The sequence below is a fragment of the Orcinus orca genome, chromosome X (genome assembly GCF_937001465.1).
Source record: "Orcinus orca chromosome X, mOrcOrc1.1, whole genome shotgun sequence".
Classification (NCBI taxonomy): domain Eukaryota; kingdom Metazoa; phylum Chordata; class Mammalia; order Artiodactyla; family Delphinidae; genus Orcinus; species Orcinus orca.
In genome coordinates this window covers 18,859,016-18,973,893 of record NC_064580.1, presented here as the reverse complement: position 1 = coordinate 18,973,893, position 114,878 = coordinate 18,859,016, and the positions used below count along the sequence as shown (strand labels likewise).

General features: G+C 42.6%; 1 protein-coding gene and 1 pseudogene across 3 annotated transcripts; both read right to left on the bottom strand.

The window, feature by feature from the left end:
- Positions 1 to 2,418: 2,418 nt before the first annotated feature.
- Positions 2,419 to 67,717, bottom strand: SMS (spermine synthase). Of its 3 annotated transcripts, none has more exons than XM_033411444.2 (12): positions 62,676 to 67,717; positions 62,015 to 62,133; positions 34,256 to 34,376; positions 33,268 to 33,358; positions 32,651 to 32,715; positions 27,402 to 27,577; positions 25,703 to 25,857; positions 24,947 to 25,036; positions 11,914 to 12,028; positions 10,985 to 11,064; positions 4,382 to 4,497; positions 2,419 to 2,932 (listed from the first exon to the last, which is right to left on the bottom strand). In XM_033411444.2, the coding sequence occupies exons 3-12, from the start codon at positions 34,321 to 34,323 to the stop codon at positions 2,893 to 2,895; spliced, it is 996 nt and encodes a 331-aa protein (XP_033267335.1). In that variant the 5' UTR covers positions 34,324 to 34,376; positions 62,015 to 62,133; positions 62,676 to 67,717; the 3' UTR covers positions 2,419 to 2,892. The 3 variants fall into 3 exon arrangements, with proteins under 3 accessions (XP_033267335.1, XP_033267334.1, XP_004283120.1); XM_033411443.2 differs by lacking the exons at positions 62,015 to 62,133; positions 62,676 to 67,717 and adding exons at positions 54,139 to 54,323; positions 54,428 to 55,236; XM_004283072.4 differs by lacking the exons at positions 62,015 to 62,133; positions 62,676 to 67,717 and adding an exon at positions 51,577 to 51,871.
- A 128-nt stretch (positions 67,718 to 67,845) lies between these two features.
- LOC101272646 (centrin-2-like) lies at positions 67,846 to 69,150 on the bottom strand (annotated as a pseudogene).
- Between the last annotated feature and the right edge of the window lie 45,728 nt (positions 69,151 to 114,878).

Genomic DNA, 114,878 nt, shown 5'->3' with positions numbered 1-114,878 from the left:
AGCTATCGAGTTCAGTTTGCACGCTTTTAACAGTTACAAAGATGTTCAAAAAAACCAGGCATCCTTTCTCTACTAGAAAGGAATGATTGTGCTCGGAGTTCACCATTATCACCCAGAATAAAAAATTTCTTTCCATTCCCTTCTTCCTCCCATACCACATCCCTTAGTCTCTCCTGAATGTGTCTTCTGTGGCCTGGCCCAACCTGATCCATCTCATTCCTAACTCTCAGCTCTTGGCAGGACCTACCTGTATGTCACGAAATTCATCAGCAGATTTAGCCTCAGCCTCAAGCTAGTCTTCAAGTACAAAGTGATGCCACATATTAACAACACCATAGCTAGACAGCAGATACACTTGCTTTCTTTTCTAAAATGGAAAAAAAAAGAAAACCCTGGGACTTCCCTCGTGGTGCAGTGGTAAAGAATCCGCCTTCCAATGCAGGTGACACATGTTCGATCCCTGGTCCGGGAAGATCCCACATGCCTCGGAGCAACAAAGCCCGTGTGCTACAACTACTAAGCCTGTCCTCTAGAGACCGCGTGCCACAACTACTGAAGCCTGTGCGCCTAGAGCCCGTGCTCTACAACAGAAGCCACCGCAATGAGAAGCCCGTGCACCGCAACGAAGAGTAGCCCCTGCTCGCCACAACTCGAGAAAGCCCATGCGCAGCAATAAAGACCCAACGTAGCCATAAATAAAAATTAATTTAAAAAAGAAAACCCTCTAATTCTATTTACCCCAAACTGTGTTCTAACAGTAGTAGTATCATCATTTTTAATCTTACACAGTACACAGAGACTTTGAAAGCATAGAGCCGGAGGGCGGGGCTTGAGTAGGATTCTTAGTGTCTATCTACAAATGCTGTTTTTAACCTCTACCACAAGAAAAATATTTGCTGAAAGCCAATCTAGTTCCCACGTGAGTCTAACTCCTTTATTATTTTTCCCCCATGCCAATCGAACAAAAAAGAAAAAGTGGACATATATTCATTTTTAAAGAATATCTGTTTCATACCATGAACCTATCTCAGGAGGAAGAATGTTCTCGGTTGACACTTATTCTGTCTCAAAACACACACTGGATATTTCATTTTTAATGCTTTGCCTACTGCAAATTCATTGTAAATGAACTCACTCCACTGATAAAGCATAAAACCTTTTAAAAAAACAACAGCGGGGGGCTTCCCTGGTGGCACAGTGGTTGAGATTCCACCTGCCGATGCAGGGGACATGGGTTCATGCCCCGGTCCGGGAAGATCCCACATGCCACGGAACGGCTGGGCCCGTGAGCCATGGCCACTGGGCCTGCATGTCTGGAGCCTGTGCTCCGCAATGGGAGAGGCCACAACAGTGAGAGGCTCGCGTACCGCAAAAAAAAAAAAACAAAAAAAAACAAACAGGGGGACTTCCCTGGTGGTGCAGTGGTTAAGAATCCGCCTGCCAATGCATGGGACACGGGTTCGATCCCTGGTCCAGGAAGATCCCACATGCCGCGGAGTAACTAAGGCCGTGCACAACTTCTGAGCCTGTGCTCTAGAGCCCGCAAGCCACAACTACTGAAGCCCATGTGCCCTAGAGCCCATGCACCTCAACTACTGAGCCCACACACTGCACTACTGAAGCCCACGTGCTCTAGGGCCCGCGTGCCACAACTACCGAGCCCATGTGCCACAACTACTGAAGCCCACACGCCTAGAGGCCGTGCTCTGCAACAACAGAAGCCACTGCAATGAGAAGCCCGTGTGCCGCAACGAAGAGTACCCCCGCTTGCCGCAACTAGAGAAAGCCCGCAGACAGCAACAGAGAGCCAACACAGCCAAAAATAAATTTTAAAAATTAAAAAATTAAAAAATAAAAGTTTGAAAAAAAAAAAGCAAAACAGGATAACCCAGTGATGTCCAACAGTCCAGGTCAATATAACCTCACCTTTGATGTGGATTGTGACCCACAAGTACACTACCAAGCTGTTACACGTACTTCCTTAGGTGAGTTTAAGCTGCTCTTGCGGCTGTGGGCCTCTCCACAACTGTCATCTATCTATGCATCAAAAAACTCAGAAAACTTCACAGCAGCATTCCAAAATGGTCTTTATTTTCACATCTAATACACCAATAAGAGTTGGAATAGAAAGAAGCTTCTGACTTTCAACTTTACAGTAAGGCCAAATCTTTTCCTATCCTTAGGTCAATTTTATAATGAATAACTGGTGAATGTAATAGGTTGTGTGTCATTTACCACGGTGGTAAATGAAGTCATTACTGCTGTTCAAAAAAGGCCCTAAGGCCATCCTATTAGAAAGAGATAAATGGCAACGAGTGATATAACAACTAAAAAAAGACCAAGGAGACATCTTTGTTCTGTGAGATCAGAAGCGAGAAAGAGACGACCTGGCTGAAATAAAACAACAGACACATGAAATTTCTCATTTGTAATTTTAATCGAAAGCATTGCTATTCATTTTTTAAAGTCTTTCCTTATAAGCACCAAATTTTAATACCTATATCAATTTGGGGGGAAAAGAAACTCCCGTCAAGAGCTTCCCTCCAGAAGAAAACAATGATGTTCATTCTTCCAAACAATCAAATTCGAAGTCTACCAAAACAGAAACAAAAGAAGCCCACACAGAAAAACAAAAACAAAAACAAAAATCACATTCTAGAGGTTCAGTGCATTTAGCAGCCTTCACTGTGCTGTCTAATCATCCTTCAAAAAAATAACACCCTAGTTCACCAAAATATACATTTTCCATTTGATTTTTAAATTAAAAAATAATTAAAAAAAGGAAACTTGAAGGAATTCACAACTAATTGCCTGACTCCTTTCGATGTCATGTACAGCATATGAAGGTCAGGAAGGCTATTTGCAGCACACATGATTAGGGGAAATTGATTTTCAAGGTTTAGCTTTCTTCCAAACAGTGTAAAATACCCACCTGCACAAGGAGTCAAGGAATAAGAACAGGTAATTCAAGGAAAAGCAGGCATCACTTCAAATTTGTTTACTGGCCTACAAACTGGAAGATGGATGAAAGCTTCAGAGCTTACAGCACTGTGGTAATGAGAATGAAGACCTCTTAAACAAGGGCACTTTGCAGCCAGGATGCCCACCACCTGTGATGTCGCGGGGTGGGGAGGGAGGGCAGCAGGTGAGCAAAGAAAAGATTAAAGGGACACAAATATCCTCTCAGGTAACACTTCTGCTTCCAAGGACTCTAAAATGTTTTGGGGAATTAACAAGAGAGGAGAGACAAAGACAAGAGGGAGGTGAGAAGTGGGGTGGGGGGGATGGGAGGAAGAGAGAAAGGAGGGAGGTGGGAGAAGAGGGAGCTAGGAAGAGAAGGGGGAGAAAGGTGGAAGGATGGAGAGGAAAGAGGAACCAGAGGGGAGCCAGAGGGCGAAAGCCTTTTCTCCCGGTGTCATCAACTGCTTTCTAAAGTCTTTCAATGTATAAAGAAGAGCTGGAAAAAAAAAAAAAAAGAAGAAGAGCTGGCTATAACAAATGCTCTGGCTATAACAAATGCTCTGGAGAGGAACCCTGATGAACATGCTCGCCTGTTCGCCAGGGAGAGGTGTCAAAGCTCTCCACAGGCCAGGAGGAACCTGGCGGCCCCTCCTCCCTGGGAGACTGTCATGGTCACAGAGCTCAGGCTAGCAGGCAGCCATGAAACCTGCTCTCACAGGAAGCTAGACCCTGCCACCTCCGGTATGGTAGCTTTGGTCTACAGACCACAGTCCGGTTTTTAGGAGGAAGAAATGCACTATAAATTTCCAATGACAATGCTTTCATTTGGCATTTCTCTGGGTTCTTTTCTTATTTCCCTGGACTAACTTTACTAAGTGGAACTAATGGAGAACATCAACATTAACTTTATGATGCCCACCATTATTTTTAGCTCTATCTCTACTGCAAATCAGAATCAAGTGAAGTGTAGAAACTAATATTAAAGTAGGGTAATTTTAACATAAAAGGACAATGAGCTTCTTCAGTCAGCCTGCTCCAGCTGGGACGGTGTCTAGCTTGGGGCTCCTGAAGCTTTAAAGTGCACATCAATCTCCTGGCAGGCTGGTCAAGACAGGTCACCAGGCCCCACCCTCCAGTGTTTCTGACTGGGCAGCAGGCTGGGGCAGGGCTCGAGAAACTAGTTCCCAGGGGATGCCACAGGTCTGGGGACTGCCTGTGAGAACCAGTGGTGCCAGACCATTAAAACCACCTGAGAAGCTGAGTCAGGCCACACCCCAGCATCTGAGGGGCGGGGGGTGGGGGGGTGGGGACCAGGGCCTTACATGTACTATACAACTAATTCTGTTTCTTTAAAATGTTAAACAGGCATGATATTTACATGGAGGTTCTGATTTGGCAACACAATGTGGTCAAAGGATACAATTCCAAGTATGAAGGGACACAGACGATCTCCTTCGAGAATTCCACAGGACAATACAGGTGCCCCAGCTGTTCTTCATAGAGTGACAGGGCTTCAGTCAAATTGACACAGTTTCCCTAAATCAAAGAGAGAAAAGCAAACAATAGGATTCTTAAGTCCTACTGAACGTCCCACTCATTTGAAGGTCTCTAATAAATGAGCAATTCTAGCTTTAGATAAAAGTTCAGCTCTGAAAATGAGATAAGGTTTCTGTACTTTCACAAATTGCACTGAGTTCTATTTATAGATCCATTAGCTCATTATCCTTCTACCTCATTTAACAAGCCATTTCAAATTATTCGAGTATGAAGCAACAGAAACCAGTGAGACCAATTTCTCATTAGTGACACAGTCATTGTATCAACACCATGCAATTAGCAAAGATTCATACACATAACCCATTCAAAATAGTCACCACTGTGTTGAGAATGAAGTATCAAAAAGATAATGTTCTTGGCTTCCAGAAACTACAACCCTCTTAAGAGTCTAAGATGTTGACACAGAACTATATTCACACCTCTGTGCTTTCCCCCAAAATCTGTGATTTATTTTATTTATTTCAATAAGAGAACAAAAGTCTATTCAGGATGTATACACTAAGGATATTCCCCAGTTCTACTCTTTATCAAACATTTTCTCTTGACTTCATTGTTCTAATTTTTCTCCCTTTTTTGCCACCCCTTTTCTGTCTCCCCAGCAGGTAGGAGTGCTCCATGAAATATAGTGGAAGTCTTCTGGGAAAGATTTATTTTTTGAAATGTGTTCTTTTTTTAAACTCTTGAAGTATAGCTGATTTACAATATTGTGTTAGTTTCAGCTGTACAGCAAAGTGATTCAGTTATATATACTATATATATTATTATATATTATATATAGATAGATAGATAGATCTATATCTATATCTATATATCTTTTCAGGTTATTTTCCATTACAGGTTATTACAAGATATTGCACATAGTTCCCTCTGCTATACAGTAGGTCCTTGTTTATCTATTTTATATATAGTAGTTTGTATCTATTAATCCCAAACTCCTAATTTATCCCTCCTCCTCCCTTTTCCCCTTTGGTAACTATAAGTTTGTTTTCTATGTCTGTGGGTCTGTTTCTGTTTTGTATATAGATTCATTTGTATGTTTTTTTTGTGGTACGCAGGCCTCTCACTGTTGCGGCCTCTCCCATTGCGGAGCACAGGCTCCAGACACGCAGGCTCAGTGGCCATGGTTCACGGGCCCAGCCGCTCTGTGGCATGTGGGATCCTCCCAGATGGGGGCACGAACCCGCGTCCCCTGCATTGGCAGGCGGACTCTCAACCACTGCGCCACCAGGGAAGCCCTGTATTAATTTTTAGATTCCACATATAACTGATACTTGATTCTGGACAATCAAGGATAAATACAGTGACCCAGCTCCTTCAACTTTCTTCCAGCCTCCAACTTAGATAGGATATGTGGAGCTGCAGCAGCCACTCTAGGACCATTAAAAAAAAAAGGTGAAGAGAATCAGAAATGCTGGCCAAGACACAGGAGAGCTGCTGAATGCATACAGTACCTGCATAATTCTACAGCAGTGATTCTCAATCTTTAATGTATGTATGAATCATAGGGGGCCTTATTAAAATGAAGATTTTCATTCAGTAGATCTGGGGTAGGGTTTATCATTTGAGCACAATTTTCCCCCAAGGGCTTTTCATAATGGATTTAGAAAACAAGATGGATATTTAATACCAACGATTTCCTCTTAACCTCTAAAATTCTTATATATTTATTTATTTAATTTGGTTGCGCAGGTCTTGGTTGCGGCAGGCGTGCTCCTTAGTTGTGGCACATGTACTCCTTAGTTGTGGCCAGCAGGCTCCTTAGTTGCAGCTCACCAGCACCTTAGTTGCAGCTCACCAGCACCTTAGTTGCAGCACATGTACTCCTCAGTTGTGGCTGGTGGGCTCCTTAGTTGCGGCTTGAGGGCTCCTTAGTTGCAGTTTGCTGGCTCCTTAGTTGCAGCTCACAGGCTCCTTAGTTGCAGCATGCGAACTCTTAGTTGCGGCATGCATGTGGGATCTAGTTCCCTGACCAAGGATCAAACCCGGGCCCCCTGCATTGGGAGCATGGAGTTTTAACCACTGTGCCACCAGGGAAGTCCCAACCTCTGAAGTTCTTAACATTTGGAAGACAACTGAATATATGTGCTGATCACATTCCCTCATAAGAACTTTGCTATCAATTTGCCTCAAAATAGCCAAGTATAATGTAAGATGAAAATTATTCACATATAATAAAGCAGCCTGTGATATAAGCGTTCCTGAGGATGGCTTTCAAAACCAAAGAACCAGTCAGTCATGGGCAAGTGGGTAGACAGAACTATTCCAAGGGCTGGCCTGGGCGGTTTTAACGTAGCACATTCGCTCAGCACATCGTCATCCTTCAGTGCCAGCCTGTTTAGTAACCCATCATCTAGGGTCCTGCAGTGGGAACTGGCCAAAGTGCCCTTGGCCAGCATATAATTTGGTTTCAACATCAAGTTCACCATGAGAGTACATAAACACCACATGTGTAATTTAAGATTCACAAATAGAAAACACTGCCCGGTTGTTTATAGAACACCTCACTACCGGGGAAGCTATAGAATGGAAATGCCACCAAGGTTCACAGTTCAAGGTTTTCCTTGCCATCTTAAAAATGACACCATGCTCTCTCTTTACAGAGGGTATATGGGAAGTCCTCCTTACAAAGAATGTGGTAAAGAAATAGGATAGTTTCAATTTATGCTTCCCCAAAATTGTCAAAAAGCAGTTTAAAAAAGAAAAAAAAAACCCACAGATACCTACCCAAAAAAAGTAATGTGATACATTTCACTTTTCTATGTATTTAAATGGAACTACACTGTTCTTTTCTTACGACACATGAAGGATGCATAATAACAATCTAATAGCAAAGAATTAAGAAGTTTCTCCTTGCCTCATGTTAGCTGTGGGTGATACTTGCTTTATTACTTTACAGATTTTAGTTCTGTTTGTATCTTTTACACAGCTTGTGTGATTTCTGTAATATAAAAAAGTCTGGACTTCTCTGGTGGTCCAGTGGCTAAGACTCTGCACTCCCAAAGCAGGGTGCCCGGGTTCGATCCCTGGTCAGGGAACTTGATCCCACATGCGTGCTGCAACTAAGAGTTCGCATGCCGCAACTGAAAAGATCCCACATGCCGCAACTAAAAAAAAATGTCTGGAAGAATACCTCCTTAAGGACACCATTTTTATCTAGTTCAAAAGCAAGCAAAAACAATATGATGATTTAGCAGATCACACGTGTGTAAAACATCTATAAAGAAAGCACAAGAGTAACTGAAACAAAAAAATCACACTAAAAATGGGTTACTTCCAGAAGGCGGGAGGGGATTAGGGAGGAATGCAGACGAGTCAAGCGTACTGGTAACATCCATGACTGCGGGGGGACGGGGAAGTTAATATCTTTGTATCATAACTAATATGAATACCACACACATATTTTTGTACTTTGAAATAACCTACAGTTTTTTTTTATAATGAGGGGTGGGGGGAACCTGCCTCCTAGTCCCACAAAAGCAATTCTTCCCTGGATTCAAATTCCCCTAGCCTGCCAGCGGTGGATCGATGAATCCCCACACATTCCAGGACGCCTTCCCCAGCTCTGTGGCCCACAGACAAGGCTGTCTTCAACCAGCCACAGTGACACTAGTGACATCATGAACTTGCCATTGTGATGCAAGCAGTTTTAGGCAGGAACATTTAGCTTTTGTCAGTCACCAAGTTAACAAGCCAAACAACATTTTTGTCCCATCTTTAACCTTACTCCATTTCTAAGCTACAGGCTCAGGGAAGGGGGGTGGGTGTGAATTAAAGGTATCTCCTGAGCATACCACGTGGTAGTTTTTGAAAGTATTACACTGTGGGAATGACATCAGTACATACTGAGTCAAACCACACTGCAGCTCTTGACTCCTGCTTCTTCAAAGGCCTACGCCCCCTTGGTTCATATGACACATTCAACCACCCAACATACTGTGGGATTCCTGGGTATCATAAAAAGAGATCGCCTTGAGTTTCCAACTATAATGAATGCGGGGGTGGGAAGGATGTCCTAATACATCTTTTGGACAATTCTTAGAAACCAGCACAGCCTTGAGTATTTAAGGTGATTTTTAGTAAAAGTTGGCTGGCAAAGGCCAGGTTATCAAAGCCTGAATCATTAGTATTTAGGAATGGGCGGGGATGATCTGTCAAGTAAGCCTTTCTATTAGTTGTTCATACTGAGAAAGCAGTTCCCCAAGGAAGCAGTGTACCAGGTAAATACAACAAAAGAAAACACTCGTGCTTTCTTCCTAACGGTACCTATTCTCTACTATAAACTGACTGGTTTGCAGTAGATCCAAATTGTTTTCAGTCACTTTTGATTAAAGATGTCAGAGCCTCACAGTCTCCCCAACTTAAGCTCCATGAGACTTCTATTTGCAGAAACATAAAAAGAACCAAATTCTATCAATATATGCTCTGCTTGAGAAATATCCACTTATGAAAAGCCCAACTCACTGAATTCGGGTTGTTTTTTTAAGAATAAGACCACTTGGTTTGAGCAGGTTTCATTGTAGAGTTCCTGTAAAGCAGGGGTCAGAACCCTTTACAGGGTTCCTGTAAAGGGCCAGACAGAAAATATTTTAGGCTTTGCAGATCATATAGTTTTCACCAAAAGTGCTCCAAAGCTGCCGCTGTAGCAAAAGCAGCCATGGACGCTCTGTAATGAATGGGCATGACTGTGTGCCAAGAAAACTGCAAAAACTAGCAGTAGATGAGATCTGGCCCGTGGTTTACAGACCCCTGGACCCATGGCTTTTAAAAAGTCAATTCTACAATGTGTTTTAAAAATCATTCTTAAGGATCAGGGTAAGAAAAAGTCCATTCGTCGACAGTTGGCTGTTCCCTTGAAGCTTGCCAACACTTTCACCAAGTGCAAGGTCCAGGATTAATTGCTCGTGCAGGGGGAGGAGGAAGAAAACAGGATGGGATGGAAACTAATTCAAGGTGTCTCTTAAGTTGCCCAGCTGTTTTCGGCACATGAATCTCAGATCCCGTAAACTGTCTGGGGTCTGCTTAAAAAAGTCTCCTTGGGAGAATAAAGTTAGGACCTTTCTAGTAGCTCTTGACATTTAACTATAACAATGCTTTAAAAAAGTTGGGGGGGAGGTGGAATTCTCCTGAAAATGCTGAAGAATTAATTACAGGGACCAGAGTACAATACTGTTTATCTTCTGCTTATGAATCAAGGGATTTTTGTACCAAGTAAAAAGACAGATCATCAATTAGCTGCTTTTGCTGTCATTTTCGAAAAGTTAAGGACTTTAGTAGGTTATATATATATGTATTTTTTACATATCAAGAAATACCAACTTCAAACCTTTTAAAATTAAGAATCCCCTAGAAAATGAGGAAAATACAATTTGCTTCCACCTGGTGGCAGCAGCTCATACTACAGCCAGAGCAGTTTATGAAATTATGTAGATGGCTTTTCCACTAAGAATCTCCTAGAGGATGAGGGGAAAAACCACGGTCTGTGTCTCCATCTAGTGGCAGTAACTCATACTACAGCCAAAGCAGTTTATGAAATTATGCTGATGGCTTTTCCACTAAGAATTTCCTAGAGCAGCGGTCCCCAACCTTTTTGGCACCAGGGACCAGTTTTGTGGAAGACAGTTTTTCCACGGAAGGTGGGGGGATGGTTCAGGCGGTAATGTGAGCCATGGGGAGCGGCAGATGAAGCTTCGCTGGTTCACTCGCCGCTCCCCTCCTGCTGTGCGGCCCGATTCCTCACAGGCCACAGGCCGGTACTGGCCCATGGCCCGGGAGTTGGGGACCCCTGCCCTAGAGTTTGGGGGTGGGGGGTGGAATCACAGTCTGTGTCTCCATCTGGTGACAACTGCTTATACTACATCCAAAGCCCAAGTTTAATAAATCAGAAGGTTGTGGTAACAGGACACAACAGAACTCATTAATTCCCTAAAAATGACAGGTCAGCTATTTACAAACTTACTGCTTGAGAACATAATCCAATTATACTGGTCTGTCCTTGAAATTTTTTTCAGTACAATACGGTTTTATTTATCCACTTCTCTATTACATCTTCAACTACTTCCTTCCATATTGACAATGTTGGGGATGATAGAATTAATATATTGCATAATTGCTCAATTGCTTTATGCCACATTACAAATATAACAACCTCAATAACAATACTAATACCATCACCACCAACATGATTACTGAAAATATACAAAGGATTTTTGCATATACTTGTCCCAGTCTCCCCCACTCACCACTATTTTTAATAGTTGTACTATCCCTACATTGTCAGAGCATACAGCCATTACATACTATACGCACTCCCTTTTAACCTTCATTTAGTCTTAATTTTACAAGTAACTAAATAGTTAGTGCTACCATTAGTCTTTATGTTAATGTCTCCTTAAGTATTTTGGCTGTGTGAAGCACAAAACATAAAATTTGAGAGTTTTGGGAAAAAAACACTTAAGTAAGTCTATACCTGTGTAAAATATTTCCCATCCTGTTTCAATACTTTCATTGAGAGGTCAAGAATCAGTCTGAGAAACTCCCATGTGGAATCTGGATGTAAAAAAAAAAAATTAAGTTTTATAAATATGAGTTTACGTGCATGAGAAACAACATCTAAAGTCAAACATTCACATTAATATTCAACAATACAAAAAATAAGAAATAGCCATGAGCTTCTTTAAGACCCAATATTCGAGGGCTTATTCGTGAATGACAGCATACTGTCACATATTTTGTGTCTTGGACACACGTGCACATACACGCATACACAAGCAAGATCAAAAGCAAATGTGCATGTACGTAGCAGTGTCCTCACCATACCCATAAAGATTTGACACAAAGGCAGTGGTTGAAATCTGAAAGACAACAGCTTTAAGTAACGGGGAAAGCAGCAACATCTCAAGAGAGAAACTGCAAGGGTGAGGGTCAGCGAGGGTCATCAGGTGGTGACCCGAGTCTGGAAACTCAGCAGGAAGACAAGGTAATAGAAAAAACATGAACACTGAAATCCTAAGCTAGCAGTAATTTCGAGTGGTGGTCTGAGAAGGGGAACTGTCTCTGGTGTGGCTTAGAAAGGTCACCATATTGTCCCAGTACAGGTTAAAAAAATCACAGTATGTAAAAATAAGTTATCCAACAAGCTAGTGTCTCAATGGTATGAGTCATTTTATTTCATGCTTACTTCAAACAACTGAATTAATTTTTCTCATTTAATGGCAAAACAGGATTTGACCAAAGCCAAATATAGCCATCTTTCCACCTCTGGCCTCAGTTTAACTACCTTTAATAAATGAAGGAACTTTTCTAGACAATCTCTTAAGATCCTTTCATTCTCACATGGTGCCAAGAAAAACGTTTCCATGAACATTATCTTGGTTAAAAAGAAAAAACAGAATCTACCTTCTTCCGGAGATGTGGAGATTGGAACAGCTGTCAAATCATTAATCACATAATCAAACTCTCTCCCTTCTTTGGCGTACCTCTTCAGTACTGGAATACAGTCTTCTATTAGAACCTTCCAGAGAGAACAGGAACAGATGCGGGTGAGCCAACACATATGGAAGTAGTTAAACACTTGTAAAAGGAAAGGGGAGACGGCATGTGGGGGTTGAGGGCCACAGCACCCTGCCGCACAAGCAAAAATGACTTCCACCCATACCTGCTAAGAGCTAAAATTCAGGACCTACTGCATGCTTTACAACTCCTCGCAGGTACTATTACCATCCCCATTTTACAAATAGAGACACAAACGAGAGAGGTCACAAAGCCTGCTCAAAGGCACCCAATAAGAAACGGAGCCAAGAAGCACACCTAGATCTGAAAACCAAGTTCACACTTTTAACTCTAATCTATACTGCCTATCCTACTGCATGTATTTTCTTCTACTTTTAGTTTTTCTTTTATACTAAGCACTGAATGACTTTGTTGTCTATTGATTTATTTTTTGCACCTTACCTCTAATACCTCAAGTACTGATGGTAATAAAGCCATGTGATAAATGCCAGCTCTCACAATCACAGAGTTATTAACAAGCAGAGTATAGCAGGTAGAAGCTGGAATTCTCATACAGACCCTTTACAGTAAATACAGGAAGTAAGTTTGGGGTTTGCCGTATCTTTGGAGTACTGAAGCTATGAGCTAGGGACCCACCTAGCTGTAGGCAAATTCCTGAACAAGAAAGGAGTTATTCTCCTAGTCTTTTCATTTTTCTACTTAACAAAAAACATGTTCGTGTATAAAAAAAAAAATCACATGTAACAAGTCAGAAATCGAGCTTGCCACAATTCCCTAAGATAAACTATTCCAGATCTTTTCCTATAAATGCTCTTACACATATCCTCAAAACCACAATTCTTGAAGAAACTGGATCTTCCTGTCCGGTTGTTACATAACTCGTTTCATTTAATGCATCAAGTGCAACCATGCAAAGATCTAGAAGGCACTAACACCTCAGCCGCCTCCAACTACGTATCAGTCTTGTTTGATATGTTCAGTTTTCCCTTGTGCTCAAAGTCTTGTGCACATTCACCCGCACATAAACACAAATGCTTGTTCTCGTTTGTATAACTAGGATCACACACATCGTTCTGAACTTGGCAACTTTCACCTAACACCATTCCAGGTAATGATGTTTTTTTAAAAATATTAACATACCACTAAAAGTGCTATATATTCTTACCATCGTCAAGTCTTGGTCTCTACAAACACAGCCATAACAAACCTCCTTGTATAGATGACGGTTGCCTGGATGCCCAAACATTGGGTTGCCAGAACAAAAGGCATGTGTACTTTACTTTTTAATTCTGAAGGCAATTCTTGCTCCATAAAGCACCTGTGTCCTTGCAGCCTTCCCAGTACTGGATGTTGTCCCCGTTGTTTTATTTTGTCGAGTCCCTTGCTAACTTTTCACAAGAACTTCACGCCACCAATAGGGGCAAGCAGCTTGTCATAAGTTTGCAGGCTATTTGACTTTCGTCTTCTGAAAAGTACCAATGAAAGCGAGTACCCCTAAAGCCGAATTCCTCTGCCAACTTTATGATTAACCTCTCTATCCAAAACTTTATTCCCTTTCTTGTCCCACACCTGTTCTCCTCAAGCCTGAGGAGTATCAAAGAAGTTGGGGGCGGGGGGTGTTGAAACTGAGCAGGGCTCTGCGGGCCCTCCCGGGTACAAAACCTTTCTGTATCCCTACACCTAACAATCTGATACATAACTCTGGGATCTTCGACAGGAACTAAGGCCCCCACCCACGTGGAGGCTGGTAACTTCAGGCTGAGCACAAGTACTTACAACCATTAGACTGATGACTGAGAATCCAGTTAACACCACCGGGGTACCTCACCACCAACCAATCAGAAGAAAACTACACACCCTGCAGCTCTCCCCTCAAATTTGCCTTAAAAAACTCTTCCCTGAAAACCCATTAGAGCTTGACCTGCCTGTTCCTGCTTGGCCCTTGCAATAAACCTTTCTTTGCTCCAAACGCTGAAGTTTGTTTGTTCGGCCTCACTGTGTATCAGGCACACGAATTAGGTTTCACCAGTTTTGATGAGCCAACCAAGAGACTGTGCCTGAGACAGGTCGACCCTAGCTGAGGGCAGCCTTCTTCCCTGAGTCCCCAACAGCCACCAGAGCTCATTTCACTCAGAGGAACTTGGAGGGACGCTCCCTGGCGATGCCGGATGCCAGCCCTTTCAGCACAGGACTGTTTAGAACCAAGAAACATTCTGACCTACGGCCCACCTTAGGTATCGGTTTGGGCTGAGTCTCTCCAGCATGCGTGAGCTAGGAATTCTACCGGCTCCATCTAGGTTCATTCCCTTTCAGGAAGTGAGCCACTCTGGGTTCACTGAGAGTCAATCTGATTCTCTTTTGGGAGTCAGACGAATCTGTTTGGAGGCCTCCATCTGGGAGTGGGAAAGCAATTTTGAAATATACCTTATCTGATCTCTTGTCTATGCGACCGTATTTGTTTTTTATATCTGTGTATCAGTCAGTACTTGCATTGGCTGGTTAAGATATCTCTGGTAATGGAGCTCATACTGACACCATGGTTATTCCTCCCTATTGCACTGGCTTCACCTACAGCAAAGAAATCTTCCCTTCTAGTTACAAAAAACATGTTCATGTAAAAAAAAAGAAATCACATGTAACAAATCAGAAATCGAGCTTGACACAATTCCCTAAGATAAAGGGACTAGGGGACTAGGCTTGGTCATTTGGCTTCACCTCTGATAGGGCATTGGTTGGCTCTCTCCCTTTCTGGGGCTAGGGAACTGTGACCCTGAGATTGTTCTGCATTGCATTGGTTTGCTCTTTGCTTGGTATTTGACACCACCAGCCATGAATAACTATGGATGAGCACAGCTCTGGTCCATCTTGTAGTCCCCTAGAGTACATTTTTCAGAACTGGGAGATCAGCTTTGCTCCCATGAATGAAAGAAAATATTCATCGTAACACTGCCTGGCCTCAGTACGCCTTGGGATCTGGACAACAATGGCCCTCTAAATTATAACAGCATCTTTCAACTAGAACTGTTTTATAAAAGGGAAGTGAAATGGGGTGCAATTCCTTATGTATAGGCTTTTATGCTATGTCGTATCTAACTGAGCCTTTTGGAACTGATTTGGCTTTTATTTTGGGTGTGAGCATGAGTGTCTTGGTACACGAGTCCCAATCCTGTTCTCTCTTCCTGGTTTTAACCCTCTTTAAGGGAGTCTTGGTAACCTGAACGCTGATTCAAGTTCATCTGGAAGGGAAGCATGTGAATGTGCGTGAGTGATATGTATTACTGTCTATTACTGTTATTGATTTAAACCAAATTGGCTACTTACAAACTGAAGGAAATCTCACCCTGAAAATGGCTAAGATGGGGCTCTTCTGACATTCCAAAACTAGTTTGTGTGTGCACAGTTAGTAGAGGTTAGCTAATACCTTGGAGATGAAAATGATCTACCTGGGCTCTCAGAAACTTTAATTGTCTGTGATCCCTGACACCGGGGTGGGAGTGGGGGGGACGGGGACAGGGAAGGGGCCTTTTTAAACACAAACAGGAAAACTTTTACATCTGTGTCTATATAGACATATGTATGTCTATGTGTACATTATAAATATGTGTCTATCTCCAAATGGCATTGACAAGATTGGTTTGTGGATGAGTTCCATTTAACTGACCTAAACAAAATTATGTGCTTATTTAAATTCTCAGAAATATAAAAAACTAGTTAAATTTCAGGTTCATGTGATCTGGGAAACATTATTAAATTGATATTTGGTATTAAATCTAACTTAAGCATGTTGGTTTAATATACACATGTCTTTAGAGTCATCAGTATTAAGTATAATACTTTTATTGCATCTAGGGTTACTGAAAGTTCATATTGTTATAAAATTTGTCAACAAAAAAAACAACTTGATGAGACATTTGAGTAAATTAAATGTAAATTAGGTAAGTTTTCTAGGAGAAACCTTCTTTTCAAATGTTTAAAAAATAAGGGAAGGGCTTCCCTGGTAGCGCAGTGGTTGGGAGCCCGCCTGCCGATGCAGGGAACACAGGTTCGTGCCCCAGTCCGGGAAGATCCCACATGCCACGGAGCAGCTGGGCCCGTGAGCCATGGCCGCTGAGCCTGCGCGTCCGGAGCCTGTGCTCCGCAACGGGAGAGGCCACAACAGTGAGAGGCCCGCGTACCTCAAAAAAAAAAAAAAAAAAAAAAAAGGCTGATGACGCATGCGCCCTTTTTGGCCAACTGCATCATTGTCGAAGTTCTGCCGCTTTTCATGTGCTTTAAAGGCGAGTCCAATCTACCTCTTGAAAACTGTTTCCTGCAATTCTGCATTGCTTTCAAATCCTCTTCGTTGCCTTACCTCAATATATTTTTGGACGATAGTTATCATTTATAACTCTGCAGGTTTGTGAATTGCAGTGCCCCTGAGCTCCATTTTTCAACTCGCTTATTCAGGAGCTGGCCGCAAAACCCCAGGATTGCTTCAGGCCCTATTCTGGTTCCGGGGGGCAGGCTGATCCTTTGGTTAATTCTTCTTCCTGATTGGAAATTAGAGTGACATGTGCCTGTCCAAACACCTAGAGCTAGTCTCTCATTGGTTCCCCTACTTCCCGTTCATCCTCCGGCCAAATTGCACACTGTATGAAACAGGAGGTTAAAGGTGCTGATTCTCCAAGTGGGGAGATTGTTAGTAAAGCGGCTGGAATGGCAAACCCGCGCACCAGGAGATGAAAAATGAGGTGCGTTTTAGAAACCTTTCCCGATCACACGGTGTACCATCGTCTGGGTTTCCCATGCAGGTTGTAGCTATAGGAACATTTCCTTGAACCTGGAGATTTGGGACCCTTGGAATGGGTACCACGCAGTATTACTTTAAAGGGTCTGCATTTGCTCACCCAACCTCACCAATCCTCTCAGCCCCAAGATTGCCCAGCCTTATGTCTCATCCAGCTGTGCGTCTAGATGTGGTCAATCCACGTTGCATCACAGCCCCTGAACGAATTTTGTAAAAATTTCTCTTTCACTGTCTTTTTTTTTGTAATTTATTTTTATAATGGGGTATCTGATTTTCACTGCTGTGTTTATGCCACTTTACACCCACTTGATTCACTTACAAAGAGATATCAATAAACGTTTTTTTAAGATTCTTAAAAAAAAAAAGAATAGGCTGATGCAAGACTGGAGTTTGGTTTTTTGGTTTTCTCTCTCTGCTGGCAAAACAAAGTTTTCTTACAATGCTAAGCTGCTTTCAATAACAGATTGTGAGTTTTTTTGCCTTTCTGAGGGATCTGACTGTAACTTTCTATATTTGCCTTTGAGATCTTTTATTGTCACTTTGGTTAGGTGAATGGGTATTGTTTCACAATGACCTATGATCTTATTTGACCAGGTGTTTTGAAACTTTTTAATATTTTTGACAAACGTCCCAAATATCAAATTCTAACTGACGTTCTTTTGACCTCCAGCTAACTTTAGGATGCTTCAGAAGCATCTCAGAGATTAAATGAACTAGGATACTTCAGTATGTTAAATTACATGGGAAGCATTGTCAAATGAATGTTAAGCCTTATCAGGTTATACGGTATGGGCAAATGTTTTTATATTCTTAAAATTATATGAAACACAACATTATAAATCAACTATACTCCAGTAAATTTTTTTTTAATTATATGGAATTTCTCAAAGTCTGGTGTGTCCTGATAAAATGTTACTCATAATTCTAGTTATTATAACCAAGTTTTTGGTCAATTGCATTGGGATCAGGTGTTTAACTGTACCTTTTAAGTCTTGTCACTCAGTTACTGTTTTACTGTTTTTCCAAAAGTGCTTCATCTTCAAGAAGATTCATAAAAAGGACTTTCTGACATGTCCAAGTCTCATAAATTTCAGATCATATCGATGAACTGGGTAAGCAATTACAGAATCCTAACAGAAAAACCTGGCGTCTTCATTAACACTGTTAACAAAAAGGATTACTGAGTGAACTGGTGAATATGGTTATAATTTTTATGGTTTTTGTCTAAAATACTACTGGTTTTGATCTGTGTTTTCCAGATATAAGGAAACACTTCCCCTCAAGCTAATTATGACTTACAGCAATGAAACAATGATTTTTTTTTTCTACCTGAGCCCTCCAAAAATTGGCAACTCAGATTTCCCAGCAACCTTATCAAGGTGAACAAGAAAGGTCACTACCTGACAAGCGCAGGAGTCTCAAGATGTTTTGGAGACCTCTAGAAGAGAGGAATTCACCCAGATCTACAGACATGGCAGGCAGAATCTGTGGCAAGCCCTTGGCATAGCTTTCCTGGCCCTGAGGGGCCTTTTAAAAATTCAGTCTGGGATTCCTTATGAAAAGTTCCAGCACAGCCAATTTAAAGGATCAATTACACGTATGTAAATAAATCAGACCAAGTTTGTGAAAGTCTGATTTCCATAATTTGGCTAAAATATTTGGTAAAAAATGAGGGTAATTTTGGAGAAAGATTGTTTCAATAGATATTAAATTCTAGTTCTGTTGGGGTCTGTATTTATTGCCTAAGACTTACTTCCCAGATAGCTCCTTGTTATATAGTTGTAAAGTTTAACCGAATTATTAAAGACACTGAGCTTGTTTCTGAAGCTTATAACAGCAACCTATCTTGAGATGAAGATCAGATGTCCCATGACCTGTGTGTGACAAGGCCCTATCAAAATTGAAAGCTACTGTGTTAACCATATTGTTGCCCCCAATGTTCAGGATAGAAAGAAAATTTTCTAGTGAAGTTGTCAGGGTATAACTACTCATACATGACATATATAATTGCTAGCTTTAAGTCTACTGCTAAAAGCACATACACACTGCTTGTGTTACAATTCGGTATAATTAACTAAATGTGTAGCCTATGAAATGTTTCCCCATTAGCATACCTCTGAGCCTGTTGACAGCATCTGATTAGTTTTCCCCCAAAGTAGATACCTAGGCAAATTTATATAAACAAAAAGGAGGCCTAGCACAGAGGAACATGAGGGATCCAGGGGGAGGCAGCAACCACCCTGACATCGAGGGACAAGTACTTTGGTCTACTGAAAGATTTGCAATCAAAAGGGGAAATGATAGAAAAATCTTCACATATGGAAGTATGGGGGAGTCATTCTGGCTTATACACGGTTTAACTTAAACTTTACTGACCAGAGCGGCCTGGTCATATGGTACATATGCTTTGGCCATTGAGGAGGGGAATGAATTTGTCAAGTCAAAATGGAAGACGTGGTTCAGACATCCAAGGTAGAACTAGGTGGCCTTTGAGGACGTGATTTTAGACACATCTGTCTTGTTGAGAACTTGAATTTTCTGAACTGTATCAGACTCTGGGATACCACCAGCCATTCTCAAAGTAGTGCCAGCTGGCAGCTGCAACCTTATCTCAAGGTCTCCTCTTGTAACTATTAAATTTTTTAGACAACAAAACTGCTTTAGATCATACATTAGCAGAAAAAGGAGACATGTAATGGCCAATAGCTCCTTTCATGTTAATATCACATCAAAAGTTATAACCTACTTAGGGGGAGACTTGTAACCAGTTAATGTAATTTTATCTAAGTGCCAGGTCCAGATTGGTTTTCAGGCTCATTCTCCTGAATTTCTCAGGGAATGATATCTACTTTCCAAGGTCTGTGTGGGTTGTCACTACTACTCCTACTCCTAGATCTGGCACACCACAACAGTGGACTAAAGAACTGAGATCTTTTTTTTTAAAAGAATTGTTTTGATGTGGACCATTTTTAAAGTCTTTATTGAATTTGTTACAATATTGCTTCTGTTTTATGTTTTGGTTTTTTGGCCATGAGGCATGTGGGATCCTAGCTCCCAGACCAGGGATCAAACCTGTACCCCCTGCATTGGAAGGCGAAGTCTTAACCACTGGACCACCAGGGAAGTCCCAGGAACTGAGATCTTAATCATACAAGACTCTGATTCAAGACTTGGAACTTGGGAGTATTTCCAACTCAGTGTCCACTCCCCAAGGTGAGGCAGGACTATGCCCCATTTTAGCAGGAAGCAGACAGACAGGTCATCACCCCATTCCCTCAAAGATTTGGAGAAGGTTGAAACAGGGGTGGGGTATTAAAACTGAGTCATCCATCTCCCCAGCCCCCAAAAGTGGACTCCCTCGGCGGAGTTTATGATTAACCTCTTTATCCAAAAGTTTATTCCCTTTCTTATCCCACACCTGTTCCCAGCAAGACTGAGGAGTATCAAAGAAAAGGGGAATTTAAAGTGAGTGGGGCGCCGCAGGCCCCTCCCAGGTACAAGTCTTTCTGTGTCCCTATAGATAACAATCTGATACATAATAACAGAGTTCTTAACCAGGAACTAAAGCCCCCACCCAGGCAGAGGACAGTAACTTCAGGCTGTGCACAAGCACATGGACCCAGCCTGGCTGAAACAAGATGGCTGATGATTGAGATTTCTTTAACACCACCGTTACCATCAACCAGAGGAAGGTCACACACCCTGCACCTTCCCCCAAATTTTGCCTGTAAAACCACTTCCCTAGACACCACCAGGGAGTTCGGGTCTTTATCACATGAGCTGCCTGTTCTTTGCTTGCCCTTTGCAATAAACTTTGCTCCAAATTCCATTTCAGTTTGTTTGGCCTCACTGTGCACTGGGCACACGAACTTGGGGTCTACAACACCAGTTTATATCCTTTACACCTTTAGTTAATATTTTAAAATATTAGTAGGGGCTCTTTGTATTATTAAAGGGATTAATTCCCTATCATGTTTGTTGCCATTATTTTCAGACTTTTGGCTTGGTTTATATAGTATGATGTTACTACTTACTGGTTTCTTGTCTTTCATTATGAGGTTTCCCAACTCCAAGGTTAGATACTCTAAATTTCTCTAAATGTATTAGTTTTAGTATCTAGAGCTTAAGTCATCTGAAATTATTTTTTCTATGGCTTCTAGGGTTAATTTTGTTCTCATGCAGATGGACAGCCCATTCTGTCGACATTTACTAAATCAACTAAACCTTTTCCCAAACTGAAAACACTTAGGTCCATATATTAGCTTTGTGTCTACACAAACACCAAGGTGTGGTCAAGTCTCTGTGCCATACTTCTATATTTGTCATCATCATACTTCCTCTATTTGCTTACTGTACTTCACAGTAAATTAATAAGAGGACAAATCTCCCTTCACTGTGATCTTTTTTTAATTTTTTCTTGGCGAGTCTTAGATAATTACGGTTTCAAGAGAACTTCAAAATCATTTGGTCTAATTCTAAAAACCCCCTTGGGGATTATGGTACTTCTTCATCTAAGAAATAACTTGTCTCTCCACATATTCACACTTCAGTTGCTTGTCTTTCAATAAGATCTTAACATAATTCTATCAGTCTCAAAATCATTCCTGTTAAATTTATTCCTAGTATCAACTGGTCATTATTTTGAAAACGATTTCTGGCCCACACTCAATTTCCATTCAAACTTTTGCATTTAGAATAAGGAAAAAAGTTTTAGTCTGCCTTTATCCTATAGCTACACCAAATTCTCATGAGTTCAGCTAGTTTTCTAGATGAGTTTTCTATATTTTGTGAGCATTCATACCCTCTGCAAGTAATGTGGTTCTGTCTATGTTTATACTGTTTTCATTTTCCTACCTTACTGCATTAAGGAGTCAAAAACAAGGTTAAACAGAGCATCCTCTTCTACTTCCTAGTTTTAGTGGAAACCGCTTATGTATTTTGCCATTTAATACAGTATCTTTACATTTCTGATCGTTTCTATTATGTTTAGGTAGTTTCCCTTCTCTTGTAATTTTCTTACCAAGTTTTTATTAAGACTGCTAAATATTCTCAAATGGTTTGTCACCTGTTAATACCAAATTGTTTTATTATTTTTATAATGGATTGTGTTGACAATAGATTTATGGATTGTGTTAAGAGATTTAAGATTCATATCTCTTCGGGCTTCCCTGGTGGCGCGGTAGTTCTGCCGATGCAGGGGACGCGGGTTCGTGCCCCAGTCCAGGAGGATCCCACATGCCGCAGAGCGGCTAGTCCCGTGAGCCATGGCCGCTGAGCCTGCGCTCCGCAACGGGAGAGGCCACAACAGTGAGAGGCCCGCGTACCGCAAAAAAAAAAAAAAAGATTCATATCTTTATACTTAACTAAATTTTTTTTGGACATAACTGAAAATTCTTTAAACTGCTAGATTTACTGCTTATAAATCTATTTTCTAAAAAAGGATAACATTAATTATGTTTTATAAATGATAAACAGTTGCAAGGACCTGGTATTTTTTTAATGGTAGTATTTTAATGGCTAAGGGGCTTGCCTACTGCTGTCCCACAGACCAGGAACCCCCACCCCTTTAGAGCTCCAGGAAAACTCTCAGCCTCAGAAGAATTTTTCAGACTCCCCCTGGTGGCTTTTCTGTTCCTGAAAGGGAACTCCACAGTACTGAAGGTTTAGGTTTGCGGTTCTTGTTACATTTTTTTCTTAATCCATAAGTCAACCTAAGGAGCCGCCAGGGAGACATGAATTTGAAACATTCCTCTAAAGTTACCCTATAAATTGCCCTTTAAACTCCCTAAACTTACTGTCTTCATCTACAAAATAGAAACAGTTGCCACTTGATACACATGTGAGGATTAACACTTTAGGCAGAGGGTCTGGCTAACAATGCAAACATTTGCAAACAATGGTAACTTTTAGCTCATTGTGAAAAGTCTGTCATGCTCTGAAGAACCTAAATTCCCCCTCTTCTTTTTCATGTGTATAGCATTATATTTTGACTTCCGTGTATACTATAGTATGCTCACTGCCAAAAGCATAGGTTCCATCCATTACCATACAGTTTGATCCCCTTTAGCCATTTCACCCTCCCCTACCCCTTCCCCTCTGAGAAGCACTACTCTGTTCTCTGTATCTATGTATTTTTATTTGGTTTGTTTTTTTCCTTTATTTAAATTTTGTTTTACATTCCACATGAGTGAAATCAGTATTTTTACAGTATTTTTCTTTCTCCATCTGACTTTATGCTAAGTGGAAATAATACCCTCAAGGTTCATCCACGTTGTCACAAATGTCAAGATTTCTTTCTTTTTTTATGGCTGAGTAGGATTCTATTGTGTATGTATACACCACATCTTCTTTATCTGTTCATCTGTTGATGGACAGTTAGGGTGCTTCCATATCTTGGCTATTGTAAATAATGCTGCAATAAACATGGAGGTGCACGTATCTTTTCGAATTAGTGTTACCCTTTTCTTCAAATAAACACCCAGGATTGGAACTGCTGCATCCTCCCTCCCTTTTTAAACTTTCCAACAGTGTAAGTGAAATACATACTTTCTTTTCCTTTTGCCCATAAAACTATCTCAACTGCATTTTAACATTGATATAATTTCTCTCTGTTTAAAAAATTAACACACGTGGGCTTCCCTGGTGGCACAGTGGTTGAGAGTCCACTTGCCGATGCAGGGGACACGGGTTTGTGCCCCGGTCCGGGAAGATCCCACATGCCGCGGAGCGGCTGGGCCCGTGAGCCATGGCCACTGAGCCTGCGCGTCTGGAGCCTGTGCTCCGCAATGGGAGAGGCCACAACAGTGAGAGGCCCGTGTACCGCAAAAAAAAAAAAAAAAAAAAAAAAAAAAAAAAAAAAAAAAGAAAAGAAAAGAAAAGAAAAAATTAACACATGTACCATGAAATCAAATTTGGATACACACGTATTAGAGAACATGGGTAGGTGTAGGTAATTTACATAACAAATGAAAGCATTCATCTATATGTTTATAAAACTAGAGGTACACATTTAAGATTCTGGTCAAATAAAAATATGCATTTGCTTAGTTATCTTGCTCTACCTAATAATGTAGGTATGGGCACCTAACATATGAATCCTCAAAATACAATACAAAATGTATCCTATAAACTATAATGATCAGTCAACTTACAAGCACAGTAGAATTTAGGAACTTATTTGCTTAGCAAGAAGCAATTATTCCTACATCAAACATCATCTACACCCTCTAATAAATACCTGAATTCCTTCTCAAAGACCCAGACACAGAAAGACTCAGGCTAAAGAGACAAAAGTCAAAAGTGGTGGTTGCCAGGTCATAAAAAAGGTACATGGCATCTTTTATACAAGAATGAATTAATGTTATTAAATTCAAAGAATCTGGAGTTAGCCATTTCTTTCTTTCTTTCTTTCTTTTAAACTATATGTACACACCTTCCCTGAATACAAATGTATATAGAACTCACATAAAGAGAATAAAGGATAGCAGAACAGGCTACCTCAAAATACGGTGCTTTGGCATATTGAACATTTTGAGCTGTAGGCACTTGAAAAACAGCAAATGTAGGGAGAGGCTTTCTCTGAACTCCCCTTTATCTGCCTAAAGACACATCCCCCAAAAGGAATTCAACTGCCATAGATCCCCTCCCCGAGGAATTCAACCAGGGAGCATGGCCTCTTATCACAGCAGATAAGGCTGACACCACACCCAGACAAACTCTGTCACAAACTATCATACTTCTTTTTCTACTCTTCTAAGGGCCCTGTTCATTTTTCCTAAGTCATTATTCTCCCTTAAGACTCCTACATCCCTCTGACCCTATTAGGATCATATTTAAGCCTAAATTCTAAAGCTACCTCTGAGTTGCTCATTTTTCTGTGCATCTCCCATAAATACATGAGTTTAAAACATTTAATAACTTGTTTTTCCTCTTGTTAGTCTTTTATTACGGGGGTCTCAGGCAAGTACTAGAAGGGTAGAGGGAAAATTTTTCCTCCCCTACAAGATGACCTATCATCTTGATTATTTATCTTCTTAACCAATTATACTTAAAGCTGTTTTCAGAAGGCACAGTTCTGATCAACATATTATCGGTTGACATAATAAAAAAACATTATCTGATAAATATAATTACCTGATAGCAGTCTCCTTTAAGATTGTCTAGGACATCACCACATGTTTTTCGCATGTATTTCTTACATCCGTCAATCACCATTTGGTCAATGTTCGAAATAGGTTAAGGAGAAATTTCCCCTGGATTTGGATGTATCAAAGAATTCTGAGATATACTTTTTAAAAAGGTTAAGATGAACATTTTTTAACACTAATTTGCGTATCGTAAGTTTAAAAAATGATAAATGAGACAATGACTTCATTTGTTGTGCACCAAGGACACTCAAAAGGAACTCAATTTTCTTCTAATGAAGAAGCCATTTCAGCAATTGCTGAACAGTAGACACAGTACAAAGGTTACTTGCTCTTTAATTCTCAACTCTGCTTCTTGTTGGTAGCCATATAAAAAGGTACTGGTGGGCTTCCCTGGTGGCGCAGTGGTCGAGAGTCCGCCTGCCGATGCAGGGGACACGGGTTCTTGCCCCGGTCTGGGAAGATCCCACATGCCGCGGAGCAGCTGGGCCCGTGAGCCACGGCCGCTGAGCCTGTGCGTCCAGAGCCTGTGCTCCGCAACAGGAGAGGCCACAACAGTGAGAGGCCCGCGTACAGAAAAAAAAAAAAAAAAAAAAAAAGGTACTGGTACTAAGTGGAAATGTTTGTTCAAGGTAGTCTTTATAACACATTTACCTCGTAACATTAACTTGAGTCTTAAGACAAAAAACGAGGAAGAAAACAAACAAAGCCCACTTAACTTGATCTCTTATACCACAAAGGATATCTCTACCATAGTGACCATCTTTGGTTTCAGTTTGACAATTTCACATAATATGCCCCCATCTCCGCCTCCTAGAATCAGTACATCTTTGCCAGTGTAATCTTCTTTGCCGCTGCCCATGATGGCCCGGGTATACGCCAGATCACTTTCCGCCAAATCTAGGGAGAAGAAACATCCAAAATGGTGACTATAACCAAAGCCATACACCACCTGACTTATACCAGAAAGTGCTAGAATCTAGAAAATTCAGAAATTTTCATTTTCAATCTTTAAAAACAGCAGTATACAGAGGTGTTGTTTTTTTGGTTTTTTGGATTGTGGACTTTCATCAACCCTACTCATCTTAACACCCAACATAAAATGTTACCTACATAGATTATATACATATATACTTTAGTCAGTAGGAAGAAAATTCAGTCTTTAGACTGTTCTGATATGATAATTAAAAAGCAATTGCATGTGTCCAGATGAAATATGAAGCAGAGTTGCTTCAAAAGAATATGAGAGAGGGCTTCCCTGGTGGCGCAGTGGTTGAGAGTCCGCCTGCCGATGCAGGGGACACGGGTTCGTGTCCCGGTCCGGGAAGATCCCACATGCCGCACAGCGGCTGGGCCCATGAGCCATGGCCGCTGAGCCTGCGCGTCCGGAGCCTGTGCTCCGCAACGGGAGAGGCCACAACTGTGAGAGGCCCGCGTACCGCAAAAAAAAAAATAATATGAGAGGTATGTATGTCCATGCCTCTCTCTCACTTTGTCACAGACATATATATACACTACCAAACGTAAGGTAGATAGCTAGTGGGAAGCAGCCGCATAGCACAGGGAGATCAGCTCAGGGAGATCAGCTCTCGGTGCTTTGTGACCGTCTGGAGGGGTGGGATAGGGAGGGTGGGAGGGAGGGAGGGAGACGCAAGAGGGAAGAGATATGGGAACATATGTATATTTATAACTGATTCCCTTTGTTATAAAGCAGAAACTAACACACCACTGTAAAGCAATTATACTCCAATAAAGATGTAAAAAAAAAAAAAAAAGAATATGAGAGGGAGAAAAGTAGACCGGAGTTCAGGGGAAACAAGATTGGCCAGGAGTTTATAATTGTTGGCACTCAAGGGTGAGTATATGTGGGTTCATCTTACTGTTTTGTCTACTTTGGTTTGGAATTTCCCATCTAAAAGACTTCTTAAAAAATAAGCAACATAAAATAGATAACCAACAAGGACCTACTGTATAGCCAAGGACCTACTGTATAGCACAGGGAACTCTACTCAATATCTTATAATAACCTATAATGGGAGAGAATATAAATAACAATAATATATATCCATATACATATGTATAACTGAATCACTCTACTGTACACCTGTAACTAACAACACTGTAAATCAACTATACTTCAATAAAAAATTTTTTTTAAAAAGGCAATTACATTTTCTTTTGAAATACAATCTAAATACTAATCACTAAGAAAACTAAGGAAAAAAGAGTAACAAGACAAAATTTTCATGGCTCTACTATAAAACATGAAAGCCCAGACAAGCCACAGGTTAATCCAATGCAAATACTCATCTCAAACAAAAAAAACAACCCAGCAGGGCCATGGACAAATCTGGACAAATCCACAACGGTGATATGTGTCAGGAAAACACAATCTAATACATTGTCACTTTGTCATGCGATTGGGGTAGGGATGGAATACTTACTAACATCCCCACTGAGGATGAGAATATTTCCAAATTGTTTTGAGTGTAAAATTTTAATGTTCTGGTAAGGTGAGTCTTCATCATACACCACTTCATCTATGTCGTACTCAACCAGGCGGCCATCTGCAGTGGGCCAGTATCTGTCAATGGCCCCTCCTCGAACTATGGGTGGTAATCTGGAAAAAAAGGAAAACAGGAATGAGCCTTAAAAGAAAGGCTGCTTAGGTGAGGCTGCCTTAAAAGAGGACCTGAGAACAAGCATGTGCAGGAGCCACATGACCCCAGGCAGACTCCTAAATAGTACACAACCAATCTAAAACTTGCGTTTTGAGGTTTATACAAACATGGCCACTACCAAATTTCAACACTGTTGTACATTAAGAATTTACTTTTTAAAAAACCTTTCTGGCATACTTTAAATTTTCCCTAAAAAATGTTGAAGGAGAAAATGGCCATTGCAGACATCATCCTTCACCCCCAAATACTCCAGCAGGAATCTGTTAAGACTGCCTACATAGCTACTTTGTCACTACCACATCCATTGAAGTCCACATGGATGGAATACCAGCACCTAGTAAGGAATCCATGTTCAAGTATCCCCAACTGCCAATTATCTCCTTCAGAGCTATTCTACTTTTGAATGAAGAATCATATACTGTATTTTGCTGTTTCCCTTTTTTACCCTCATTTAATCGAAAATAGTCCGTTGCAGGAATAGACACAGACAGAGAATGGACTTGAGGACACGGATGAAGTGAGAGATTGGCATGGACATATATACACTACCCAACGTAAAATAGATAGCTAGTGGGAAGCAGCCTCATAGCACAGGGAGATCAGCTCGGTGCTTTGTGACCACCGAGAGGGGTGGGATAGGGAGGGTGGGAGGGAGACGCAAGAGGGAAGAGATATGGGGATATATGTATATGTATAACTGATTCACTTTGTTATAAAGCAGAACTAACACAGCACTGTAAAGCAATTATACTCCAATAAAGATGTTAAAAAAGAAAATAGAAAAAAAAAAGAAAAGAAAATAGTCTGTTGGCGTCGTCACCTCCTCCCCGTGTTTCACGACATTGACATCACAGCAAAGTCTAGACCAGGTGTTCTGCAGGAAATCCCTCAAGTGGGTTTGCCTGAAGATCTCTTCAATAGAGTCAAGTTGGCATATTATGCAAGCATCACATCAGGGGCACGAGATGTGTTCCTGTCCTATTATTGGTGATGCAAAGAGTGACCACATGGTTAAAGCAGATGCCCACGAGATCCCTACACTTGCAAAGGTACCGTTTTTCCCTTTGAAATTACTAAGCAGGGTGTGGAGCGGTCCTGTGAAACTGGGTCAAGGTCCTGATCTCTCAACAAACCTTCACCAGTGGCTTTGGCATGTAGAACATTCTTGCCTGAACCAATTATTACGAGAAGAGCTGCAAACTGATGATTTTCTCATTCAGTTCTTTCTGTTAATACTGAGTATTTTAGATAGGGTGAATGTACTAGAAACTAACAGCAGAGGACACTACATGACAAGGAAAACCAGACCTGGAAAGGGGGCTTGGCAAATTAAGTGGAACACAAACAAGATGAGAACTCACTGCATACATAACACAACCATGGGCAAGTCCTGTGTTCTCAAGTACAGTGGGGTTTACAGTAAACAAGCCACAGGTACCTAAAATGCTGGGCTGGGCTACCTCTGACTCGCTTTGAAAAGTCTTTGCTCTTCCGCTCACCTGTTTCCAAGAATACAGTCTGAACCTGTTACAGGTTAATGAGGCTTTCTATGAGGAAATACTAACATCTGCAAAAAGCACTGAATTTACAAAGCAAATTCCCATAAACTGTCATTTAATCCTAACTCCTCCTAATTTAACCACTTCTTCATCTTCCAGGAGAACAAACTCAGCTGTTGGAATTAGGCAGATCAGAGGTTTTTCTTGTAAAATGTGGCACCCCAAACAGGACAAACCCCGAGAGTAGGCAAACAGGACTTGGGGGAAGCCTCTTCCACCTCTGGCTGATTGGTGGTGGGTGGCATGAGGTGGGAGCATGAGCTACCTGTGACACTGGATGAAAGTAACAAATAGCAACTCAAGGGCTTTCAGGGGAGGAAACCCACCCCTCGGGGTCGACAGCCGGCCACCTACCGGCAATTACTGAACTATGCACAAACCCAATGAAAACAATGTCCATTCTCAATTGGGTCAGTGGTGCCTTGGGGGCAGGTAAGAGCTCTTTCCTCCACAGCAACACAGTGGTTTTTAAAGAGATGCAAAGAAGCAAGGATCTTCTTCTTTTCCTTTTTAACATCTTTATTGGAGTATAATTGCTTTACAATGATGTGTTAGTTTCTGCTTTATAACAAAGTGAATCAGTTATGCATATACACATGTTCCCATAGCTCTTCCCTCTTGCATCTCCCTCCCTCCCACCCCTCTAGGTGGTCACAAAGCACCGAGGTGATGCAAGGATCTTTAAGGATGGGGAAGCCATCACCTTGATCATACCGAGCAGGACCCTGTGGGGCTCCTGGGCACAAAAGCCTTTCTGTGTCCCCCATTTCTTGATTACAAGAAACGGGGCTTCATTCAGCCTTCAAGACCTTCCCTGAGTGCCGAAGGGCAGTTCAAACAGATGCTAATTAGGGAAGGGAGGGGATGTGCAGAAGAGGGAGGAACAGTCAAAGGAAACAATAGTGCAGCCTTGGGGCAGGGTCCTGGTTCCCCTCAAGGGACACACATAACAATATCTTTGAGCTGTTTTGCAGATACTGAAGCCCCCACCAGGTGGCAGAAGTTAACTGCATGCTGCCCACCAGCACGTAGACCCCAGACCAGTTGCAACCAGAAGGCTGATGATGCTGATGCCCACTTACCTCCCCACCAGCCAATCAGAAGAATGTCCACGAGTGGATCACGCTCTCCTTGAACCATTACTATAAAACTCCTCACTACCCCCTCCAGGTCGGGACACGCAGTTCTGATGGCATTAGTCCACTGTGGCCCCCTTTGCCTGGCAAAGCAATAAACCTATTCTTTTCTACTTCACCCAAAACTCTGCCTCCAAGATTTAATTCAGTGTTGGGGTACAGAGGCCGGATTTGGCTTCACTAACATGAAGCACATCTCCCTGAAATGGGCTTTGGGAGATATTCTGGAGCCCTACATAACTCTCTTTTCAACCTTCACTACAGAAAGTTGAAAATAGATGGTAGAGAGAAAGACAGAATATGTCCCGGGCCTCAGGTACACCGTGTAAATTGCAAGAATTTTTCTTTTCAACAAAACATTACTGATGTAAGCTTGTTTTTCCTGTTTCTTTTCTTTTGAATAGCAGGATATGAAAATAAAGTTTCTAATGAATCCCATGGCTTCTTAATTCAGATTTAAATCACTGGCCACAGGGGAGTAATCATTTCAGATGTTACTGAGTCATTTGTTAATGATTCAGTCTCTAACAATGTCATTCCCCAGACAGAAAAGTGGCACCATTCTTGTCCTTTTGGGGCCAAAAACAAAGGGCCTACAACAAAGTATTCCCAACAACTTCCTGCCCCCTCCACCCTGATTTTATGAAAAGATGTAAAAACAGTGACAAGGAAAAACAAGGCCTGTGCTGTTTTGAACTGAAGATCGGAAGTATAACTGCATTCTCACTTCAAAAACTCCCATATCAAAACCACAAAGGAACCAGACTTCTCATGAGTGGGGAAGCCCATAAATGCATTCCATCTATGTGCTCACTCCTAGAAGTAATCCCAATAAAAACCAGACCAATTAAAAGAAAAAATCAGGCATTTTGATGTTGGCCAATTCATTATCACCGAGTTAAAGACACAGTGGGAACCCGTTCAATTCAGATGGACCAGGAAAGATTAGGAAAATTCTGCAAGCAGGAAAAGAGGGAAATTCCAGAAAAGACTGTAGGTGTGGACAAGTTCTTTAAGGATGGGGAAGGGCCCGAGGACACGTAAGCTGAACTTGGGTGGGGTAAACAAGTCTGGGTGCTCCAACAGATTTCAATCAAGTGGCCGAGTTCTACACTGTGTCCTGCTCTCTTCACATGCAGTTTCCTGCTTTGTGTCCATGTTGGAGGTTAAACAATTTTCCAGTTATCTTACATCTGCCCTGGGGCTTTCCTCTAGGCTGATCAAATTTAGCAGGATGAGCCATTATGTACTTAACTGTTCTTAAACAGCCAATAAGGACTCCCTCTTGTGGAAAGTGCCCTGAAATGGAGAAGTCTGTATTCTGGATGGTCACTTCCATCAGTGATGCCCCGACCTTACCGAAGTCTCTCTGTGTTTCTGCATCTACGGGTTTGCCTTTATGAGCAAGGGACAAGCCCACTTTTGAGGGCCTGATAAGGAGCCACCCAGGCAGGGCAAGGCAGAACCGCTCAGAATTACCTGCTGTGCAGCCATGATTAATTCCCAGGACCTACCAGACTCTATCCCTCGCAACAAATGTCAAAACTATTACTTCTATCAAAGCTCTTTTAACATCTGACACCACTGACAAATACTTCTGTTCTGTCCAACAGAACATTTCTGGCACCACAGAAATGTTCTTTATCTGCGTTGTCCAATATGGCAGTCACTAGCCATTAGCTAGAGACATGAGGCGAGACTGAGGAACTGAACTGTTTTTTTATTAACTTAGTTTTAAATAGTCACATGTGGCATATAGTGGCTGCACTCCTCAAGAAAGGTTAATGGTCTTAGTTTTCATCTGAAAAGAACCCACCAGGGGCTGCTTAAGGTGGGTGGCCTCTGAAACTCTTAGTACTTTGCAGTATCAATGTCATCTTACCTGAAAGCACTGAGGCAAATTTTCTATCATCCCATGCTGTCATAAATCTCTTAAAACTGCTTAATTCTACTCTGGGGCCCAGAACTCTGAGGAAAGACAAGAGAATCTTTTCTCTTTACTGGACAGGGTCGAGGCGTTTTCTAGCTCCCCTTCGAGGTGCCAGCCCCACCTGATTCTCTGCGTTACACAGTTCCAGCCCCTTGGAATCACTGTACACTCCCTTCTGCCTTTGTTCCACTTTGTCTAGCATCTCTTTCTCTCATATACAGTTAGTCTTCTGTTGTAAGGGCCCACTACCTCAGTCTACCAAGTGGCCAGAAGCAGAAGTCGACTTTGATCTCTTCTACATCTTAGACACTGCTCAGGGATAACACCACCATTCTGATTATTTTATCAATGAACCAAATATAAAAGAACATTCAGGAGTGGACTTACCGCTTCACCCGCTCAGTACTGTCCTGACTCAATTCTTTCATTCTTTCTTCTACTTTGTTCAAAAGCTGCAATCAAAAGAAAAGAAATGGGCTTATCGAATAAGCTGAGTGGAACAGGAGGTTGAGACTGTGTTGGCAGAGCTGTGATACTGGCAGATGCCCAGATACACCTGTCCTCCCTAACCCCTACAGCAGCCTGCAGGCCTGGCACAATTCCACACGCCACTAGCGCAACACAGTGTCAACCTCGCTTCAGCCTAAAGTACCAACAAAATAATGGCAAAGGGAAAGCCTCAAGAATATTGCAGCTGTAACATCCTGGATAAAGGTTTACATTCCCTCCAGTGCAAAAGTAAAATCATAACTCAGTACTCAAGCAGTCAAGGGAAAGATGACAGCCAGGTTCCTAAAAACTACTGAGGAACAACTATTTTTCTTCTAAAATCACTTACTTGAAGGGAGGCAAGTTTAAAATTAAGTGAATATTTAAGATAAAATAGAAATTTTATTGAAAAAAAATAAGTGAAACTCAGCAAATAGGTGAAAATAATTTTATCATTAAACTGAGCAGTTTTTGTGATCCTCAAATACTTGAGTAAATAAAAGTGGAAAACTGACACTGTCAACTTCTTTGCCTTGTGCATCACCGTCGTAACTCTGAAGGTCCAGCAACACCAATCCATGCGGGTAAATTCTCAAATTGGCAAAGCTACAGAGGAAAGCATAATTTTAAGGTTAGGAATTGTATCACGGCACTCAAAAGAAAAAAGACACCAACCCAGTTAAAAGGCAAAACCACCGCTCTTTTTTCCCTATATTACATAATTGTCCCTGTTGCTTTCTCATTAGAGCCTCTTCATGGGGGCAGGGAAGCCAATCATTTAGGGAAGATTTTAGAGAGAGCCATCAAGTGCTAAGGTTTTCAAAACAGGTTCTTGGGTCCAGAAAGTGATTCAGCAGCAAGTCCTATGCATCTGATTTTTAAGAAGGTTCCCCAGCAGTGATTGACTCCTCCTTAAAAGGAAGCGAGGGTGGTGAAGAGCAAACTGGGTTCTCCCAATTACCCTCAGAGTTCAAAACAGAGCCGTGGTATTTCTTTTGTTTGTTTGAATAAATTTATTTATTTATTTATTTTTGGCTGCGTTGGGTCTTCGTTGCTGTGCACGGGCTTTCTCTAGTTGTGGCGAGCAGGGGCTACTCTTCGTTGCGGTGCGCAGGCTTCTCATTACAGTGGCTTCTCTTGTTGTGGAGCACGGGCTCTAGGCGTGCGGGCTTCAGTAGCTGTGGCACACGGGCTCAGTAGTTGTGGCTTTTTTAGCCACAACTTTTTTAAAGTTGCAAGGGGGAGAAAATGGAGACCAAGAAAAAAGGTGACTGAGGACCAGGACCACACACAAAGGGGTCATTAACCAGAAGTGAGGCCACCCTTTACACACACATCCACCCACACATACAAACACACATCCCCACCCCTACACACACACACACACACACACACACACACACACACACACACACACACACACACACACACACACACACACACACACACACACACACTGCTGAAGTGCTCAGACCTGAATAGGAGCACTCAAGGCCGCCTCACCTGCCGTTTTTGTTTACGTAGGTCGCTAAATAGCCATGGTCCTGCCAGGTGTGCACCGACTCCATCATCCCCTGCTCCTGGAAAATGGACTGGAGGCCTTTCAGAATGGTCTCACCATCAGCTGGAGAACAGGGGGAGAAGGCAAGATAGTCAGAATGAAACATTCAGAAGCAAAGCCAGCGAGGCACAGTTTGATGAATGAACTTTTAAGAAAACCTGAACAGAGCTGCCAGCGTCGCTTATCCCCTTTGTCATGAGCTACAACGTTCTGAACCCTATAAGGAGAGGCTTCAGATTACCAGGGAACAAAATAAGAATGGCAACACCAACCACAAAACAGCTGTGCCAAAAATGCAGACAGATATTCAGGAAACTAGAAATAGTCTAACAAAATATTCAGGCTAGCCAGAAACCAGAAATACAAACACAATAAAAGACATTCCACTTTAGCTTAAGTAAGTTAATGAGAATACAGAGTACTAGAAAAAGAATTCCATCCACTGTTGATGGGTATCATAAAAAACTTCAAAACTTTTGGCTTTGTGTTCCAGGTTTTCTACAATAAGGATGGCTTGCTTTTATTATTGGAAAAAATAAATGGCGCCACTCAGTAACCTATCTCTAACTGGTAGAAACTGAACAACAATTCAATATGGTACAAGCTGCTAGGCACTGTGACCCCATCTCCCATCCCACTACCTGCTACCCAAGTGGAGCTCAGGTCAAGGACTGAGGTCAAGGTTATAGAAATTGCGTTAACCTCTGTAGGTTCACTTGAAGCCACAATCTTCAAGAACATCCATCATTATGATATTTAGATAAAAACAAAATGCAATTTATTCTTATCTAGTTGTACCTGCAAAAGTACTCACTCCTTGAGAAGGGTAAGATAAAGAAGCAAGATGAGACAAAAGGAATTACTCTGTATTCTCAGGAGCCCACCACAGGCTGGTGCTTTTTCCACACAAAGGAAAAGAGCAGGGGCTGCAAAGCGTCAAAACAAAGCATCCCTGTGACCTGAACCGAGGGCAAAAGAAAAAAAAAACAAGATCCACAGCTGACCACAGTGTGGTTTCACAAGAAAATTACACTAGAATTCCTTCCAGAAACTAAGGAGTGCCAAAACAGACTGGAAGGATTTCCACAATCTACGCAAGAGTCTATCTCCAATGACATTTGGAACTATGCTCCCAACACCTTCCAGTGCACAATAAGAACGAAGGCCACAAACTGGGTTCAGAGGCCAAACTGGGCAGCACATGTGTCTTATTCTGGCCTATGCAGACATTTTAAAAAATGTAAATTGCCACTTACATAGCAGATGATTTCATCCACTCCAACTGTCGTGGGTGGAATAGTGACCCCCAAAAGATATGTCCACACCCTAATCCCCAGAACTTGGGAGTGCGACCTGATTTGGAAAAGGGTTTTTGCAGATGTAGTTAATTTAAGGATCTAGCGATGGATCATCCTGGAGCCTCCAGGTGGGTCCTAATTCCAGTTAAGTCCTTATTAGAGACTGAAGCCTGGAAGACCCAGGGAGGAGGAGGAGGGGGAGGGGAGGGGAGAGGGGAGGGGAGGGGAGGGAAGGGGAGGGGAGGGAAGGGGAGGGGAGGGAAGGGGAGGGGAGGGAAGGGGAGGGGAGGGGGAGGGGAGGTGGAGGGGAGGTGGAGGGGAGGTGGAGGGGAGGGGGAGGGAAGGGGAGGGGGAGCGGAGGGGGAGGGGAGGGGAGGGGAGGGGGGAGGGGGAGGGGAGGGGAGGGGAGGGGGGGAGGGGAAGGGGAGGGGGAGGGGAAGGGGGAGGGGGAGGGGGAGGGGAGGAAGACAAAGACTGGTGTGATAATGGCTACAAGCCAAGAACACGTGGAGCCACCAGAAGCTGGAAGAGGCAAGCAAGGACTCTCCCCTAGAGCCCTTAGAGGGAGTGAGTGTGGCCCTGATGATACTCTGTTTTCAGACTCTAGCCTCCAAAACTGGAAGAGAACGCGTTTCTGTAGTTTTAAGTCACCCAGTTTGTAGTACTTTGTTACAACAGCCCTGGCCAACTAATATACCCACCAAAAGTCCTATTTTAACTCTGCTTAACAAACAAAAGCAAATGGAGTAGCAAAAATGGCAGTGAAGGAGTGATTTTTTTAATCTTCTCAATCTCCAAACACAGAGCAATTAGGCTAGCACAACCAAACCTCACAGACAACATTTAGAACAAAACTAAATGACAGACTGCATCCCCAAACAGCACACCAGGAGTAGGTAGAGACAAGCAGCCCTGGCCCACAGACCTGGTGGGGTACCAGCAAGTGTGAGAGAAGTGAGCAGAGCGAAGGGACTGCAAACCCCCATAAAAATACCAACAGCGGTTCACCCACAAAGGAGGGGGGCTCCTCCTTTCAGAAGGCAGTGAGCGCCCAGCAGGTCACGGGGACCTGGGCAGGGTGGAAGAGCCACGACCTGTGCCCGGCCAAAATGAACTGAGGCCCCTTCAGGAAAAAGCCCCGCATCGGGAAGGGACCACTGGAGCAGCGGCCACACCACGGCCCCACCCGAGCACAAGCACCGCCCAGCATGAGCAGTGGCCTCCAGTCTCATTCGAGTCTCCCTCGTTCCCAGCAAAACTGTGCCTTTGGGAAACTCATTTGGCAAAGACTAATCTAGCTGGCTTTGCTATTCTGGAACTGGTTTCAGGAAATTAAAACGGGGAGGCCTGAATTATATCCCCCAGAACTGTGGTTTTAAGACTGAATTCAGCCCCTGAAAAAAATTTCAATTTCAAACTTGATACAAAGAACTGACCTCGTTCCATTTGTGTTTGTCAACGAAGCCTGGTGGGGTCGGGCCACCGTGGAAGTGACTGAGCTGCGGGGCGGTGGAGACAAGTGCGCCCAGCAGTACTTGAATTGTGACTAGGAAAGCCACTATGCAATTATTCAATCCCTCCCTGGCCAGAACAGATGTTTTCTGTTTTGAAAGTGTATAAAACAAATCATCACTCCTGGTAAACGGCCTCAAGACCGTGTTCAGCTGGCACATCACAAAACAGGACACCAACTCCCCATGCTGGTGAAGAGGGCTGTGCAGGCAGGGTCATCCTGCGGATCACTGGCCAGGCTGTGCACCGACTGAGGGCCCTGGGGCTGAGCTGGAGCAAACTCTGTCCCCTGGGCAGGAAAAGGGGGTGTCTTTGTCTGATACACGCAAAGCCCTTGACTGCTGGCCAAGCCCAGCGTGGCAACCATCCCCTTTTCCTAACTGGCACAATTAGCATAAAGGCACTGAGTGGGCTAATGGAGGCCCTCCAGCCAGGTTTCAAACTGAAGGAAAACAGATTACAAAAGAGATCCAGTTTAGTGTTCCCTTATTTCTATACTGTGGGCTTACCCCCGCAGCTCAGTAGAAATAGCCCGGGTCTGAATGATCCTTCTGGCTGTTGCCACCGCCCAGTCCCTGTGGCCAGGGACATGGGGACCATGCCGTTTTGCCCACTGTTCACCTCACTTCATATTCACCTTCCTCCTGACCTGGGGGCTCCCCTGTCACCCAAGCTGCTCCCAGCCCTTGGAGAGGACTCCAGAAAGCAGAGCTGGAGCTGAAACAACTACCTAGCATCTCTTTTCCAGAACCAAGGTTTTAAGATGAAAACTGGAAACCAAAGAAATGAGATCCACTAGCCTTAACAAGGTAGCTTCCTTGGTCATCTTGATCTCAAGTGCTCAATAAATGTTTTGTGGCTAAATGAAAATTTCATCTAGCTAAATTAATCATCCTTATTCCTGTATCTCTGCAGAGCTTCTGGAACACCTAGACCAGTGGATTTCAATCCTAGCTGTGCATTATAACCACCTGCGGAGTTACAAAACTTCTGATGCCACATCCTAGACCAATTAAAGAAAAATCTGGGGGTGGAACCCAGGCAACACTTTTTTAAAGCTCCCTGGGAAATTCAATGTGCAGCCACGTGTGAGAACCACTGATCTAAACCACTAGATAAAAAAAGAAAAATAAACCCCCACTAACTCCAAGCTAACTACACTACAGTCACCAGAAGGTTACAGAAAATATTCAACACAACAGGAGGCCTGAAGAAAGTCCGAACTCCCTGCTAGCTATAGCCACAGGTAACCCGTGACGGGCCCCCAGAAAATGCTCTGCAATCAATTATCCAATTTCAACCTTTATGCCTGTCTAGTAAGGAGCACGTAACATGACCAAACAAAATGTGCTTGCTCTATCAGGGTTCCTCAACTTGGGCTGAAAATACAGTGTAAGTGACTTTCCTGTCCCTCACAGGACTTTTGATAATCCTAGCCATACCCACTAAATACAAGAAGAGCCCCCCTTTGTTAAAAAAAAAGACCCCACACCCCAATTTCCCAGGGGCAGAAGGGAGGTGGGTAATGCAATCCCTTGAGAACTACTAGATGCTCTACACGTAAGCGAGCAGGAGCCTGGGGTCAAAGCGCACCCAAATTTGGGAACACAAAACAGCAACGTCATAAGTGCCTATGAATCAGAAAATATGAAAATAGATTCAATGCTAAAAGAGATATAAGTACACTGCTTTCAAGTAGACATGGTAATCCAAACTAGGCTAATAAAATGTTGCTTGGCACAAGTTCTTAGAAAACTCTGCCCAGGCAAGAATGATGTGCAACTAGTAAAGCACTCAGAGCCTTCCAAAGTGCTCAGAAACACAGAGACCTGTCCCAGGGCAAATGTGTCCTTTGTCCAATGGGCAACTCAGTGTCCTCGTTTCCAGACCACTGCCCACTTTGTGTGTGTTTATTCAACAATAACTTAAGAAGAATCCACTTGGAGGTCTGCTGGAGGTCTAGTCCAAATATACCGCTATCAAAAGAAGACAAGGGGGCTTCCCTGGTGGCGCAGTGGTTGAGAGTCCGCCTGCCGATGCAGGGGACGCGGGTTCGTGCCCCGGTCCGGGAAGATCCCACATGCTGCGCAGCGGCTGGGCCCGTGAGCCATGGCCACTGAGCCACAACAGTGAGAGGCCCGCAAAAAAAAAAAACAAAAAACAAAAACAAAAAAAAAAGAAGACAAGGGAAGACAAGGTTTCATCTCCCTGCCTCATTTTGTCCCAGGGATCCATTCATAGGCCTCTCTTGGAGAATGAACCTCATTCCTCTGACCCTGGCCATCAGCTCCAGACGGCCGAATCCCAAATCTGTACATCCAGCTACAACCTGCCTCTCACCCAAATGCTCACCACACTGTCCCAATCTCAAGTCTGGAATAAAATCCAGACTTCCCCACTCCTTCCCACCAATGGTTAATACCCCTGCCACTTAAGATCCCCCTTAACGGTCCCCTGAAGCTTCTCCCACAAGTCCCCCACCACAGCCTCTCTGCACCACTCAAACTCACTGGCCTCACAGACCTCATTTCATCAAACATCAAATGGAGGCACCACTTCACAGGGTTCCTATAAGGAAGCCAGCACCAATGTTCGAGCCCTCCATCCCTCACAGTCAGGCACTGCCATTTAATCATTATCCATAAGGTGGGCAACCCTGTGGACATAAGTAGATTAGCTGCACCCCCCAACATTACTAGCCCAAGTAGAAAAGAGAGTCCTCCCCAATAAAAACCTATGACACCAGGTGCCCTGCTTCAGTTAGATTCCCTCTTCTCCAGCTTCAAGAGGCTAAAATACTGTAACCTCCTTAACTAAGTGAATTCCATTAGAGAGGCTGCCCTCAGGAAATAAGCAATTCTCACACTTCCAGAAAAACTCTTGGACTCTCCACCCCATGACCGTGACTTGTGCCTTTAAGTCTTTTCCAACTTCAAACACTTCAACTAAGAAAACTCTGGACATAAATTATGAGGGCTTTAAGCTACACAATGCCAAGTCTCTGCCGCTGCAGGGTCATCACCCTGCACCAGCTGTGGGCCAGAGCCACACTAGTCCCCCCCCCTCTGCAAAATTAGGTGGCTGCATTCCTCTCTGCTCTCACATTTAAGCAGCACCTGGCTTATAAAATTAGAAGATGAATTTCTATTCTTGCTAAACGTATCTTTATATGCGCTGGAAATGCCACACTTCACCATCAAGGACCACCCCCCCCCCGAATTTTACTGTCTCCTAGGTCTCTCTCTCCCAAGGTCTCTCTCTCCCACAAAGCTCGGGCAATTTAAGCTCCAACAGGTGGTTAATTATTCCCGTGGTTGCACCATGCCCAAGTAGTGAGGCCCAAAACCCAGCCTCCTTCCATCCCACCTCCCACTCCCCAGACCCTGGAATTTCCAGAGCCCCCTGATGTGCCTCCTCCATGCACACTTCCCATTTACCATCAAGGTCAGACGCCCCACCCCCCCTCCCACCTCCCCCTCTCAGAGATCTGCACTCTCTCAGTGGGAAGATGGCCCGAAGCTGTTGGCAGATCCGTTTGCAGCTCCCTGCAAGGCGAAACATAAATGCAGGTATCCTTTCCCCAAAACCCCAGACTCTCATGTCAGAGAACCTATGAGCCAGGCTTGGGTTTGTACAGTTTACCAGCTTTCTGGTCTTCTCGACAGACCCCTAAACCTAAAAGAGGAAGATAAGGAAAATGGACTCCAAATACAGTTTGAAATCATTCAAGTATCTGCTTTAAAAATCCTCTCAGATATTCTCATCTTCACAGTGGTGTATTCACAGGACAGTATGCATTGGTCAAAGCTCACAACTGTACACTAGGCACTTCCCTGGTGGCGCAGTGGTTAAGAATCCGCCTGCCAGTGCAGGGGACACAGGTTCGAGCCCTGGTCCGGGAAGATCCCACATGCCTCAGAGCAACCAAGCCCGTGCGCCACAACTACTGAGCCTGCGCTCTAGAGCCTGCGAGCCACAACTACTGAGCCCACGGCCACAACTACTGAGCCTGCGCTCTAGAGCCCGCAAGCCACAACTACTGAAGCACGTTCACCTAGAGCCTGTGCTCCGCAACAGGGAAAGCCACCGCAATGAGAATCCTGCGCACCGCAACAAAGAGTAGCCCCCGCTCTCTGCAACTAGAGAAAGCCTGCGCACAGCAACAAAGACCCAACACAGCCCAAAATAAATAAATAAATAAATATGTGAAAAAAAAATGTACAACCAGCATCCTACTTAATGGTAATAGACTGAATGCTATCAGTAAGGAGGCAAGGATGTCTCAATAAGGCCTAGAGGTCAAGATGTGCCCAAGGTTACACATTTAAGGCTTGTAAGTGGTAGAGCTAAGAGCTAGGATCCAAACTCAAGCAGCCGGGCTCCAAAGATCCAGTGCTTTTAATCATGACACTGTGTTGCCCCCTGCTTAGTTAAATACGGGACAATAAGCCATTTGTCCCAGACACCAAAACATCAACAGGTTATCTACTTGTGATAAGGTGAGAGATCTGGGTTTCCCCCTTTCTATTTCCCTACACCCTGCAGGTAGTCTAAAATGAGCACATAACTTAAACAAAAATATGTAAAAAGACAAATGCATAAACCATTATTTGAACAGCTTCTGGAGTTTCTTCAAGCAAAGCCATATCCTTCATTAAAAGAAAAAAATATGCATGGGAACTCTTAACAAACAAAAAACATTCACAAAATGTTTTTTTTAAGACCTATCATATTCCAAAGGGAATAAAGTGATAGTAAGCTCTTTTTCTCTCCAACCTAGACAAACCCCACTTAGGAACACTTGGACTGACAGGCCCATGATCCCCTTCCTCACAACCCCAGACCAACTGGGCCACTTAGCTGCAACATTAAACAGTTCAAAAATTCAGTGTTAAACCATTTATAAAACCTACACCACTACTGTTTCCCCAAGTGTGATCCATGGCACCGGTTCTAAGAAAAAGGGTCCCATAAGTAAGTCATAGGATGTAATGTACAGCATGGGTGACTATAGTTAATACCGTACTGCATATGTGAAAGTTACTAAGAGTAGGTGTTAAAAGTTCTCATCACAGGAAAAAATAATTTTCAACCTATGTATGGTGACAGATGTTAACTAGACTTATTGTGATCATTTCACAACATATACAAGTATCAAATTACGATGTTGTAATTAGTTGTAACCTGCAGCTAATACAATGTTATGTGTCAGTAACACCTCAATAAAAAAAAGAGAAAGGACCCCATGTTGAACCCAGTTTGAGAAATCTTCTAATATTTTCTAGAAATTCAGAATGCCCATTATCCTATCGGTCTTGCTTGACCACTGTGATCTGCAGTCCTTCAGAAGAGACAATTTGGTGCTAAATGTAACAGTATCCTAGAAATTGCTCAGGATTCTCACAGGAGAAATTTCCATTCCAGAGAAAACAGTCATGCCACACAAACCCATGGAAGTGTTATCTTAAAAATCAAAACGTCTTCATAAAATTCTGCTTTAGTAACTTAGAGAGGTCAAGTAAAGTAGACCAACCTTCAAATCACATGCCAACCCTTTATTTTCTGCCTCTTCTTTTGCCAGCAGAACTTTCCTTATCTTTCAGTAAGTGAAATTCACACCTCTTTATAACAGATCATCTTTACCCACTGGCACAATTTCAAAGTACTCAGCGCTAAGTACTGCAATTAGTGTTAAGTGTTTTATGTATCATTTGACACTCTTCCAAACATTTTATTGGACATCCCACCCAACAACACAGTGTGTGGGATATTGGTATCACTGGTGCCTTCACGCAAAGGGCGAAATTAAGGTACATGAGAAACTACCCAGAGGGTCAAGTCAGCTCAGGAACCCAGAACACGCTCCTGGCTCTTACCAGTTCCTTTTGACTTTGCCGCTTAGCCCATGAATGCCTTTGATCACAAGTGCGGCCACTAGCTCAGGAGCTCACTCCAGAACACAGGTGACATCATCAGTTTAACGAACTGCAGGCCCACCACAACTTTGGGCTCCAGAGTTGCCTTTTTCCTGGGGTCTGGAAAAATGCCCAGTCGTAAGGGTTTAAAAGAGCATTTGTGCAATGGTTTACATACTTGGCTGGCAGAATTCAACTGAGGAGGTTTCCTGACTTTTCAAAAGAACTGAGCCTGTATTTAAACTACCATGAAATGGTGGTTGGAGCCGCAGCACACACCAGCAGGCTAAGGTTACAACTGCAGTGAAATGGTGGATTAAAACGCGCAGAGCATGCGTGACTCCAAAAACTAAACTCAATAATAGCTTTCTTGAACACGTTTTTAAACAGAGGCCCAACCACAATCCAGTAACTTTCGAGCTAATCCTTACGTGCCAAGGGTTAGTATAACCACGGTGGTCTCAATTCAAATTATAAAGCCCGTAATTCCAAATCTTACCCAGGGTCCCAAATCCAACACCAAAAGCTCTAACTTTTCAAAGCTATGAGAGACCACAGCACTTCAGTCTACCTCCCAAGAAGGTAGGGAAGGTCTGTGAATGCTGATTCAAATACGGCCAATTTCATTATACAATTAAGAGGATTCAAAGAATCCAGGACTTCCCTGTTGGTCCAGTGGTTAAGACTCAGCGCTTCCACTGCAGGGGGCACAGGTTTGATTCCCTGGTGGGGGAACTAAGATCCCACATACCGGGCAGGGAGGCCTAAAAAAGAAAAAAAGAAGAGGGGCTTCCCTGGTGGCACAGTGGTTGAGAGTCTGCCTGCCGATGCAGGGGACACGGGTTCGTGCCCCGGTCCGGGAGGATCCCACGTACCGCAGGGCGGCTAGGCCCGTGAGCCATGGCCGCTGAGCCTGCGCATCCGGAGCCTGTGCTCCGCAACGGGAGAGGCCACAACAGTGAGAGGCCCGCGTACCGCAAAAAAAAAAAAAAAAAAAAAAAGGAGGATACAAAGATTCCAAATTGGTAACTCCTCCACTGCAAGACAAAACTAGCTTTGCCCCACAAAAACAAAACAGACAAAAAACCCACAAATCATCCACCAGTTGCTTATTAAATTGGAAAACACTCTTTTTAAGAAACATCACCTGCAAAGCTTCAGGTTACTTGAAAAAATACCTCACTTGTTAGCTGGGGTGATTGTTCCTAAATGCCTGGATTATGGAATCAATTTCTTAAACAGCTGTTATCCCCTCCAAAGCATTTAAAACAATAGAGAACTATCAAGTAGGAAATAGATGAGGCTTTTTGATACAAAGCACAAACTAACTTTACCCTATACCACCTCTACAGGTTTAAAGACATAGGTATAACTGCGGAACTATACTCTAAAAAACCATTAAGGTTTACACAATTTTTTAATGGCAAGCTCACAAAATGAATTCCCAGCAGTGTGCAATTATTCAGCCTGGGGTCAAATACAGCATGATCAGTGCAATTAAGAATCTTGCAAAGTTGGGGAAAGGGGAGGTTTTTTTTTTAAATCCCAACAAAGCAAAGGAGCATGCCAAATGTAGTCAGACTCTAACAAGGAACCTCCCCCCAAGCAGTCCAGAAAACATTTTCAAAGACAATGAAGGTATGAGAGAATACCTATGTCACACAAAAATATACCTTCCCCAGAGCTGTTAGAAAATTCTGAGTCCAGGTTCTACCTGGAAGCACAAGGAGTGTGAGACTCAAGTGTGTGTTGGGTGAGGATGGAGAATCGGGTAGAAATGGACCTTCATGTACCTTGGAAGTGCTGATAAGGAGTTTCAACTTCATCTGTAGAGTAATGAGGACTCACAGGAGGGCTTTTAAATGGGAAAGGGGACAGGGATCTGTTGCGTTCCTGTTGACTGAGCCCTTCCCAAACAAGGGAGGGAGACAAGTAGGGAGACTGTGGCCAAGGACTGTAGCCAGGAAAAGGGTGAGCAAAGAATCTGAGAGGGTAGCAGGTAGAATCCATAGGACTTACTGACGTGGATGGGTGCCTCGAAGGTTTCTGATACACGGGGTTTTGTTTTTAATGAGGATCCTATTATAGTGGTTCTCATATAATCAGCATCAGAATTGCTAGGAGGAAAGCTGGTTAAAAATGTAAATTCCAGGTACTACCCTCCCGTCAAAGACTGTGATTCACGTCAGTCTAGAGTGGGGCCCACGCATGCATTTTCCCATTCATCAGCCGCCCAAGGTTTCATCGTTAAAGCGGGTGTGGATGTTCTCTATCACAGTGGTGGATAAAGTGTGATGGGACAATGATAATGCTGAGGGGGTAGGGAGAAAGCTTTTTCTACTCTTGAACAAAAGAACCAAAAAGCTAGATGCAATCAAAACTGGTTTAGGTTTTATGCTTATAGTTATAGCTATTTAAAATACATGAAGATGGGCTTCCCTGGTGGCTCAGTGGTTGGGAATCTGCCTGCCAATGCAGGGGACACGGGTTCAAACCCTGGTCCAGGAAGATCCCACATCCCGTGGAGCAGCTGGGCCTGTGCGCCACAACTACTGAGCCTGCGCTCTGGAGCCCACAAGCCACAACTACTGAGCCCACAAGCCACAACTACTGAAGCCGGCATGCCTGGAGCCCATGCTCCACAGCAAAATAGGCCACCTCAATGAGAGGCCTGCGCACCTCAACGAAGAGTGGCCCCTGCTCGCCACGGCTGGAAAGGGCCTGCGTGCAGCAACGAAGACCTAACACAGCCAAAATAAATAAATTAAATAAATTTAAAATACATGAAGACAGTGGGAGGGAGACAGAAGAGGGAGGGGATATGGGAATATATGTATACATACAGCTGATTCACTTTGTTATACAGCAGAAACTAACACACCATTGTAAAGCAATTATACTCCAATAAAGATGTTAAATTAATTAAGTAAGTAAGTACATGAAGATGATCTGCTTCCGCCAGAAAGGAGCTCAATAAATACATGGAAGAGCGGGAGCTTGGTGGAGAGGGTCCAAGATGGTTCAGGAAATGGGGGGTGGGGGGGTCACCTGAAGCCACAGGCTTTGCTCGGTAGGAAGTGCTAACTGACCCCAGTGCAAACCTCAGGGGAAGGTAAGGCCCATCCTCCTTCCCTGCACCACGGACACTTGCAAAAAGAACCAGGGAAATTTTGCTGATGATTTGTCATCCAGATCACTGCAACAACCTGGTTAGAATTTACACCGGGGATTCTCTACTCCAGCACCACAGATATGTTGGCTTGTCAATGCTGTGCACTGTAGGATGTTTAAAATCACCCCTGGCCTACTAGATGCTGGTAGCACCTCCCAAGGTGAAGAGACAAAAAAAGTCTCCATATAGTGATAAATTGGGGGGGAGGGGGGGAACACGCAGCCATTGCCTTAACTTAGAGGCTTCCTGGTTGTGGAAATTAACAAAGGACTTGGAATCAAATATACAGGGTTTTGAATCACAGGTAGCCCACTTAAAAGGAGAAAAACTTCAATGGGCCTATTTACTCATCTTTAAAATGGGGATAAAACCCACCATATGGCTGTTGAGAAAATTACATAAAATAATGTGTTATGCACTTAGGGCAATGCCTAGCCCAGGAGGCAATTAGTAAACACTGGCTTTTTTGTTTTCAAAAAGATGTTTTGAAGAAGCGGGGACATTTGCTTACAGCTTTGGCCTGAGTGGAAACCTCCTCCCAAAAGGAACAATATAGAGAAATGACAGTCTCAGTTCTCTCTCCAGCTCCTGGGGGCCCTGAACCTGGGGTCTATGGACTCCCAAGGGCCAGGGGACACAATTCAGGGGCTCTGTGAACATGGATGGCAAAAAGCATACATCCTTATTTTCACTAATTGAAACTTAGCATTTTTTTCAATTATGCTTGTAAAACCACACATTATCAGCTATCTGGCCACTGTCACAACAGAAGCACAGCTTTTTCTGATCAAATGACAGCTGAAATACGGATTTCCTTGGCTCTACTCCGAAATTATGGAAATTTGGAAATTATGAGGCCTGCAGCTAGACTGTATTTTGTGTTATGAAAGAAGCACATATTACTATTTACTATGTCACATATTAGGGGTTTTATTTTGAGAATGTTATTTTAAATAGATGGATTATTTTATGCATTTAAAATTCTTATTCTGAGAAGCGCTCCACAGGCTTCCCCAATGAGGGCCAAAGGCACACAACTTAAGAATCCCTACCCTCAACATTTTTCGGCTAAGCCCATAATTCCCAAGCAGGCTTATGGTTTTTCTTGTTGTTGTTTTGTTTTGGGTTTGTTTTTTTTTTTTTTTTTTTTGGCCGCGCTGCGCACTTGTGGGATCTCAGTTCCCCGACCAGGGACTGAACCTGGGCCATGGCAGTGAAAGCCCAGAATCCTAACCACTAGGCCACCAGGGAACTCCCGTGTCCTTAATTTACTAAATAAATTTCTGTTATAAAACTAATTTGTTAATTTGAATGACATAAGTCACTTTGTTTCCCTACATAAACTATAGTGATCCAAAGGACAGACACAACAGCATCAGTCACATTTCCTCACTCAGGACCCATCCTCTTAATTCTAACAGTAAATGTGTGCCTCGTTTTCCCCTAGTGGACTTGAACTAGCTTTCCACCTTTACCATAACATCAGTCAGGTCCATTTAACCAGTACTTCTCAAACATCTATGATGTATCAGAACTGTGTCCAGGATAAAAACCCTGGAGGTCACCCTTCAAAGACACTCCCAGCCCGGGGAAGAAATGGACATGGAAAGGAAGACTGCAACCCTACCCTTCCAGGGCGGGCAGAGGTCGTGCGTACCTCACTCGGTCTACGCAGAACACTTGCTGGCTGCCTAGCATAAACAAACCACGTGTCCTCCACCTGCCCAAAGATGCTTAAGCTATACTAGTGTGGGACATGTTTATTCTTGTTAGCCTCAGGCTAAGAAGTCACAAAATGTTTTCTGGGCTCAAGAGTCTTCACAGTCCAATACTTCACTTACGAGAGGATCAAAGGTGAGATTTTTTTTCAGCAGAAGTTAAAATTTCCTGAGTTACCTCATCAGCCAGAACTAAACAGGCACCGCCAGGCCCAACCTATAATTGCCCTCAGTGGCCCAGTGGCTGCTGGGTACTAGCTGGCTTGCACTGGTAACCAAGTTATACAGAATCGTAACATAACATAACTAAGTGGTTCAAGTTTAATTCCATTAAAATCACATCGTGGAACTGGGGCATGAGGAAGGATTACTGACAAATGAGAAAAAGAACATGATTCCAGGCTCCACAGGCATTTGACTCACCCTTGAGTCACATCCAATACTCACACGCCAAGATTAATGCCTTTTGACTCATTATTATCAATTAAAGTAAATGTTTTTGAAGACCTCACAGGTGGTAGACTTCTCATCAAGTGCCCCTTAATGAAAACCGAAAACAGATCCTAGTTTAGCCGATCCCCTTATTCTACAAGGGTGGATACCTACAGACAGCAAGGGCGACATGCCTCCCCCCAAAATCAAGTGATGGGGGGAATACAATAAGAATCAGGGTCCTCTTACTCCCAAAACAGTTTTGTAGGGACTCAAGATCTAACACAGATGCATACATACATGATCTCTTTCTAGAATATTCACCTTGTCATCAAAACTTTCTCATCTTTGAAAACAAAAAACTTTCTCATCTTGAAGATCAAACAATCTGGGAATTAAGAGTAACTGGCTGGGGGACATCCCTGGTGGCGCAGTGGTTAAGAATCCGCCTGCCAATGGGCTTCCCTGGTGGCGCAGTGGTTGAGAGTACGCCTGCCGATGCAGGGGACACGGGTTTGTGCCCCGGTCCGGGAAGATCCCACATGCCGCGGAGCGGCTGGGCCCGTGAGCCATGGCCGGTGAGCCTGCGCGTCCGGAGCCTGTGCTCCGCAACGGGAGAGGCCTCAACAGTGAGAGGCCCGCGTACCGCCAAAAAAAAAAAAAAAAAGGCTTCCCTGGTGGTGCAGTGGTTAAGAATCCGCCTACCAATTCAGGGGACACGGGTTCGAGCCCTGGTCCGGGAAGATCCCACATGCTGCAGAGCAACAGAGCCGGTGCGCTACAACTGCTGAGCCTGCGCTCTAGAGCCTGTGACCCACATCTGAAGCCTGCACGCCTAGAGCCCGTGCTCCGCAACACGAGAAGCCACCGCAATGAGAAGCCCGCGCACCGCAACGAGAGAAAGCCTGCTCGCAGCAATGAAGACCCAACACAGCCAAAAATAAAATAAATAAATTTATTTAAAAAGAAAAAAAAGGATCCGCCTGCCAATGCAGGGGACATGCGTTCGATCCCTGGTCCGGGAGGATCCCACATGCCACCGTGCGCCACAACTACTGAAGCCCGCGCGCCTAGAGCCCGTGCTCCGCAACAAGAGAAGCCACCGCAATGAGAAGCCCGCTCACCGCAACTAGAGAAAGCCTGCGCGCAGCAACGAAAACCCAACGCAGACAAAAAAAAAGAGTGACTGGGAATTCTCTATTTTTTACTTTCTCTTCACACGACTAAATTATTTGGATGCCACTTCCACACCTCGGCAACTTCGAACCCGCCAGCTTCTCCCGCTCCCTTCCAAAACTGCACGTCCATGGTTCTCTCTCCCTCTCTAGACGGTGCCTGCCCAAAATGTTCAAGTTCTCTCATTTTTTCTTCATACAATTAAGGGAAGGTTTTCCCCACTTCTACAATAGAACACAGAAGTCCATTGGGAGCACCCATTTCAACAGACAACACCTGAATTTAGCTGCAAGCTGTTTAAGGCTTCAGGCAAGGACACTCAGGCTGAGGGAAGGGCAGGAATCTTCCGGCCTCATCGTTACCCTGCTTAGAGCCTGGAAAACTCACACTTAATAAGTACAGGTGAGCGCTCACACAAGACTGCCACCAGAAACTCAACTCAGCAGCTTAGTGGCTTTGAACCCCTATTTCTTCCTCAAGCCTCACCCTCCCAGTGAAACTGGCAGGCTAATTACTCAAGAAAACCTTTTACAGCTCCAATCACCATTTCATCTCCTGATTCTCCCCAGCCGCCTCCCTTCCCTCCAGCCTCACCTAAGAAAGGAGGGAACTAAGAAATGCTTTTTCTCCTAGTCACTTCCCCACCACCCAAATACGCTGATATTACTTCACAACCCTGTAACGTTTTCCAGCAACTCCATTAACATTAAAAGCCCTGGGGGATGGGGGTGCCCAACGAAGTGCGCCCTATCCTTCCCCCTTTTTACCACAGGGAAGAAGCAGCTCAGACAGGTTGAGAAATAAAGCCAAAGTCACAAGCAGAGCCAATCAACACAGGACAGAAAACTAGGTCTTGTCCAAATCCCTAAGGTCTTTTTTTTCCCCCTCATCTTATGCCTTCGGAAATCCTTTAAACTGGGGAAGAACATGCAAAGTGAGTACTCAGAAGTTTAAAAAAGGGGCAGGGGAGAAAGAAAGTGTAAAAGTAATGTTTTCAATGGTAACAGAAAAGGTGGCTCCAGCCAATTGGAGGAAGACGGTGAAAAAGCAAGACCTGGGTGAGACGCTCCAAGTGGGACAAACCGGAAGCGCAGATTCAAGTCTGCGGCACTCACAGGTTTAAAAGCCACCAGAGGGACTTCCCTGGCGGTCCAGGGGTTAAGACTCCGCACTCCCAATGCAGGGGGCACGGGTTCGATCCCTGGTCGGGAAACTAAGATCCCGCATGCCGCTGGGCCCGGCAAAAAAAAAAAAATCCACCAGAAAAAAGACCAGCAGTCCTACCCCTCCCCCTCCCCCTCCTTAGACGCACCCAGGAAAAAAGGATGCAAAATACCCTTCCTCTCCACAATTTCCGCAGTCAGTCCGGACTTTCCCAGCCCCCTGTTCTGGCCGGCTCGCAGTCTTCCGAGCCTCCCCGATTCGGAGACTTATAGTTCCCGCGCTGGGACTTCACCCCCCACCCAGTAATAATATAATCATCGTTTCCTTTTCCCGTGCCCAGTCCCTTTCCGGGGGAATCTCTCCTACGCGGTCGCCTGAGAATTCTGCGAGCGCGGCGCGGTCCTGCCCCAGGCCCGGCTCACACGAGGGGAGCCCCCACCCCCGGGGGAATTTACCCGCCTCGGGGAACGGGGAAAGGTCCCGCGGGCGGGCCCCTCGCACGCCCCCCGCCCCACCCGGACTCTTCCTCCCGCGCCCAGGGCGCGAGGGGACCCCCGGCGGGGGCGGCCGAGCCCGCGAAGGGCGCGGGTGGGCGACCCGGGCCCCGGAGGGCGGCCCGGTCGGGGTCGAAGAGGGAGCCAGCGCGGCCCCCCCCGGGCCCCGCGCTGCCGCCGGGACAGAGCGCGGCGGGAGCAAGAGCGCGGCCTCCACGCGGGCGCCGGTGCAAGCGACAGCCCGGGAGACGACAGCGCCGGGGCTGGGGCCGCGCGACCGTCCGCATTGTTTGGCCCGCGGCGCGCGCCCCGCCCGGCCCCGCCGGCCCCAACCCGCCCGGCGGCGGGAGCGACGGGGCAGGTGGCGGGCGCGCGCCCTCACCTTTGGTGCCGAGCATGAAGTCAAGGGTGCTGTGCCGTGCTGCTGCCATAGTGAGGCGAGGCCCTGGGCCATGCCTGGGGGAGGCGGCCGGGGAGACTGGGGGGCCGCGCGGCGTGTCAGGCTGCGGCCGGCGGGGAGTGCGCCGCGCCGGGGAGGCTGAGGGTAGGAGGTAGGAGGGACCGCGGGGAGCCACCCGGGGAGCGGGGGCGGGGTCGGGCCCGCCTCCGGGAGGGAGGAAGCGAGGACGCCCGCAGCCCCGAACTCCGAGCGCAGCGTGTGAGGCCGCGCTAAGGCAACTGTGGAAACGTGGGCGCCGTGCTCCCCGGCGTGCGTCACCAATGGCCGCGCCCCGCGCCGAGGATCTGGCGGGCGCTCCCGCCATCCGTTAGGTCACCTTAGGTTTAAACCACGCAGCACGACTTCCGGGGGGCCCACCCCCTGCGCTTCCCCCAGACCGGCCCCCCGAGCCCAGGCCCCTCTGATTTCCTGGCCAAGCCAAGAAAATAAAATGCTGGGAACCACCCTGGAGTCTAAAAGTACTGCCGCCTTTTCCTTAACTCTTCAAATGCTACAATTTAATCTATTAGAATTGTCATTTACATTATCTATAGCCAGGGCCGGCTCTGCGTTTCCGCACAGAACAGAAAGCTCTTGGGTATTCAACTTAGTTGCCTACGTTTTTGCGAAAAATGGGAATGGGGAAGAAGTGAGAGGAAAACGTTGTTAATGTTGACTTGAGAAATTACAGCTTCTAGAGTTGCTCGTCCACCACTGATGTCTACATTCGTGGCAGTGAACCTTTTCGCTGTGAGCTTGTCTTTGACTTCGGGGTTGTAGCTAGTGATCAACAAGATGCGACAAAGGAGAGAACATCAGTGTCTGGCCACTAAAGCCCTCTTTATGACACTGACAGTATCACTGGGCAAATGCCTCCATCATCCCATCAGTCCTCTGTGCCTCTCTAGGCGCTCCCAGGCTCCTCAGGAATTGCTGTAATGGCTGGACAAAGTCTAGATCAGTGAACTCTTGTACCTCCACAAGCGCAGGAGGAACCTAGATATGAAGCTTAATCTCTCCTGCAAACAGTCCCTAGTGGCTGTTTTGCTGAGGCCTTCACCTTTCCACAGGAACTGGGCAGTGTCTTCACAAGTGTCCTTTAATAGACCATCCTGTTAAGAACCGGGGCCCCCTTTCAGCCCCCACATTAATTTTCTCCAGCCCAGGCCACCTGTTTGTTGCCCTGCATGTTTTCCTTTCTTCTGTGGATCCCAGGGTCCTCAATTTCCATAGCTCTTCTGCTATCTCAGCCTTCAGTCTCTATTCTTCAGACTGCAGCTCTTGCTTGCTTCCTGGGATGCTCTCCAGTTCTGGTCATTCCTCCGGAGTCAGGTCCCCGGGAACCCAGTTGTCCTTGTCTGCCACACTGCAGGGGCAGCAAGGCTCCACAGGCCTCCTCAGGCTCAGAACAGCCCTGCACTTGCTTTAACTTTCTGCTCTCGCTGTCTTGAAATTGTGAATGATTTTTGAACAAGGGGCCCCGTGTTTCCATTTTGTACTGGGCCTGCAAATTATGTAGCCGGTCCTGCTCAACAGCTTGTGTCCTCCAGGGCAGGTGGCAGTGGCCAGCGATAGTGCCCCGCCTTGCTTCTGCAGGTGCAAAATAGACAGAGATAAAAGTCCCTGAGATACTCTGCCATTAACTAATCAGAAAGCCACAACAAAACTCTAACGCTTCATAATGTTAGCACAGCATCAGAGATAAATGGGCCTTGAAATGGAGCCAGCATTGTTGGGTAATTTTAAGCATGTTCACAGTGCCTGTATTACCTATCAATGACACAATCCTGGTGAGACTGTTACAGGTAGGACATGGACAGGAATCAAGGGCTTGAGGCCTTTGTAAATACCTCCAACTGGGCTGTGAGTACCTATTTGGATTCTGGAACGTGTTCTCCTTGCCTGGGTTTTATAATCTAGGCCCCTGGCTTCAAGGCCTCTTAGAAGACAAATAATCACTTTGTTTGTGGGAATTGCTTGTGTTACAGTTGACCAGTGTATCCTCTGCAACTGTTATCACATCAGAGAATTCAGTAACTTATCCTGCAACAAAAAAGCAGAAGAGACTTACCCAACGCCAGCCTGCATTTCCTCATCAACAAAATCTTGGCAATGGTGAAAATGTAGATATCATGGATTAATGTCCTCTTACCTGCCCTCGTCTGCTCTTGGCCCAAAGGAGGCCTGAGACAGAGAAAAGCAGTACCTGGCATCCAGCAGGAGCTGGCCAGGTGCCCTCCTGTTGAACATAAACAATTCCCCACAACCCTGACATCAGACAAGGCTACTCTGTGACCAGGATAGGACGGAACAAAAACAAGACCACTCCATAATCATGTCAAAACACGGACAAAGCGGGAACTTGTCCAAACCACCAAAGTCACCCCAACGTCCCTGGGTCCTGGCTCCTAGAAGAGACTGCTGCTTCTTCACCAATCCCAGGCTTTGTCTGGTCTTCCCCGCTTCTTGGGCAAGAAGACTATAAGACGCCTGATCAGGACTCACTCCCGCTTCCTGACAACATCCAATCCAGAGCGACACCCGGCTTCCTTAAACGCTCCCCAAATCACCAGACACAGGCCCCACTGCTACGTGTGGTCCTTCGTGACCCCCTCTCGCTGTGATGCCCCGCGGGTCCCCGTGGCATACGGCTGTTCCATTGCAGGTGCTCCTGAGGACGGGGGGAGTGGCTGGAGGGTGGTGAAAATAAGCTGAAGTCAATACTTAGAGCGGAAAAGTGACCTCTTAGCAAAATCCTACTTGATGTTAGATATTACACTTATCCAAAACTCACATTCACATGGACCCATCTGCTTATTGGCAGTCAGGCCAACTTGCACGTCTGCAACAGTTTTTAAAAACTCAGAGAGGGGCTTCCCTGGTGGCACAGTGGTTGAGAGTCCGCCTGCCGATGCAGGGGACACGGGTTCGTGCCCCGGTCCGGGAAGATCCCACATGCTGCAGAGCGGCTGGGGCCGTGAGCCATGGCCGCTGAGCCTGCGCTTCCGGAGCCTGTGCTCTGCAACGGGAGAGGCCACAACAGTGAGAGGCCTGCATATCGCAAAAAACAAACAAAAACCTCAGATAAAGAGCCACACTGTCCTGCACAGTTAGCAACAATAACTACCTCCTGGTAAGAAGAGAATGGAAAACAGAAGAGATTTCTGTTAAAAAGGAGAAGACAGTGGCCATGGCAGGGAAGTTGGGGTGCTATCTGGAAACTTCCCCAGCTGAAAGAATGCACAGGCCATTCTATGGGGCTGCAGTCCAAACCTCTCTTGTGAAGAGAGGTGGGGGGGAGGCAGGGGCGAGCGCTACCCAGTAGCCGTTTGTTCTACTGTTTTGTTTTTTGCTTTTTCACCAGTTCACTTGGGACCCTAGGAGACATTCTGCCTCCCTGCCCCCTGTGTGCAGCTGTGGTGAAATCACTTCCTCTCTTAAAAAAAAAAAAAAAAAGAACTGGCCTTAGCTGTTTGTTAGGGTTACAATGTCTGACAGATATCTGGATCACTCCCCCACCATTTCTCAGATGAATGTGGGCCTGGCCTAGCTAGTTAAACACGGTTTAAATTTCTGATTAAAAAGAGCGTATAACCAAGAGGGGCCTGGAATCTTTGATACAACGATTCTCAACTTTGGCTGCAGACTGGAATCACCTAGGGAGCTTTAAAAGCTATTGCTGCTACCTGGGCCCGGACTCAGGTGCAGCTCAGGCATTGGATTGTTAAAATAAATATATAAAAACCCGGGAGGCCTGCAGGTTTGAACCGCAGCCCCGCACGCGGAGGTCGATGAGGCTGGCGCCAAGGGCCGGCGATTCGCCGTGGGAGACGGCGCGGGAGCGCGGCATGGAGGGCCTGGCCTAGCTGGGGCTCGTGGCCCTGCGTCATCTGGCTGCGACGCGGGTCCTGCGCACGCTGCGGGGCTGCAGCCCCCGGGCGGTGAGCACCCAAGGGGCCGGGAGGCCAGCCGGGGACCCCAGGTGGGTGTGGGCATCGTGTCCACAGCCAGCGTCCCCGAAGCCGCGCTCGGGCCATGATCACTCGGTGAAGCTGCGCAGCGACACCGCGGCCGACTTCTTCCCGCGCTGTGAGGACCTGTGCGTGCTGCAGGACTCAGTGCCTCTGCCCGCCTTGCGCGCTTCCCTGCGGGAGGGCCTGCTGGAGTTAACGGCGACCGCCTCCGCGGGGTAGACTGGGCGCCGCTCCTGAGCACCCTCTGCCCCTGATCTGTATCCAGAGCTTCTTCCAGCCACGGCTGGGCGAGACAGTTATTTGTCAAGGTGTAAAGAACTCTATCACTTTTAAGACAGTAAACTTCACGGGGTGTAATCTGACATGGCAGGGAGCAGATCACATGGCCAAGACCTTAAAGTATCTGACTACCAGAAGGCATGAAGAAACCTGGGCTGAGAATCTCCATTCCAGGAGACCTGATCTTGACTGTATGGCTGGTTTGAGGCGCATCGCTCCGAACTGCGACATGCTCATGGGTGACCTGGGTGCAAGTGCTTCTGCAGAATCTCTTAGTGAGGATTTGTGGCTTGGAGGACTCTTCCACACGTGAGAAAATGAGAGTTGTCTATATGTTAAATCTGTAGAGTTAGCAAGTGACCTTTTGTCTTTCATCAAAAGCACTGGACCTGCAGCAGTGTGGCCTCACCAGTGAAGGAGCAAAGGCTTTACTAAAGGCCCTTGAAACCAATGGAACTCTGCTCGTTCTGGATGTAAGAAAAAATCCACTTGTTGTACCAGTGGATAACTTCTCCATCGGTGAAGGAACCATCCAAAGCTGCTAGACAGAAGAAGAGAACTCTAATTTTGGAAAGTGGTCGAAAAGGAAAAGCTACTATTAGAATTGATGTCCAGTGGAGCCCCAGAATAGAAGCAAGATGAATATTCCATTTCACATTGGCAACACCAAAGGAGATGATGCTTTAGAAAAAAGATTTGTCGACAAAGCTCTTGAACTCAATATGATCTCCCTGAAAGGGCATAGAGAACAGCAAAACATCCACAGCTATCCCAAGCTGTTGAAACTTAACCTTAATTCTGATTTGAACTGGAAGCTTTTAAAAAGTCTTCTCTTGCTTTTCTACCAAATTCCAGCTACTGTTGTCTTTGCTGCTACTTTTTCTGCCTAGATCTCATATTCAAAGCTGCCTATGGGTTTAATTATATGCAAATTGAAGGTTGTTGTTTTTAGAGACACACAGACACACAGCATGGAGGGTGGGTGGGGCCCTCTAGGTGCTGAATTTTGATCCTTTGCAAGATGACAGCAGTGGGGTCTTCTGGACTTTCTTTATACGGTTATTCTCATAAAGCGATAAAAGTGACTTACTATATGTTTATATAGCAAGGTCTGTTTTTAATACCAAATAGTTTATATCTCTATGCATTTATATCTCTGTGCCTTTATATTTCTAATAATACGGTTCTTGTTGGTATATGTTGAGACTTTGAGAATTTGTTAGGATCCTTGACCTTGTGCATTAGAGTGTTACGTTCTCAACAGTTGTGTGCCTCCCCTTCCCCCTCCCCTCTCCCTTTTTAAGCTGCTTCACAAGATTTGGAAGCTCCCTGATTCACTTTTACTTTCCTTTCAGTGGGCAGAAGAATGGTTGGTTGGTTGGTTGGTTGGTTTTGTTTTTCAGTTATGCTGTTAAACTAAAAATCTGTGTTAAATTCCCTTACTGTTTCTTCACGTGACTGTTCTCTTTCTGGTGTTTGACCAGTGATGCCGTGAGTTCGGGAAGATTTTTGCTGAAGAGTCTTTTCCCCTATTGTTCATCCATTGTCAGTGTTTTATGTTGACCGTGTGAAGGACATTAAAGTCCTAAAACATCTTAAAGAAAAAAACAAAAACAAACAAAAAAAACCCGGGAGATTCCAGTGCAAAGTGAAGAGTGCCTCTGCCAAACCCCAAAGCAGTGTGAACCCCAATAGATAAAGCCATGAGGCTGGCTCTGATACAAGTAAATAAATACATTTTAAAAGCGAGAAAGGGCTTCCCTGGTGGCACAGTGGTTGAGAGTCTGCCTGCCGATGCAGGGGACACGGGTTCGTGCCCCGGTCCTGGAAGATCCCACATACCGCACAGCGGCTGGGCCCGTGAGCCATGGCCGCTGAACCTGTGCATCCGGAGCCTGTGCTTCACAACGGGAGAGGTCGCAACAGTGAGAGGCCCGCGTACTGCAAAAAATAATAATAATAATAAAATAAAATAAAATAAAATAAAAGCGAGAAAATAACAAGTGTTGGGGAGGATGTGGAGGAATTTCTGGTGGGAATGTCAAATAGCACAGCCACTGTGGAAAACAGTTCGGTAGTTCCTCAAAACGTTAAACAGTTACCATGCAACCCAGCAATTCCCCTCTTGGGTGTATACCCAAGAGAATGGAAAACAGGTGTTCAAACAAAAACTTGTACACAAATGTTTATGGCAGCACTATTTACAATGGCAAAAAGGTGGAAACAACCAAATTTCCATCAACAGATGAATGGATAAACAAACTATTTTCAGCCACAAAAAGGAATGAAGTACTGATACATGGCACAACATAGGTGAACCTCAAAAACATTATGCTAAGTGGAAGAAGCTAGTCACAAAAGGACAAATACTGTATGATTCCACTAGAAATGTCCAGAATAGGTAAATCCATAGAGACAGAAATTGGGTTAGTGCTTGCCAGGGGCTGGGAGAAGGAAGGAAGTGAAGTGACTGCTTAATGGGTATAGGATTTCCTATTGGGGGGGATGAAAATGTCTTGGAATTACATACAGTTACCCCAAATTGTAAATGTACTAAATGCCGGTGAATTTTTCACTGTAAAATGGCTACTTCCATGTTATGTACATCTTACCTCAATTAAAAAAAAAAAGACATGTAGCCAAACCAAGTTTGTAAGGTAAAGCTGTATAGAAATTTTTATTAAGTGAACTTCATCACCTATAGCAAATTCCAAGTAAATGCCTGATGGGGTGGACTTGAAGTGAGATGTTTGCAAAAAGGAGCAAATTGAAGGCAGCTGCGAAACCAGCCTCATGGTTGTGGTTTTCCCAGAGAGAAGCATTCTTCAGCCTCTCAGCCTCGAATGCTAACTTATTTAATCCTTACAATAGCCCTAAGAGGTAGGTGCAATTATCCCCATTTTACAAATGGATTAACTGAGGCACAAAGAGGTTAGGTAGCTATAAAGTGCTGGAGCCAGGACTCAAACCCAGGCAGGTGGTTCCAGTGTCTGGCTAGTCAACCCTTCATGGTGCTGCCTCTGATTGCCCTGCCTGTTGTCTCAAAGTGTCCCCACTTTTCTTTCTTTCTTTTTTTTGCAGTACGCGGGCCTCTCACTGCCGTGGCCTCTCCCGCTGCGGAGCATAGGCTCCGGACGCGCAGGCTCAGCGGCCATGGCTCACGGGCCCAGCCGCTCCGCGGCATATGGGATCTTTCCGGACCGGGGCACGAACCCGTGTCCCCTGCATCGGCAGGCGGACTCTCAACCACTGCGCCACCAGGGAAGCCCCCCCCACTTTTCTTATAACTCCCCAAACCGGAGGTGTGTGAGTCTGCCCGCCTCCCACCAGCAGGCGCCCCCCCCCCCCCCCCCCCCCGTCACGGAGTGTGTGATTGGAGAGGGTGTCCTGCTCCCCTCCTCTCTGGAGCCATTGCCTATCTCCACCAATTTCTGGGCTGAACCCCTACCCAATCTCTTACTAGCTGTGTGACAGTGAATAGGTTCACCAACCTCTCTGTGCCTGTTTCCCCTCTCTGTAAAATGGAGCTAATAACAGTAGAGCTGTTGTGAGGATTAAATGAATAACTATATGACAAGCGTAGAGGGCAGTATCTGACACCTGACAAGTATTCAATAAATGGCTATGCTGATGAGGATGTTTGATATTATTACTAAGGCACACCCTACTCTGGGCACTGAGCTCCTTCAGGACTCTTGACTTTTCATCCTTGGGTTCCCAGTTCTTAGCACTGTGCCTGGCACACAGCAGGTGCTCCATATCTGTGTCCTTTGAAATGAACTGAGGAATAGAGCATCATGCTCAACACCCCAAAGGACCCCAAGCAGAGACCCAGTTCTCAGGAGTCCTATGTCGGGAAAGGAAGATGATGGTGACAGCCAACCCACTCTGTTCCCCACTCTGGACTTCCCCACTCTCTTCCCAGTCATTCAACTCTACAGTTGGCCCTCCAAATCCGTGCGTTCCGCATCTGTAGATTCAACCAACCTCAGATTGAAAATATTAAAAAAACAAATTCCAGGGCTTCCCTGGTGGCGCAGTGGTTGAGAGTCCGCCTGCCGATGCGGGGGACATGGGTTCGTGCCCCGGTCCAGGGGAAACCCACATGCCGCGGAGCGGCTGGGTTCGTGAGCCATGGCCGCTGAGCCTGCGCGTCCGGAGCCTGTGCTCCGCAACAGGAGAGGCCACAACAGTGAGAGGCCCGCATACCGAAAAAAAAAAAAATCCATAAAGTCCCTAAAAACAAAACTCAAATTTCCCTCTGTCTGGCAACTATTTACATAGCATATACATTGTATTTATAATTATTTACATAGTATTTACATTATATTAGGTATTATAAGTAACCAAGTAATAACCGAGGGAATTCCCTGGTGGTTAAGACTCCGCACTTTCACTGCCACTGGCCCAGGTTCGATCCCTAGTTGGGGAAATAAGATCCTACAAGCCTTGGGGCACGCCCCCCCCAAAAAACAAAAAGTAACCGAGAGACGGTTTTAAGTATACTAGAGGGTATGCCCAGGTTGGTTAAATGGAAACACTAGGCCATTTTATACGAGGGAATTGAGCATCCTCAGATTTTGCTGAGGGGGGGGGGGGGGTCCTGGAACCAATCCTCTACAGATACCGGGGCAAACTGTATTCCTGACCCCCAGGGTGCCAGGCAGTTCACAGCCCATTCAGAACCTCCTTAAGAGTTTGTTGGTAGAACCCTCTGGATGATTATTTAAGAAAAATAAATGACAAAATAGGTTTTCTGCAAGACATTTCAAGCCAGCACCCCGAGTGCCAGTCATAATCCTCATTTGTGTCCCCGCTGACCCTTTTAGAATTAGCATGTAGAACACAAAAGGATGAGAAGCAGATTCCTATTATTACCTGCAGCCACTTTCCTCACCCTTGCAGAATCGCAGTGCCCTGAGATATGTCCACACACCGCCCGCCCCACCAAAGGGTTCCTCCAGTTTGAGAAAGCCTGACTTAGAGGGAAGATTGGCAGCCTGAGGCTCCATCACTCAGCCCAGAGAAGACACACTGGTCCAGCCTTTCTTAAGAGAATCTCCACTTGAGACTCTTTACAAAGCCCACATTGCTCCAAGTAAAATGCTGTCCAACCCATTCCACTTCCTTCTTTCCTCTCATTTCCAACAAAGAATGGCGCATTAGGGGGAGGGGAGACTGAAGTGTTGTAAGGCATTACTTAACCGCCTATGTTCAAATAATGACACAATCAAAATTGTTACCAAAGCAAATAATAGAGCATGTTTTGGTCCCAAAAGTAATGCCCTGGCTTCTCATCTGAAGGCAGCATTTCCTACAGCTATACGCAAAGATGTGACTAAATTCTCAACTGTTAGTGCTAGTTAAATATATACTTTTCTGTTGTAAAACAACTATACTTCGATTAAAAATTATGATATATATATAAATATATATGTTTTTTATTTTATTTTTTTTCTGTAACATTGATTCTTTACTTCCTCAGTCTCTAGAGAGGCAGCCTGCAGAATGGTTAGGATCGGGGGGCCTGGATCCTAATTCTAATTCTCCCATTTCCTTGCAGGTGACCTTTGGCAAATGATCTAATTTTTCTAACTTTCTTTATCTGTGAAGGAAGTAACACAACAGCACGTCTTTCACACGATTGTTCTGAGAATTAAATAAATTAATAGAAGTATAGCACTTCAACAGTGCCTGGCACATAGAACACACCATGGAACGATTAGTTATTATTATTAGTGAGTTAAGACTTATGTTTAACTGGTAGTTTCCTTTGCCCCAGTCCAAATGGTGAGTACCTGGGGTTTACAGGGCAACTCCCATTTCAGTTAACATTTCCCTAGAGTAGAGCTAAAAGATTTCCAAAGCCCACAGAGGGTCCACTTGTTTTAAATGTATTTGATACAACTCAACAGTCAGAGGTAGTCCCAGAAGCTGATTGCAGTGGGGTTGGATATGAGCCACCATCGGACAGCACCATGCTCTTTCACCTGCCAGACACTTGGGTCTTTGTCCTCACCTGAAACACCTCCTTTCTCCAGTGGAAAAGCCCACGCATGAGCACTGAAGGTCCAGCTCAGGTGCCACACCTGATCCAGCCAGAGCTGATTGCTCGTTTCCTTGCTCACCTGTGTTCCCACAGCACAGCAGTCAGCTCCCCAGTGAAGAACTTTCCACCTCGCATTAGTGGCAGCATGCTAGCGCCCCTCCAACTGGACCTAGTTTCTCTCCAGCCAACACTTCTTCCCTAATGGGACAAAAATCCAGAAAGTTTGAGGAACCAGCTCAAGTTTACATGCTTCTTAGTGAAATGAAGGCTCAGGGACCAGGACTGTAAGCAGGTAGGATAGGGAGTCCCCAGAGAAAGAGAACCAGGCACAGCTTTCTTGACATAAGAGAAACCATCTTTGGCCTAAGCCATTTTGTGATCTAAGCCTGGCCACAGTGCTTGCCCTTGAACAGGTCTCAGTAATTAATGATTTTAAGGGAAGTGAGGGAATGCAGGAACAAAGGAAAAACAGTCAAGAAACAATAGTTCAGAGATAAAACAGTCCTAGTTCCTCCTTAAGGGATACACATAACAATCTGATACATATCTTTGAGTTCTGTGGGAACTAAGACCCCCCCACCCAGATGGAGAATGGAATGAGGATGTTGACCTTTTCTGACCCTTAAGACTTCGATCAACTACAGCTTGGACTCTGTCAACCTTTACCCCAATTCTATGCTATAGTCTCCTCTGCCCAAACCCCTTCAAAAATATGCATGTACCCTTAGCTTAAAACTTACCCAGTTTTGGTGTTTGGGGAGACACTGCTTTGGGAAAGATCCTCAGTGTTCTCCTTACTTGATGCAAGTAGTTAATCCTTCCTTCTCTCAATCAACCTGTTGTAGGAAAGGGGTCCCCTTCCAGGGTCTGAGAGTAGGCTCTTGTCTAACACTTGGAAATGAACTGTCCAAGGAGACACATGTGCTGACAAAGCAAGAGACTTTATTGGGAAGGGGCGCCCGGGCGGAGAGCAGCAGGGTAAGGGAACCCAGGAGAACTGCTCTGCTATGTGGCTCGCAGCCTCGGGTTTTATGGTAATAGGGTTAGTTTCCTGGTTGTCTCTGGCCAATCACTCTGACTCAGGGTCCTTCCTGGTGGCGTGTGCATCACTCAGCCAGGATGGATTCCAGCGAGAAGGATTCTGGGAGGTTGGTAGGACATATGGACTGGTGTCTCCTCTCTCCTTTTGACCTTTCCCAAATTCTTCTGGTTGGTGGTAGCTTGTTAGTTCCGCATTCCTTACCAGGACCTCCTGTTGTAAAAGAACTCATGTAAGTGGTTACTATGGTGCCTGGCTAGGGCGGGTGGTTTCAGTCAGTGGTTCCCCTAACAACTCCCCCAGAGAGACTTCATACTCAAGATACTTCTTGGGAATTGGGGCAGAGGTCTCTTTCTTCTGTAACTACTTCCTGATGAGAGTGGGTGTAGTCCTGCCTAGTGGAATAGAAGTCTTTCTCCACCTGATTGATTGATTGATTGATTGATCCGCATTGGGTCTTCGTTGCTGCATGCGGGCTTTCTCTAGTTGCGGCAAGTGGGGGCTACTGTTTGTTGCGGTGCACAGGCTTCTCATTGCCGTGGCTTCTCTTGTTGCAGAACACGGGCTCTAGATGTATGGGCTTCAGTAGTTTCAGGACACAGGCTCAGTAGTTATGGCGTGCAGGCTCTAGGGTGCACAGACTTCAGTAGTTGTGGCTCGCAGGCTCTAGAGCACAGGCTCAGTAGTTGTGGCACACAGGCTTAGCTGCTCCACGGCATGTGGGATCTTCCTGGACCAGGGATCAAACCCGTGTCTCCTGCATTGGCAGGTGGATTCTTAAGCACTGTGCCACCAGGGAAGTCCCACTCTCTCCACCTGATTTAAATCGAGGTATTCTGTGCCCCAAATCAGCATTCACCCTCATAGTAACAACAGTTTAGCCTGAAACTGTTGGACCCTATCAGAGATGAACCTTGTTAGCAGCTGAAATAGACAAGGGCCAAACAGGAGGCTGAACAGGATGGTCATTGCCGGGCCCAGAAGAGGAAGGCAAAATTTGGGGTGAGAGCTGCAGTGTCTGTGACTTTTTTCTGATCAGTTGGTAGTGAGGTAACAGGGCGGTGCTCCAAGAGTCTTGTGCTCAGCCTGAAGTTACCATGCTTCACCTGGGTGGGGGCCTTAGTTCCTGCAGAAGAACTCAGAGAGATTGTTATGCATACTCCTTGAGGAGGAACCAGGACCCCGCCCCAAGGCCATACCATCACTTGACTGTTCCTCCCCTGTTTCTATATATCCCCACCATTCCCTGATTAGCAACTGTTTGAATCTGCTCTTTGGAACTCAGGGAAGGTCAAGGAGGCTGAATGAAGCCTATTCCTACAAACAAGAAATAGGGGACACAGAAAGGATTTGTACTCCAGAGCCAACAGAGTCCTGCTCAGTTTCAATTCAGGGAACTGGGGTACAACAACTCTGGCCACTCCCTGCTAAAAGGGGGACTAGTCCCGCCTCAATTTGGAAAATAGACACCGAGTTGGAAATATTCCTGAGTTCCAAGTCCTGGATCTGAGTCTTGTATGATTAAAATCTCAATCCCCTAGGGCCTGCATGCCACAACTACTGAGCCTGAGTGCTGCAACTACTGAAGCCCACGCACCTAGAGCCCGTGCTCCGCAACAAGAGAAGCCACCGCACTAAGAAGCCTGCGCACCGCAACGAAAAGTAGCCCCTGCTCGTCACAACTAGAGAAAGCCCACGCGCAGCAACAAAGACCCAAAACAGCCAAAAATAAATTTAAAAAAAAATTAAAATCTCAATCCCTTGGTCCGCCATTTTGGTGTAATAGACCCAATTAGAAGTAGTTGGGGACTTCCCTGGTGGTGCAGTGGTTAAGAATCTGCCTGCCAACGCAGGGGATGTGGGTTCAAGCCCTGGTTCAGGAAGGTCCCACATGCCGCAGAGCAACTAAGCCCGTGCGTCACAACTAATGAGCCTGTGCTCTAGAGCCCATGAGCCACAACTACTGAGCCCACGTGCCACAACTATTGAAGCCCATGCACCTAGAGCCTGTGCTCCACAACAAGAGAAGCCACTGCAATGAGAAGCCTGCACGCCACAACAAAGAGTAGCTCCCACTCGCTGCAACTAGAGAAAGCCCGCACGCAGCAACCAAGACCCAACGCAGCCAAAAATAAATAAGTTAATTAATTAATTAATTAAAAAAAGAAGTATTTGGACGAGTGACAACTGGAATTTTAAGAGACAAAATAAATCTCATTCCCTGAGGAATTCAGAAGAGTAAGCCGGAAACCCAGTCTGGACCTCGCACTTTGGAGAGACTTGTAACCAGGTAGCCAGTTGTTTATTCTTATCTAATCTAAGTAGGTTTTAACTTCAGATATGGTATTAATATGTACATAACAGGAGCTATTGGCCACTACACATCTCTTTTTTCTACTACTATCTGATCTAAAACAATTTCATTTTCTAAAAATTTAGTAGTTACAAGAGGATACCTTGAAACCATAAGGTTGCAGCTACCAGCTGCCAGCAGACATTTTTTTGCGAATGGCTGGTGGCATCCCAAGTCTGACACAGCTCAGAAAACTCAAGTTCTTAGCAATACAAGGACTTGTCTGAAATCATGCCCATAATGCCACCTAGTATTACCCTGGATGTCTGAATCACAGCTACTCCATTTTGACTTTCAGTTGCACTTCTCTCTTTAATGGCCAAAGCAGATGTCACTGTTAATGATTTTAGAGCTTTTCTAGATATGAGAAGATGGAAGAATTTGGGCTCATAAAGTCTTCTCTTGAAAGTATCTAACGATCTGCAGGCCTGTTCTACCAGTTTTTCCCAGAGCACAGAGTGCCTCATTCCTGATCTCCACCCTGAACTCCTTTCAGGGTATGTTAAGGTCAGTGGCTGCAGTGGCCATTGACCTAATCCTTGCATAAGCATACGGCAAGTGACAGTCTTCATTTGGCAGGGCCCCTTCAGAGTCATAAATTCAACCATGGTTTCGGGGGCACTTCATGACCACTTCGTCCCATGGTGCTAGGAATGATCATTCCCAGGTCGGGCAAAGATTTCACTGATAGGCCACTCAATGTGCTATTACTAGACTAGGCCTTATTCACAGTAGCCAAAAATCTCTGGACCACCTGTCTTACTAGTCTTTTATGGTCCACGAAAATATTCCCTCTTGTTGCTTCTTCCCATATCTAGAGTTACTATTACCATCACTGATCTTATATGGAACTATATGTCATCATTTTATCAGAGGCTCAATCACACATTTGGTAATACAAAGAACAACAATTCTGTAAAACACTCAATATAAAAAATAATATAGGGACTTCCATGGCAGTGCAGTAGTTAAGAATCTGCCTGCCAATGCAGGGGACACGGGTTTGAGCCCTGGTCCAGGAAGATCCCACATACCGTGGAGCAGCTAAGCCCGTGCACCACAACTAATGAGCCTGCACTCTAGAGCCACAACTACTGAGCCTGCATGCCACAACTACTGCAGCCTGTGAGCTCAGAGCCCATGCTCCACAACAAGAGAAGCCACCGCAATGAGAAGCCAGTGCACCACAACGAAGAGTAGCCCCCGCTTGCTGCAACTGGAGAAAGCCCGTGTGCAGCAACGAAGACCCAATGCAGACATAAATAAATAAATTTATTTATTAAAAAAATAATATAGCTAGCAGTATTAGTAAGCTCACAAGTAAGAATTTAAGTCAAGAATTTCCATTAGGTGCAGCCCAGTATATCCCAGGTTTTCTTAGTCTGTTCTGTACCAATCTTTATCTTTAAGGGAAATAATATATTGGCACTATCCATAAGGCACCCAGCCCAGTTTCCTAGTGTTACTAGGCTGGTTATCTCTAGTATGGTTTAATTGTCCCCAAATAAAGTTGCCTTTAAATTTAAATGACCATAACCTGGTGTTAACCTCCCAGTTGCAGATCATGGAGCATCTGAGCTTCGTCCAAAGACAGATTACTGAGTTAAGCTTCAGAAACAAATTTAAAGTGTCCTTTTAATAATTCAATTAAAACTTTACAACAATATAACATAACAGCAAAAACTATCTAAGAAGTGAGTCTTAGTGAATATAGACCTCAATAAACAGAATTAGATTTTGATGTCCATTGAAGCATCACTTTCTGTCTAAAGTTACCCTCATTTTTACCAATATAGTCAAAGCAAGATTAATTTGTCTGCACATTAAGTCTGATTAATTGATTAAAGGCTTCCCCAGACCAGGAAAGCAAAGCCAAGGGCTTGTCACAGATTCTGCCTCAGATTTAGGTGAATTCCTCCCTTTTTAAGGTCCACAAAAATACCTTCAGATTCCTGCACCTATTAGGAGGTGGCCTTTCTAATTTATCTGATAAAGCTGCTGGGAACCCAAGAGTTTCCAATCTCTGGAGGGGTCAGGTAGAGAGAAAAGAGAAATCTTTCAATTCTGCTTACAAAGGTGTAATTTACCAAATTGCTGTAAGTCATAATTAGTTTGAGGGGAAGGGTTTCTTTGTATCTGGAAAACACAAATTAACAGCTTGTAATGTTTCAGATAGAAACATAAACATTACAACTATATTCACCAGCCCATTCAGTAACTAATCCTCTTGTTAAACTTTTGATGAAGCATCAGGTTTCCTTAAGATTCTTTACTTTCTTACCCAGTTCCCCAGGATAATTGGAGATTTATCAGAGTACAACAACTGTCTATAAATGACAGAAAGACTTAAAAAGTCACAGTTAACCATCTGATCACAATGTAACTGACAAAAGAAACTTACTGCTGTGACATGCAACATTTTAAAATAACTAGAATTATGACTGGCAACATTTTACCAGGACATACTAGATTTTTAGGAATTCCATGTAATTTCTAGAATAATAACATCCATACGGTATATATATATATTTTTTTTTTCAAAATAAGAAAGGGTTATTTGAAGACAAAACAATAGCACACACACACACACACATCCAAATGCAAGTAAGAGAGTTCACTGGGTTTTATAAAAGAGAAAGCTGCACTCAGGCGCCAATTAACATTGGAACCATTGAAGAGATGCCCCCTGCTTGTGGTGACACAGGTACAACATGTGCTTGTGAAGAAGTTGTTCTGCCGTAGCATAAATGTGGGAATGCGGGACAAAGCGATACAAGGCAGAGCAGCAGGTGGGCAAAAGCTTGAAGACCCTTTTCTCCACTCTAACGTGCTCTCGTTCTGCCCTGGGGAATTAAAGCACTCAGCAGGTCACCTTACAAAGAACCTCAATTTCGGGCTTCCTTGGTGGCGCAGTGGTTGAGAGTCCGCTTGCCGATGCAGGGGACACGGGTTTGTGCCCTGGTCTGGGAGGATCCCGCGTGCCGTGGAGCAACTAAGCCCGTGCGCCACAACTACTGAGCCTGAGCTCTAGAGCCCGCAAGCCACAACTACTGAGCCCATGTGCCACAACTACTGAAGCCTGCACACCTAGAGCCCATGATCTGCAACAAGAGAAGCCACAACAGTGAGAAGCCGCAACAAATAGTAGCCCCCGCTCACCACAACTAGAGAAAGCCTGCGCACAGCAACGAAGACCCAACACAACCAACAATAAAAATTAATTAATTAAAAAAAAAAGATGACACTGATCTTAATAAAGGCTGGTCTTCTTCATGATACACAGGAACCCTTGCTCATTGACTTCTCAATCTCCATTTATATTCATCAATCATTTCCTGCCCCTCCTCATCGGTGAGGTTTTCACCCAACTCCTTGGCCACACATTTTAGATTTTTGAACGATATCTTCCCCGTTTCATCATCATTGAAGAGCTTCAAAGCTTTCAGGATTTCTTCTTTGGTATCTTTCTCAGACATTTCCTGACTCATCACCATAAAAAAGTAGCTACAGTTCATTTTTCCAGTCCCTTCCTTATCAATTTCGCTTATCATTTTCTTATCTCTTCTTTCTTGGGTTCAAAGCCCAGTGCCCTCACTGCCACCTTAAGTTCCTTAACATCAGTTGTCCCAGTTCCGTCAGCATCAAAGAGATCAAAAGCTTCTCGAATTTCCTGTTTCTGCTCTTCAGTAAGCTCTGGTTTAGGACTCATCCTTTTTCACTGAGCAGTTGATGCCATGTTTGCCTTCTTAAAGTTAGAGGTCATCGCAGATGGACTCCACTTCCCGTTCCATACAGTATATTTTTTAAAAAGTTTATCACTCATGTAATAATGCTCTCCATGTACTGTAATTTAACATACTGATGAAATATTTCTCTGTGAGATGCTTCATGGGTCTTCTAAAGCATCTCGAACTTAGCTGGAGGTCAAAAGAACTGTAATTAAAATTTGATATTTGGAAAGTTTGTCAGAAAAATATCAAAAGCGTTTAGAACACTCAGTCAGATAGGATCACAGGTCCCTGTGAAACAATAGTTATTCACTTAGCCAAAGTAACAATAAAAGATTTCAAAGGCAAATACAGAATATATCGCTTAAAAGGTAAAGAAACTTAAAATCTGTTATCAAAGGCAGTTCAACATTTTAAGAAAACTTGTTCTCTTAACAGAGAGAAAAGCCAAATTCAAGTTTTGTACCAGCTTACTTTTAAAATTCATTTAATCAATTAAATTTATTCTAAACTTAGCCAGTCCTGACCATGCACAAAACTCTTTCTTCAGGGTCCACTCCCCACAAATCTTCCATCACTTTCTGTATCCATCACTTTTTCTTCTATCTAGAAACAACCAGCTCTCAGTCAGACTTACTTTCTTTTCACTAATAAAATGCAATTCTATTCCTCATAGCTTCTTTTTTTTTTTTAAGCAGAGGGAGTTTTATTTTATTTTATTTTATTTATTTATTTTTGGTTGTGTTGGGTCTTCATTGCTGTGTGCAGGCTTTCTTTAGTTGCAGCAAGCGGGGGCTACTCTTCATTGCAGTTCATGGGTGTCTCATTGCAGTGGCTTCTCTTGTTGCAGAGCATGGGATCTAGGCACACAGGCCTCAGTAGTTGTGGCTCATGGGCTCTAGAGTGCAGGCTCAGTAGTTGTGGCACACAGGCTCGGTTGCTCTGTGGCATGTAGGATCTTCCCAGACCAGGGATCGAACCTGTGTCCCCTGCACTGGCAGGCAGATTCTTAACCACTGTGCCACCATGGAAGTACCACATTTGCTTTCAAATAGAGAACATCTCAGGGTGGCACTAAACCTATTCATTAATAGTCCTAAATATCTTTAGTTTCTCTGTTTAGTAACTGATGTCTCAGCATCTTATTTTATTTGGGAATGACCCAGCTATTCAACAAACTTCCATCATTTAACTTAACACAACTGTAAAATTTCACATTACCAAATATCTGGAGAGATCATCCTCAAGTAGACATTTCTAAAACATAATTATTCCTAAAAAGTTCATCCAAAAGCTCTTATCTCACTTGCATTTAATACACTTATAAAAATTTCATCATACCAAGTTATTTTTCTTGCTGAAAAATTTGCAACAGATATAATAAGGTCTTATTTGACTTCTATTAAACCCAAGTACAATAAAGGTATTATATTTGATGTTGATGACTCTAAAGACATGTCTATATTAATTAGATCAACAAACTTAAACATTAATACCAGGTATTAATTTAATACTGAATATTTCCCAGTTCACGTGAACCTAAAATTAATTCTGGTCAGTTACCTTCTGTGTGTTTTTGAGAATTTATATAAGTGCTTAATTTCCTTTAATCCAATTAAGTAGAGCCCACTTACAAATTAATTTTGTTAATACCATCCAAAGGTAAAAACAAAGATAATGCACACATAAACATATAGACAGATACAACCAGAGGTCTCATAGCCTCATTTCTAAACTTAGTCATGAATCAGGTATTACAATATAAAACTCACTAGCTTATAAATAACAGTTGGAATAGGTAAAATTTAAAAGTCTTCTTACCTTTTTTTTCCCCTCAGTCTCAGGAATTAGAGATGGTCTAGATAAGATAAGTGATCCTGAGAGTGCTGGTCTCAAGGCACAGGGAGAGAAAGTCAAGTTCTCCTAGTAGGACTTGTTCCCTCAGGGTCAGAATTCTGAAAAGACATTTTATCAAGCTTGCTTTTCCTAACTGTATATGCAAAAAGAACCAGTTTTGGAATTTTCAAGAGTTTTACCTAGACCAACTTTCTCTGGAGTCTAAATAATATGGTGGCCACACAATGTTGTAGTAAAATATCTTTTTCTTAGTTATAGGTTCATAGCTAAAATCTTTCCAGTCAGACAGAATTTGCCCAAGAGGGCTTCACAGTGGAACAAAACTAGAATTTCCCATTTCACAAGGCAGAATGGCCATCACAAATCACAACACAGAACACAAAGCATAAAACACACACAGGCTCGGCCATCCTAATCAGTCACTCCCTTAAATACAAGATTGCAGTCTCTCAGAAAACTTCCTGCAGAGACACAGAACTTCAGATCTGAGTACTGACAGAGTAAACGGAAATATCTCGTGTCTTCAGAGATTTCAAAGGGAGGAAAAGAGGTTGAAACAAGAGGGGAAGGAGGGGGATAAAAGGGATGGCCTTACAGATATCTCCTGCCACCTGCAGATGCCCAGGTGTTACGGGACTTTTCCCTGGGCTTCCAGGAAGGGAGGATGGGAACTTGGCCCTACCAGAAACCAGAAACCACATACCACATACCACATACCAGACCAGAATTTGAGTTATCTGCCCACTGGAGGTGATCAGGCTCCGACCCTCAGATTAGGCTGAGGCCCTTCAACTAGACTCCTGCATCCACGACCAGGACAGAAGAAAAAAGGGTAGGATAGGAGGGGTTGAAAAGAGGAAGGGAAGAGGGAAGGGGAAAGAGATCAGTAAAGTCTCTTGTTCCTTACCTGGTCAGGGCACTCTGGCCAGTCATGTGTGTCAGAAGGACATGAGGGACAAAAGGGTCCCGGTTGTGGCCTCTGGGTCTGGTCTGTCGGCAGGCGAGCTGGTCCCTGAGTACCCCGAGTGGCCAGGATGTCAGTCGTAGCAAAGAAGAGGCCCACCAGAGTCACCATTTGTTGCAGGAAGGGGGACCCCCTTCCAGGGCCCGAGAGTGGGCTCTTGTCTAACACTTGGAAATGAATTGTCCAAGGAGACATACGTGCTGACAAAGCAAGAGACTTTATTGGGAAGGGGCGCCGGGGCAGAGAGCAACAGGGTAAGGGAACCCAGGAGAACTGCTCTGCTTCGTGGCTCGCAGTCTCCGGTTTTATGGTAATGGCGTTAGTTTCCTGATTGTCTCTGGCCAATCACTCTGACTCAGGGTCCTTCCTGGTGGCGTGTGCATCACTCAGCCAAGATGGATTCCAGCGAGAAGGATTCTGGGAGGTTGGTAGGACATATGGACTGGTTTCTCCTCTCTCCTTTTGACCTTTCCCAAATTCTCCCGGTTGCTGGTAGCTTGTCAGTTCCACATTCCTTACCAGGACATCTTGTTGTAAGAGAACTCATGCAAGTGGTTACTATCGGGCCTGGCTAGGGCGGGTGGCTTCAGTCAGTGGTTCCCCTAATAGATCTTTGGCTTGGTTGTGTCTTTTGACTTGACACCCACCAAGAGATGAACCCAGTGTTTGGGTAACAGAACCCTGGTACCCCAGTTCCCAGGCCAGGGCTCTTTTCTTTAAACTACATCGTCCTTATGTGCAGCTTCCATTATTGAATGTCCACTATGGGCCACAGTATTTGTAAAGTACTGTGAGTTCTTTACATATGTCATTTCTAATCCTCCCAATCCAGCAAGGTTCATTCCTTGTATAAAGACATAGACACTGAGGCCAATTGCGGGCGTCAGTCTGACTCCAAAGTCAGGAGACTTCTAGTCTATCATGTTGTCGCTCAGTACTGGAAATGAGAGCAGAAAAGAGCACTGAATGGTTCATTTAAAACACATTCATTCTACATGCAGACAGTTGTTGCTTTAAGGGAAGGGTAGAAGAAAAGAAGAGATTACATTTTGGCATGCAAACGCAAAACAGTAAATATTCTTTTTTCCTGTTCCTGGATCCTACTGCAGCTTCTTCAAAGCAAGTGATTGTATGCATGTTGACACAGCTCTTATTTTAAAATCTTCTTTGGCTCAGTTTTCAGCTTCTTCTTTCAACCAGTCCCATGACTCCCCTCTGTCGGGCTCTGAGAATCTGCCTAAAATCATTATGCAGCAGTTACTGTTAAGATCCACTCTGCAAAAATAATTCACTTCTCTCCACTTCTTCTGGTTTTAGAGTATATTACCTGGCATGGTGCCATGTTAATCATAAAGGTCTTGCACTTTCAGTATACTTTAATATTAATATTTAAAAAATAGGTTCATTCTTATTTACAAGTATATAGTTTTCTCATTTTTGTCTGAAATAGTACATTTTTTTTGCCCCTGCCCCCACCCCTGCCCATGCCTGCCAAGTCTAAGTACATTTTGCTTTAACCTAAGTATACCGAGACTTGCCTGGTGGTGCAGGGGTTAAGAATCTGCCTGCCAATGCAGGGGACACGGGTTCGAGCCCTGGTCCGGGAAGATCCCACATGCTGCGGAGCAACTAAGCCTGAGAGCCACAACTACTGAGCCTGCGCTCTAGAGCCCACGAGCCACAACGACTGAAGCCTGTGCGCCTAGAGCCTGTGCTCCTCAACAAGAGAAGCCACCACAATGAGAAGCCCACGCACCGCAACGAAGAGTAGCCCCCGCTCGTCACAACTAGAGAAGGCCTGCACACAGCAACGAAGACCCAACACAGCCATAAATAAATAAATTAATTAATTAATTAATTTAAAAAAAAATCTAAGTATACCTGTTGACGTTAAAACTCCACAAGTAAAAATGAATGGATAGGGAATTCCATGGTGGTCCAGTGGTTAGGACTCTGCACTCTCACTGCCAAACCCTGGTCTAGGAATTATAAAAATCCCACAAGCCGTGAGACATGGCCAGAAAAAAAATGGATATTATTTCTAACTTGCTTCCTTAAAAAACACCAGGTTATTGTACTTTGGTTATTTGCAAGTAATCAAAACTAATTTAGAAACTTCACATTATCATGGTTGTGCAAAAAAGAAAGTTATACTGCAATGCAAGATGCCTGCCAAATGGGAAAAATAAAGCTCAAAGAACGTTCTATTGCTGTTATAAAGCAATGGTAAGATCTCCAATTGGGCCAAACTGACATCATGTGCCTCCTGCTGGGATGTACTGAGAAGGAACAAACATCCCTTCTGTGGTCTTTTTGCCAAAAATGCACAACCTGAATCTAATCATGAAGAAACATCAGATAAACTCAAACTAAAGGACCTTCCACAAGATGAATGACCTATATTCTTCAAAAAATGTCAAGATCAAGAAATACAAAGTAAAGTTGAGGAACAGTTCCACATGAAAAGAAACTAAGAAGACAAGACAACTAAATCACAATTTGTGAGTCTGGACTGGATCCTAGACCAGGAAAGAAAAATAGCCATAGGAGACATTACTGGGACAATTGACAAAAGTAGAACAAGAACCGTGGATTGAACAATAGCTTTATCATAATGTTAAATTTCCTGACTTTGATCAGTGTACTGGGGTTGCATAAGATAAAGTCCTTGTTCTTAGGAATTACAGCCTGAAGCATTTTGGGTAAAGGACTATAACATCTCCAACTAACTAGTGGTTTGGGGGGAAAAAAATGCATGTAAACATAAAGAGAGAGAGACTGATAAATAAACGGAGCAAAATATCAACACTAGTTGTATCTGGATAAAGAGTATAAAAGAATTCCTTGTACTCTTTTTACAGCTTTTCTGTGCATGCATTTAAAATTATATCAAAATGAAAAGTTATCGAAAACAGTGAATGTATAGAAAATGTAAGAATATAAGAAAAAGGAAAAAAAGAAAAACAATGCTCCTGAATTATATATGACACAGCACCATCTAAGACATGTTTAAAGCTCTCGATAACAGGCAAGCTTGACTTAAGGGAAACAAACGGTCTGCCTTTTAAAGTGCAGGGTTGAAGAAAACAGGAAGGTGGCCTTTTTGATACTTTCAGCCCATTGTTCACAGAGTTAATAAAATAACCCCAGGAGGTACATGCCTCATCCAGCCCAGTCACTCTCTACCAGGCCTCCAGGTCTCAGCTCACTTTCACTGACAACTTTTTTTTTTAAACAAATTTACTTATTTATTTATGGCTGCATTGGGTCTCTGTTGCTGCACGCGGGCTTTCTTTAGTTGCGTCAAGTGGGGGCTACTCTTCGTTGCGGTGCGCGGGCTTCTCACTGCAGTGGCTTCTCTTGTTGCGGAGCATGGGCTCTAGAGCGCAGGCTCAGTACTTGTGTCACGGGCTTAGTTGCTCCGTGGCATGTGGGATCTTCCCGGACCAGGGCTCGAACCCGTGTCCCCTGCATTGGCAGGTGGATTCTTAACCACTGTGCCACCAGGGAAGCCCCACTGACAACTTTGACACCTGTGTGACCTCAATTCAATGCCTGCCTCATTCTGGGTGGAGTTTCTGCTTCTCTGTGGAAGATTCAGCCAAGGCCCTGTCTCAGTTCCTTAATCTCCTCAACTCCAGTACTTCTGGATACTTGGGGCAGAGCGGGAGGAGGAAGCAGTTTCATGTAAAGGCCATAGGCCACTCAGAATATGTATGCTGTGCCCGTTCCTTGATCATATCAAGACCTTCAGTCCCAAACCACCTTATTTCCCTTCACATTATCCCTCACCTTGTTTCCATTCTCTCCCCATGGTTAATCATCGCATCCTCAACCTCTCAAGCCCCTGTCCTTTGTCCCTGCAAACTCCCAACCCTGGATCAATCCAGCCTTTTGCCTCTTCTGGTCCTGCCCACTTGTTGTTCAGGATAATGGGAAAAACCTCATGTTGGTGCTGACTGGTATGTGCATGTACACACACACACACACACACACACACACACACACACACACGTGTGTATGTGTGTGTGTGTGTCCCCCAACATGATTGGGCTTTCACCTTATTTGGCAATTTTTTTTTTTTTTTTTTTTTGCGGTACACGGGCCTCCTCTCCCGCTGCGGAGCACAGGCTCCGGACGTTCAGGCTCCGGACGCACAGGCTCAGAGGCCATGGCTCACGGGCCCAACCGCTCCGCAGCATGTGGGATCTTCCCGGACCGGGGCACGAACCTGCGTCCCCTGCATTGGCAGGTGGACTCTCAACCACTGCACCACCAGGGAAGCCCTTGGCAATCTTTTTTCACCTTTTCTCGGTTCTTTTATTCTTTGAACTTATTTCATATTGTTGAAACCTCCTTTTCCCGTGGCTTCCATGACATCACTATCTTTGGGTTCCCACTGCTTCTTTGCCCTGCTCTCTGTTATCTCTCTAAATGTTGAGTTTCTGCAGGATTCTATCATTGGCATGTCTTTTTTTCTTACCCTGTACCAGTGGTTCTCAAACCTGGCTGCATATTAGAATTGTTACAGCAGGCAGGTAGCTAGATATGAGCAGAAAAAGGGGGGCATGGCCAGATGGCAGGAAACCACGCATCTTGTAAATAGCGGGTGGCCCATGGACAGACAAAGAAAAGCAGGACCTCCAGACTGACAGGAAACCACACATTTTGGGGTGATAATTGTTCTGAAGGCAGAGAAAGAAAGGTGGGAAAAGGCGGGAACCTCCAGTATCTGGATGTAACCTTTTGCTCATTATGCTCTCATTACAATAAAATTAGCCTTGCGGGGCTTCCCTGGTGGCGCAGTGGTTGGGAGTCTGCCTGCCAATACAGAGGGCACGGGTTCGAGCCCCGGTCCGGGAGGATCCCACATACCACGGAGCGGCTGGGCCCGTGAGCCATGGCCAGTGAGCCTGCGCATCCGGAGGCTCCGCAACGGGAGAGGCCACAGCAGTGAGAGGCCCGCGTACCACAAAAAAAAAAAAAAAAAAAAAAAATTAGCCTTGCAGATAAGTACCCATCATGCACCAAAGCCATGACACTTCCAATCAAAGCTAAATAAGCACCGAGCCGATAGGGATATCGGCTGGGTGCTTTGTGACCGCCTGGAGGGGTGGGATAGGGAGGGTGGGAGGGAGGGAGACGCAAGAGGGAAGAGATATGGGAACATATGTATATGTATAACTGATTCACTTTGTTATAAAGCAGAAACTAACACATAATTGTAAAGCAATTATACCCTAATAAAGATGTTAAAAAAAAATTGAAACACAAAAATAAAACACCCTATGAACCTCTCGTTTAAAAAAAAAAAAAAAGCTAAATAAGGACAAAATCCCTCCTCCCCTCGGGAAGGTGGTGGTGGGGTGAAAATCAGAGAATACGACTTCCAACCCCTCCCTCCCCAATGAATATTCTGCCCCTTCATTTGTACACCCCACATAACCAGCTTGCCAAAGAAATTCAAGGCAGCTATTCACCTGAAACTGCCCGCTCTCATCTCCGGAGCATACAGTCGCTTAAATGAATCCTCACTTTACTTATTTTACTGACCTCCCTGTCTCGTTTCTGAATTCCTTCTGTGATGAGACAACAACCTTTCACTGGGAACAGAATCACCTGGGAACTTTAAAAAAACATCATGCCTGGGTCCCACCCCTGATTTGATTTGTTGGTAGGATGGCCTGGGCATTGGGGTTTTTCAATCTCTCCAAGTGATCATAAGGTGCAGCCAAGGTAGAGAATTTCTTCATCCAGGTGATCTTCTCTACTCCCACAATTCTAGCCACCTATATGCAGAAGATTCCTAAATCTCCACTCCTAGCTCCCACCTTTTCCCCTGAGCTTTGGACCTGTCTATTGGTTATGTTCACCCCCTAGAGAGTCAAAGTCAAATGACCAAACTGAACACTTGACCTTCCTCCCCAGCTTGATCTTTCTCAAGTAATCTCAATCTTGAGATATTTACATGTTAGTACATAGTGATAGTCTGTAGCATCGCTGTTCACTGAGCTGACCACATCAAAAACTTCGGACTCATCCTTTACTCTTTACCTTCACTTCCCACACTCCACCAATCTCCAAATCTTTCTTAAATCCATCTCATCATTTCCCCCACCCCTTATTTCCAATTACCTAAACTTGGGTCTTTATTCTTTCTATTCTGTATAGTAATAACTGGCTTCCTGCGATTCATGTCCCACAGGCTTCAATAGTTACCTTTCCAGAATACGAATCTAATGATGAAAAAAAAACCCTTTCTAAAACTCTTCAATGGCTGTCAATTGCCAGCAGAATAAAGATCAAATGCTTAAAGACTTCTCATAGCTTGGCCTTAGACTTCCTTTTCTGACTCAACTGCTATTATTCTTCCAAAGACACAGGCTCAAAACCTGCTGAGTTACTACAAGTCTCAGACATATCATGGTCTTTCATGAGCCAATAATATTAAGAAAAATTATCCAAAATTTGGGAATAAATTTACTTATCAAATAATAAAAAGACTATTCTGTACTCTTTCAGCGTTGTACTGGAGGATGTCAAATAAGTATGACTATGTTACCTGATGCAAAGCAGTGCTGTCCAACGGAGCCACATATGCAGTTTTAAATTTTCTAGTAGCCATATTAAAAAAAGAAGTTAAAAAGAAACTAGAGAAATTGATGTTAATAATGCATATTATTTTACTCAGTATATCTAAAATATTATCCTTTCAATATGTAAGAAAAAAGAGTACCAAAAATCATTTTCCTTTAATATTTGCATCCACACTGATAAAACTAGTTTATTTTTTTCGAAGAATTGATTTGACCTTAAAGTTAAAGCATGTCAATTTCAAAAGCACATCTGTCCAAGTTAAGCAAATGCACTTATTTGTGTCAACTTAGTATTCTTGACGTTAAATCCACAGGGGTACTGTGCGATTTGAGAAGCAATTCTACTTCTCAATGTAGAAATGTACTTCAAAATGTAAATGAGGCATTCTTCAAATTTTTCTTCCAGTATTTACAGTCAATTTACATAATACTATTAAAATTAAAATCTTCTATACATTGATTCATGATAGAAAAATGTATAAAATCACTATTATTGCTTTGAATCACTGAAAAATTTCAACTTTAACATAAATTCTTAGACCTGTCTAGCTAAATCACAAGCTTCTTCTTGGACTTTCAAATTTATCTTGTTCATATGTAGTGTGAAATCCGTGAGAAAACATGTAAGACACATTGACTTTTTTTTTTAATTAGTGAATATTTGGCAAGTATTACTTTTTTGTTTTGTTTTGTTTTGTTTTTTGGGGTTTTTTTTGCGATACGCGGGCCTCTCACTGTTGTGGCCTCGCCCGTTGCGGAGCACAGGCTCCGGACACGCAGGCCCAGCGGCCATGGCTCACGGGCCCAGCCGCTCTGCAGCATGTGGGATCTTCCCGGACCGGGGCACGAACCAGTGTCCCCTGCATCGGCAGGCAGACTCTCAACCACTGCGCCACCAGGTAAGCCCAAGCATTACTTCTGTTTCAAGAAAATCTTGATTTGGAGTTAACAGCACAGTAAAACTCTTTGTGGCTCAACCAAGGAGCATTGGCAATGAATACAAGATCATTAACTTTATTTTCTACTTCTTTCAACATTTCCATAAACTGGTGATGAGTCATAGCATTTGCATGTATATGCTGAACAGTTTTAACAACTGTATCCATGACGCTTTTCATAGAGTCTGTTTCAGAGAACTGGGCACAAATATTTTCAGTGTGTATCATACAGTGATATGAAGTCACCAGAAAAACATCAGTCTCTTGTTTTTAAAATTCCAACAGATCCAGAATTTTGACCTAACAGCTGGAGCACCATCCGTTATGATATATTTTTTTCATATCTAACTGAATTTCTTCTTTGACAGATATAAAAGATTCAAAAATATCTATGCCATAGTTTTTTAGGCTATGAATTGGCTTTTTTTTTTTTTGCAAATATGGGAGTACTTTGAGACAAAACATACCAAAAGTATTAATTAGACAGTGTCTTGTATCACATGAATCATCTACAACTAAAGAAAAGTACTTGCAATTTTTCCAATTTTTGAATCAATTAATCTTGGTTACTGTTAGAAAGGTCTTGTAATCTACAGGCAATTATTTTGCAGTTTAATTGAAGATCTTTTTTTTTCTAAAATATCATTTTTAGTCTTTCCTTTACATTTTTATTTTTTTATTTTTTATTTATTTATTTATTTTTACATCTTTATTGGAGTATAATTGCTTTACAATGGTGTGTTAGTTTCTGCTTTATAACAAAGTGAATCAGTTATACATATACATATATCCCCATATCTCCTCCCTCTTGCTCTTTTACATTTTTAAAACAGAATTTCCATAACAGAAATAATTTCTTTTACTATCACCATCTAAAACAGTTTTCTATTATGTGCAAGAATGTAACTCATTATAAAGATGGCCAACATTAAAAAAAAAAAAAGCTGACCAAAGTTACAAGTTCAGAGGCTGTTATCATTTTTTTAAGCAATTTTCACTGGACATTCATTTTGAATGCTGGCAACTAATTATATTGACTTCTTTTTTTGGACTGTTTTAATTAAACTCACTCTGTACTTACTGAAAATGTCCCTTAATATTATCCACTTTACTATCTTTAAACAATTTTTACACAACAGCTTTTAAATTTTTCAAATTACATGAAATTTACAACATGCTTTCTTCCAATCTGTTTTTTTGCCTCTTCTGATATAGTGCTAATATCCACATCTCCACTCAATTCTGCCTCAGTAGTATGCCTTTGTTTTTGTTTGTTTGTTTTTGTTTTTTAGCAGTACGCGGGCCTCTCCCGTTGCAGAGCACAGGCTCCAGACGCGCAGACTCAGCGGCCATAGCTCACGGGCCTAGCCGCTCCGCGGCATGTGGGATCTTCCCGGACCGGGGCACGAACCCGTGTCCCCTGCATAGGCAGGCGGACTCTCAACCACTGCACCACCAGGGAAGCCCTATGCCTTTGTTTTAAGTTTAAAAATTAGCCCATACTTATTTTTTATTAAAAAAATAGATTAATTATATTATCATTTAAAGCATAAGAAGTATTTCAATTTAGTTACCAATTATGATTGACAAAGGTATCACTGTAAACGGTGCTGATTGCATAAGATGTTCAAATAAACACATTTCAGTGTTATATTAATGCATATAAAAAATAATTTGAATTGATTCAACCCATTGACACTTACTAGAGAGATGAGTTTACGTGTAATACTGGAGACAACTCTTGCAATACAGTACAGCAATATCCATGAGATGCAACAGTTAAAGTGAAATGTAGTCCTATGGAAACAATAAAGTTGAATTTAATGGAAAAATATTTTACACTGCTTCAGTTTTACATTTAAATTAAAATTGAGTAAAATTAAAAAAAACTAAAACTTCAGTTCCTTAGTCTATCACACTAGCCTGTCAGGTGCTCAGTAGACATGTGTGGTTAGTGGCTACCGTATTGGATAGTGTAGCTCTAGAGAAATGAAACTTTAACTTATTAATTACTATTGATTAGGGTCCAGACTCTATGAAGTTACATATTTACAATGTTAACTTGCAGAAGAGATGGATAAGTTGGGAATGAATTATATATATTTTTGGTCCAGTAGAATTGCCTGGTAAAAATGATAACACTAACGGTTGCATCTGTACCTAGCTTTGTAGCTTAGTCAGTAATTTTATTTCAACATTCTCTCTTTCCATATAGTGCTACCCTTTAATTTGATATCCTAGGAGAATATTTGATGATGTAGAAAGATAATCACAAAGTATTGTTAAATGAGAAAAAAGTAGGTCACAAAAGAAAATATAGATCAGTCCTATTTTCATATATTTTTAAGTATATATGTTCTAGAAAAATAGGAAGGATATAAACAAAGATGCTTACCTATGGGTGGAATTATACATGATTTAAAAATATTTTTCTTGGACTCCCCTGGCGGTCCAGTGGTTAAGACTGTGCACTTCCACTGCAGGGGGTGCAGTTGGATCCCTGGTAGGGAACTAAGATCTCACATGCCACGTGGTGTGGCCAAAATAATAATAATAAAAATATTTTTCTTTCTTTGATTGTCTTCATTGTTAAAACTACAGTTTATACTAACAAAAATCTCATTAAAGTATTTTATAATTTTAACTCAGGTTAACTGCAGGAGGCTTTTTTTCACCCCAGTTTAGCAACACTGGTAATCCTAGGTACTTGTCAGCTAATTCAAGTACTACTTTTAAAAAATGATGATGGGGCTTCCCTGGTGGCGCAGTGGTTGAGAGTCTGCCTGCTGAAGCAGGGGACGCGGGTTCATGCACCGGTCCGGGAAGATCCCACATGCCGCGAAGCGGCTGGGCCCGTGAGCCATGGCTGCTGAGCCTGTGCGTCTGGAGCCTGCGCTCCGCAGTGGGAGAGGCCACAACAGTGAGAGGCCCGCGTACCACAAAAAAAAAAAAAAAAAAAAAAAAATGATGATGATGGTGATGACACTGAGACTGTACAGTTCTAACTATGCTAGGTTCTTTCGGCTGCTAACTGAGATGCTGTGCTTTTTTTGCCCTTCCCTATGAATACTATTCTGATGTGCCTAAATTGTGAATACTTTGACACTGCCTTATAAATACAACAACAACAACAAACCCAGTGCACATTTATATCAGTGCCTGCCTCTCCCCCCAGGATTTATAATTCGTTGTTTATGTTTCTCTCTTTCCATCTAGCCTGTGAGCCCTTGAAGCAGGGGCTGTGGTTTATTAATCTCAGTGGCTCAATGCCTAGGAGAATTCCTGGCACATAACAGGAGAGTGGGTATGATATAAATCTGTGAGGAATGAATGAAAGAATGGGAATCCTCATGTATTCATCTATTCATGTGTGTACACACTCAGGCCCTATTTGCTAACCTAGGCATGAGGGATATAGCCATGAACATCTGTAAGTTTGGAATATAAGAGGACCATGACTTAATTGCTTGAATATGATTAAATAGTATATTTAAAAGCAGAAATTAAGAGATATGGAACCAAGAAGGCAACATAGACCTGACTAGTTTTATATAGTGGGATGTTCATCCTAACTAGGAAACAATTGCATTGCTGTCAAAGAGAGAAGCAGTGTCCTTAATAGACTTCTTTCTCAGCAGACACCCGATCCTAACTCCATGTGAAAAGCTTAAAATAAAAAGACTGCTCTTTGCTTTTTTTCTTTCTCCAAATCTCATAATTTGGGATCAGAATCACCAGTTGGCAAACCTACACACGGTTTGTAGCATTCTGTTTTAAGCACAGACTCTGTTGAACTACAAATAGAATTGAATGTTTTCATCACAGCTGGATTTCCACCTTTTTATGCCAGCTGTGGCGCCCACTCGCTGGGTAATCAGTCACTGGAGCTCACCTTCTGTCTGTATTCCAATGGCATTAAGGCAGGTATTTCCACAGAGAAAAATGTAACTCTGAAGTAGGGTCCCTTGACTGCTATTGTTACGGTGGTCTTAAATCCATGTAGCAACAGTTACTAAAGAAAGAAGATGAGACACCCCACAGATTACTTATTAATGAAACAATCTGGTAGACAAGACTTTAACCAAATGATACAACTTTTCATCACTGTTAATGGGACAAACTGACATCATGTGCCTTGTGATATAATGCCATGGTGTCTGAGCTATCCATTGCTGTCTGATAAACTACCTCAGAAGTTAGTTGCTTAAAGTAACAATTGAAGGGGACCTTAAAATTGAATACAGGGGACTTCCCTGGTTGCGCAGTGGTTAAGAATCCGCCTGTCAATGCAGGGGACACGGGTTCAAGCCCTGGTCCGGGAAGATCCCATGTGCCGCTGAGCAACTAAGCCCATGAGCCACAGCTACTGAAGCCCGCATGCCTAGAGCCCATGCTCTGCAACAAGAGAAGCCACCGCAATGAGAAGCCTGCGCACCACAACGAAGAGTAGCCCCGGCTCGCTGCAACTAGAGAAAGCCGGCACACAGCAAGGAAGACCCAATGCAGCCAAAAATAAATTAAATAAATAAATAAATTTATATAAAAAATTGAATACAAACAGAAACAAATGAACTACGGCTTTTTTCAAATAAATAACATAACATTGGGGAGGGAGTATTAATCCAAGTAACTTTGATACACAAAATTTGTACCACATGCCCTCAGGCTAAAGAGAAAAAGAACTCTAAACAAATATTGAACTCTCTAGTAAGAAAGCTTTTTTTTGGATAGGCAAAAGTTCACAATTCTGAAACTACTTTCTACACATTCTAGGATTAGGCCAATAAGTAAATATATTCTGTATAATGGGATCCAGGTTTTCCTGTTTTGGAGAAGGTAGTCACAATTATGGAAAGAGGAAGGAGTAGTTTGAACACGGCTGTGTTGGAATGGAACTAGAGGTATCAGTCAGATGGATAGATAGATAGGTACATAGATAGATACATAGATAGCTTGATATGGAAATGGATATAGATATGTGTGACTATGTATATGCATTCACTACATATATACATCTATTTCCCAGCTCTGTCTGATGAGAGGGTCTAGAAGTAATGACACCCCAGGAACAATGAACATACCCAGGACCCAGATGATAGTTCCCAAATAACATTCTCCACTAAAAGGAACCAGGGATCCTTGGAGAAATGAGTGGAGCAAGGAAAATACAAACTGAACCTAGATTATCTTGTGCTAAAAAATAAAGAAGAGCTCAAGAAATGATGGGGGCATGTTAAAAGCTCACAGAAGCCAGCTTGAAGAACTCCTTCTGGCTAACTCCGGAAAAATTTGAGCATAAAAGTAAATAATAACATTAAGGGTTATAATTTATTGAATAAAGTAAGAATCCATGAGTCCACACTTAACTGAATGAACAAACAAACAAGTAAATAAATAAGAGAAAGATTTTTCTTACAGTAGAAAGTCAAATAATAAATGTAGAAGGAATGATGGAAATATCAATATAAAAATCACCATTTGGCCACTATCGTAATAATAGTCGCTTCAGACAAGAATCATCAATGTGTGCTAAAACCAGTAGGTGAAATTTGAAGTAGTAACAGGATAGTTACAGTCTCAAAGCATCTCTCCAGAAGAAATTTGTTAACTACAAAGAGGAAAGCAGTAACTTTATAGTTACTGGCAGATGCTAGCTTAACCCAACAATCAAAATTAACATTCTCAGTAACAGGTCTAATTGACAGGAAGTGCCTCTTGGTAGGATGCCCTGAGAAGAACTCAGCATCACTTCTGCGGGATTCTTGCCCCAAATGCATGATCTGAACCTAATCATGAGGAACAGCAGACAAACTGCAAGTGAGGGACAATCTACAAAACAACTGACCTGCACTCTTTTAAAAATGTCAGTGTTACGAAATAAAGAGAAGACTCACGAAATCTTCCAGATTAAAGGAGACTAAACAGACATGATAAGTGAAAACAACATGTTATCTTGGAATTTTCTGGGGTTTTTTGTTTTTCTGTTTTTTGCTATAAAAACAAGTCATTGAGGGCTTCCCTGGTGGCGCAGTGGTTAAGAATCCGCCTGCCAGTGCAGGGGACACGGGTTCGAGCCCTGGTCCGGGAAGATCCCACATGCCGCGGAGCAACTAAGCCCGTGCGCCACAATTACTGAACCTGCGCTCTAGAGCCCGCGAGCCACAACTACTGAAGCCCGCGCGCCTAAAGCCCGTGCTCCGCAACAAGAGAAGCCACCGCAATGAGAAACCCGCACACCGCAACGAAGAGTAGCCCCTGCTCACCGCAACTAGAGAAAGCCGGCGCTCAGCAACGAAGACCCAACACAGCCAAAAATAAGTAAAATAAAATAAATACATTTATTAAAAAAACAAAAGTAGATACTAGTACAATACATTTGATAATCTAATACATGATAAAGGAGGCACCATAAATCAATGGTAGAGACATGAATTCAGTAAAATTTTTGCCATATTTAGTTAATTATTAGGTTTAAAAATATTTTAGAGCCTTACTCCAGAATGCCTATTATTTTAAAAGTCAAGGGCTTCCCTGGTGGCACAGTGGTTGAGAGTCCGCCTGCCGATGCAGGGGACACGGGTTCGTTCCCCGGTCCGGGAAGATCCCACATGCCGCGGGGCGGCTGGGCCCGTGAGCCATGGCCGCTGAGCCTGCGCGTCTGGAGCCTGCGCTCCGCAACGGGAGAGGCCACAACAGTGAGAGGCCCGCGTATCGCAAAAAAAAAAAAAAAAAAGTCAAATTAGGGGATTCCCTGGCGGTCCAGTGGTTAGGACTCTGCGCTTTCACTGCTGAGGGCCCTGATCGGGAAACTAAGATGCCAGGAACACCCAGCAGAAGGCAGAGATGGTTTAAAAGCAACCTCCCTTTTCCAAGTCTGCTTTTAAAAGCCCAAGCTCCCTGAGGGATATGTGCTGAGTAGAGAGAGGCCAACTGCATAGACTCCATCAATGTTTTTTTTAATTAACTTTATTTGAACTCATCATACATATTTCACATAAAAGATTCCTCACCTTTAAAATGAAGAGAGTGTATTAACCTAGGCATTCTCAACCTGGGGTTTAGTAGATCAGTGAACTTCAAAGAAAAAAACATTTCCTTTTCACTTTCAGTGATCTCTAACGAAAGTTAAATGTTTCCTTCAACTGCAAATATAAGTATCAAAGCACAGTTGTGTTAGAAGGACCTGTGACTTGTCACCAATGGAAATCACAAATATTTTCCTATCACATGACAGTTGTCCCAGATGCCTTGAAATATCATTTACACTCATTGCCACTTCAAAATCATGGGTAGTTATTAGACTGCTGCTAGATCTCGTTATTTAATAGATTAAATAAAGAAGTACATCTATCACACATTTATAATATTTAATACTTTGATAATCACATTTTCAATGTAGTTGGCTTCCTTTGTATTCCTATGTATGAAGTTTTATGCATTCAGAAACATTATTCTGAGAAGGCAGATTGAAAGGGCCCCTGGATCAAAAAAACCATGTAGAGCCCCTGGACTGAATGCTCTCTGGCTTTCAACGGGCACATTGGTACATACCCAATATCTCTACCTGTTCCTCTTGGAAAGTGACTCACAACTTAGATAATCAGCTCTGTGACAAGGTTACAGTGATATTTTGATCATTCCATATATGACTTGAAGTACAACCTCAGGCCGAAACATCTGCAGGCTGAAACTTTTAAACTTAACCTTCCAGACAAACCCTTCTATTAAAATTATTCTCTAGGATTTTCACGGCAAAATGTAGGAAAACAGCACCAGAAACTGAACCAGAAAACACACGTCTTACTCCCACTTCTGCTATCTGATCCTGAGAAAGTCATTTAACTTCTCTGAACCTCATCTATAAACACATTTAGATGAGCTTTAAAATCTATAAGTTCCCAGCGGGGCGTGGGGAGGGGTGGAGGGATGAATTGGGAGATTGGAACTGACATATATACACTATTATATATAAAATAGATAACTAATAAGAACCTACTGTATAGCACAGGGAACTCTTCTCAATACACTGTAATGACCCATATGGGAAAAGAATCTAAAAAAAGAGTGGATATATGTATATGTATAACTGATTCACTTTGCTGTACATCAGAAACTAACACAACATTGTAAATCAAGTATACTACAATAAAAATTAATTAAAAAAATAAAATAAAATCTATAAGTTCCCTTTACTATATGTATAGAATTAGTAAAATTCTATACTTCTGAAATTTTCTGCCTTTTTGCTGGGTGTGTTCTTTGGGATTTAGTTCTTAGTATTCTATCTTTAATTAGTTCATTCACTTATCAAATATTGAGGTGGGAATAACTAAGCAACTAAGCTAGAGAATTCTGGGAAAATTTTCTAATAAGTCATATTTAAGCTGGGCTTCAAAGGCTGAGTAGGAGTCTGTGAAGAGAGGACTAGGACATTCCAGGCACAGAGGACATTGCTAATGCCCAGTGTGCTCAGGGCACAGAGCACACTGAGGGGCTTGATAGGAGTTCAAAGGAGACCAGATTTTTTTTGTTTGTTTGTTTTGCGGTACGCGGGCCTCTCACTGTTGTGGCCTCTCCCGTTGCAGAGCACAGGCTCCGGACACGCAGGCTCAGCGGCCATGGCTCACGGGCCCAGCCGCTCCATGGCATATGGGATCTTCCCGGACCGGTGCACGAACCCGTGTCCCCTGCATCAGCAGGCGGACTCCCAACCACAGCGCCACCAGGGAAGCCCAAAGGAGACCAGATTTGTACTGAGTCTGGGCTCCTTGCCTTATAAGAAATGGGAAGGAAGTATATAAACATTAGGTGAAGTGACATGGCCAGGTATGTGTTTTGGAAAACAGCCCTGAGAGGAATGTGAAGCGTGGGAGAAATTGAAATCACAGCGGTCAGTTAGAAAGGATACTGCAACATTTGAGGTAAGAGATCATGGAGACCCGAAACAAGGCACTGGCACAGAGAAACGAATGCAAAGAAGGAAGTAGCAGATCTTTATGAGAAACTGGGTGTGGTGACGAAAGAATCAAGGGTAACCCTAGTTTCTAGTGAGGACAGCCATGTGAAGGGTGATGTTGAAAGGTGCAGTTCTTTTTTTTTTAATTTATTTGATTTAAGTATAGTTGATTTACAATTTTGTGTTAATTTCTGCTGTACAGCAAAGTGATTCAGTTATACATATATGTACATTCTTCTTCATATTCTTTTCCATTATGGTTTATCACAGGATGTATTTTTAAAACTTTTTATTGGAGTATAGTTGATTTAAAATGTTGTGTTAGTTTCAGGTGTACGGCAAAGTGAATCTGTTACACATATACATATATCCACTCTTTTTTAGATTCTTTTCCCATATAGGCCATTACAGAGTATTGAGTAGAGTTCCCTGTGCTATACAGTAGGTCTTTATTAGTTATCTATTTTATATATAGTAGTGTGTATATGTCAATCTCAATCTCCCACTTTATTCCTCCCCCACAAAAGGTGCAGTTCTTAACTAGAATAGGAAACACAAGAGGAAGAAAAGGCTCTCTGGGGAAGAAGGCTTAGCTTTGAAATGTTGAGTTTGAGGAGGCTGTTTGACCTCCAGAGAGAAATTCTGGCCAGCCCTTGGAAGCATGGGCATGGAATTCTTGGGAAAGGTCCACCTGGAGATATAGAATTATTAACATCACATGAGGTAGCTGAAGTCCTTTCTTCAGCTTCCCCATCACCAGCAGCAGCACCACCATCTGCCTGGTCTTTCTGCAGGGAGAGAGACCTTTCCAAGCCCCTCCAATCCTGACGCCTGAGCTTGCTAATTTTTTTTTTGTGGTAAGCGGGCCTCTCACCGTTGTGGCCTCTCCGGTTGCGGAGCACAGGCTCTGGACGCGCAGGCTCAGCGGCCATGGCTCACGGGCCCAGCTGCTCCACGGCATGTGGGATCTTCCCGGACCGGGGCACGAACCCATGTCCCCTGCATCGGCAGGCGGACTCTTAACTACTGCGCCACCAGGGAAGCCCCTGAGCTTGCTATTAAGGCTTAAAACAATTGCTTCCTCCTCACTCCTACCTTTCCAACTCACCTTTCTTACTCTATAACACATCTCTGTATTAGTTAGAGTACAGGCAAAGTTGCTGTAGCAAAGAAACCCCAAAGTGCAATAGCTTATATATGATAGGAGTTTCTTTCTTATATACCAGTCCAGGGCCTGCAGGGCAGCTCTGTTCCATGACATACAGGAACCTAAGCTGGTGGGCAGCTCTGCCACTCTCAGCATCCCTCTTAGCACTGAAACGATTGTTCCAATCATCGCCATTTCCCAATTGGTGGGGAAAAAAATTCATGGCAAGCAGCTTCATCTTTATGGAGGTAATACACATAGCTTCTGCTCATATTGCATTGGCCCAAACTTGGTCACACAACCACACCTACCTTTGAGGGAGATCGGAAATGTAGCATCTTGCTGGGCAGTTGTGTGGTAAGCTCACACTCAGAGAGGCTCCTTTACTAAAGTGCAGAAAGGGAAAATGGACACCAGGAACAATTAGCAAACTGACATTTCTAAACCCCTGGCTGTCTAAATATCCACGCGCACCCTTATTTCCAAGACTAAACTACATTCATCCCTCCCCTCAGGAGATAATCCACAGTACGATCCATTTACTGAGTACAAAATAAAGTCTAATATCTCTGGGTAATGGGCAATCCTCTCCATCAAGTCTAGCTCCAGCTATCTGTATAATAACAGAACGTTACTCCCCCACCACTACACTACTCAACTTTCAGTATGTAATGTGAAGCAGAAACAGGATATCTACAGTGAAAACTCCCATTTGGAAAAGAGAAGAAAGGAAAGCACTTAGCAGTCACTGGTGCATAGCAAAAATGAACCATGTTGGACAAGAAGTGCAGATTCCCTCCCCCAGAGTGAAGGAAGTTCTCGTGTCAGGACTTGGATCTGCTCTCTGGGAGGAATGCTCTGTACCTGGTCCTCTCTGGACTTTGTCTTTGTCCATTATTCTCCATGATCATACCTGAAATGGGATGTAGAGAGATTAATATAGCTATATCAGCTTTCTTTTAGTTAACAACTGTGGGGTAAATGTCATTTCTTTTCTTTCTATCTTTTTTAATTCTCATGTATTTATTTATTTATTTGGCTGTGTCAGGTCTTAGTTGCAGCACGCGGGATCTTCGTTGCGGCATAGCGGGCTCTTCCTTGTGGTGCGCAGGCTCCAGAGCGTGCAGGCTCAGTAGTTGCAGCACGTGGGCTCTCTACTAGAGGCTCTCTTAGTTCCCCAACCAGGAATCGAACCTGCATCCCCTGCCTTGGAAGGCGGATTCTTAACCACTGGACCACCAGGGAAGTCCTACTCTTATGTTTTAAATGTATCTCTTTAAACAACAGATAGTTGGGTTTTGTTTGTTTTCCATCTCATGATCTTTGTTTTTTCACTGGAAAATTGAATAAATCAGACAAAGACAAATATCATATGATATCACTTATATGTGGAATCTAAAAAAGTGATACAAATGAACTTATTTACAAAACAGAATCAGACTCACAAACTTAGAAAACAAACTTATGACTAACAAGGGGGAAAGGTGGGGGGAGGGATAAATTAGGGGGTTGGGATTAACATATACACATTACTATACATAAGATACATAATCAACAAGGACCTGCTGTATAGCACAGGGAACTCTACTCAATACTCTGTAATAACTGATACGGGAAAGGAATCTGAAAATGAATAGATATAAGTAAAAAAAAAAAAAGAAAGTTGAGTTCACTTATATTCAATGTAATTACTGATATATTTTTGTTTAAATCTACTGTCTTATTACATACGTCTCTTTTCCCTTCTGCTCTGTGTTCCTTTTTCATTTTTCCCTTGCCTTCTTTTGGATTAATCATTTTTATCATTCATTTCAAAAAATCTTTTAGTTTAGAAATCATGTACTCTTCTTCTATTCTTTTGGTAGTTATCCTAGAATTGCAGCATGTACCTTTACTTATCTAATGTTAATTGGTATCTTTCCTCTCCTCTAAATGTAAGAAATTTAGAACATTTACCTCCACTTAACCCCCTCCCAAACCTTTATGGTATTATTGTCAAGCATTTTAAATATCTATCCATCTATCTATCCCCACAGGACATTATAATAATTGTTCCACATAGTCAATGTTCATTTCGATTTACCCAGTGTAATCCCTTTGTGTCTGTTTTGTTGTTTATTTTTCCTAGTGGTTCTTGCTCATGGTTTTCTGTCTCCTATTAAGGCTTAGTTATCTTTGATTGTGTACAAATTAGTTGTAGAAATAATTTGATACCCAGGTTGATGTGTCTTCCTCTAGAGAGGATGTTCATTTGCTTTTTCCAGGTTTGCCTTAATTCAAGATTTGAGATTCTGTAAGCAAGCCACTTCCAATTCACCCTTACTTCTAGGGGTGTGTGTGTATGATGGGGAACGTTTTACCAGATCTCCACCTTGGCAGGTCCTGATCCAACTTTTGTCCCCCTAGTCCCATGAGATTGTTACAAAGACAGCTCACCCTCTCAATTGTCTCTTCAAAATCAGTTCATGACCCTAAGGGAAAGAAGTTTAAAATTAGGCAGCCTCATCCCTCTGAATTTCTATTCCCTTCTGGATCTCATCCCAGTAATTTATCAGTATTTTCTTAGCTTTCTGATGCTTAAAAAAATATGTTTAATAAATTATGTTCAGCAAGAAGGCTGATCTGAATTAGCTAGTGTGCCATTACTGAAACTGGATGTGTTGCTTCTCTACAGCTCCTAGAACAATGTTTCTCAAGATGGGGGTCCATGGACTATGTGCATCAGAATTACATTGTGTTTGTTAAAAACTGAGATTCCAACGCTGCCATCTCTGACGTCATTCAGAACCTATGACACAAAAACCTAGATATCTGCTCTTTTGATAGGTTCTCAGGCTATAATTATGAAGACTTAAGTTTAAGAAGTTTTGCCCCGGAGCTTAGCCCAACACTTAGTAATAGGCATTCAATGAATTGATTTGATTCTTGTTTAAAGGTCAGTTAGGGAGAACAGTTCTCAGAGCTTTCTGAGATGCTCTTCCTAGGTTATAATCCTCAAACAAATTTGGCTCGAATAAAATTTCCCATTTCTTGAATGAACAAATGAATGAATGTCAGGTAAGGCAGAAGAAAGCTGAATACATGTCCCAGTCAGAATTTGGTCAATGTTCAAAGCTCCTATCTACTCACCTTTTGAAAAAATCCTCCTTAAGACAAGAGGATCCTAAAGAAAAATTCTCAAGAACCAAGCCCCTATCTGGAGCTAAAGTCTAATCCTGTCACATTCACCTGTCTCATTTTGATCATTTTGAGTAGGATTCATTTTGATCATTCATGGATGACAGGTACTTCAATGTGTCTCTTAGTCACTAATGAAAGGTATGAGAAAGAATTTACCTAAAGATATCTTGACCCCAAATCCACTGGTAAATCCAATTATGAACTAGCTTCAAAAAAAGTCTGTGAAAGGAATAAAGATGCAGACCTACTGGAGAACGGACTTGAGGATATGGGGAGGGGGAAGGGTGAGCTGTGACAGGGCGAGAGAGAGTCATGGACATATACACACTAACAAACGTAGTAAGGTAGACAGCTAGTGGGAAGCAGCCGCATGGCGCAGGGATATTGGCTCGGTGCTTTGTGACAGCCTGGAGGGGTGGGATAGGGAGGGTGGGAGGGAGGGAGACGCAAGAGGGAAGACATATGGGAACATATGTATATGTATAACTGATTCACTTTGTTATAAAGCAGAAACTAACACACCATTGTAAAGCAATTATACCCCAATAAAGATGTTAAAAAAAAAAAGTCTGTGAAAAAAAAATTGTCTGTGAAGCCCCATCTTTTATGAAATGATGGCAATGATAAATAGTAAGGTTTTTTCCCCCAGTATTATTATTTGGCAAAATAAGAAGTTAACACCATGTTAGCTTTCAATATTATTTTGAAAGTTTACTGGTCTAAGAAATCTGTAGATTTTGGAATCACTGACTTAGAATTTCTCAAACCACTCCAGGCTCCAGTATTCAAGAAAGCTCTCAGCCTGAATGCTAAAGTCTCTGCAAACAGCAGGCGAATCTGCATTCCACACTGTCAGGAACATGATTGATTATCTGTTTGGGTTAGCCAGCAGAATCTATGTTCCCATGTTTCTGTGACAGTTACTTAAATTTCTTAGTTTTGGTCATACTTCTTTCTCAAATGCTTGTTTTTGCTTCCTTGCAGGAAAACAAACAAACAAAAATAAAAAAACACAGCCAAACAGTCAGTGAGCAACACCTTTAGATTTCTCATTTCTGCACCAACATGCAGTGTCTTAGATTTCTTCAACTTTTAAAGGAAAATGTTTATGTGAGTTCTTGTATTTTCCACAACTGAATAACCTTACTATGGAAATGTGCTCATGTTACATACCATAGACTTCAATAGAAAGTTTCAGAGAATTTGAGCTTTTTAATCAGATGATCTTACTCTCGGAAAATGAAATTCCATGGGGAAACTGCTACTCAGAGCAGGCTTTGTTCTTTTATAATATTCGTTTTCTTTTATTTCTCTTTAACCAAGAGGATACTTCAAAAACCATCTGAATAAGGAGGATGGTATTACAAATGAGCTGTTATGAGCTTTTTAAAAATCAAAACTGTTTTGGAAACTACTGTCAGTTGGAGAGTGGGTTAAATGTGAACTGGGCTAAATTCCTTAAAGTTAAGCCAACTCTGAATATGCCTTATCCATGAAATAATGTTTGTCACTTCAGTAACCTAATAGACTAGCATCCATTTCATGGGCTGTGGTGACCTACATAATGCAAGATGACTGAAAATTATCACATGCCCTTATGGTTTCATTTAACCCGATTAATCTGCTTTTAATGGAATCATTTAGGCCTAATTAAATCTATCTAGATATGAATCTAAAAACAGAAAGGGTAATTTGTAATAAAATATCTGTAAAACTGTAAGTTTGGAGCAACATCACAATTCTATGTTTTTAAAGATACCTATTCATTTGTGTCTCTAAAGCAGAAACCCAGACTTGCTTTAAATGCCTATCTTTTATTTCTGTAGGCTCTTTATAAATTCATTCATGGCTCTTTGTTCCAGCAGCTGTCACCAGACTGGGTTCGTGTCTGTTAAGGTGGATAGGGTGTATGTAGTGTTTGACTATGTTAAGAAAAAATTACCTAACATTTGGAAACAAGGCAAAAGGATGACTGCTTGTCCTTTCAATGTGGGACTGAAGCTTTATTTAAGGCCCTTTATCTAACAAGCCCACCCAAGGATTCAGTTCTCCATGGGAATGCTCTGTGGCTTGATTAAGGCTCAGACAGTTAACTTGTAGATTTTTGTCCAGTAGAGATGCAAAAGATTTCTGTGCAAAAGTGATAGCCCCAAAGATTATGGTTTTATTGCCCTGTTTTGCTTCTAATTTAGCAAACTTATTTCAGCATTATATTCCGTTTTGAACATATAAATCTCTGTCACCTGAATTCTCTTTTGTACCAGATTTACCATCCTGCTGGCTCCCCCATTAATGCATAAAACCTGTGACAAGTATTCACACCATATTTTCATCAGAGTTTCGTTTATGTTTTTTAAAAACCTTAAAAAATTTTTTTTAAAATTATACTTTGTCTCTATGAAGATAAGAGATGGATCTCGCAAGACATCCAAGAAAATGAATCTCATCACTTTAGTTCATCTAATTTCACCTCTCTAGGGAACACATTTGATAAGAATTAAACCAATGCACTTTGATTCCCCCCTTTAAATCCTATTCCCTGGTAGCCTTCTGACAGAGTCATCAAGCTTATTGTCCCAGGAAAGAAAGGACAGACAGGTGCTGCCCAGAACCGAGAGGGCATTCATCAGCTTTGAATTTCAAAGCTGATTTTCTTGACCTCTTTTTAGTAAGACAATGTACATAAAACCCAGGCTTTCTGAAGAAAGGGATTTCTAAATAACAAAGCTTCCTTTTTAATGCATAGGCTGTGTGTGCAGAATAGAAGGAAGGCCCCCCCACCCCAGGCTGTAAAGAAGAGAGGGGAAAAGCATTCCCCCAATCCTTCTGGACTCACTTGTAGGGGAAAAACAAGGGGGGAGAGGAGACTGGGAGGGAGATCACAGGGAACAATTGTCCTGATCTCCTTGTTCCAGGCTGAAGTACTAGGGCAGGAGGTATGTTAGCTGGGTTGCTGGGCAAGCAGAGGACAGGAAGAGGCGCTCAGGGTCTGGATCCTACTTTTCTCTGGCAGGATTAACATCTGCCCTTTGCCATTTTGAGGTCAAGGAAACCACATCCCTCCCTCACACACCCAGATGCCTTCTAGGAGAGGATCAGAGGGAGGGGCGGAACTCTTACCGTTGAGCACTTAACTGAGTCATCCAAGTAGAGACTGTTTACCTACAAAGGCATTATAAATTATGGGATTGAACTGAGGTTAACAAATTGGACTTGATCTTATTCCTCCCTCCCTGCTTCTTCTACCTAGAGGAAGGGAGCTTGTCAGGTAAATCAGAGCAGACTTAAGAGAAATAAGCTACATTTTTAACCTAGTTGAGTAATCTTGAGTAAATTTGAAAGGCTGCCACCTATGTATGTATTGCACGCTCTTCTATCCTCTTTCTGTCATACACAATTAACAAATGCATTGATGGTGGTGTGATGAATTGGGAGATTGGGATTGACGTATATACACTAATATGTATAAAATGGATAACTAATAAGAACTTGCTGTATAAAAAATAATAAAATAAAATTCAAAAATTAAAAAAACAAAACAAAACAAAAACCAAATGCATTGCTGCTTTTGGATTTCACAAAGAGCATGTCCTATTCTCTTGTGATTTCTGGTCACCACCTGACACATCTGTGCACTTTCTTCAATGCTTATCTGACAAGATCAAGTCGGCCACAGACTCCAGTAGCTGGTGCCAGAAGTACAACCACTGTGATTACAGATTTACTACAGGAATATGAAAAATACATATAAGCAAAATTTTCGAAACATCACCCTCTAATCCCACCACTCAAAGATAACCAGCCGCCTTTGGGGAGACGATCCTTACAGACTTACATTCATGCATATAAACATTTTTATCTCTTCCTTTTCTTTTAAAGGATGTTTTAATGTATGCACTTTTTTAACCTGCATTTTTTTCACTTAATATATTGTAAACATGTTGTCAAGTCAATAGACATGTTTCTACATCATTTTATTGGCTGCTCATTTTTCTATTGTATATTTATACCATAGTTGACTTCACTAATCCTTTATGTTTGAGTTGTTGGACATTTGAGTTGTTTCCAATTTTTTACTAAAAAACCATTAAAGTTGTTTCTACTTTTTTTGCATGGTGATTAATTTCATTATAGCCAATAATCATTTCCCTAGGATCATCTCTTAGAAGTGGAATTTCTGGGCAAGCAGCTGTTGTTTTTTTTTTTTTTTTTTTTTGGCTGCGCCACACAGACGGCAAAATCTTATTTCCCCGACCAGGGATTGAACCCATGCCCCCTGCAGTGGAAGCACGGAGTCCTAGCCATGGGTAAGCAGCTTTGATTATACCATTTTATAGGATTTTGCTTAATTTCTTTTCTTATGCTATTATAGTCATGCAATGAACAAAGTTTCATATCCTGTTCGCTCTCTCTCTCTCTCTCTTTTTTTAACAGCTTTGGTTTTTTGTTTGTTTGTTTTTAAATTTTTATGGGAGTATAGCTGATTTACAATGTTGTGTTAGCTTCAGGGGTACGGCAAAAGTGAATCAGTTATACATACACATACATCCACTCTTTTTTAGATTCTTTTCCCATATGGGTCATTACAGTGTATTGAGAAGAGTTCCCTGTGCTATTCAACAGGTTCTTATTAGTTATATATTTTATATATAGTAGTGTGTATATGTCAATCCCAGTCTTCCAATTTATCCCTCCCCCCCTCATCCCCTGGTAACCATAAGTTTGTTTTCTACATCCATGACTCTACTTCTGTTTTGTAAATAAGTTCATTTGTACCATTTTCTTTTAAGATTCCACATATAAGCAATATCATATATTTGTCTTTCTGTGTCTGACTTAATTCACTCAGTATGACAACCTCTAGTCCATCCATGTTGCTGTACCTGTTCTCTTTTTTAATGAAAATATCTCCCAACGTTATCACATGTGTTCTGTAAAACAATTTTTAATAGCTTTATGGGAATATACCACTGAGTCATTAATCAATTTAATCTATCCAGTCCACTATTTTGGTTGTTGGGCAATTAGGTAGTTTCCATTTATTCACTGGGGTAAATCACACTTTTAGGAACATCTCTTTGTAGAAAACCTAGTGTGTACTTAGGATAAATTCCCAGAAAAGGAATTACAGCCTGAAAGGCTATAACCGAGCAGGACCCTATGGGGCCTTCCCACAGGCTTTCCCCCATACCTTCTGCTTTAGCTCCTCTCTGAAGTACCTAGATAATAGTAGTTGATGCAAATTTCCTGAGTTGTTTTGCAGATGTGAAAACCCCCCACCAAATGGAAGATGTTAACTACTTGATGACCATGAGCACATCGCCCCAGGCCTCCTGGAGCCTAAGGACTGATAACGTGAACCCCTGTGACACCACCTGTTCCCTCACCATCAGCCAGTCAGAGGACTGTGCACCATCTGATCACGTACCCTGTGACGCCCCCACCCACCCACCCACCCACCCCCGGCTTTTTTTCTTTATTTGGTTGCGCAGTGCGGCTTGTGGGATCTTAGTTCCCTGACCAGGGATCGAACCCAGGCCCTCAGCAGTGAGAGCTCAGAGTTCTAACCTCTGGACCATCAGGGAATTCCCTCACCTGGCTTTTAAAAATGCTTTGCTGAAACTCTTTGAGGAGCTCAGGGCATTTTAGGGCACGAGCCACCTGTCTCCTTGTATGGCCCTGCAATAAACCTTTCTCTGCTCCAAACTCTGACGTTTCAGTTTGTTTGGCCTCACTGTGTGTCGGGCACATGAACTTGCACTAACAAGGCCATGAACATTTTTGAGGTTAGTTGATAAATATTGTAAATTGCTCTCCAAACTAGTTATATCAATCTACATTGTAATGTATCATGTCTTACCATGCTAAATTATAGGCTAGATGTTACAACAGCCTGATAGACTGTAGGACAATCTTCCTTAGAGATCTTCAAAAAGAAAACAAATTTCCTTTTCTGTGTTCCAGGTCAGACTTTCAAAGACATAAAAAAGGGTTGCCAACTCTCAATTCAAAAAAAAAGACATTTAGGGACTTCCCTGGTGGCGCAGTGGTTAAGACTCCGTGCTCCTGATCCGGGAACTAGATCCCACATGCATGCCACAACTAAGAGTTCGCATGCCACAAGTAGGGAGCCTGCAAGCCGCAACTAGGGAGCCCGCTTGCCACAACTAAGACCCAGTGCAACCAAATAAATAAATATTAAAAATAAATAAATAAAGACATTTAAATCATAAACACCAGGAAGGTTAACATGCACTTGGTGTTCTTTACCTTCTCTCTTATTTCAGATCTTAGACTTGGATGGTAACTTTCTTTTCAAGTGAAATGTTCTCACATTATCTCTGAGAGTAAAGTAGGTACTTATTCTATGGATAGGGAAATACTGAGGCACAAGAGTTTTATAAGTGACTTTCTTTTTTTTAAGTGACTTTCTTATAGCCATATAATTTACATGGCACTCGTATCTATAGTCCATACCTTGGGGAGGATCCTTTGCCATGCTAGTCAAGTTCAGGTTCACCTCCGGAAAGACTAGATAAAAAACAATATTTTTAGAGAGGGGGTTCCAGGAAGAAAGGCTTCATCTAAGTTCTGTTAAAAAACAAAATTCAACTGAGTAAATTTGAAGATCTAATTGACTGTGCTCAATGATTCATGAATCTGGCAGCACCCCATCTAGTAAACAGAAGGGTATTGTGAAGGGTTGTACAAAATGGAAGGTTTTTATAGGTAGAGGCGGGTGGGGCAAGAAGGCATTGGCAAAAGCAAAGAAAGAATGGTTTCAGGCCAGGCCATCTTCTTCTGGGGGGGGGAAGGGAACAGCAGGGGTCTTTATCGTGCAGATTACCTACCTCACTAGTGTTGATCAAGAAATTTCAGATTGCCTACTTAAAGGTCACATTCCTGGAAGTGGTTGAAACTGCAAGTAAGTCTCGGTTTGTTGTTATCCCTGGGGGCAAATGATTCCATTTTGGGCTTGTTATTTCTTTTCAACAATTCCCTTCTGATCAAACTCACCCTAACGAGAGATGTGATAAAAATTTAAGGCATTAGCATCACTCTCAGCTACTGCTCTGTAGTTCCCACAGCTTTGCTGATCCTTGGTGTGGTATCCATAGGTCATGACTTTTTGTTTAATCCCCGTGACAGTCACAGGTCACGGTTCCAGGTTCATAATCCTTAAATCTGTCATTTTCTTCATTCCCTTTTTGACAGTCCTGTCTTAGGGAGATCATTTGCCTGGTGGTTAGTGGCTGTGAACATGCATTTAAAGCTTTTGAGAGGATACAATACGAGGGAAAACATTATGATAACGATAAGCAGGATAATTTCCTAGGAGTACACTTTGGAGTCCCTATTGACTGAAAAACAAAATGCACAAGCTAAAAGTTGAGAATTATATTATATTTGGTGGACTTTCTGAGGACTTCAAGCCCTAGAGGTAGCCTCTTAGATAGCTCTGACGGACTGCTCTGAAGAGGTAAGGGGGAGCCAGGAGATATGGGAGTTTTGCGACAAAAACCAGGTACTCAGGACATTAAAAGATGACTGTTAATTAAAGAAAATCACACATTCCAAGTTCATGACTTTAGAGCTTTTCTACGTATGGGAAGATGCAAGAGTCTGGGCTCACTGAAATCCTTCCTTTGCTATGTGCCTCAGCTATCTGGGGCCAGTATCCTGTGCTTTCCCATCCTGAGTCCCCTCAGGGTACACTGTTGGGGGTGGCTGCAGTGGCTGAGGGCTTGGCAGCAGGCATCCTGTTGGTCTCCATCCTGAGTTCCCCCAGGCTCACCTTCAGGGGTGGTGGCAGTGGCTGATGGCTTGATGGCCGCAACATCCTTTGTTTGCTGAGATGGCGGACAACATCTTTTACCCACATCCTCAAGACCCAAACCAAAGAAAGACCCCATTGAAGGACCCCATTTTAAGCCACAGGGCTTGTTCGGTGATCTTACATAACTGAATTTCAACTTCCCCAGAAATATTGATCCAGGTTGTGGACAAAGAATGTCGTATCAGTAAACAAAGTTTACTTTGTTACTGCCTTATCAGTAAAGAAAGAATGTTGAGGCCATCCAGCCATCAGCCACTGCAGCCACTTGGACCGTGTGCCCTCAGAGGACTCAGGATGGAGAAAAACAAGATACTAGCCCTAGATAGTTAAGGTGTATACCAAAGGAATGATTTCAAAGAGCCCAGACTCTTGCATCTTCCCATAAATAGAAAAGCGCTAAATTCGTTAACTGGGGATGTATGGTTTTCCTTAATTAACAGTCATCTTTTGATGTTTCAACTACCTGGTTTTTGTTGCAAAAATTCCTATATATCCTGGTTGCTCCCTTACCTCTTCGGAGCAGTCTCTCAGTACTGAGAGGCTGTCTTCTGGGCTTAAGTCCTTAGAAAGTCCACAGAATAAAACATAATTCTCAACTTTTAGATTGTGCAAATTTTTTTTCAGTGGATAAGATGTAAGCACTTATGGTAGGGGGTCCCTGGAGAAAGAGAACCAGACATGGCTTTCTTGACATAAAAGAAACATTTCTGGCCTAAGCATTTAGTTATCTAAGCCTGGCCACAATGGTTGTCCTTGAACAGGTCTCAGTAATTAATGATCTTAAGGGAATGCAGGAACAAAGGAAAATCAGTCAAGAAACAATAGTTCAGAGATAAAACAGAGTCCTAATTCCCTCTCAAGGGATATACATAACAATCTGATACATATCTTTGAGTTCTGTGGAAACTAAGGCCCCCACTCAGGTGGAGGATGAAATAAGGAGTTGACCTTTTCTGACCCTCGTGACTTCAATCAACAAAGCTTGGACTCTGTTGACCTTTGCCCCAACTCTATGCTGAATCCTCCTCTGCTCAAGCCCCTTCATGAATATGCGTATACCCTTAGCTTCAAACTTCCCCAACTTTGGTGTTCGGGGAGATTCTGCTTTGGGAAAGATCCTTGGGGGTCTCCTTACTTGCTGCAAGTAATAAATCCTTCCTTTTCCTGCTCTTTGTCTTGGTTATGTCTTTGGCTCGACACCCACCAAGAAATGAACCCAGTTTTTCGGGTAACACTCCCAACAACTATGTTTAGATTACCCACCAAAACTTCATGAGACATTGGACAAAAATCAGCCATCGTTCTAAGTTATTTTTCTTGACAAATCCCATAACAGAGATAACATGGACTTATTTGAGTAGTAAGACCAGGTAGAATAAAAGTTGGTTATCTGCCTTATATTCGGTGTTGATAACTTTAAAGACATGTCTTAACTAAACCAATGAACTTAAACTACCTTTATTTACTGAAGATTATCACTTAAACTACCTTTATTTACTGAAGATTATCCCAGATTACTTGAACTTGAAAAGCATCTGGGGTACTTTCCTGCTGGTCCAGTGGCTAAGACTCCGTGCTCCTAATGCAGAGGGCCCAGGTTCTATCCCTGGCCAGGAACTAGATCCCACACGCTGCAACTAAGATCCCACAAGCCACAGCTAAAGATCCTGCATGCCGCAACGAAGATCCTGCACGTAGCAATGAAGGTCCTGTAAACTGCAACTAAGACCCAGCACAGCCAAATAAATAAATAAATATTTTCTTTAAATCATTTAAAAAAAAAAAAAGAAAAGCATTTGGGTTAGTTTCTGTTAATGCCCCATCCTTGCAAGTGCTTGCCTTCAAACCAACTAAATAGAGCTCTCTTACAAATTAATTTTGGCAATACCGTCAAGAGGTAGGAAAACACCACACATTTAATATATATACATATATGTGTATATATATATATATATATACAGACAGATGCAAACAGATAACTTACAGTTACTAACATCTGTGGAGAAGATTTGCAAGATTTTTCATTAGCCCAATTGCAAAATACCCCTTTTTCTTTTTTTTTTCTTTTGATGGGAAACTTCTTCTTAAAGTTTGCATTTCAAAGAATGGCTCTTAGGTGCTGGAGAAGATGGGGGTAGAAAATCTGTATCACAAATGCATAGATTAAGCTCAGGACGATTCTGTTTCCAATGTCCTGATCTTTTCAAGCATTTTGAGAGGAATAGGTGAGGTCTGGGGGATTGGCAAAGAAAAAAACTGCAGGTAAACTTTAAACTTTAGGATTGCAGCCTAAATGATAAAGAGGCTGACCTGTTCTTACAACTACCTTTTCTCCAATTTGCATCTTTCCTTCTGGGTACATGGTTTTATTTTAGCTAAGGAGAGAAAGCATTTAAAAAAAATTCCTATCAGGCTCTGAATATCAGCTTCTGATTTGGCCAAATTTCTGATGATATAGTTATTAAATCCTTTCAAATATCTTATCAGATTTCTGGTTGGATAAACAGTATTTCTGGCAGTATTAAACAATCCCATTAATTTTAGTTTCCCCTTGCTGCTTAAGGGAATAATGTAGCAGTTTACCAAAAATTCCTGAGTTTCATCAATTCTAGGAGGAGTACATACAGGTGCATTGGAGTTGATGTTGAAGAATTCACATAGGGCTTTTGAGGACAATCTGTCTTCCAGTGCCCCAGTTGATTGCAATAGAGACATCAATTTTTGGGCCAGTGATTTGATAATGAACCCTAGGAGGGTGAAATGTAGGAGGCCTAGGTATTGTTTTAAATACCTTTTGTGTCTTTAATTTTTCATTAGCCTTTTGCCATGAATCTTTCAACAAAGCAAGTTTGGAATTTTGAAAAGTTTTGGAGCCTTCTGCATGCTAATCAAAATCAAAATCGGTATTCCATTCTGTTAGCTTGATTTGGGAGCCCTTTTTTGAGTCACATTAGAAAGGATCTTATCTATTTGGAACATTCCTCATAATGGCCATTGTAATCTCCCTGAGGGCTGGCAGCAGGTTGGTAGGTTCCTGGCTGCAAATGGAGTTTAACCCCCATTTCTATGCTGGCCATATTTTGGAGCCCCTACCCTTTCAGCTACCAAGCTAAGCTCTTAGGACACAGAACAAGCTTAGCAAGATATTACCATTTTTGTAACTATCTATAGCTTCCAGAATCACAGTTCTCAAACATATAATAATAAGCAGATGTGCTTATTTTAGAGTTGAACTTTCAACTCTTTGGATGTAAAGGATCCCATTAGCAGTGAGCCTTTGTCTACAAAAAATAAGTCAAGCAAATACATGAAGATATTGGCAGTAACCAAGAGATGTTACTGTGTCCTGGCTGAAAGATGGCCTAGTGCACACGACCAACAATTCCTGTGGACCCTTGAATGGGGGAAGGATTGAACCAGCAAACCTGAAACAATGGGAACTGAGGACTGATTCCAAACAAAACGGAGAACTGCAGCTGCCACCAACAGTGCCAAATGTGGAATCTGGGGAAGGATTCCAAACAAATGGGGGGATTGCAGACTAAATGATCAGCAGTTCCCAATGTGGAATCTGGGAACTGAATCAAGGGCTGGGGTTTTCCATTAAAAAACTTGGGAACTGTGGTCAGAAAGGCTAGGGGCTTGGCTCTGGGCAGAACTATCTGCTAGCTCGATTGAGCTCTGGGCAGAATCGTCTACCAGCTCAAGCTGACCTGCCCCAAAAAGGAAAGCCAGTTAGTTTGGGAGCTTGAATGCAAAGAGAGTGGAACTCAAATTTGAGAGGAACTTACCAATGGCCTTCAGAAACAGCGGGAACAACAGTGAACTCAAAAGTGTTTGTGGGGCACCACGCCTGTGTTTCTTGTTGTCCCCGAATGCCATCATAAGTTTGCTTTGGATCCCACCACTGCCAACAAGTCTATTAAAAAACAAAATTAAACCAAGTAAGTTTGAAGATCTAATTGGTTCGATTCAATGATTCATGACTCAGGTAGCATTCCATCTAGTAAACAGAAGGGTATTGTGAAGCGTTGTACAAAACGCAAGGTTTTTATAGGCAGCAGGAGGGTGGAGCAAGAAGGTATGAGCAAAAGAAAAGAAAGGATTGTTTCAGGTGAGACCATACTATTTTTGGGGAAGGGAACAGCAGGGGTCTGTGTCATGCAGATGACCTCACTAGTGTTGATCAAGAAATTTCAGATTGTCTGCTTAAAGGTCACATTCCTGGGAGAGGTTGAAAGTGCAAGTAAGTCTTGGTTTGCTGTTGTGGAGGCAAATGACTCCATTTTGGACTTGTTTCTTTTTATCAGTTTTGTCTTTGCATGAAAGAAAATATAACATCAAAAGGAGTTTCTCATACAAAACACACAATACATACAAGCTGAATGTTAACCTAATGTTTTACAGTTTGTAAGAATCCAGCCTTCCCCTGAGAAAATGTTGAAATGATTTTAAAATGATAATAATCTATTCTTTCCTCTATAGGAATTCTAGTGAACAAAGAACTGTTGTCGAACCCAAGTTCATGTGCCCAATGTACAGTGAGGCCAAAGTAAATGAAAAAGTCCGAGTTTGTTTCTTCTTTTTCCTTTGTTTCTGCATTCCCTCACTTCCCTAGTTAGTTTGAATCTACCCTTCGGAACTCAGAGAAGGTCTAGGAGGCTGAAGTCTTTTTCGTACAAAGAAGAAAGAGCGGACACAGAAAGGCTTTGTACCTGGCAGGGCCTTGCAGGGTCCTGCTTGGTTTTAAGCCCCTCTTCTTTGATACTCCTCAATCTTGAGGGGAACAGGTGTCTGACAAGAAAGGGAATAAAGTTTTGGATAGAAAAGTTAATCATAAACTCGGTAGAGGAACTCAGTTTTAGGTGGACTAGGTTTCAGAACCAGTTTGTGCTGTATTTTAAACATCAGGGTGCTTGGTGTAGACCAGAGTTTCTCAACCCTGGAAGTATTGATACTTTGGAGATCATTCTTTGTTTTGTGCATTGTGGGATATTTAGCAGCATCCCTGGCCTCTACCCACTAGATACCACAGGCACCCTGCTAATTCTCCAGTTGTGACAATCAAAAGTGTCTCCCGACATTGCCAAATATCCCCTGGAGGACACAATCATCCCAGTTGAGAATCACTTGTGTGGTACATATGGTATATTAATTGTATTTGATAAGCTCTGATTATGTCCAGATGAGTAACAGATGGCAAACGATGAAGAGCTTGGACACTAACATGCTTTAACAGATATTTTTATATTAATTTCATTTATTCAACTTGATTTGATGCATTTTGAGAAAAATATATGTCTTAGCAAAATAAATGGAAAAGGAAAATGGACATCAATTGCTAAGTATAAAGTGTTCCAAATCTGCAAATCAAATGTGTGGGTCCCATATAAATTACAGTAAATCTAAATGTTAATGAAGATAGTTTTCTAGCAAACTCGATAAAAAACAATGGATTTGTTCATTACGTAATTACCTGTGAACGACAATATTTTATCAGTCAATGGCTTTTCCTGTTTTATTAAGAAAAATACAAGGTCAGATAGCTAGGTTTTCTAAGATATTACAGAAACTACTTCTAAGCTGCTTTATTTATAAATTCTACTTTCAATCTGGATGATTTATGTGGCATTTCAAACTGGACAATTTAAAAACCTCATTACAATCAGAATAAATGACAGATTTGAATCCATAAGAAAATCCTTGACTAATTAAGATTGGCAGTCTTATCTTTGCCCTTATTTATTCACTTAGCATAAAACCCTCCAAGTCTATCCCTGTTGTAAATGGCAAAATTTTGTTCTTTTTAATGGCTGATTAGAATTCCAGTGTGTATTTATATAAATATACATTCTTTACCCATTCATCTGTTGATGGACACTTAGGTTGCTTCCATATCTTGGCTATTGTAAATAATCCTGCTAAGAACATTGGGGTGCATGTATAATATCTCTTTGAATTAGTGTCTTCATTTTCTTCGGATATATACCCAGGAATGGAATTGCTGGATCATATGGTGTTTCTATTTTTAGCTTTTTTGAGGAATCTTCATACTACTTTCAGCAGTGGCTGCACCAATTTACATTCCCACCAACAGTGTATAAGGGTTCCCTTTTCTCCACATCCTCACCAACATTTGTTATTTGTGGTCTTTTTGATGATAGCCATTCTGACAGGTGTGAGGTGATATTTCATTGTGGTTTGGATTTGCATTTCTCCAATGATTAGCGATGTTGAGCATTTTCTCATGTGCCTGTCGGCCATCTGTATGTCTTCTTTCAAAAAATGTCTATTCAGGTCTTCCGCCCATTTTTTTTTTTTTTTGTGGTACGCAGGCCTCTCACTGTTGTGGTCTCTCCCGTTGCGGAGCACAGGCTCCGGACGCACAGGCTCAGCGGCCACGGCTCACGGGCCCAGCCGCTCTGCGGCATGTGGGAGCTTCCTGTACTGGGGCACGAACCCGTGTCCCCTGCATCGGCAGGCAGACTCTCAACCACTGCGCCACCAGGGAAGCCCCATTCTGCCCATTTTTTGATTGGGTTGTTTGTTTTCTGATTTTGAGTTGTATGAACTGTCTATATATTTTGGATTAGCCCCATATCTAGCCAAGTCATTTAGCTTCATTAAATGTCCCAACCTATAAGGCAGAGAAAATGATTGTAAAGGAGAAATCAAAGAGGTAATGTATGAAATTTAGCCACTTAGCTAAACATATGGTGTGATACAAAATAAGTTGTTATCGTGGGGGTGATGAGGGGAGGTTTCATAAGGGCAATGAGATTTGAACTGGTACCGGAAGGGTAGAGAATAACATTTATTGTGTGCCTACTCTGTGCCTATCTCAGTTTACATAGCAACATTTTTGAAGGTATTATACTCAAAAAGCAGGAATTAAAACACAGAGATATAATTTGCCCAAACCTCAAAGTAGCTCCATATTTCAAATTCCTCATTTTTTCCACTCATAGGAAGTTGTGAAATAAAAAGGTGTTGATATTGGAAATAGATGATAATAGAACATAAAAAAGCAGAGATGATCAATAAATGCAGAAGCTGGTTCTTTTCTAAAAAAACATTTTATTTTGAAATAATTTCATACAAAAGTCTCAAGAAGAGTACAAAGAACTGCCTCATACTCTTCTTCCAGATTCAATAACTGTTAATATTCTGCCATATTTGCTTTATCATCTCCCTCTCTCTCGCAACCATCTGAGAGGATCATGCCCCTTTACTCTGTCAGAGAGAAAACAGTTTTTCCTCTACCCTCTTAGGTTAATGATTTGGGGCCTACAAATTAAACTGACAAAAGACAGATTAGCAAGAGAAAAAAAACACACCAGATTTAATTACATATATAACACAGGGGTTCACCAAGAAATGTGACTCAAGGAGGCAGCTGGAATTTAGGGCTTATCTAACATCTGAATGGGGGATGGGAAGGGGTGGAGGGGCACTTCTAGAAGAACAAATGACTTCTTAGAAGCAGGGGAGAAAGGGCACTTAGGAAAAACAAATGACTTTTTGGAAAGATAAATGGGCCCTTAGGAGTATAGGTAGGAGATACGGTAGTTTTGTGACAATGTTTGAGAAGATTAGAGGTGCACCTGGGGAGGCACTTTATGATAATTAGGCTCTTCTGGGAGGCTCTGCTTTTAGGCAGATAGAGGGTTTTAGGAACTCAAATGCCTTCCGCTCAAAATCATTTTTAAGCCACAATGCCTTATTCTGGACCTCTTCGACTTTTGTACTTCAGCCCTGTGTTTCCTGAGAATTTAGGTAAACACAAAACATTCTTGAAATCACTAAATTCAGTGCTGTTATCCCAGAGCTGAGCACTGTGTGCCTGTTCCTCAAGTGCCTCTGCTGGCAGGTCTTACCTAGAAGTGGGTTTGGCTAGGCTGCTTCTTGCAGCTATGTGAGGACTATCTTACTCAACAAAGATTTCTAGAGTGCCTACTCCGTGCCAAGCACTGTTCTAGACACTTAAGACTCAGATGATGTTTAATGGAGAACTTCAACTGAGGTTCTCCATCAAACCCACAGATAACCACACCTGAATCCGTGTTTCCTCTTTCTCCCCTCTTAGAAAGGCATCCCTCTTGCTGCTTTGCTTGTGCTCTGGATCCCATCTCCTCCCTTGATGGTCTTTCTTTCTCTAGGGTTCTTTCCATTAGCACCAAAAACATGCCTCATGAACTTCCCATTGCTAAAGCAACGACAGTAACACTAAAAACTTTCCCCTACATCCTTCACCAAGTCCCTTCACTCTTTCTCCCTACCCCTTCCAAATGGAACTTCATGAGGGCATTTTCTGCACTTGCAGTCTCTATCTGCACGCCCCCCCTTCCCCTGTCCCCACAATTCCTCCATTCACTTCAACCTGGCTCAGCTTCCCCTGCTGTACTGGTGCTGCTCTCTTAAGATCATCTATGAACTCCTGCTAATCCCATGGACATTTTGCAGCTTCTCTCAACCACATCTCATATTATCAACACCTCCTTCTTGACACATGCTCTTCCTTTTGTTTCTCTAATACCAAACTCTCACTTATAATTTTCTTACTAATTTTTCTGAAGCTCCTTCTGTTTCCTCTTCCTTGTACCCTTCTTACCTAAATGCTGGTGTTCCTGAGAGCTCCATTCTAGGACACCTTCTCTTCCCTTTTCCTTTTTCTACATTCTCCCTGGACTATCTATCCACTCCCATGGGTTCAATTACATATTTGGTTTGCATGGTATCTCCAACTAATTTCTTTTGAGTTCCAGACCTGTATACCCAGTGGCCCACTTGAAGTCCTCTCAGGCATTCAGACTCAAGAGTTCCAAATTGAACTGTGCATTTTCTGATGTTCCCTAGCTCTGTTAATGGCACTGCCATCATTTAATTATCCAAGCCAGAAATGTGAAGTCCTCTTGACTCCTTCCTGAACCTAAACTATGTGTAACCATCAAATATAGTGGATTCTACTTTTGAGTTGGTCCTCTTCTCTCTTTTGGTCTTTACGGCCACCATTCCATTCTCTCTTTCTTTTATTTTATATTATTTTTTAATCTTTTGGCCATGCTGTGCAGCATGTGGGATCCTAGTTCTTCAACCAGGGATCGAACCGTGCCCCCTGCAGTAGAAGCACGGAGTCTTAACCACTGGACCGCCAGGGAAGTCCCATGCCACCATTCTATTCTATATCATCACCATCTCTTGCTGAGATTACTGAAATAGTCTCCTAACCAGTTTTGTTGCCTACAGACTTGCTTCCCTCCAATCCATGCTTTACCCTCAGCCAAGGTGATCCATACAAAATGTAATTCTGATTATGGCACTCTCCTGCTTGAAACTTTCAATGACTTCCCATTTTTAATGAGGTTAAAGTCCACAGTCTCCTTATCATATTTGTAAGACTTGGCCTCTGCTAACCTTCGTTTTCTTTTCCTTTTTGGCTGCATTGGGTCTTTGTTGCTGTGCATGGGCTTTCTCTCTAGTCATGGTGAGTGGGGTCTACTCTTCATTGCAGTGCACAGGCTTCTCATCGCGGTGGCTTCTCTTGTTGCGGCGCGCAGGCTCTAGGGCCTGTGGGCTTCAGTAGTTGTGGCTCGCGGGCTTAGTTGCTCCGTGGCATGTGGGATCTTCCCGGACCAGGGCTCGAACCCGTGTCCCCTGCATTGGCAGGCAGGTTCTTAACCACTGCGCCACTAGGGAAGTCCCTCTGCTAACCTTTAATCTCTTGCCACCCCATGCCTACAACACTTAGTAGTAGTCAGCATATACTTACTGTTTTAAAAATAAATAGCATTTTTTTCTTTCAAACTACAAAAGAGAAAAATTGTCTTACTTACTGCAGCATCCTCAGAGCCCAGAACACTGCCCAGGACATAGTAGGTATGCAATAAATATTTCTTAAATGAAGGAAAGAATATATGTATCAGTTCTAGTGACAGCAGAATGAGGATGAGCAAGAAAAAATGGGACATTTTTAATCCAATAAGCATCTATTAGAGTAGCGTACTTAGTGTCATACTCTAAAATCTGGCAAGTTAAAAAACCAAGTACAATGATCTCAGAAGCATTTTAAATGGGGGGGGAAGCACGCTTAACCAACTTCTTTTAAACTGATCATTTATTATGAATAGAAAAAGTTAAATTTTTATAAGAAATAAAATACAAATTCATAGTATCCTAACCTCTCATTTTCCTGATTTTAAACCATGACTAAAATTAACGCATATATTTGAACAAGTAATCAAGAAATGCAGTGTTCCATACTTAATCATTATATAACTAAAACAGATGAAGATACTTACTTTAAAATCAGGACATCTATTTCAAAGACAGATTTTTTTTTAAGCTTTAAAGACTAATATTTAAAATTCCACAGAAAGAGGAATTAATGTTTGAAAATCTCAGCAAAAAAAATTTTAATTAAGACGTTGATGAAAACAGTACCTTTAGATAATGATATATATTAAGGATAATCTCCAGATTGCTAATCTATATTGTTTAGGAATGAGAAACACTATTTCAAAAAAAACCAAAAAACCCGAAAAACTTACCTTAAGGAAAATAAATTATTTAAGCACTCTATTCAATTAAAACACATGAGATATATTCTCAGTTCATTGTATTAATGAATTGAAAAAGTAAAATAATAAATAGTTGCTTCCTATATAAATAAGAATGATTTATCAAATGAGAGATAATTTCACTTATTATATCTATTCTCTCCAAGGTATATAAATTTATGCCTCTTCCTGGCTGGTATGAAAAATCTCTTAAGGCTAAACCATCTCCTTTGAGATGACTGGTAATCATTTGGGGATAACAAAACACAAGGTTACATCCCTACTTTGCACCAACATCAAAATACACTGCACGTAGATTAATGATTTGAATGTTTGAAAAACAAAATAATAAAAATATTATAAGAAAATGTGAATACTTATAAAATCTTGAGGAGACTTTCAAAACATATCATCAAAGGTGGAAAGCATAAGGTAAAGACTGACAGACCATGATATATGAAAACATAAAAATAAGCATTATACTTAAGTGATGTTTTAATATATTTGCAAGTAACAAATCAAATGATGGAGCTGAGCTTATGAGGAAAAGCAGTAAGAAGACAATAATCACTCCCTTGCAAAATGGGCTAAGGATAGGGATAAACAAAAAGAATACAATGGCCAATAAATACATTTTAGTATTCAACCTCTTTTCTAATCAAAGAAATGCGAATTAAAATGAGACGCCATTTTACCTTACCCAATTAACAGAAAAAAATGTAAATGCGGGCTTCCCTGGTGGCGCAGTGGTTGAGTCCGCCTGCCGATGCGCGGGACGCGGGTTTGTGCCCTGGTCCGGGAGGATCCCACATGCCGCGGAGCGGCTGGGCCCGTGAGCCATGGCCGCTGAGCCTGCGCGTCCGGAGCCTGTGCTCCGCAACGGGAGAGGCCACAACAGTGAGAGGCCCGCGTAACACACACACACACACAAAATGTAAATGCAACAAGGCAATATGTATATATAAAACTTTGTTCAATTTCAAGATAGCAATTTTTCCTTTTAGTATTAAGTTTCTAGAATTACCAAAAATCATAGATATGCAAAAAGATGTAGTTATAAGGATATTCCTCACAGCTTTGTTTATAATATTGCAAAATTGGAAGTAATAGGGGCTGATTAACTTATGGCATATTTAACACTGCAATATTATACAGCTATTAAAATAACACCAGAATATTAATAACATTGAAAAGTGCTTATAATATACTGTCAAATTTAGAAGGTAGCTTACCAATTATCTATAATATAATGCTATTTTTTCAAGATATTACAATTTACTTTCATTTAACATGTTCTCTATAATGAACTTGCCTTTCTTTTCTAATAAGAAATATTCTATAAAGGCCCCTAAATTACATTATCTGTCTCTTTCTGTTCCAATTCCATATTCCCAAAGTAAACTCCTGATAACCAACCTCTTTTTCCCAGTTATTTCCGTAACAGAAAAGGGGATGGCCTGAACTGGACGAATGAAAATTCTGTAAATTGCTAAGTGCTACCTCCCACTGTAGATTGCTGGTGATACAGAAAGCCTAGGAAGAAAATTGGAAGCCATTAAAGGATGGAAACAAAGTGGCTGAAAGGGAAGATAAGAATGCTAGGAATAAAGCGTGAAGGTCAAGGGCAGGTAAAAGAAGTTAAGATATGGTCCAATATATTTGCAAACCCTTTGTGAAAATGTGAATCTTGAATGATGACAAGCAGTAAGAAGGTGATAATGGCTGCAGGGAAATATGGGCAAAGGATGTGGATAAAAAAGATCTACAAAACAACAGACATTAAAAAAAAAGTTTAGCCTCTTTTCTAACTAAAAAAATACAAATTAAAATGAACTTGTTTAAAAAAAAAAGAGCTTACTTTGAAATGCAATATCCCAGACTGTGTACAGCTTTCTATAGTCTGATTTAGTCCTCAAAGTTCATCCTGCCCCAAATTCTCTCCTACATTGCTTCATCACAGTGCTTCCTTCTGAATTAAGACAGTTTGGGTCAAATGCCCATGTTACTATCAATGAATACACCCATGAACACAGATTATTTTGAATAGTTTCAGTGAGCAAAATCCTTAGCCAACACCTTAAATACGATTTTAGGTCCATTTTTATTGCAGGAAAAAATATTTAAAAGGGTCAAGGCCTGGGGAGACACTCTGGAAAACCAGAGCTAGCCCAAAAGCACTGGAAGCCAAAAAGGCATACCAAATGGAGGCAAGATCTAATGCCAGTGTGGACTGAGATATGAGGGAAAATTTATGTTATAATTTTGCATTCTGAAAGTAAATAGAGTACATAATAGTAACTTGAGCATGTCAGGTGCCATATTAAGAACTTTAGGTAACCTGTTTTATTTAACAATATTATAAAGGAAAATACTATTATGTCTATTTTAAAGATAGTTCATTCTATACAGAAAAATAAACCTGGATTTCCTACCTCACACAATATATTCTAGAAATTAAAGATCACATTGTGAAAGTACAACTCTAAAGCAAACAGAAGAAAGTATAGGATATTATTGTGACTTTGGGACAGGACAGAACTTTTTAAGTAAGACTCACAAAATACAAACAATGAATCAAGAAATTAATAGATTTGACTACATCAAACTAAAAATCCTTGTTCAACAAAGGACCTCATAAATAAAAATTTATAGATGGATGATAGACTGGGAAAAATTATTTGCAACATCTAAAATGGACAAGAGTTGATATCTAGAACTTGGGTTATTCTGTAAATAGATAGTAAATATTTTAGGTTTTATGGGCCATATGGTCTCTGTTGCAACTGTTCAACTCTGCTGTTGTAGCATGAAAGCAGCCATAAATGAATGAATATGGTTGTGTTTCAATAAAAACTTATTTACCATAATAGCTGGTGAGCAGGATTTGGCCTTCAAGCTATAGTTTGTTGATCCCTAATCTAGAATATACAAGAAATTCCTATGGATCAATAAGAAAAATTTAGGATGCTTGATGGAAAACTGAACAAAGGATATCAATAAGCAATTGGCAGAATGAAAAATCCAAATGGCTAAACAAATATATAGATGTGCAATATTATTAATAATATGAGAAATGCAAGTTCAAAGAAAATGCCATTTTGCACCTAAGGGATTTGTCAGGACATGGAAGTCAGGTAATTCAGGTGGAGGTAAGGGTGTGGGTGAACATGAAACCCACACGCCTTGCCAATGAATAAATTTCAGTTACAGAGAGCCCTTAAGTGCTAAGTGAAATTATTGCATTTCCATACTCCAAATAAAGGAGGGCTCTTTGATAAAGGGCAGCAGGCAACCTTTTAACAACACACATACATTATCTTTATTTTGTAATTAGAGATAATACACATTATCTTTATTTCACTATGGATCCAAAAACACCAACATAGGCTGTCACTAGTCTACAGACCAGCTGTTATATACTTTCTACCAATGTGTTTTATTTTATTTTATTTATTTATTTTTTGGCCACACCGGGTGGCTTGCGGGATCTTAGTTCCTGGACCAGGGATTGAATCTGGCTCATGGTAGTGAAAGTGCTGAATCCTAACCACTGGACTGCCAGGGATTCCCTCTACCAATGTGTTTTAGACATGAAGAAAAATCTTAATATTCATAGGGTTTAATTCTTTTACAGTTTAGAGTTTCATATCTTTAAGAGGAGGACTGGCTTTATGATGCCTGATTAATGGAATGTAAAATTCACATGAATTTAAGATAAAGTGAGATTCAACTTTATAGGATGGAGAGCCAATTACAGGGTTCTACTCTTAGATACTTCTGGGTTTTCCCTTC

Coding starts and splice junctions, on each gene's coding strand:
- SMS (XM_004283072.4), bottom strand. CDS start 51,625: ATGGCAGCAGCACGGCACAGCACCCTTGACTTCATGCTCGGCACCAAA. Junction 33,359..34,255: donor TACGTAAACAAAAACGGCAG/GTGAGGCGGCCT, acceptor TTTCCTCTGTAG/CTTTGCCAATTTGAGAATTT. Junction 25,037..25,702: donor AGATGGTCACTATGGTAGAG/ATATCCTTTGTG, acceptor CCTATTTCGAAC/ATTGACCAAATGGTGATTGA.